General features: G+C 53.6%; 2 protein-coding genes and 1 non-coding gene across 6 annotated transcripts; 1 reads left to right on the top strand and 2 right to left on the bottom strand.

Annotated features, from left to right (window-relative positions):
- Positions 1 to 11,029: 11,029 nt before the first annotated feature.
- C9H16orf78 (chromosome 9 C16orf78 homolog) lies at positions 11,030 to 84,000 on the bottom strand. Of its 4 annotated transcripts, none has more exons than XM_066243021.1 (7): positions 83,883 to 84,000; positions 24,952 to 25,062; positions 19,699 to 20,055; positions 17,128 to 17,238; positions 16,404 to 16,536; positions 13,554 to 13,809; positions 11,030 to 11,226 (listed from the first exon to the last, which is right to left on the bottom strand). In XM_066243021.1, exons 3-7 carry the CDS (start codon positions 19,849 to 19,851, stop codon positions 11,079 to 11,081), a joined length of 801 nt encoding a protein of 266 aa, XP_066099118.1. In that variant the 5' UTR covers positions 19,852 to 20,055; positions 24,952 to 25,062; positions 83,883 to 84,000; the 3' UTR covers positions 11,030 to 11,078. The 4 variants fall into 4 exon arrangements, with proteins under 4 accessions (XP_066099118.1, XP_066099119.1, XP_066099117.1 ...); XM_066243022.1 differs by having other exon boundaries at positions 19,699 to 20,014; XM_066243020.1 differs by having other exon boundaries at positions 19,699 to 19,964.
- Positions 60,411 to 60,486, bottom strand: TRNAV-GAC (transfer RNA valine (anticodon GAC)). Its single transcript has one exon. It is a non-coding gene; the product is annotated as a tRNA-Val (tRNA).
- Positions 84,001 to 84,635: 635 nt separating the features above from the next.
- CBLN1 (cerebellin 1 precursor) lies at positions 84,636 to 88,163 on the top strand. Its single transcript, XM_066242745.1, has 3 exons — positions 84,636 to 84,899; positions 85,045 to 85,164; positions 86,521 to 88,163. Exons 1-3 carry the CDS (start codon positions 84,636 to 84,638, stop codon positions 86,716 to 86,718), a joined length of 582 nt encoding a protein of 193 aa, XP_066098842.1. The 3' UTR covers positions 86,719 to 88,163.
- The last annotated feature ends 26,837 nt before the right edge of the window (positions 88,164 to 115,000 follow it).

Raw genomic sequence — 115,000 nt, 5'->3', positions numbered from 1 at the left:
GTCTGTGGGCCCCGGACAGACAGTCCTATCTCAGCCTGCTCTGTGAACCGTGGGGCTCGAACGTCAGGAAGCTGAGCCAGAGGCTCCTGGTGTCTTTGCGGCCACATCCGAAAGACCTCCAGACCCCCCGAGTGCCGGGGTGGCCCCAGCCACAGACGTGAGGCGGTTTCTTTCCTGTGTTCATCTCTCCTCCGTTTTCTGGTCCACGCCGGACCCAGGGGAGCCTGCAGCATGGCTGGGCAGGCTCCGGGGTCTGAGGGGTGGGCTTCCCCACAGCAATTTCACTCTCGAGGGTCTAGAAGCACCAAGCCATCCCTTTGGGCTGTGGTGCTCAGTGCAGCAGGGGCCGGGGCTGGCCTCCTGCTAACATGGCTCTATTTTTGTGGAAAGGGGTTGCATGTTTGTGGGTGAGTCTAGGAACCGGGGCCCCGGGGTCTCGGCGGACAATCTCCCAGAGACCCCGGCTGAGTATTTGAGCAGTGTGCTTGCTGCACCTGTCTCCGGAGGCCGCCAGCCTAGGGCCTCGGCTCTGGCATATATACAGGGGAATATTACTCAACCACTAAAAAGAACGCAGTCTCACCATTTGTGACAGCATGGATGGACCTAGATGGTATTGTGCTAAGTGAAATAGGGCAGTCCGAGGAAACAAGTACCACATGAGTTCACACATAGGCGGGACTCTAAAAAACCAAATCAGTGAACAAAACAGAAAAAAACAACCCTCATAGATATAAAGCACAGACTGGTGGTTGCCTAAGGGCAGGCAGGTGGGGGCTGGTCGCAAAAGAGGAAGGATTGAGTACAAATTGGCAGTTGTGAAAACAGCCACGGGGTGTCAGGGACAGCACAGGGCCTAGACGTACAGCACAGGGACTCTACGTACAGCACAGGGACTAGACGTGCGGCACAGGGTCTAGACGTACGGCACAGGGTCTAGACGTGCGGCACAGGGACTAGACGTGCGGCACGGGGTCTAGACGTACGGCACGGGGTCTAGACGTACGGCACGGGGACTAGACGTACGGCACGGGGTCTAGACGTACGGCACGGGGACTAGACGTACGGCACGGGGTCTAGACGTACGGCACGGGGACTAGACGTACGGCACGGGGACTAGACGTACGGCACGGGGACTAGACGTACGGCACGGGGTCTAGACGTGCGGCACGGGGACTAGACGTACGGCACGGGGTCTAGACGTGCGGCACGGGGACTAGACGTGCGGCACGGGGACTAGACGTACGGCACGGGGACTAGACGTGCGGCACGGGGACTAGACGCGCGGCACGGGGTCTAGACGCGCGGCACGGGGACTAGACGCGCGGCACGGGGACTAGACGCGCGGCACGGGGACTAGACGTGCGGCACGGGGACTATATGTACGGCACGGGGACTAGACGTACGGCACGGGGACTATACGTACGGCACGGGGACTAGACGTACGGCACGGGGACTATATGTACGGCACGGGGTCTAGACGTACGGCACGGGGTCTAGACGTACGGCACGGGGACTAGACGCGCGGCACAGGGGTCTAGACGTACGGCACAGGGACTAGACGCACGGCACAGGGTCTAGACATACGGCACGGGGACTAGACGTACGGCACAGGGTCTAGACGTACGGCACGGGGACTAGACGTACGGCACAGGGTCTAGACGTACGGCACGGGGACTAGACCTGCGGCACAGTCAGTGATACGTCACTAATTCACACGCCTCCCGAACTGGCCACCAAGCTGCCCCTCCCCCCTCAGAAGCCAATCGTCTCCCCCACCTGCCACCCTCCATGCTGCCTGTTGCACACTGAGTCAGCCGCAGTCTCCAGGCCGTGGTCCACAGGGCCTGCCTGATGCCCGGACTCTCCTTCCTCGCGTGGCTTCAGCCACCCAGACCGTCCTCTCCGTCCCAGGTCCCATCCACTTGCCTCGGCATCTGCTGTCCCCGCCACTGGGGCCGTCCCTCCTGGATCAGCACGTGGCTGCCAGCCCCTCACCCCACCCTCGCTGACGCCATCCCCCACCCTCGCTGATGTCATTTCCCACCCTTGCTGACGCCATCCCTCACCTCGCTGACGCCATCCCCCACCCTCGCTGACGTCATCCCCCACCTCGCTGACGCCATCCCCCACCCTCGCTGACGCCATCCCCCACGCTCGCTGACGCCATCCCCCACCTCGCTGACGTCATACCCACCCTCGCTGACGTCGTCCCCCACCCTCGCTGACATCGTCCCCCACCCTCGCTGATGCCATCCCCCACCCTCGCTGACATCATTTCCCACCCTCGCTGACGTCATTTCCCACCCTCGCTGACGTCATTTCCCACCCTCGCTGACGCCGTCCCCCACCCTCGCTGACGCCGTCCCCCACCCTCGCTGACATCATTTCCCACCCTCGCTGACGTCATTTCCCACCCTCGCTGACGTCATTTCCCACCCTCGCTGACGTCATTTCCCACCCTCGCTGAGGGCATCCCCCACCCTCGCTGATGCCATCCCCCACCCTCGCTGATGCCATCCCCCACCCTCGCTGAGGGCATCCCCCACCCTCGCTGACGCCATCCCCCACCCTCGCTGATGCCATCCCCCACCCTCGCTGACGCCATCCCCCACCCTCGCTGACGCCATCCCCCACCCTCGCTGAGGGCATCCCCCACCCTCGCTGATGCCATCCCCCACCCTCGCTGAGGGCATCCCCCACCTCGCTGATGCCATCCCCCACCCTCGCTGACGCCATCCCCCACCCTCGCTGACGCCATCCCCCACCCTCGCTGAAGCCATCCCCCACCCTCGCTGATGCCATCCCCCACCCTCGCTGACATCATCCCCCACCCTCGCTGATGCCATCCCCCACCCTCGCTGATGTCATCCCCCACCCTCGCTGATGTCATTTCCCACCCTCGCTGACGTCATTTCCCACCCTCGCTGACATCATCCCCCACCCTCGCTGATGTCATTCCCCAGCCAGCCCTCTGCTCAGTCCTCTTCTTTCTTTCCACCCTGTTTTTATTGTCTCATCAGTTGCTGAAATTATTTTTGTTGAACGGCATACCTGTCTCCCCAACGAGAATGCAACTCCACACAAGACACAGGAATGGTGTCTGTTTTGCCCCCTGTGGCCATACAGCTCTTGGCATATGGCACCTGCTCAGTACCCACTACATGGGTGCATAACTGCCGCAAAGGACCGGGACCCTGCGAGGCACGGTGGCATCGCCTCTGTGAGGACACGGCGCTGGCCACTGCTTCCCCCGCCACTTCCTCACCCCCAGCCGATGGCATGGAGGATCCCCGCGCGCCCCGCTGCCCCCGGCCTCTGAGCTCGTGCACATATCGGTCCCTCGGCCGGCCCTTCCCTCCCCTACAGGGACCCCGGTGAGTACTTCCTCTCATTAATGCTTTCCAGTAGAAGTCTCGACCTCTGAGCAGCTTTTCTACCCTCCAGCCCCACTCCCCACCCATGGTCAGGGTCCTCCTCCCCAGGTCCCCCAAGGCACGTCACAGGGGTCATCTCACTGTGCTGATTAACGGGGCACCCCTGTCTTCAGGACCGTTTGCCCCGTGCGGGCGGGACCAGGTCTTCCTGAGTACTGCGGGGCTCTGTAATCTGGGGTGGAGGAGGAGAGGGGTATGATCGGACACCATGGACCACATGCTCTCAGGACTGACTCGCTTCCTGTCTGTCTGCGGATCCAAACCCGTGCAAGGCCAGGGAGAATGTGGGCCCTGGGTGGACTCCGTGGTACGGTAGGCATAGTTACTGTAGTGCTGGGGTCGCAAACATGCTACAGAGCAGCCCCAACACTCCACCAGGGGAGGAGAGCTCCAGGCTAAAGGTGGGAACACTGGCACCCTCTCCCTGACGTCAGAGGGCGGGGCTCCCTAGTGAGTTATGGAGGAGAAGCAGATGTACACGTCCAGCCTGATAGAAGAGGACCCGGGGGTCCTGGTGGACCACAAGGGCAGTACAGCAAACCTGCCATATAATACAGGTGGTGTGAGGGAAGTGAAACGGATGAGTGAATGACATCCATCGGTCAGCTTGAGGTCCATCCTTATTACCAGAGGAATTTCAGCCTTTGGTGCCTTATCAGAAAGCTGGGTTGGGTCTAGCCTACGTCACTGCGTTTTAAGGAGGGAAGCAGTAGGGCGACTGGACAGATGAAGTGAGAGGTGTGACAGGAAATGCTGAAAAGATCCAGGTCGGAGGATGAAAAGGCTGGAAGGTCATTAAACCTGATGTTTGACTTTTCAGAACTGTGTGTCTGTCCACCTGTTCCTCCCCACGCCCCACGCAGCCTCCTCGAGGGTGAGTCTTCAGTAGACAGAGAAGACCCACTCCTCCCCTTCCACAGCGGCTCACAGGATCCTGCACGACCGGAACAGGCTAGACGGGCAGGAGGACGCGGTCCGGTCCAGGGTAGGGCTCGCAGTGGCCCAGCCTGACCACGGGGGCAGCAGTACCAGGTAAATGCCTTTGAAGACCATGTCACATTTTAATTTTGAGATAACGACAAAGGAAGTGCCTGACACGTGGCGATGCTTTGAAAACACCTTTCCTTCCCTCTTGGAAGAGGGGGGCTCCCCGAGGGGCAGGTGCTGACTGGGAGCCCCAGGGCCATGCAGGCGCTGCAGCCAGTAACGGGAGACTCCGGCCGCGGCTCTGTCTGAACGCCGCAAGGCTGCCGAGCTCTGGGCATGCCTCTCTGACCCCCTGCTCCTCTGAGGGCTCTGCCTTCCCTTACTGGTGACCCCTGTGGGCTGGGGGACAGGTAGGAGGGGGTTGGAAGTCTCCAGGACTTGACTCTGACTCCTGAGGCAATGACTCTGTGGAGAGAGCCACTCCCTCCGAGGGTCGCTTTGGAGATTTAATAAGCAGAGGGGGAGACCCTGCCCTTTTACTCTCCGGAGGCAGAAAGTGGAACGTGGCCGGCTGGACCAGTGGCTGCTCATGGGCAAGCCTGGCCCCACGAGGGGCATTCACTCGCTCCTGGGGCCTCAGGGACCCCCGTGGCTTCGGCATCAACCGTGAGGGGATATGGGTTTGTGGTTAGCAGCTTTGCCACAGGGTTTGACTCCACGATGACGTGCGCAGTCCTGAAGACCCTTCTGGGGAAGCAGGGTCTGGGAAGTCAGCTCCCAGAATGCCCAGGGCGCCCCGGGAACAGCTCACACCGGCATTGAGCTCTTCAGCCTCCACACCTGCTGCCCTAGCAGGCTAGCGGTTCCTCTCCACGGTGTCCAGGCGGGGCAGGTGCTTCCGAGCGCCTCTCACAGACCCGGGAACAAAGGGGAGGGGGCAGCCGGACGCAGACTGACTTGAAATACTTGCAGGGACTAGCAGGGCCCGGGCTTGGAACCAAGTGTCAGTGGCTCCAGGACAGGGAGTGTGTCTGCAGGGTCTCCTGAAGATAGGACGGCAGAGTGGGGGCCACGGCAAGGACACTAGTCTCACCCCAGCCCTGCCGCTTCCTGTCCATGTGACCTGTGGCCTCTTTTCAGACAAGCGATCCTTGTTTCTGAGTGTTGACAGGTTCCTACCCTTCCCACCCACCGACAGGCAGCCCACCTGAGACACACACACACACACACACACCGACAGGCAGCCCACCTGAGACACACACACACACACACACCGACAGGCAGCCCACCTGAGACACACACACACACACACCGACAGGCAGCCCACCTGAGACACACACACACACACACCGACAGGCAGCCCACCTGAGACACACACACACACACACACACCGACAGGCAGCCCACCTGAGACACACACACACACACACACCGACAGGCAGCCCACCTGAGACACACACACACACACACCGACAGGCAGCCCACCTGAGACACACACACACACACACCGACAGGCAGCCCACCTGAGACACACACACACACACACACACACCGACAGGCAGCCCACCTGACACACACACACACACACACACACTGACAGGCAGCCCACCTGAGACACACACACACACACACCGACAGGCAGCCCACCTGAGACACACACACACACACACACCGACAGGCAGCCCACCTGAGACACACACACACACACACACCGACAGGCAGCCCACCTGACACACACACACACACACACACACACCGACAGGCAGCCCACCTGAGACACACACACACACACACACCGACAGGCAGCCCACCTGAGACACACACACACAGACACACACTGACAGGCAGCCCACCTGACACACACACACACACACCGACAGGCAGCCCACCTGACACACACACACACACACACACACCGACAGGCAGCCCACCTGAGACACACACACACACACACACCGACAGGCAGCCCACCTGACACACACACACACACACACACACACCGACAGGCAGCCCACCTGAGACACACACACACAGACACACACTGACAGGCAGCCCACCTGAGACACACACACACACACACACAGACAGGCAGCCCACCTGACACACACAACACACACACACTGACAGGCAGCCCACCTGACACACACACACACACACACACTGACAGGCAGCCCACCTGAGACACACACACACACACACACCGACAGGCAGCCCACCTGAGACACACACACACACACACCGACAGGCAGCCCACCTGAGACACACACACACACACACCCCGACAGGCAGCCCACCTGAGACACACACACACACACACAGGCAGCCCACCTGAGACACACACACACACACACCGACAGGCAGCCCACCTGAGACACACACACACACACACACACACACCGACAGGCAGCCCACCTGAGACACACACACACACACACACACCGACAGGCAGCCCACCTGAGACACACACACACACACACCGACAGGCAGCCCACCTGAGACACACACACACACACACACACACCGACAGGCAGCCCACCTGAGACACACACACACACACACACACCGAGAGGGAGCCCACCTGAGACACACACACACACACACACACACCGACAGGCAGCCCACCTGAGACACACACACACACACACACACCGACAGGGAGCCCACCTGAGACACACACACACACACACACACCGACAGGCAGCCCACCTGAGACACACACACACACACACACACCGACAGGCAGCCCACCTGAGACACACACACACACACACCGACAGGCAGCCCACCTGAGACACACACACACACACACACCGACAGGCAGCCCACCTGAGACACACACACACACACACCGACAGGCAGCCCACCTGAGACACACACACACACACACCCCGACAGGCAGCCCACCTGAGACACACACACACACACACACACCGACAGGCAGCCCACCTGAGACACACACACACACACACACACCGACAGGCAGCCCACCTGAGACACACACACACACACACCGACAGGCAGCCCACCTGAGACACACACACACACACACACCGACAGGCAGCCCACCTGAGACACACACACACACACACACCGAGAGGGAGCCCACCTGAGACACACACACACACACACACACACCGACAGGCAGCCCACCTGAGACACACACACACACACACACACCGACAGGCAGCCCACCTGAGACACACACACACACACACACCGAGAGGGAGCCCACCTGAGACACACACACACACACACACACACCGACAGGCAGCCCACCTGAGACACACACACACACACACACACCGACAGGGAGCCCACCTGAGACACACACACACACACACACACACCGACAGGCAGCCCACCTGAGACACACACACACACACACCGACAGGCAGCCCACCTGAGACACACACACACACACACACCGACAGGCAGCCCACCTGAGACACACACACACACACACACACCGAGAGGGAGCCCACCTGAGACACACACACACACACACACACACACCGACAGGCAGCCCACCTGAGACACACACACACACACACACCGACAGGCAGCCCACCTGAGACACACACACACACACACACACCGACAGGGAGCCCACCTGAGACACACACACACACACACACCGACAGGCAGCCCACCTGAGACACACACACACACACACACACCGACAGGGAGCCCACCTGAGACACACACACACACACACACCCCGACAGGCAGCCCACCTGAGACACACACACACACACACACACCGACAGGGAGCCCACCTGAGACACACACACACACACACACCCCGACAGGCAGCCCACCTGAGACACACACACACACACACACACCGACAGGCAGCCCACCTGAGACACACACACACACACACACCGACAGGCAGCCCACCTGAGACACACACACACACACACACACCGACAGGCAGCCCACCTGACACACACACACACACACACACACCGACAGGCAGCCCACCTGAGACACACACACACACACCGACAGGCAGCCCACCTGAGACACACACACACACACACACACCGACAGGGAGCCCACCTGAGACACACACACACACACACACACCGACAGGGAGCCCACCTGACACACACACACACACACACACACCGACAGGCAGCCCACCTGAGACACACACACACACACCGACAGGCAGCCCACCTGAGACACACACACACACACACACACCGACAGGGAGCCCACCTGAGACACACACACACACACACACACCGACAGGGAGCCCACCTGACACACACACACACACACACACACCAACAGGCAGCCCACCTGAGACACACACACACACACCGACAGGCAGCCCACCTGAGACACACACACACACACACACACCGACAGGCAGCCCACCTGAGACACACACACACACACACCGACAGGCAGCCCACCTGAGACACACACACACACACACCGACAGGCAGCCCACCTGAGACACACACACACACACACACACCGACAGGCAGCCCACCTGAGACACACACACACACACACCGACAGGCAGCCCACCTGAGACACACACACACACACACCGACAGGCAGCCCACCTGAGACACACACACACACACACACACCGACAGGGAGCCCACCTGAGACACACACACACACACACACCCCGACAGGCAGCCCACCTGAGACACACACACACACACACCCCGACAGGCAGCCCACCTGAGACACACACACACACACACACCGACAGGCAGCCCACCTGAGACACACACACACACACACACACCGACAGGCAGCCCACCTGACACACACACACACACACACACACCGACAGGCAGCCCACCTGAGACACACACACACACACCGACAGGCAGCCCACCTGAGACACACACACACACACACACACCGACAGGGAGCCCACCTGAGACACACACACACACACACACACCGAGAGGGAGCCCACCTGAGACACACACACACACACACACACACCGACAGGCAGCCCACCTGAGACACACACACACACACACACCCCGACAGGCAGCCCACCTGACACACACACACACACACACCGACAGGCAGCCCACCTGAGACACACACACACACACACACACCGACAGGGAGCCCACCTGAGACACACACACACACACACACACCGACAGGCAGCCCACCTGAGACACACACACACACACACACCCCGACAGGCAGCCCACCTGACACACACACACACACACACACACCGACAGGCAGCCCACCTGAGACACACACACACACACACACACCGACAGGCAGCCCACCTGACACACACACACACACACACACACCGACAGGCAGCCCACCTGAGACACACACACACACACACACACCGACAGGCAGCCCACCTGAGACACACACACACACACACACACCGACAGGCAGCCCACCTGAGACACACACACACACACACACCCCGACAGGGAGCCCACCTGAGACACACACACACACACACACCCCGACAGGCAGCCCACCTGAGACACACACACACACACACACACACACCGACAGGCAGCCCACCTGAGACACACACACACACACACACACCGACAGGCAGCTCACCTGACACACACACACACACACACACACACCGACAGGCAGCCCACCTGAGACACACACACACACACACCCCGACAGGCAGCCCACCTGAGACACACACACACACACACACCGACAGGGAGCCCACCTGAGACACACACACACACACACAGGCAGCCCACCTGAGACACACACACACACACACACACACCGACAGGCAGCCCACCTGACACACACACACACACACACACCGACAGGCAGCCCACCTGACACACACACACACACCGACAGGCAGCCCACCTGAGACACACACACACACCGACAGGCAGCCCACCTGAGACACACACACACACACACACCGACAGGCAGCCCACCTGAGACACACACACACACACACTGACAGGCAGCCCACCTGAGACACACACACACACACACACACCGACAGGCAGCCCACCTGAGACACACACACACACACACACCGACAGGCAGCCCACCTGAGACACACACACACACACACCGACAGGCAGCCCACCTGAGACACACACACACACACACACACACACCGACAGGCAGCCCACCTGAGACACACACACACACACACACACCGACAGGCAGCCCACCTGACACACACACACACACACACACACCGACAGGCAGCCCACCTGAGACACACACACACACCGACAGGCAGCCCACCTGAGACACACACACACACACACTGACAGGCAGCCCACCTGAGACACACACACACACACACACACTGACAGGCAGCCCACCTGAGACACACACACACACACACACACACAGCCATGCCACGTGGTCTGCAAGACCTGGGGTGCGTGTGTCCTCGGCCAGCCCCTCAACCCTCAGTCCCTCCTGAGGTCCCTTCTGGGGACCTTCAGACTTCTAAGACCTCCTTCCCCAGGAGCCCTGCCCCAGGGAGCGCCGTGCTGGGAACGCAGCCCAGGGCCTGCGAGGCGCCCCGACTCGGAGGGCAAGGACAGACGCAACCTCAGCACCGTGCTCCATGAAGCCTGTACTTGCTTCCTGATCGCAACTATCCGAAGGGCCAGGCGCAGCGGCCAGAGGCCAGTGCAGGGGCCGGGGTGGGGGGGCAAGGGGCCCAGGGCGCCGGAGGAGGCCGCGGGCAGGGGCTGTTCAGAGGGCGACGGTGGGGCTTGTGCCAAACACCTTCTTGGCATCGATCTCCCCCTCGACCATGTGGGGGTGGATCTCCACGTTCAGCCCGGCGTCCTTGCACAGCTTGAGCAGGGTCCGGATGTTGTTCTTGGACAGCCTCAGGTACCTGCGGGACACAGGGTCCGAGAGGTCAGCCGAGGGTCCAGTCAGGAGGGCTTTGAACCTGATTGAAAAGCACTCAGACTGGGGCGCCGTGGGGACCTCCCCAAAGGGACGGGAATCACCCTAAGAGCGGGACCCCCTCCCCAGAGTGGGTGGGGGTCTTGTTGGTAGTAAACTCTTTTAGAATAAGTCAATGCGGCACATCAATGCAAGCAGGACCCCTGCTGGCCCCCTCCCCTAAGTCATTATCTGTGACTCAGTAAGGCACTCGGCACTCCACGCATCTCAGGGGAAAACGCCAGTGGAGAGAAAAGCTAAATAGACCGCTCACAAAAACTGAGGGGATATTTCAAAATGAACATGAAGCGATAAAAAAAAAAAGCAGCATTTTATTTTATTTTTTATTAAAACAAGAACATCAGAAAAGCAAATGACAAGTCGAAGCAAGTTGTTCGATTATGCAAATGAGATGCAAAACCAACTGTGATTTCATTGGTGAGAAGGTACTTATCCAAAAGGCTGAAAGTACTGGGGTGTCTGCACGTTTCCCCGACCCCCTAATTTTTGTGAGTGGTGTAAATAAAAGTGTTTGTTTTGGGGGGACCGGCAGCAGGAAAGCAGGAATTCCATTTGCAGAGGCATGGTCAAGCACGTAAGAGAAGGGGCTATCCGTTCAAGGGCCGCCCTGCCGGCGGCGTTACCACGGCATCGGGAGGGAGAAGGTGCGCCGTGGCCGCGACTCTGCCCAGTGGGGAGAGGAACCTGGCTGCGGCCTGTGAGGTGTCTCCGTCAGCGGTGCCCGAGTGACGCTGAGGGGAACGGGGCAGCGAAAGGGATGGCCGAGCAGAGGTGTAGGGACAGAGGCGGGTATTTTCTCTTAATGATATTCGGACACTTAAGAAAATCAGAGCCTTGATGTGAAACAGGCCCAAAGCCCTCCGGTTCCGACGTGCCGTCAGGAAGGGAATGGACCGACCTCGGCCCTGCTCCCGGCGTCAGTGTGAGGACAGGGACAGGCCCTCCGGTCTGGCCGCTGGCTGGCGGGTGACTTGGCTACAGATGATGGGGGAGAAGCAGCATATGGCCACAACCTGGGCTTTCTATCAGGAGTGGCCTGGCTCCTCCCGGGAGATCTGCCCAGAGCTTACCTGTCCCCAAGGCTGGCTCAGGCCGCCCCGCAGGCTGGTCCCGCCCTTGGACGCTTCCCGATGCCTGCGGCTGTGCACCCCGCCCCTCCCTGGCAGCCTGGCCCCGGACGGAGGCGCTCACATCTGTACAAGCGGGCACTTGCTAAGATCCATTCTGGGCCATTTCATCCTTTTCCGGGATGTTTTCCTAATGGCTTGACAGTTGCATCTCTCCAAGTCCTCCTTCCCCTTCCTCGAGGGCCAGGACCTGTCCAAACCTCTCTCCTCCCCACCGTGGAGCCCAGGTGGGCCGTCGGTTGGCCCGCGCCCATTGGCCAGCATCCGTTAGAACCGCTGCCAGCCTGAGAGCCAGAGCCCAAGTCGTCCGCCACGAAAGGGGCGAGAGCAAGAAGCCCCTTCAGCCAGGAAGCTGCCTGTTCGTCTTCCAGACAGCTGGCCTGTCCATGTCCACCCCCAGCCGGTCAACGAGCTGAGGCCGGCACCGAGGCCACTATAAACCTGCAGGTGAGGTCACTGCTGTCAACTCTATGAGGATGACCACAGCCTCTGTTGTCCCATTTCCTCCTCTACTGAGGTTTCTGAAATTGGCCAGTGACGTCCCTTTTGAGTCAAGGTTAACACTGGGCTGGGGAAGGACACTTGGATTTTGGGGTGGAAACCAGGCTGTCAAGTGTGGATGAAACCCGGCAGGTCTGATAAACAAGGACAGGTGAGGAGGGAGACCCCTCGGCCAGAGCAGTACATGCTCGGTGGTTCCACACTCTGTTCACAGTCCTTTCAGGGTCTAGATCCCCAGAGCAGGTGACCCCAGGGGACGGTGGCTGCTCTCACCAGCACCTTCTCCCCAGAGTGTCAGGGCTGTCAGAGGCATTTCCTGTGAACACCACGCCCCACCCACACAGCTCACTCTTTCCTGCTTATACAACTGGGGGTTTCCACCGTGAAACAAGTGGCAAGCTCATACGTGTCCAAATGGCAGCACCTGAAGGTTGTGTCCACCCGGGACATGGATGGTCCGCCAGCAGGTGAGGCCGCTGCCCAGAAGCAGCCGTCTGGGCTGCGGAGATGGACGGAGCCTGGCCGCCCCGAGCCCCAGGTCAGATCGGGTTGGGTTGGGACCGAAGCGAGAGAGGCGCCTGTCCCAGGACCCCCAGCCCCGCCCCCAGCAGGCGGGGCCGCTCACCGGCAGCTTAGCACCTCCTCGGGCTTCAGAGACTTCACCATGTCTACCTTGGGCTCGACGTTCTTGTCCAGCAGGGTCTTGAGCCTGCGCTCGTAAGACGCTTCGGGCATCTTGCCCACCCACTCTTTCAAGATGGTCGACTTGCGGCCGGCAAAGACAGCGTCCTGGAACATGGGGTCAGTGATGCTGCCTTGGCGGTGGAAGACCAGTGACCGCTGGGCCAACTCCTGGGAAGCTGGGTCCCTCGTCTCCAGGTCTGAAACAGGACAGGTGCCGCGGGCAGTCAGATCCTGAGAGATGGGAGGGGGAGGGAGGGCGGGCAGGAGGAGGGGGTGAGGCCAGAAGGACCGCGTGGGCTTCCAAGGACGCCTGTTCTGAGGCAAGGGCCGGGCGGTTCAGGGCTGCTGCAGGCGGGCTCTCCTTGTCAGCCGTTGTCCACGCCTCAGCTCTCCTCCCTCCTTTCTCCCTGACCCCCCACCTCTCTTCCCTGCTTCCACCTCACCCCTTCTCCCCTTCTCCCAAGGAGCCCTCCTCTCCCCACCCTGGGGGGGGGGGTCCGCTGGAAAGGGAACTACAGCCTAGAAGCTCTCAGAGGACAGCAACTTTGAGCTGGGTTTTTGAAGGACAGTTAGATGAAAAGGGGAGAGGAGAGGATTGCAGGCGGGAGGGGGTCACCTATGGGTGGGGGGGCATGCACAAAGGCAAAGGCAGAAATATACAAACTGGGGAATGTCTGATGTCACTGAAAGATGGGATCTGTACTGAACAAAATACTATTGGAGCTAGAGCTGGGAGACCTTCATTTTTTAGGTACTTATTTTTTTGTTAAATTTACTCCTAAGTATTTTACAGATTTTTTTTTTAACTTATGAATTTGGAATATTTTCGCCCTGGTCTGGAAAGCTCCGTTGGTTAAGCAGAGCTTACTGGATTGATCCCTGGTCAGGGCACACACAGGAATGAGATCTATGTTCTCTCTCTCCCCACCCCCCCTTCCTCTCTCGCTAAAATCATTACACAAAGTTTTTTAAAAATTTAAGAAAAAGGAATACTTTCTTCCCATTTCCATTTCTAACTGGTGTGACTAATATAGAGAAAAGATCATTTAAAAAATATATATATATTTTCTTTAGTACACCAGCAAGCATACCAAATTTTATTAATTTTTTTTTTTACTACAGTTTCTTGAGTTTTGCAGATAGGCAATCATATGAGGGGAAACTGATGATATCTTCCTTCTAATATTTATAAAAATAACTCTCTCTCAGATGTGTTGCATTTGTGAGGGACCCTCCGAAACAGTGGCAGCAATGACCGCAGCCAGGCTTATTCTGTTCCTGACTTTAATTCAAACGATCTTAGCCTTTCATCATTAGAATGACATTGGCCACTCTTTTGGGAATGTGTCTTCTATAACTTAACAGCTTCATTCCTACTTGGCACAGAGCTTTTACTATTAATAACTGCTCGATTCTAATTCATTCACTTTCTACCATCAATGAGCCTGTTTTTTCCCCCCTTTATTGATGTCATAAATTGTTATTGGATACATTGAGATCGATAACCTAACATGCTATAATAAATCCCCCTTGTTTGAGCTGTAGTATTCATTTCAAATATTGGTGTATTTAACATCTTTTCATAGACTGAGTATATTTAGTCGAAGTATTTTATTTTTTCATCTATCTATGGTGTGATGGGTCTACTTTTTGCAGATACTATTAAGATCCTGATGACTATTAATGTGGTAATGTCTCTATTTTATAGGGTCTGCAATAGTTGAAGGAACATTGGGGTTATTTGCTCTTTAAGGGTTAAGACAAAACCTGGTGTGACACCATTTGTCCTGACATCTTTTGAAGTGACGAAATGTCAACTATCTGTTTTTACTTCAGAAATTACTTTGTTCACCTTTTTTTCTGCTTATTATTATTCAATTTTGAAATTTATAGGAATAGAGGAAATGATCCATTTCCTCTAGGTTTTGAAGTATGTACATTGTCTAGAGATGCGTGTACAGCAGGGGTCGGGAACCATTTTGGCTGAGAGAGCCATGAACGCCACATATTTTAAAATGTAATTCCATGAGAGCCATACAACAACCCATGTACGTTATGCATTATCCAATAAAAATTTGGTGTTGTCCCGGAGGACGGCTGTGATTGGCTCCAGCCACCCGCAACCATGAACATGAGCGGTAGGAAATGAATGGATTGTAATACATGAGAATGTTTTATATTTTTAACGGTATTATTTTTTTTAATTAAAGATTTGTCTGAGAGCCAGATGCAGCCATCCAAAGAGTTATATCTGGCTCGCGAGCCATAGGTTCCCGAACCCTGGTGTATAGTATTCTATTAAGATTCATTTATCGGGCCCTGGCCGGTTGGCTCAGTGGTAGAGCGTCGGCCTGGCGTGCGGAAGTCCCGGGTTCGATTTCCAGCCAAGGCACACACGAGAGGCGCCCATTTGCTTCTCCACCCCTCCCCCTCTCCTTCCTCTCTGTCTCTTTCTTCCCCTCCCACAGCGAGGCTCCATTGGAGCAAAGATGGCCCGGGCGCTGGGGATGGCTTCTTGGCCTCTGCCCCAGGCGCTGGAGTGGCTCTGGTCACAACAGAGCGACGCCTCGGAGGAGCAGAGCATCGCCCCCTGGTGGGCGTGCCGGGTGGATCCTGGTCGGGAGCACGCGGGAGTCTGTCTGACTGTCTCTCCCCGTTTCCAGCTTCAGAAAAAGAAAAAAAAAAAAGATTCATTTATCGTCGGTTGCCGCTGCCCTAGGACTGGTGGGAGTGTTCGGACTGATTACGGAGGACAGTCCTGTGTCTGTCCGGGCCGAGGCGCTTCCTTTACCGGGTTTCCCGAGGCCACCATCCTTGCCGAAGCTGCCGGGGCCCATGCTCAGGTGCCTACTCTTTGGCTCCACGCCGTAGAGCCTGCGGAACTTGATGGGGTCCATGTCCCTCCAGGTCGATGGCCCTGAGGTCTTGGAGGGGAACAGGGGAGGAGTGACATGCTGGGGACCAGGCGCTGGCTTGGCCTCTTCCACCCCCACAGTGAGTGATTTCAAGACCACTGAAAGGCGGGCCGAGGGGTCGAAGGAGAGACCATCTCTTTAGGGCGTGGGACAGGCTGGGGGGCATGTGGGTGGCACGTGGGTGCCTATTCACCAACGCCTCACTCTGGGACTCCCTGGCCAAGAGAAGTCGTGGGAAGCCGTGGAAACTGCAGCTTCATGGGCAGTTCGGTCTGGGGGTTCTCATCTCCCTAACGGCACTCCTGGGGGGACCGGCCGGGGGAGTAGGGTGGAGGGAGCCATGGCCTTCTGCCGCAGCAGAGGCTGGACAGTCCATCCTGCACTGAGGTTGGACAGTTGGCTGGGTGCAGGGAGGGGGATTTGATTTGGGGGTTCGTGTGAGGCAGGGTGGATTTTAGAACTTCAAGTTATTTATTTTATTTCTAAGTAGCCAGAGGCTGTTCAGGAGTGGAGTGGGTGCCATTCTTCCACACGAGGACCCTGGGGGAAGGGGAGGGGGAGGGGGTGCAGCAGGGGGCAGGTTGGGAGCGGCTCTATTACCTGCTCAGAGAACGACACGGTGTGTTTCTCTCGTGCCTGTTTCTGGGTCCTTTTGGCTTTCTTCTCTGCCTTCCCACTGGCTTGCAGCGTTACCACTGGCTTGGTGTTTTTCTGAAAGGGCAGAGAGAAAAAAACTGTGACCCCCACCCCCGTGGGCAGAGACCGCTCTCGGCCCCCACAGAGGGGACGCTCCTTGGGGAGAGTCCCCCACTCCGCCCTGAGCTCCAGCTCCCCTCTGGCACGCCTCCCACCCCGTTCCTCCGCCCCAGACACACCCTCCATCTGCTTGTCCCTCTTTGCTGTCTGGCTCCGTGTAAGGGTCTCACTCCCTGGCCTGATACAAATACCCTTCAGCCCCCAAGTGGCCTTTCTAGGTGTGACTCCCCTGCCACGGCCTCCCGTTTGGAGCCACATGGTGGTCACCTCATCTGCAAGCCCAGCAGGACTCTCTCTCTCTGTCCCCCAAACCCCCTCCTGCCCTCCCCCCGCCCCACCTGAAGTCTTTGGACTTCAGGGGTCTTCTTTGATGCCAAATGGCTCACCAGGGGCACCGCCCTCTGGGTGGCGCCATAAGCCATACAGAAATGGGGGCCAGCCCTGCACCAGGACAAGAGAGAGTTGTCCACGGACAGCCCCCCGCCACGCGAGTCGTGGAGAGCCACCCCGGAAGCATCCCGCAGGCTCCCAGCCGACTCCTTCACGATCCAAATGCTTCTGGGAAAGGAAATTATTTCTGAAGATGCCATTTGTCTTTTCCATTCACATGTGTTCCCTCCCTGGGTCCAAAATTAATTACAGAGCTGCGCGTGTGGTCAAGCCGTGCGAACGTCATTAGACTGCCGGCTCAGTGAGAAGGAGCGGGACCACACGTCTTCTCGTGGAGGCGACGGGTGTCTGTGATCCCCAGGAAAGCGAGCCCTGAGCGGCCCCACCCACAAGGCCTCACACCCCGAAACCAGGGCGGGGCGGGAGGCAGGCCGTCAGCAACCCGCGAGCACGTCGGCCCGAACCCTCTGGTCCCCGCGGACTGGTTCTCCCGACCTCTGACCGGAAACTACCGGGAAGCACGGACACAGACCGGGAGCTCCCCGCAAAGGCAGGGGGCGGGGCCGGGCGGCGCACGGGGTGGGCCGGGCACAGCGCAGGGGGCCGGGCCGGTGGTTACGGGGAGCTGGCCTGACAATGCCCGTGGGCACGGAAACTGGGTCAGTGGGAGTCTGAGTCCAGCCTCCGCCCTCAGTTAACTGAGTCAGGGTCACGCCTACCCTAAGCTTTGCTGGGAGCAGCTGACAGGATCCCTCCGCAAGGCCAAGCACCGGACCTTTAACTAAAGTTAGCGTCGGCATTAGTGACGCCATCTTTCACCCATTCTTCTCTGGGGCCCCGGGGAGTCAGGAGCATGTGGCATCCTCTGCAGAGGGGACCACTTGCCAAGGACATGGCTTGACTTCACAGGTGAGGGGCCCAGTGTGTGGGGGTCAACTCTGGGGGAACTGAGGCAAAAGGGGAAACTGAGGGAAGGGCGGACACAAGTAGTCTGAATGACTGTGCCCCGCCCCCAAGTTGTATGTTGGGATCCTAACTCCCACTATGAGAGTATTAAGAGGTGGGACCTTTGGGGCGGGGTTGGGGGGGTGAGTGGATCATGAGGGCAGAGCCCCCACGAATGGGATTAGTGCTCTTATGAGAGAGACCCCCCAGAGCCCTCCTGCGTCCTCTGCCACCTGAGGACACAGCCTGAAGACGGCCGTCTATGACGCAGGACCAGAGCTGTCAGAGACCCCAACCTGCCGATGCCTTAACCTGGGACTTCCCGGGCTCGCAATCTGTGGGAACGCCTTCTGTTGTGTGTGAGCCGCGCCGTCTATGGCACTCTGGTTTGGTGGCCTGAGCTGACTGGTTCTGACGCAGCGTGGAAGGGAAGAGCTATGCTAGTGGGAGTCCCAGTGGGGACAGCGGCAGGGGACAATGCATGCCCCTTGTCCCTAGAGCCCTCATGAGGACAGAAGTGTCTGGGAACAGTGGGAAGAACCCCATCCTGCCAACATGGAGAGCCCAGAAGCTGCTGCCCATCAGACCCTCTCAAACACTGGCCAAGGCGGTCTTGATGCCCCCCTCACCCCGACTGGGCTAGACAGATGTCTTCCTTCCTCTGGGTCCCGACCTTCCTATTCTCCAGCCGTTCCCATAGAAAACTTCACACTGGCAAGTTCTCTCCCTGCCCCTTGGACATAGAAATCTTCTTCTAGCCTCCTGCATTTCACCGTCCAGGAAAACTTTTCTTGAGGACTTGGGAGCCATGCCTTTGGAATGCCTTCATCAAGAAAGATGGCCCCTCCTCCTCCATCTCTGTGGGAAGGTAGAGCCCAACTACATAAGTGACAACAGGGGACACAGTCGACCCGGTCTCATGGACAGCCTCCTCACCAATGTCCTCCACTACTTTTTGGCTGGTTCACCCCAGGGCTTAGAAACCCTCCTGCCTTTACCCTTGAGGGCTCAGGTTCAGTCTCTGCCCTGTGACGACAGTCCTGGAGGCCTTCCCGGCGCTGCATCCCCGACAGCACCCACCTGGGGAGCTTTCTTCTTCTTCCCTTTCCTGCGCTCCAGCCATTCCAGCACCCGCGTGAGGTCGGACAGCCTCCTCTCCTCGGCCGTCCTCCACGTGGACTTCCGCTCGGTGGGCATCGGTAGCTCCCTCCCGTCCTCCGTTTTCTCTGCCATGGTGGGGTCTAGGTGGTGCCCTGGGTAAGGCGGTGGCACGCTCTCACTTGGCTGGTCCTTCTGTCACCAGTTGCTGGCTTGGGTGGATGACTCAGATGGTGGGGTGTGGCCCTCTAGATGTAAACAGCATGGGCAGAGTTGAGCCAGCAGCTGGGATCTTGGCCTCAAAGGGTGGGAGAGCAAGAGGGCGATTGTGAGGTCACTCTGTGAACCCACAGTAACAAAGGAAAATGAGTGCCCTGAAGGGAAGGAATGCAGCTCTGTGCAAGCAGGTGGCAGGAGAACCAGACTAGATGGGGGAGCTGGATGGGTCACGCTGGAGCGTGGAGCTAAAGAGTGAGTAGGCCTCAATAGGATTCTGGACCAAATGGACGAGCATGTGCAAAGGCCCTGTGGCAGGGTAGAAGTATGCACACTTGAGAAAACAACAGAAGGCCAGGGCGGCTAGAGAGAAACGATGCTGGAGAGGCGGGCAGAGGCCAGACCTTAGAGCTCACAGGTTGGAAGGAAAGGGAAGCAAAAAGAAAACAGTGAAAGAATTCAGACAGAGAGAAGGAAGTGACACAATGGATCAGGCTGGGTATTGTTTGTAACTTTTATCGAAGGAGACGGTATACAGAAATGTGCCAGAATCACAAATGAAGACTTCTGTGTAACCGGCATCCTCGAATTCCCCGTGACCCCAGACGGTCACCACCTCCCTCCACAGGTAAACACCATCCTAACCTCGGGCTTGATACAGTTGTTTTGTTGTTTGAGTTTTACATAAATGGGATCGTATCTACAGTTTTTGTTATTTTTGTTTGTTTGTTTAAATCTGGCTTTATTCATTTTACAATATATATTTGCAAGATTTTAGTCATGAATTCTTTTAGTCTTTGTGTTTTGGGAAATCTATTTATGTATTACCTTATTTTTGGAAGGAGGATTTACCGGAAAATAGAATTCTTGGTTAACTGTTTTTCAGCACTTGGTCCATGTCATTTCCTGATCTTCTGCCTTCCCCCATTTAATATGGAAGGTCAGCTATTCATCTTGTGAAGAGCTGACCCCTGTCTTCTTTAGCAAACGTGACGGCAGGACCTAGGCAGTCGAGAGGCTGTCTGACCACAAAGCCACCGAGGTCCGAGTGTCAGGGCTGGAAACGCTCTCGGAGGCCCCTAGCCCCCGCTCCTTCCACAGATGGGGGGAGGGGAAACTGAAGCCCAGGGAGCCCAAGAGACCTGCCCAAGGTCATTGCAAAAGAGCGGGGACCCAGAAATCCCATTCCCAACAACGAGGCCTGGAATCCGCACGTTTTCCCCAAAGACTTTTTTGTATCTATTGCATTAAATCAGGAGTCTCAAGTTCAAGTGGGAGGCACAGGACCCAGGAAGGAGGGGTGCTGAGTACAGGCCGTGCGGGGGGTGGGGGGGTGGGCTGCAGCAGCTGGCCTCAGCCTGAACCGGCTGCAGCCACGTGGGAAGGTCAGCTCTGGGTGGCCAGATCTTCCGATGGTTTTAAGAGGGGCCAGAAATCCTGATGTTTATGTGAAATGAGTTGGGAGACAGATTTAAAAAGAAATGCTGCCCTGGCCGGTTGGCTCAGCGGTAGAGCGTCGGCCTAGCGTGCGGAGGACCCGGGTTCGATTCCCGGCCAGGGCACACAGGAGAAGCGCCCATTTGCTTCTCCATCCCTCCGCCGTGCTTTCCTCTCTGTCTCTCTCTTCCCCTCCCGCAGCCAAGGCTCCATTGGAGCAAAGATGGCCCGGGCGCTGGGGATGGCTCTGTGGCCTCTGCCTCAGGCGCTAGAGTGGCTCTGGTCGCAACATGGCGACGCCCAGGATGGGCAGAGCATCGCCCCCTGGTGGGCAGAGCGTAGCCCCATGGTGGGCGTGCCGGGTGGATCCCGGTCGGGCGCATGCGGGAGTCTATCTGACTGTCTCTCCCTGTTTCCAGCTTCAGAAAAAAAAAAAAAGAAAAAAAAAAAGAAATGCTGATTGGACAAAGCCTGTATGGCCCTGCTCAGGCCCGGGGAGGGCCTGGGCAGTCTTTGACTCCGTGAACCCACAGCTGGGAGAAGACTCCGTGGACCCACAGCTCGGAGGAGCCTGCATGGCCCTGCTCAGGCCCGGGGAGGGCCCAGGCAGTCTTTGACTCCGTGGACCCACAGCTGGGAGGAGACTCCATGGACCCACAGCTGGGGGAAGACACTGTGGACCCACAGCTTGGAGAAGACTCCGTGGACCCACAGGTGGGAGGAGCCTGCAGGGCCCTGCTCAGGCCCGGGGATGGCCCGGGCAGTCTTTGACTCCGTGGACCCACAGCTGGGAGGAAACTGCGTGGCCCTGCTCAGGCCCCGGGGAAGACCCAGGCAGTCTTTGACTCCGTGGACCCACAGCTGGGAGGAAACTGCGTGGCCCTGCTCAGGCCCCGGGGAAGACCCAGGCAGTCTTTGACTCCGTGGACCCACAGCTGGGAGGTCACTGAGGCAGAGAGAGGGGGATGTGACTTGCTCACTTCCACTCAGCTGGGAATAAGTACAGTCAGGACAGGAAGCCAGTTCTCCTCTCCTGACCCCCAGCCCATGCAGAGAGGGGAGTCTGAGAAGCACGCTCAAGCATCCGCCATCCCTAAAGGGTTGATCGGGAAAGCCGCAAGTACGGATGAAGGTCTGAACACGCCTCTAACCGCCCTGCTTGGGCTCCAGAGACACCGGAGGTGAACTCCGCAGACCTCCCACGTGCTGAGGCGCCATTCCCGCAGAGACGGGCTGCCTTTTTTTTTTTGTCCTCCTTTCTGATATTTTAATACTCAGTATCACTGCAATTCTCAAGGGCCGTTTAAAATATATACAATCTTATTAGCGAGAGCTGCTTCCCTGTGGCTGGCCCACGTTCCACAGGACAGTCACGGGTCCCCAGTCTCGGCAGGGTGCCTGAGGCGGGCGGTGCTGACGCGTGCTGAGTCTGCCCTAGTTTTCCAGAACACTCCAAGCCAATGTCTCAATTAGGTCGCAGGACCGCAGGATGGATGTGCGTGGATGGATGGGCTGCGATGTACATATTCAGAGCCCTTAGTGTCCTCCGTCCTGCACCGTCCTTCCCTGGCTCTGTGGGGGTGTCGGGGGCACGGGGGGCTCTGGCTGCCTTCCTAGGGGTGCAGGCTGTGGGACTGGTGGGCTGGGCCGTGCGGGGTGAGGTGAGAGCCCAGCAGCGGGGCTGGGGGCCCTGGATGAGGCCCCCTGGCTCTGCTGCCCTGGCTGTGGCCCCGCGACCTCGGGCTCGGTCTGCCTCTCAATCTTGTGTTTCCACTTGTCGGTGAATTGGGCTTGATTAGGGGTGGTAAGCCGGGGCAAGGGATGTTTGGCCCACAGATGTATTTTATTCAGCCTGCAGAGTGTTTTAGAAATTGAGGCCTTTCGTTAAAGAAGTCGAGTTCAGCTTTGTTGAATAAATAAATGATCGGGTATGACTGGGTTGGACCTTCCCCGTTGAGATGAGGCGGGCGGGCCATCTGCTGCCACATTCCGCACCTGGCCCTTCTCACCCAAGTGAGATAACCAGGGAGGAAATACTAAATCAGAGAGAAGCAAGGGAACGCCCCATGTGAGGGTGTGAGGGCATTGCTGTCACATCTATGCCTCCTGAAAGCTCCTGGTGATCACAGGGCTCCTCCTCTGAGCGTCCAGGCCTGTCTGCTCTTGCCCTGCCATATGTACTCCTGGATCTAGCCATGCCTGAAGGTTTCCTCATTCCCTATGCTGGCTGCAGCTGAGTTAGTTCTAATGTACTGAGAACATCACAGCCCCATCAGCACACTCGCGGGCCTGTGCAGGCTTCCGTCTCACCCTTGACGGCCCGATGGCTCCCGATCGAACGAAGGGACGGATGGCTGGTGGCCTCCATCGGGGCTCCCGCAGCCTCAACAGCGAGAGCCCGAAGTGCGTGATCCCAGCGCGTGATCCATCCGCCCGACGCGGGGAGCCAGGGCTCACGTCATAGCGGAACAGCTGCCGCGCAGGGCTAGCAGTTAATTAACAGCTCCGTGCACTCAGTGATTAACTAATCACAGCATGGTGGCAGCGGGCAGCATTGCGGGGACTTCCCTGCTGGAGTCAGCGCAGAAGCTCCAAATGTCTGCCTTCAGGGGCTGGCGCCAGCAGGAGGCCCCCCGCCCCCACGCCCCGGTGTTTGGTAGGCTAGACCCCCAGCTGTCCCTCCCATTGGAAGCTTCCAGAAAGAAACGTGCAAAGGTGGAGGGAGCAGACGCCGGCAGGAAAGCAAAGGATGGGTGGGACATTTGGGGACCGCTGGCCTGATGGCACATGAGCCCCAGGGACAGCAGAGTCCTGGGATGACGCTCCCCTCTTCATATCCGGGCACGATGGCTGAGTGCCCACGTTCTAGGGGGAGAGGCCGGTGCCTCCGATCTGTTACCTCTCAGTCTAGCCGCAGGCACCTGGAGCTGTGTGCAGGGGCGAGTCTGGGAGCCCATCAGGCGTGTGAGCTAGCCAGAGGGCGTGGCATCTGATGGGGCAGGGGTGTGTGTGGGGGATTCCAGGTCCTGAGATCTGAGCCCCCAAAGATGGGTGAGAACCCATTAACTCCCCCAAAGGGAGTGTCTTCCCTTAGTCATTCAAGGGGCACATAGTGATCGCCCACCATGTGCCCGGAGATGAGGGCGCTGGTGAGAATGACGGCTGATAAACAGGTACGTAGTGGCCCTGACTTTAAGGAGCTTATAACCAGGTCATTTGGTATGAGGAAGGGCAAGTGAAGGAGTGTTGAGAGGCGCCTGGCTGGGGAGTGTGTGGGGGTGGGACAGGGGCAGTGACAGCTAAGGAGCAGGTGGTCCTGGCTTGGGCAATTCCGCAGGAGGTGGAGCCTCTCTGGGGCCTGTGTCTTGCCTGCTATCCTGAGACTGACCAGCAGGTGGCGGCAGTGCTACGGGAAAGTCAGGGACAGCTGGGGAGGGAGGGAGCGTGGAGGAGCGGGAAGGAGATACAGAAAGTAGAGACAGAAAGAGGCACAGACACAAGGAAGAGCACCCCGGCCTGTATGGGCTGCCATACAAGAGACCACAGACGGGGCGGCTAGAACAACAGAAAGTCCTTTCTCACCGTTCTGGAGGCTGGAAGTCCAAGGTCCAGGTGCCGACAAGTAGGCTTTATCCTGAGCCGTCTTTTCTGGGCTTGCAGGCCGTGGCCCAGGGGTGCCCACGTGGTCTCTCCCTGGTGCACACACGCGGGGAGAGACAGAGACAACGGGATTTGGGCCCCCTTTGTCCCTTTATGACCTCATTTAACCCTAATTACCTCCTGAAGGCCATGTCTTCCGATACAATCACACTGGGGATTAGGGTTTCAACATATGAATTTTAGGGGGCACAAATCAGTCCATTAGAGAGAGAGAGAGGGAAAATAGAGAAAGGGGAAAAGAAGAGAGAGAGAAAGGGAGAGAGAGGGATGGGGAGTGGGAGGGGAGGGCCAGGCCTGAGGCACTGTGGCAGGGCGTCCAGGAGGGCCAGGCCTGAGGCACTGTGGCTGGGCGTCCAGGATCCCTGGGTCTGAGCCAGCTTTGCCGTGCACTTTATAGAGATCCTGAGCAGGCCACTTCTCCCTGAGCTGCTACCTCCTCACCCTAAAGGGGGCAGTGGAGCCCCCAACACTCCACTCCCATAAAGTAGCAACAGGCTTGCAGACAGCGGCTCTGAGTTCCTCTGATTTTCTGTCGGTGACACAGTCCTCTGAGATGGGCAATAATATTGCCAACACCTTTCCGAGGAGGAGACTGAGAGTCGGAGAAGTCAAGTAAGCTGCTCAAGGACACACAGCTGGGACTCGAACCCAGGTCTCCTGACCGTGTGGTCTGAGCAGTGGGCAAGCACGCTGAGAGGGCTGGGAGCTACAATACAGACATGAAGGAAACTGAGCACTCCTGCACAGCCCAGGGACGTGGGTCAGTCTCCCTCTGGGGGTCCTTCTGGAGCCACCACAAAACTCCTGAGGAAGGGCATGTTTGGTGGAGAGGCCTTGTAGGACTAATGGCCTGGCAGCTGGCCCAGAGACCTGGAAACCCAGAAAAACACCCCTGGACACAAGGTCACCAAACAAAGCTGCCCCAGATGGTGGCCTCTGTCCTGCCTGGGTTTGCCAGACAGCGAGTCCTGCCTGGCTCTTGGCTTCCACTGTGCGGCGTGCAGGGCGGAGAGGAGAATACCTCCTTTTCCCTAGGAGACACACGAGGGACACCCAAATCTAATAAGTTAATCTAGACTCCTAGAAACAAGATTAAATTTTCAAATAAAGGCAGGCTCTGACAGCTAAGGCATAAATCTTTTATTTAAAATAGAGACTAAGCCCATTCAAATGCAATCAGCGATGACAGACGCAGATAGAAACAGGCTCTGGTAGAACAGACACAGCGTGCATTTGTTCACTCCTGGTGACACAGCACACGGGGTGACCTTAAGGACAGTCCAGGTGTCAGAAACAGTGGGCCATCTGCATCCATTTCCATGTAGCTTGTTGGCCCCAGGTGGCGGGCCACTAGGGAGCACGTGTCCTGAGGTAGGTGCCAAGGCAGGGGACAGAGGCCGGCCTCAGAGGCCACGGTCCCCTGTCCACCACCCCAGCTGCCACACGAGGGCAGGGAAGGGAGTCAGCATCGTTTGGGGTTATCTGGAGCACCAATGAAGCCGCCAGAGGAGGGGCGAGTGGAGGGGCTGTTGAGAGCAGGTGGGAGATGGTCAAGGCAAGACGAGCTGCCAGGGCAGAGGGCAAAGCTCTGGGCCCCCCTAAGACACACAGTCTTCTAATGGGTGGGCATTTTGTCCTTGACATCAAACCCTTTTTGCAGTGGCCACAAGCTGGCTGCACAGGAAAGAAGTGTGCCCCTTCCAGACTCAGCCGAGAAAACCCTCCCCGGGTCTTCTTCATGGCCCCTCCTCTTCCAGCTCGATGCGGACAAGCACAGGCACCCCAGGAGCAGGCTGAGAGGTGGCAGAGCCACGAGGAGGAAAGGCCTCTTGGAGGCGAGCTCCGCGATCCTCAGGCATCCCTGTCTGGGCCTTGGCACAAGCGAGAAGCAAACGTCTACCGTGCCAAACCGCTAGGACTGGGGGTGGAGGGCTGACCTGTTACAGTCCACACTGGATTCTCAGCCGTTTCAGATCACTTTTCCACCCAGAGATTCATCCGTGCATTGCACAAACTCCGGGTGGCAGCTTGGGAACGGCATTTTACAGACGGCATTGCTTGTCCTGGCGCTGAAGTCGACGGCAGGAGGGTAGAAAAAGGTTCTGAAAAGAACTCTTCGATCTGGATGTGAAGAGATGATAATGAGGTGTCCTTCTGTGACCCCCTTCCTGTTGGCTCAGGCATTTCTGTTGCTAGAGCTCCTCCCTGGGACGCAGCACCCTCTCCAGCCTCGCTGTCCCCATCCCTGGCTCTGGGAAGCCTCTGGGGACTTCGCCTCTGTCCGTGGTGCTGAACCCAGTGGGGTGGGGGGAGGCGGGACTTGAAACATTAGACAGCAGAATTTTCCTTCTAGCCAATATATGTTGCCTGGGAAAGTTTTTTTTTTTTAACCTCTCCAAATATTAATGTTCTCTTTAAAATGGCGCAAGGATACTTTCCCCATGAGACTGCTGTGAGGACTGAACCACATGGAGAAACGGCTGGGGTAGCAGGTGTGTTTTTACACCCCTCCCCCACTGAGAGAAAGATTGAACCTGCTCTTTCCTGTCCCTCCCAAGAGTAACAGGTGAAGCGTTGACAATTTCCTACTCATGCATCATACTGACTTCGAGGGCCAGAATTATCGGGCACTGAGATTTGAATTAAGAGAGAGAGAGAGAGAGAGAGAGAGAGAGAGAGAGAGAAAAGCAAACAGACCCGGCTGCGCTGGGCTGCAGGGGTCACAGGATATTCTGGGTCCCAGGGAACTTTGACGCTTGAGGACAAGTACATTTCCTGGTCCCCCTCGTTTCTTCCCTTATAAATGGTGGGTAGGGGGTGGCCACTCACTGGTTTCCAACACGGACACCTCTCAGCGTCCTCATCCTCACTGGTCCCCATCTTTGTAAGGATCTCGTCCACTAAACATGCTGCACTTATCAAGGAATAACAAATTAATTTCCTCAATTTTATTAATCAAAGACACTTAGAAGGGAGTGCACAATAAAAACAGTCTTAAGCTCCCCAGTTTGATGAGGCGGCCGATGCTTTGGTTGGACTGTGAGGCCTCATTATTGTTTATATTGCTATATTGTTTATATTGAGGCCTCATATAAACCTCCCTTAGGTTTTCTGAGTTTTTGCCAAGAATTCACAAGACCCAGTGCTGCCTCTGCGGACCTCAGAGCAGGAGTCATTGCCGCCGATGGGCTCTCTGGAAGCTTCCAGCTCTGAGCGGATTCAGATGTACCAAGAGCGGCAGGCAGAGTGGGCCCTGGGGGGGGGCAAGGAGACAGGATGACTGTGCCAAAGCTTTTACTTTGGGGACTGGAACCCCAGAGGATCCCCTGGGGGCTGGCTCCACCCACGTCTGGGAGATAGAATGTGTGATCCCCAGCACGCCCTCAGCAAGGGGCAGGACGTGTGCGTGCACGTGTGCGTGGGTGCATGTGTGCAGTAACTGGGGAGTTGGCTGCTTAATGAAGCACACACCTGACAAGGGAAATAGTCAGTTTGCCCCTCCCCTTCCGTGAACAGGCTCTCTCCCTGTTGCACACGACATGGGAATCTAGTTTAGGTCAGAAGGATGCTTGGTGGGCATACAGCTGGAGTCAGGGAGCTCGTAGGATGATTTTAACCACATTGTCTTCAGCCAACCATGGCCGATGAAATTTCATTCAGATCCTCTCAGAAATGGACTCAGATCATGCTGGAACCGTCCCTGACCCTGGACCTTTGGGCTCTGCCCCGGACTTGTGCCTGCTAGCAGGGGACCCCCTGAGAGATAGATGCTGCACCCCCCACCTGCTGTGGGGCCCAGTGAGAGGCTGGGTCTGTTCTGGGTGTGGTGGACACCTTGGGCTGGCCTCTAGCACTGGCACAGGGGACAGCCAGCCCCTTCCTCGTGCTGCGGGCCTCCGTTTGCAACCTTACTGGTTTCGGCCTCAGCGACGCCAGCGCCCCCCCCCCCCCCGGGTTGGGATGGTAGCCAGGCCGGGTCTGTAGGAGTCCGGAGCCCCTTCTCTTGACTGCAGCCCTGCACGGCCTCTCTCATGTGCCTTGCCCTTGAACTCTGGAGGTACAGCTCCTCTAGCCCACTCCGTTCAGACAGAGAGCGCAGGGAGCTGGAGCAGGCTGGGCCGTCCCCCCAGGGTGGGCCACGCCTGACCCAAGCTTTGCCGGTTTCCGTTTCTGCACGGGACCCCGGGGCTCAGCCTCTCCCTGGTTCATAAGCCGAGTGGGTGAAAGGCACGTCTGACCTTCCCAGTTCTCCCTGCGCGCCTCTGTAGTGGCTGCAGAGAAACGAGCTGCTTTCACGTTTTCCCAACTGCCACAGCCACAGCAGCTACTGTCCGTAAGCCTGGGACCTCACCCTGCCTGCAGCCCCGTGGCCGCCACAGCCCAGATGCTAAGCAGAGAACCCTAAGGTCCACCCCTCCCAGTCCCCTGGGAAGTCACAAACTGATGGGGCCACGTGAGGCTCACGGCAGCCATTTAATTTTAAATCTGCTCCCAACGCCCCACTCTCTACCCTCCTTGCCCCCCCATCCTGGTCTTCCAGACTACGTGCTGCGCCCCCCCCCCCCATCCCATGCTGCTGCCTCCAGAGCAGGCACATCTCCTCCGCCTTTAGGGCGCGTAGTCCCCGCATCCGGCCGAGCCTGTCCCCGCCCAGCAAGTCCTTCCACCTCGGATGAGCTCCCCCCAACCACGGCCAGGGTGTGCTGTTCACTCTGTGTCCTGTGCTGCCGCCTCCTCCAGGCCCTGCCCATCAAGTCCTCCCGCCTGGGATGAGCTCTGCCTGGGATGAACTCCCCCAACCACCGCCAGGGTGTGCTGTTCACTGTGCCCTGTGCTGCTGCCTCCTCCAGGCCCCGCCCAGCAAGTCCTTCCGCCTGGGATGAGCTCCCCCCAACCACCGCCAGAGGGTGCTGTTCACTGTGTCCTGTGCTGCTGCCTCCTCCAGGCCCCGCCCAGCAAGTCCTTCCGCCTGGGATGAGCTCCCCCCAACCACCGCCAGGGTGTGCTGTTCACTGTGCCCTGTGCTGCTGCCTCCTCCAGGCCCCGCCCAGCAAGTCCTTCCGCCTGGGATGAGCTCCCCCCAACCACCGCCAGGGTGTGCTGTTCACTGTGGGTCCCCGTGCTGCTGCCTCCTCCAGGCCCCGCCCAGCAAGTCCTTCCGCCTGGGATGAGCTCCCCCCAACCACCGCCAGGGTGTGCTGTTCACTGTGTCCTGTGCTGCTGCCTCCTCCAGGCCCCGCCCAGCAAGTCCTTCCGCCTGGGATGAGCTCCCCCCAACCACCACCAGGGTGTGCTGTTCACTGTGCCCTGTGCTGCTGCCTCCTCCAGGCCCCGCCCAGCAAGTCCTTCCGCCTGGGATGAGCTCCCCCCAACCACCGCCAGGGTGTGCTGTTCACTGTGCCCTGTGCTGCTGCCTCCTCCAGGCCCCGCCCAGCAAGTCCTTCCGCCTGGGATGAGCTCCCCCCAACCACCGCCAGGGTGTGCTGTTTACTGTGTGTCCTGTGCTGCTGCCTCCTCCAGGCCCCGCCCAGCAAGTCCTTCCGCCTGGGATGAGCTCCCCCCAACCACCCAGGGTGTGCTGTTCACTGTGCCCTGTGCTGCTGCCTCCTCCAGGCCCCGCCCAGCAAGTCCTTCCGCCTGGGATGAGCTCCCCCCAACCACCGCCAGAGGGTGCTGTTCACTGTGCCCTGTGCTGCTGCCTCCTCCAGGCCCCGCCCAGCAAGTCCTTCCGCCTGGGATGAGCTCCCCCCAACCACCGCCAGGGTGTGCTGTTCACTGTGCCCTGTGCTGCTGCCTCCTCCAGGCCCCGCCCAGCAAGTCCTTCCGCCTGGGATGAGCTCCCCCCAACCACCGCCAGGGTGTGCTGTTCACTGTGCCCTGTGCTGCTGCCTCCTCGGTGGCTGCCCCTCTATTTCCTGTCTTGGGCTCTGTTCATTTATTATTTTTATTTGTAGACTTTCTTCTTTTTCTAAATAAACAAGGGGGGTCCCTGCTCGCACCTTAAGGAATTGTAGAACCCTCCCCTTCATTTTTCTGGGCACATTTCTTTCCTCTACCCAGATGATCTGAGGTGACCATGTCGAGGGAGCCTGTCTCGACTTACCCCGAAACCAAACGGCCGGCGCTTGGAGTAAATCCCTCCCCTCTCTCCCACCACTGACGAGGCGCCGGCCACACAGCCCTGACCTGACTGTGGCCCTCGGGTGTGCAAAGCCGGCTCCTGCCTAGGCCCTCCGCACCCACGATCCCCTCCGCCTGGAGCACAGGTCCCTCCATTACCGTGGACTGGCTGCTTCCCGTGGTTTGGGGCTCAGCTCAGCCTCCCCTGGCCTCTGCCTCCAGCTCCCCACGCCCCAGCGACTCCCCGTGGGAGTGTGTTTCCTGACATATTCTCCTTGCTGCTCTGGTCAACTTCAGAAGTCACCCTTTGTTGTTGCTGTTATTGGTTTCATTGGATTATCCTCATCCTCCGCTAAGACATATAAGCTCCACAGGAGCCGGGATCTTGCCCATCATGCCGGTGGCTGTGTCCTCACGCCTAAAAGAGTGTGGGTCGCACGGGAAGCACCTTCCAGAGCTCAGCGAGCGGACAATGGGGAGGGTCAGACGTCCTTCCCCAGCACCCGGTGTCTTGCCTTTTGCACAAAATGCATGTGAATGAAGATGGAGCGAATACACCAAATGAAAGGGCCCCTCGCCCACGCAGCGACTATCTCTGCGACCGACCACACGGTCAGTTTCCCTGACGCCCCCGCGTCTGTAGAAACACGGCTCGGAGCGCCTGCTGGAGCACTCAGGGCCCTCTGAAAATGTTGTCGACAGCACTGGTGACTGAAGAAGCGGGTCCCTGCGGTCCCCGGCGTGGGACTCCCAGGGAAGACTGCCGGCTGGAGCTCTCCTTCTCGGCTGTGGGGTCCGCCACCCGAGAGCGCAGAGGCCGCCCCTCGCGGACATGTTGATAAGAAACAGGAGAATCTGCCCGAGATGCCGAGTGTCAGAGGGGCGCTTGACATCCTCTGACAGCTGAGAATTGCAAATCTGACAGGTTCCTTTTCGCCTGTCAGCTGTCCGGGCCTCCACGGCACAGGTGAGTTCCGAGCTTCGTTCCACCCCCCCCCCCCCCCACTGGCAGGGTTTCCCAGAGCCCTGGGGCCAGCAAGCGGGTGTCCCTGGGACTCCCTGTGGGCAGAGCACTTCAGGTGACCCTGGCACGCGAATTTCAGGGTCTTGCTCCAGGACACTTTTGGTTACAAGTAATTTTCCAAAGGAAACATACTGGCTCAAGCATGGAAAAGATGTGGGGTGGAAGCTGCTTCAGGTATGGCTGGATCCAGGGGGCCCTAGGTCTGTCTCTGCTTAGTTTATTCTTCACATGGACTCTCCCCATGGGGCAGCTGTTGGGGGCAGGCGGTCCCCGGATGCCTCGGAATCATCCATTAATGTGATTGTCCAAACATTCTACTCACTCTATTCCAGCCACTTGCTTTTTCCTGTTCCTTAAACAAACTGGCACACTCCCGCACTCCCGCCGTAGGATATTTGCACTATTTCAAGAGCCTGGAAATCCCTCCTCTCTCTTCTCCAGCACCGCCTTCTCACTCCCTGACATCCTACAAGGTTCTACTCAGGTTTACCTTCTCAGCAAGGCAGCACCCGCCCAGCACCCCCGGTCCCTCTCACTGAGCTCACGCCCCCACCGACGGCAAGGACTACCTTCTGCTTTACTCTCTCCGGCACTTATTTATTACTTCCGCTGCCCTACAGCCCAGGAGAGTGCCGGTTTTGCTGGCCGACGTGTCCCGAGAACCCAGCGGAGGCCTGTCACAGAGTAGCTGCTCCGTGTTTGGGATGGGTAAGTGAAACAGAGAGGAATTCAACATCAGTGAGCAAAACAAACAAAAACCCCGCCCCTCCGGACCTGACTCTTCAGTGGGGAAGGCACATGAGAAAGGAGATTTTGTTTTTTGAATCTTTATTATTATTATTATTTTTAATCATTTTATTTTTTTAATGGGGCAACATCAATAAATCAGGATACATGTATTCAAAGATAACATGTCCAGGTTATCTTGTCATTCAATTATGTTGCATACCCATCACCCAAAGTCAGATTGTCCTCTGTCACCTTCTATCTAGTTTTCTTTGTGCCCCCCCCCCCCCGTAACCAGAGAAAGGAGATTTTTAAGACGCACTAAGTGGAGAGAGTTTCCCGTGGCAACGAGTGTGGGACAGGCAAGCACGGCCCCCCTATGCGGTCAAGATGCGACGGACCCAGCTCCCGTGGCATGCTGAGAACCCAACAAGGACGGAGCCCCTTCCTGCTGCCTGTGCTGTTTGAATTTTACCCTTTTTGGCGTGGACAGAGGACAAGCGTGTGGCTAACGGCAGTAATAAAGCTTCTTCCAGATTTGTGTCCAGGTTGTGTTTGCTCTTTCCTGTCATTCCCTCCTCACTTTGGGAGAGAGCCTGGGAAGCCCCTGCCAGCCCATGGTCCCCTGAGACTTCCCACTCACACGATGTAGATGAAGAAATACACCGACTGGCTGGGCACTGCCCGGGTTTGGAAGACTCCCCCCCCCCCGCCCTGGAAGCCGGTGCTGCGTGGAGAAGCCACCCAAACCCATAAGTGGGTATTGACTGGCATTGGCGTTAACGTCCCTTTGTATTGACACAAGTGTGTACTCACAACTGGCCTGGGGGGTACATCCATCTTCATATTGACTTAAAACAGAAGATATTACAGGATGGGTGTTCTAGCGACATGATATAGACCTTGGTGTACAGATAGAGATGTGTAATCAATATTTCATCATCAAATTATGATCTGGCTTTCAGCATTTTGCAAAAAGAGCCTCAAGATGAATAATGAAAATCATCAGCAATGTTGAAATAAGTGCAAAGATTTCTTTGCATTTTAGTGAGCGCTGGGGGCCCCTGTTGGCCGTCCAGTGTGGGCAGTAGGAAAGGACCCCCCGTCCAGGGTGGGCAGACCAGAGGCTACCTGGCCTTTGCTGTTCAGTCACCTGAATGGTGGGCATCGCTGGAGCCCCACCCAGACCCCCTGTAACACCTTCTAGCGCTCTGTGCACCCCTCTGCCAGCTTTACCATGCTCTGCCTCCAGCGGTCAGCAGGTGCCACTCTTGGGCCCCCGGGTGTTTCCCTGGCAGCCGGGAAGCCAGGCTCCCTTGCCTTGGGCAGGAAAAGTCCAGTCCACAGCTCCCTGGGGGGCAGGGGGAAGCTGCCCTCAGGGGCTCTGTTCAGCCCTGCTCCAGCGCCTGCCCCCCACTTCCTTCACCACTCCCACCCCCTAATCCTCCTGGGAGGCATTCCCCTAATCCCACACGTGCGCCTGAAGCCTTGCCTCCAGTCTACGTTCGGGAACTCTGACTTGACATGTACCCTTCAGTCCACAGCTGTTTACTGAGCGTCTGTCCTGTGCCAGGCACCGTGGTGTGGGTGGGGGGTCAGCGGTGGGGGACAGCAGGAGGGGAGTAGGAATGGCCATGTCCCTGTCCATGTCAGTGCCCTGGGCAGGCCATGAAAAGGGGGAAGTTAACCAGTGACTGTGCTCTCACGTGACCAACAGAGAAGTCAGCATTTACAGGGACCCAGCCAGGGCTCAAGGCAGGTCCTCAAGTCGAGTCTGAAGAAGAAGAAGGCTGTGACCTGGGAGTGGGCGTAGAGGTGGAGGCATTGCAGGCGGAGGAAGGCAGCTGGGGGCAGGGGACCCGGGAGGGACTGCAGCCTGCGTGAGGAGAACGAGGCTGGCACTGCAGGGACATGGGGGGCAGCGGGGGGCATGGCACAAGGGGCGGCAGTGCGGTCAGCGGGGCCACACTGGTCACAGCACTGACCCGGGACTTTGTTCCAAGGGCAGGGACGTCCCTGAGGAGGCTGGGCTGCAGAGAGGAGGGGGAGACGGGCATGGAGGGCCGTGGCCGTCCGGGACGAGTGGGGGTTGCTACGGCGGCTTTGAGGGGTGCAGGAGACAGTGGCAAAGGAGAGAAGGGGAGCAGCAGAGCTGACAGCCCAGCATCCGAGGGGGGGCCCTGGCTGGGCTTCAAGGACACTCTGAGCCCATACACCAGGCTCTCCCACGAAGAAGGACAAGTCTAAGGGCTAGCCGAGGGAAGCATTCCTCACCCGGTACCCAGGGAAGGAAGGGGGGAGTGGAGCTTAATGCGGTTAGGAAATACCGTGTAATCAATCACGCCAGCTTAAATTAACTGCGGTGTCCACACGTGTGGCCCGGCATTTCCCACTCCAAGGTGGGCCCCGGCACGGTCGGTCGCATCACTGTTTGAGATAGAGAAAGGGGTCCTCATTCATTATTTTTGGCCGATGGGAAGGGTGGAGGGGAGATAATAAAGGGAAGTGTTTTTGGGGGTGGGTATACATTCTAAAAATAACCCCTAACATTCTGTCCAATGTGGGCAGTGATGTCATGGGGAAGCGTGTAGAATTTGGAGCTGGGAGGCATGCCTTTGACAAGCTTTTCCTGCGCTGTGTGACTCTGAGTGGGTCGCTGCCCTCTCTGAGCCTTATCTCCCTCATCTCTGAGGGGTGGGGGACAGCAGCAGCTGCAGAAGGCAGCTGTGAACAGGAAATGAATCAACATTGCTGAACGGGCATTGGCGGCTGTAAAGCGCTATCAGGTGTCAAGGATATATTGAGAGAGTTTTATTTTTTTCCCCTAAGCAAAAAAAAAAAAAAAAAGTCTTAGTTGGGTGATATTATTGAATAAATATGAATTCTGGGGTGTTATATAGGAGAATGTCTTCACCCTTAGGAGATGCATGCTGAGATGCTTAGTAGGAGTGAACCTTCTCGACATCGAAAGCATTCAACTGGTTCTGCGAAAACCCAAACTGTACGTAGAGCTCAGCGGTTTATCCGCCTGCAAGACTTCCTCTATTTACATTTATACGTATGTATTGGGAGATATAAACCAAATGTGACAAAATACTAGCCACTGGGGAATCTAGCTGAAGGGTGTGGGTGTTTATTAAGTTGTTGTTGTAACTTTTGGGGCAGAGATGAAAACTTTAAAAATAAGAAGTGGGGTGTGTCTGTGTGTGTGTGGAGGGGGGGGGGGGTCCGTTCCAAGTGCACTGAGTGTAAGTCCGGAAGGTAAAACCCTGTCTCAGGAGCTCACACAAGGCGGTGCCTTCTGGCCTCCCAGGGAAAGGCAGCCCCTGCCAAACTGTGCCCAGGGAAGGGGGTGGGAGTGAAGCAGGGGAAAAACGCCCGACTCCTCCGGGCTCCGGCTCAGGCCCCTGTGCCTCCCTTGGCTGAATCCAACCAGAGCCCCAGGGCGCGGGCTAGGTGGGGAGCAGGGCAGAGGACGGGCCTGAAGGGGCCCCAGAGAGCAGCCAGAACCCCACCCCCCCTAGGGACCGGCAGGCTGCAGCCAAAGTGCCCAACGTTCGTTTTCGGAGTTTTCTTTCAAGCTAAGAAATAGGAGAGAGCTGCCATCCCGGCCCACCCTCCGCCCAGGAAGAGGCGTCTGTGCCGGGACCTGGGAGGTGTTTCCCTCCGGACTGGAGAACGAGGCCCAAGGGGAAGCCGCCCCTCTCTGCCGGGACCGGGATATTACTCCGTGAGGACAGGGATGTCAGCGGCCAAGCGGATGGAGAGGGGCCCTCCCCCTTCCTGCCCCCACCCCGCCCCAGTTCCAGCGTGTCTGTGGGTCCCCGCACCGACAAGGGATTCCCCGACAGCAATTCCGACCCTCTCCGCCTGGAGACGGCGTCAGACCCCGCAGGGTGGGCGCCCTAGTTCTGCGAGAACGCGCCCCGCCCCCTTTCAGATGCCCATCGGGAGACAGGCGGCCGGCGGGCAGCTGACCACTAGCTGTAGACTGGAGGTTCCCACAGCCTCCTCCTGAGGAACAGTCAGACGGGAGAGACGCACAGGACAGGGGGTGGGGAGGGGCGGGGAGCTGCCACGCTCTCTCCGGGCACGCCAGCTCCCTGGATCTCCACGCGGGCACCAGCCCGAGGGCTCCCCCCTCCCCCGAGCCCCTTTCCTTGGGGTGTTGTGGACGCTCCATCGCACAGTCACGACCAATGAAAGGATTGGCCACGGGAGACTGAGCTCAATCTCCACCCAGCCCCTCGCCCTTCCCAGGAGGTTGGGGGTGGGACTGACAGTTCCAACCCTCCAATCACATCATTGGTTCTCCTGGCAACCGGCCCCTCTCCTCAGGCGCTTCCAAAAATCACCTCATTAACAGAACAAGACACACCTCTTCACTTAGGAAACGACTCGAGTTTTCTTCGGAGCTCTGTGCCAGAAATCGGGGACAAAGACCAAATACCTATTTCTTTCCTATCGCCCTGGCGTTGCTGAGCAACTGAGTCTGACCTGGACCACCTGTTTTGTGAGGGACCGTTTCCAAGGGCCAGGGCCCGGGGGCTGGGAATCCTGTCTCTCGGTGCCACTAGCATCCTCACCGGGGGCACAGGTCAAAGCCGAGGACGCCTCATCGCACTTCCCTGAGTCTCCCCCTCACACTGACGATCTAGGTTTCCACTCTGGCAGTGAGGAAACAGAAAGCAAGGGGAACAGGTACGGAAGAGGAGGGCACTGAGAGAGGGAAGCTGCTGTACCCGAGGAGGGAAATGCCCGCTCCGGATTGGGGAGACCGTGCGCGTTAGTTAGCAAACACTGTCAGTGCCCTGCCCAGAAGCTCCCGCCCCGTGTGCCCCCACCTCCCTGCTTCTGCAGCTGGGGAGGGGGCTACCAGCTCTTACCTGTGACCTTCAGGGGACGCTCCTCGCGCCCAGAGCGGCATCCCTCTGGAACAAAGTGCCTCGGGTGACCGGGTGACCGTCAGCCAGTGCCTCTCAGTTCCAAGGCTGGAGAAACTGCAAGGTGTGGCTTGTGTCCAAGCCCCACCCAGGACCAGGATGCACCTGGGTTTCACCTGCCCTGCACCTGACCTGGTTGGGTTTCTTTCCTTCCCCATCCTGCTCCCTGCGTCGTCTTGCTTTGCTCCAGGGGCGCTGTGAAGTCACATGGGGACAGGGGTGGGGTGGGGTTGTACTGGCCCCAGCATCTGCACTGAACAGCCCTAGCCAGGGCTGGCAACTGTTAGTGGTTTCCCTGGCCGCCCTCACACCCACTGACCTCCTTGTAGAGTTCACCAGGTTCTGCTTCTGATTCCCAAGGACTGACTTTATTGGCACGTGGCCTTTCCCACCACAATCTCATTGGCTCAGGAGGGACCGGCACACTGGACTTTATCTGAAACCTGACAGCGATGTCTGTCTTGCTCCGTGTGGTTTCTGCAGGCAAAGAGCAGTCGGAACATCACAGACGGAACATCTGTTCTAATGCAGATTTCTCTCTCCCACCGAAGCCCCACCCTTTTTTTTTTTTTTAATTTTTTTTTTTTTTTTTTTACAGAGGCAGAGATAGACAGGGACAGACAGACAGGAACAGAGAGAGATGAGAAGCATCAATCATCAGTTTCTCGTTGCGCATTGCAACTTCTTAGTTGTTCATTGATTGCTTTCTCACATGTGCCTTGACCGTGGGCCTTCAGCAGACCGAGTAACCCCTTGCTGGAGCCAGCGACCTTGGGTCCAAGCTGGCGAGCTCTTAGCTCAAGCCAGATGAGCCCGCGCGCGACCTCGGAGACTCGAACCTGGGTACTTCCGCATCCCAGTCCGACGTTGTATCCACTGCGCCACCGCCTGGTCAGGCAGCCCCACCCTTTGTAAGGAGTCTCTGCCTTTTGCTGATCCCAAGACCCTGAGCTTGGTGGTGTGTGCCACCATCGTTACCTCCTTGAATAACCATTTCGGCCACTAATCTGGGCCTACATCAGCGGTTTCCAATCCTGGATGCACCTTAGATTCTTCTGGGAGCTTTTACAAAATACACCTACACCCAACGCCTCCCTTCCCCCTCCCTCTCCCCTCCCCCCCACCCAGGAATCTTTGGGCAGAATGCTCAGAAGTCCATATTTTTCAAGCACCCAGGTGAGCTCAGTGTGAAGCCAGGGTTGAGAACACCTGCTTCCCTGGCTTGCACCTCCCCGAGGCCACCTGCAGGGGGCGGGCCTTCCTTTCTGGATGAGAGGCCGCTGAATCCCGGCAGCTGACCTTCCTCCACCCTCCTGGGTCAGCCTTTCTGTTTTGTAAAACACCGCTTGGCTTCTTTAAATACCCAAGCGTGTGTCTTCTCTGAAATTAGGAGCACCTCCAAAGATCACCCGCTGTTGGCAAACTGAGATCCCAGGAGGCCACGTCAGCGGCCCAGTGGACACAGATCCAGGGCAAGGACGCTGCTCTTCCGGGCGGGCGGAAAAGAGGCCCCCCCTGGACCCAGGCTGTGAACGGCCCTCCGGTGTCCCTGGCGGAGGGCAGAGAGTGGGATGCAGCCAGGGCAGCCCGGCTGTGAGGGGGAGCCCCTCTGCTTACAGGCTTTCTTGGAACGTGCTGGCTCACTTCTGCGCAGAGCACACTGAGTGCACGCGGCGCTTTATAATAAGCCTCAGTTCATGCACCGCCGGACAAAAGACGGGCTCCTTTATGAAGGCCCTCAGAAGCTCTACTCCAAACAACAGGGCGACCCTTGGACAGGCCTCCTTCCTCCCTCCCCTGTCCCATCCACCCACACTCGGGAGGAACGAGGGGCAGGCCGGATCTCCCCCTGAATACTGGAAGCCTCTGCTAATCACACAGAAGGACCTGCTTTTTTATCTCTCCGGTCCAAACACTCTCGTGCCCACCATCAAGGCACGGGCCTTCTGAAAGTGAGTTTAGCTCACACCCTGTTCGCGCAGCAGAAATCCTGACCCCTTAACGTCATTTCAGAGGGTGGACATTGTGGGTTCCTTTCCTTTGGGGGGTTACTCTGGGGGTCTCCTACTTTCCTTTCTCTTGTGTTTGTCAGTTATGAAAGACACTGTTTTAATTAAAATTCTTTATTGGACTCAGTATACCAGATCCAGTAGAAAAAAAGAAAACTCATTTGTTTGGCTCATGTAAGAAAAAATTGAATGGTATTTGCCACTTTTTATTGCTTTTGGGGGGGGGCAACAATAAGGAAACGCAATATTGATCTGCTGCCCAACACCACATCTGCTAGCCTCTGGTTTCCTTGAAGACATTTCTTTCTGAGGTATAGTTATATACCGAAATGCTCCCATTTTCCAACACATGCCTATCAGCGGTTATTATGGCCCTCACCCCAATGCCCGTGGTTCGTCCTTTATGCGCCCACCCTTCCCCTGGACCCGTGGGTCTGTGGGTCTCAGCTCGGGTGGTATTAGCCTTCCAGCATCAGGTGAACCCAGCGGGCAGCCAGAGCTGAGAACTGCAGCTTCCTGGGGGCGCATGTCCTCGTGGCCGCCAGCAGGGGGCAGTCCTCCATTACAGATCCTCACTCCCGACCTCCCTCCCCTCTCTGGGGTCATCCCCTTCCATCTGTAAAACATTGCTTTCTTCAAATAGTCAAGGAAGTGGCCTCTCAGAAACTGAGCCTTTCCAACAACAACAACAAAACAAACCCCCCAGAAACACCCACTGTTCTTAACTAAGATCTGAGGTGGCAGAATCGGCAGGGGCTGAGTGTCTGTATTTTTTTAAAGCAGCAGGGGCCCAGGCACAGGTATACATAGCGGGCTCCAGGTGGTTCGGGCATGCAGGAGGGTTTGGGAACCACCGTTGTCGTTGTAGCAGGGAGCATGCTTCCTCCCTCCTGGGGGACCCAGCACCTGCTACCCAGTCAGGCGCACGTCTGCTCTGAACCGTACCCAGGAATGAAAAAATTCCCCCCTTCTCCTGACGCACTTCCCGGGTGTCCCGTGTTCAGCGAGGAGTCTCAGGCTGATTCCACAGGAGCAGGATTGCTGTAAAGCTCACCGGCCGTGGGTCACCCTGGGCCCCATTCCTTACTTGCAAATACTCCAAGACAGGAACGCAGCATTGAGCCCATAAAAAGGGGAGGGGGGTCGATATATTGAAAAGAAATATTAGGTCACTTAAAAATATGTAGCAATCGATCCCAGACACGGGAAGCAAAACAGCACAAAGGTCAGTGTTACCTGACTGCTTTTCTTCTCCCCGAACCGTGGAGAAGCTGCTCAGAGGAGGAGCCATTTCTGCCATGTGGCTTTCAGGAGAAAGTTCAGCTCCCTGCAAACAAAAGCAGGACAGCAACTGTCCACTGTTAGCTGCATTTTAGCTGGTGAGCTGACTGACCGATCGATGGACGGCGTCGGTCAGTCCTTCACTCATCTTGGGCCGCCAAACCTTGTCTCAGTGCTGGGCACTGGGTGGAGCAGTGAATTCAGGCGACACGTGCCTGATCTCACAGAACTTATACTCAAATGTGTGAGCTGGTCCAAGAAACAAACAAGCAGGTAGCATGAGATTCAGGTGACGATAAGTGACATGATAAAAACATGGACGGAGGATCTGACAGCGAGGGACCAGGAAGCGACTTCAGTCTGGTGGTCAGAGAGGGCTGCTTGGAGGAGGTGACCTGGCAGTCTGGGCGTCTGAGGGCAGAGAGACAGCAAGTGCACAGGCCCCAAGGCAGGAAGGGGCTGGCAGTGTGAGCCATAGAAAGGCAGGGACTAGGGCTTTGCAAGTGAGAGGAGCGAGGTATGGAAGGGGGGTGGAGCCAGACCGCATAGGGCCTTGTGTGCCATGGGAAGGCGTCTGGAAGCAGGCTGTTAAGATGGTAAATAATACCGTCGGTGCCCAGTTTAACAGGATGGCTACAACAGAAAGAGGTTGGTAGGGTGAGTTGTCAAGCTCCGAGAAGACATTCTACTGGGTCAAGCCAATAGAAACCATGCCAAGAATTTTCTTTTCTTCCTGAGTGTTAGAGTGGGAGTTGGGATATTGGTCAACTCATATGAATAAAACATTCTGCATCCCCACCACCACCAATAGCTGTATGACTCGTCTTCTCTGTTCCTTTAAATCCCTGTCAAATGTCACTTCCTCAAGGGGGCTGCCCTCGCCATCACCTGTCACTCTTGTTCTGGTGGTCTTCACGGCTTTGTCCACGTCATACTTCTGCCTCCCCACCAGAATGTAAGATTGCAGGTCAAAGACTTCATTTGTTTTGTTTTCTGCCATATTCCCAACATTCAGCGTAATCCCTAGCACAGGGCTCACGAAGCGCCTGTCGAACGCATGTGTGGGAATCCGTGCCGCGGGAGGCTGCTGCGTTCATCTGGGCGCCGGGGACTTGGGAGGCCCTCATGTCCCTGGGCTTCTATTTCCCAAGCTCAGACGCGTCCCTTCTCATCTCTCTGCCTTAATCACTCTCAATGTCCCGACAAGCACAATTGACCAATTAATGGCACTTATGATCTTGTTCCATCATTTGTAATCCATGATGCTCTTTCTATTTGTAACGACCTTTCAATTTTTCATGAATCAAAATGGAGGACATGCATAATGACTCTAAATAGGAAATTGATTACAGTTAATGCATATTCTGCTGCCGGCTGGGTCCGTGCCTGTCCGTAATGACAGGAATCCAGCAAATTCTCACGACAACACCCGTGACATACAACCCTTCACGCAAGACGCAGGAGCATGAGGGGCCCTAAATTTTCCTAATTACTGAGCAACAGCAGACATTCACTTCCCGGAGGGCAACCTTTGTATATAAGGACCTCGACGTGGCTGCTTTGTCTGGGTTCTTTTTTCTTTTTTTTAAATATTTTATTGATTTTAGAGAGAGAGGATATATAGAGAGAAAGGGGGTAGGAGCAGGAAGCATCAACTCCTAGTAGTTGCTTCTCTCACGTGCCTTGGCCAGGGGAGCCCAGGGTTTCAAACCGGTGACCTCAGCGTTCCAGGTCGATGCTTTATCCACTGCACCACCCCAGGCCAGGCGCCCCCAGGTTCTTTCTGATGAGTACAAAACCCCACCACGTAACCCATTTTTATGTTGCCAGACTATTTGTGTTGACTTTTGGGGGGGGGGAAGATAACACTTGAGAGATCACCTTATGAACAAAATATGCAAGATGCTACTTGTGCAAAATCAAATCTATTGTCTGCTCAGGGAGTGCGTGTATTTCAGAATGCTAATCTACCGGGAGGCAGGTTTTAGGGAGCTTCGGCTGGCTGGTGTGCTGAGCGGTTCAGCATCACAAAGAGGACAGAGCGAGGAAACAAGAAAGAAGAAGGGGTGAGTCTGAAAGGGTGACCGTGGGAAAGAAGATGCTTTTAACAGGGCCCACCTGGCGAAGCGTGCCGTCTTGGTCCCAGAGGACCAAAGGATGAAGCTGGCTTGCCAACGAGAGGCCAAGGGAACCAAACTCTCCTTCCCGTCAGCTAGCGAGCTTCCAGGAGGCGGTGTTTTCTGTGACACCAGGGTGGGTGGTGACTTGCTTAGCGGGGCTGGCGCAGGAAAAGCTGCAAAGCCCTCGTGTCAGAGGTCTGTAAACGGTGGATGAGTAAATAGGTTTGGGGAGTCCCATCAAGCGCGACATTCCCAGAGTGCTGGGTGCTGGGAGCTGGGCGCTGGGAGCTGACCGCTGCTCTGCCCACACCTCCCTCCTCCGGGGCAAACTGGCCGAGCTGCGGCAAGAAGGCTGAGTGCGTGAACATGAGCGGGTGGCTGTGGCCCTCGCCCACGTCCCAGCAGTCTCTGCCTTGGCAGCTCTGCGCCCAGGAGAGGCTGGGCTTGGACAGGGTAGATTCACAAAGCAGGGGAAGCAGCGGTCTGCCAGGGTGTGCCCTGCCAACTCGGGGCACAGTGGTTTAGGCAAAACCTGATGCAGGTGGTGTTCCGTGCATGTCATTTTAGGCTGGAAACCCCGGAAGAGACTCAGAGCCAAGCATGTGACAGCCAAGGGCTTTCTGGGGAAGAGAGAGCCTGGGGAGGGGAGGGGAAGTGAGGAGGGAGAGGGAGGGAGGTGGGTGGGTGCTGAGGGGTCATTTGGGCAGCAACGGGGGGGGGGGGCGGTGTCAGGGTAGTGGTGGCTGCATTTGCATCTCAGAGGAAAACTCTAGAAAACTGCAAAATGCATGCCCAGAAATTACCTGGGCCAACGGAAGAGGGGGCTGGGGTATTTATACCTGTATCCCCAGCACCGCTGGTTACCGTGCCCCCTGCAGAGAGGTTGATTCCAGGTGCTTCCAGGCCCCGCACTTATGGACAAAGAGGGTTCTGAAGGCAGCCTGTCTGCCTAAGCAGCAGCGAATGCGGGGGAAGCCCCACCAGAGGTAACTTCAAGGGTCACCCCCAGGGCCGAGAGCTCCCTCTAGCATATATATACAAAGTCCACGCGGCCCGCACTTCCGAAGGTTTCGCCGTTACTCCCCAGCTGTACATCCGGTGGACGTGCGGCGGGCTTAGGGAGGGGTATGAAGCTCACCCTCCCCTTGCTCAGTTTTCCACTCTAGGGCGACGGCAAAGACAGATTTCTTGCTACAATTTAGGAGGGGTACGCAAGCCCTCCTCCCCCTCCGTCATATGTCTATGTGCGAGAACGAAGAATTCACAACTCCTTCTAAAAACAGAGCCAGCCTCAGGAGAGACGCATGCGCAGACCACAGAGTGAGAGCCAGGGCGGAGGGAGACCAGGGCGGAGAGCTGAGGGGTTCATTTATTATACCTGCAGCGCGCACACACGCACACACACGCACACACACACACACACACGCACACACACACACACTCACACACACACACACTCACACACGCACACACACACACACACTCACACACACACACACGCACACACACACACACACATGAAATAATCGGGGCGCCTTTAAAACACCTTCCCCAGGGGCAGCCCGAGGGATGCACATTTGCGCTGGGACGTTCTGACTGTCAGATGCGAGCTGTTTATCGGACACGGCCTCGTTTTGTACTGAAAATTCATCTTTGAAAGCCAAACAATTTCTCAGCATCTCCACTTCTTTTCATTGCTTTAGTGAAAATCCTCTCTTAACACACAAACAATAAAAATCACGACGATTAGCATTTACATCGGGCGTATTATTTGTGAACCGTTTCGCACGTCCTAACTCGTTTAATACTCACAGCCGCCCTGTGGTGGATGAGGCATCACGAGACCATTTTACACACAGGGAAGCCGAGGCTCGGAGGGGTTGAGCCACCAGCCCCAGCTCCCTCAGCGAACGGCGCTGGGATTTGAAAGCAGGTGTTCTGACTCCAGAACCCACATCTCTGCGTTCTCTCTCTTTCCCACCTACCCTGCTTATACCTGGACACCCAAATGCTTCTACAGACATCCCTCCGTCCTAGTTCCTGACATCCCAAGGACGTGCCGGCCTGACATTCGACTCCGTGGTCAGCACAACGCCTTTACCCTGGAGAACCCCCCCTCTCCCCCAGAGCAGGGCTCACTGAAGGGAGCAGAGAGGCCTGTGCTTCCTAGAGCCGCCTGTGGTGTCTCCCTCGGGTCACTGGGCTCCCAAGCCCTTTCCAGCCTCATCTCACACCGCAGCCAACGGCTCTCTGAACCTATGGACAGCTCCCTGCGGGATGCAGGCGTCAGCCGGTGGAGCCACAGAGAGGAAACGCACAGCTCCTGCACCCCGCGCGGCCGCCTTAGCGGCTCTTCCTGGCATTTCCTCAACAAAGGCAGGCTTGTGTGAGGTGATGGGTGGAACCGTTGCCAAGAAAGCACTCGAATGACAGCTTAGATCCACATTCGTTAGAGTGCGATCCTGCGTCTAGGAAAGAATGGACTACCGCCCCCCACCTCCCCGCCCAGCAAGGCTTATGAAACACAGGACCAGAGAGGCCTCTCATTCTTTTCAACGTCTCTTCAGGAGGCGAGGAGAGGAAGCGCTCCCGGCAGGCAGGCATGGGGAAACTGGCGGTTCGCTCGTCCACGATCCTGCTCTCACGGCGTTGAGTGCGCCCACGGGGCGGGCGCGCGGGCGTGGAAATGCTATTTGCGAAGTATAAGAGGAAGATGGTCCTCCCACTTGTAACACTTAGGGGCTTAGAAAAGATGATGCCTCCAGAGTCAGCAAAATCCACACACACACACACACACACACACACACACACACACGGCCCTCTTTTTTTATTTTTATTTATTCATTTTAGAGGGGAGAGAGAGAGAGAGAGAGAGAGAGAGAAGGGGGGAGGAGCAGGAAGCCTCAACTCCCATATGTGCCTTGACCGGGCAAGCCCAGGATTTTGAACTGGCAACCTCAGCATTCCAGGTTGACGCTCTATCCACTGCGCCACCACAGGTCAGGCCATTTCCCTAAATATTTAAAGAATCAGCCTACAGAGGGATCGCATAGGAGGACCAAGGTCAGATGGGGTGGAACGGTAACACAGCACCCAGGGAACAGTCTGTGTACACAAGCATGGGTGTGGAGGTGGTGTGGGTGTGCGCGTGAGTGTGTCTACACGCAGGTGAGAGAATAAGTCATTTTAAGCATAAGCATTCAAGAATGTCATCATTCTATCTCCAAGTGTTTGTGTGCGGCCGTAACAGCAGCTTCAGAAAGTGTCGGGCCCCATCATCAAGAGGATTGTTTAGAAAGCGTGACCGGTCACACTGTGCCTCTCCCGGGTCAACACGGTCCCCAGCCCTCATACTGAGCCCTGCCGGCTCTTCCACGGGCTGCAGCCCAAGGGACAGTCCTCTGGCCGGACACCCGCACACACGCCTCCACGTACTGGGAACAGTAACTGCCCAGCATGGGACGCAGGCGGAGGGCCGCCCCTCGGGTGTCTAAGATGCGCCTTTGTCAGCTGACAGGTCTCCGATCTGGGAGACCAGGGCTACGATATATTAAAAAGAACTCGAGTTAGAAGATTTGGATTTTAGAGTAATTTTTGTTTTTCTAAATCTTTGTGTGAATCCCCGCCTTAACTTCCCATCTACAGACAAATATAAGGATGTGACTTTGTGCACAGAAGTCCCCAAAGATGGCATTACATTGACTTAGAGCATGGACTAAAAAAAAAAAAAGAAAGAAAAAGAAGCCAATATAAATTTCCAAAACGCCATTAGCTAAGTTATACATTTACAAAGTAAAGTCAACCATTGACTGAGATGCTAAGGCAGTAATCACCCAGATAGATGATGCTAAATAATAAAAAAGTATCAAATACTATTAAATAAATAAGAAAACATCATTCTAGAAATACCTAATATAGATAGTATAATGTAATACATATAAATTACAATAACAAATTAATAAAGAATAAAACATAAATAAACTTAAAATGGAACAGGAATGATAAATGGAAAGTATGTGTCTAGCAACCGGAAATGGCTCTGGGAGCTCAGACCGCTGTGTATTTGGAATGCTGTTCTGTAGAACACAAGGATGCAAAATTCCGTGGGGTTGGAAAACGTACTTATGAGATTAACATGTCTAGATAACAGCTACATAACAAAGGTGAGAGTGGACCTTCAGTATCATCATGAGACATCCCTAGAATCACCTTGGCCGTGGGGAGGGGACAGTTTAGAGCAGGGGTCCCCAAACTATGGCCCACGGGCCGCATGCGGCCCCCTGAGGCCATTTATCCGGCCCCCGCCGCACTTCCGGAAGGGGCACCTCTTTCATTGGTGGTCAGTGAGAGGAGCATAGTTCTCATTGAAATACTGGTCAGTTTGTTGATTTAAATTTACTTGTTCTTTATTTTAAATATTGTATTTGTTCCGTTTTGTTTTTTTACTTTAAAATAAGATATGTGCAGTGTGCATAGGGATTTGTTCATAGTTTTTTTTATAGTCCGGCCCTCCAACGGTCTGAGGGACAGTGAACTGGCCTCCTGTGTAAAAAGTTTGGGGCCCCCTGGTTTAGAGGCAGAATTTAAAGTATTGAGCAAAATAGAACGTCTTGACCAAAGGAGAGATGAAGGTACCAAGGGTGGGGGAAAATTTTTGCTAAATATAGCCCAGAAATAAGTGGGGGGGGGGGGCAGAGAGCGTTGTTACATAAAGATCTAGAAAAGGAAATTAGGAAAGGTTCTTTATCCCTCAACAGTCAACTGAGTTCCCAAAACGCAGCCCATTAAACTAGAAAATATTTTGATAAATTAGAGGGTAGAGGTTTTACTTCTTGGGAAAGGCAGATTTGCTAAAATGCTGACAAACGGAACAAAATTTTATTTTATTCTACTTCACGTCATAATCTTTTTTTATTTTATTTTTTTACTGTTTATCTAGTGCTTACCATGTATGTATCAGGCACCATTTAAAGCATTTCGTAATCAAAACAACCCGAGAACTTATTTTCAAATATCTTCAAAATAGTACCCAGAAGGTACTATTATCATCACCCCATGTTACAGATGAGAAAGCTGAAGCTTGGAGGGGTCATACCGCTTGTAAGAGGTAGAGCTGTCTGTACACAGGCAATCGGTCTCCACAGTACTAGAGACTGTGCTATGCTGCCTTTATGAGCCAAGGAATTAATAGAATGACATAGCTGGATCACTTCACTCAGATTTCTCAGCTTGAGAACTTCTGAAAGATTTAATGTATATATGATCAAGTTCTACACTCTTTAGAAAAGGGGGGGAAAATGGAGAAAACGTGGTCTTACAATATTTCTACTGTCTTTCACAATTATACACGGAGCCCCCTGAGAATCCTTTACAGGATGAAATTCATGCTACACAAAAATAAAATGAGAAGAGACAGACTGGAAAGATACGTTTGAGTCGTCATTCCATAATAATCTTCACAAACTGAGATCCGATGAGGAAACAGACCAGGGTAAACGGCCCAGAGTAAAACCCTCCCAGGTGCCACAGACACATTCCACCAGGGCGGTGTGTGACAGCACATGTCACACGATGTGTGCCCTGCCACAAAGGCAGGAGCAGGGGCCGATGCTAATAGCTCCCCAGAGCACAATGTCCTGCAGGCTAAGCTGCAGTTCCCCGCAAAGGTTTTAGCTGGGGCGGCCTTCCCTTCAGGGGAGACTCCTTATATTTGCCACCTTATCAATAAGAACACCATGTACTCGCTCATTCGATCAACAAACACGGTCAGAGCCCCGATTAAGCCCTGAGATCATGTCAACATGAATGCGACCCAGTCTCCACTCCTCCAAAAGTCCATTGAGAGGTGATGAGTTTGGATAAACCAGTATCAGGCCACAAGCTGCTGTTACTAGAGGCCCGAATACCAGTGCGGCTCTGGTTCAATACGGCAAAGCGAGTGCTTGTGTTGGTTCCTCTCTTGACTGAAACTCAACTCAAATGAGAGTAAATGCCAAATGTCTACTTCTGGCCAAAATGGAGTAACAGAGACTTGGTTTATTCTCCAGTCTAAAACAACGGCAACAAGGGACAAAACCCATAAAATGACAGGGTGAAAGATACTAGACATCGCCAAAAAAAAAAAAAAAAAAAAACAACCCCAATGATCCTTAGAAGCCCAGTGAGGGGGCCTGTGATTCCCTGAGCTCACTGCCTGGAGGGGGACCCCAGGCCGCAGCACGAAGAGGCCAACCCCAGGGGGAGCCCGCTGGACTCCGGGGCCGAGAGGATGAATGTCAGCGCTGGAGGAGACCTCGGCAGCTACAGTCCCCAGGAAAAAGAGTCCCGCAGCGGACGGAGCCGCAGAGGGAGGAGGCCGGAGTTCCTTCTCCGTGACGCCCTCCCCTTGGAAGTACACAGTGCGTGCTGCCTCCTCAGAACGGCTTCTTTCTCTTTGCAAGACACACGTGAGGCTCCCTCGTGCCTTTTCGTGGCTCGGTAGCTTATTTCTTTCCATTGCTGAATAATATCCCCTCGTTGAATGGACAGGTGTGTTTTTCTAGTGACGGCTGAAGAACATCCTGGTTGCTCCCCATGTTCTGGCTGTTAGGAACAAAGTTGCTATGCACACTCGTGTGCATGGCTTTGGGTGGGCTTCAAGTATTCAGCTCCTTTGGACGTCTCGCTCGGTTTTGCAGCGTAATATAATTGGACGTTATTCTTTCAAAAGGAGGAAAGGTAAACCAAAGACGTTTTCAGACACACGAAGCAAACACCTGCGTCACCAGCAGGCTGCACTTTGATGAGACAGGTTAACCTCCTTTGTGCAGAGGGAAAATGATACAGGAGGCAACGGGAATCGACACAGAGGAAGGAGGAGCAACGGAGATGCGGAGCTATATAAGATTTGCCCCTAATTAAATAAAATACCTTAAAAAATAACTGTACAAACAGAAATAATAACCTGATATAGGGTCTGGAACATCGGTAGAGGCTAAATGTATGGCAGTAATGGCGAAAAACAGGTCAGGAAGGGAGAAATAGAAAATACTATTGCAAGATTGTTATATGGGAGTGGCACAGAATCACTTGAATGTAAACTGTGATGAGCTAATATATGTAATTAATAACCCTCAAGGAACAACTAAAATAACAAAACAAAGAGTTATAACTGATATTTCAACAAAGAACACAACATAAAAATATATAAAAAAAATTATTCAATTAGTCCAAAGTAAGAAAGAGGTAGGAAAAGGAAAATTAGGGAACAAAGAGAAGATGGAGAAAATAGAAAACAAAGAGCATGCATACCTAATGATATCACACATCGCATTAAATATAAATGGCCTCTATGCCACAATTAAAAGGCAGAGATTGTCAGGTTGAATGAAAAAAGACCCAACTATATATATCCTACAAGCAACACACTCCAAATATAATGGCACAAATAGGTTAAAAGGAAAAGAATGAAATATATGTACCATGTGGAGACCAATCAAAAGAAAGCAATACTAACATCAGACAAAGGAGGTTTCAGAGCAAAGGAGCAGAGTGTCACTTGGGGTGAAGACTGTCACAGCATAATAATAAAGAGGTCAGTTCATCAAGAGGACATAACCACAAAATATAAATGTCTATGCTCCCAGTAACAGAGCTTAAGAACACATGAGACAAAATTAGTACAACTGCAAGAAGGAACAGACTAATTCATAAACAGGCAGCTATTTTAATACTTCTGTGTCAGTGGTATATAGAACAAGTGGACAGAAAATTAATGAGGAAGTAGAAGCTCTAAGCAGCACTATCACACAACTTAGATGATCTCCATTTACGGAGCATTTCACTCAACAACAGCAGAATCCACGGATGCACTTTTCAAAATGTGGCCACGGCAGCCTATGTTACTGGTGGTGGCCAGCTGTTTGCTTCCTAAAGCGGCATCAATTCCCCTGAATACATTCCTCTCTTCCTCCCCTGCCCCCCAATCTTCCTCTGAGAAACAGCCTCTGCTTTCCTGTCTAAGGCCGAGCAGGCAAAGCCCTGCTCCGTGTCGGATCTGGACACACAGAGCCATGACGTCACACCACAACAGAGCTGTGCAGTCAGTCAGTGCATTCCCAGGTGATGTATTCGATCAACTGCACCCTAAGGGAGAAGGGGGGGGCAGAGCATATGTGTTGGAGGGAGAGGTAACTCGACCTCAGCGTCACCAGGGAAATGGTGGGTGCGGAACACACACGTCTTGCCCGCCCTCCTAAACGAAGGACGCTCTCCTTTGCTGGGACACTCCAGTCCACCGTCCGCACCGATCCTCCCCCGAGTGTGCGGTAGTGGTGCTTCCCAACATGACCTTAGGCAGCGCAGACCTGGACCTCAGAAGAAGAACGTTGTTCCTTTCCCAGCCCTCTCTCAGTTCCTTCTGCATCAGGAGAACATTTTCAGCTTGCTACCAGTATGTACATAACACACTGTCCTGCCTCCGTAATAGTTACTAAATCTCCCTGTGAAACAAGAGGCAGCTGGCCTTGGGCTCAGAGCATTTCGCCGCTACAGAATGACTCTGTCTGTATTTATTTTCAGGGTCACTGTCTATTTTATCTATAAGTAAACCATCTGCAGTGGCGAGAAAGGTTAACTTTATCTTTTTAAATGAATTTCTTCACGACTAAAAAGCAGATGATGTGAGGAGTAGTAAATGAGATAGCGTGGAGGACAGTTGTCATGGAGATCGTTGCAAAGGTGGTTTCCAAATCCCTGAGGTCGGGGGGACGCAGGGCCCCTGGCCTGGCTCACCTGGTCCGCACAGCGCTTGGCAGGAGGGTGGAGGGAAGAACGGCCTCATTTAGGCTGGACGTGGGCAGCATTTTTCTGGACGAGAAACTCTGAATGGGCTCATGCTTTTTAATAATCTCCCAATTAAAAGCAACGGTTGTGAGCTATATCCCAATTTGAAGTGCACAATAAAACCTAGAATGCAGCCTCGGGCCCATCGTTTCTGGATAGATGGCAGGTAAACTGCTGAGCTGGTCTGTTCTCCCTTCCCAATTACCTGAGAAAGAGGAAAACCCTCCCATCTATAATCACTCGTTATCTCCCCATCCATGCGCCCCCAACTCCAGGCCCTCAACGCGGATATGTGGATGAAGAGTTTCCCCAGCAAAGCAGTCTCGCCCCCACGGGATCCTCTCCCAGGACTGTGGACGGTGGGTCGCTCAAGGTCATCACAGAGGTCTCAGCTGCAAACCTCGCACGGATAGGATGATTTGGAACCGTGACCCGTGCACAATCAGCGCAGGGGTGATCATCGCAGCAGGTTTATGAGGAAATTGGGGGGAAAGGAGGAGAAGATGGAGAAGAACAATTCTGGGTTGTAAACAATGGTGAGAACAAGACACCACATACAGATTTAAAAGATGTGGTCTGGGAGATTGCAACATGTCAGTTACAAAATTACAGTACAGTATATACTGGATATATATACTTACATACATATATATACTTATATATGTACATATAGTTATACGTATATACACACACACACACATCTCCTACAGATCAATAAGACAAATAACCCAATAGAAAAATGGTCAACATGTCTGGCAAGAAGTGTGTGGGGGGATGCCAATATCCAATAAACATATATCAAGTGGTTCAATCTCATTAGTAACAAGAGAAATGCACATTCCGGTAATGAGACGCCACCTCGCACCAACTAACGCAGCAGACATTTTAACGTTGGAGAATATTAAGAGTTGGTGAGGATGCAGGGAAGTGTGAGCCCCCACTCCCTGCCGGTGCCCCCCCAGTTTGGAGAGCACCTTGGCCCTACCAGCTAAACTATAGAACCCGCACCCTCGGTGGCCCTGGCGACCACCCTCCCGCAGGCGTCCCCGCGGAGAGGCGCTCTCTGGCGCGCAGGAAGTCACGTGCTGCTGCCACATTCTTACGAGCGGGAAATCGGGGAGGCAGCTCAGGGCCTCTGCCTGCGAGGAAGGCTAGATGACCCCAGCCCAGGCACGCCGTAAGATAGCGTGAAAGCAATTAGGGCAAAGTAGATCTGTCTGGATTAACATGGGGAAGAGCTTCAAGAAATACTGAGCAAAAAAAAAAAAAAAAAAAGTAAGTTGAAGAAAGATGCATAAAATGTTATCCCAGTATGGGGGGGGGCAGCTTTTAAGGACAACACGATTTATTTAGCTGCTTAATGCTATCGATTCGCAGGCATTACGCTTCAACGTATGAAGACCTTGCCGAGGATACACACTGAGAGTCCCCGGGGAGGGTGGGGGCAGCCAGGGAGCTATCCTGCTGGGTCGGGGTCCGCGATGATGTGAATGTCTACGTGATATGTTAGTCTTTTCAAAGAGTTGATAATTATGCATTACTTGAGTCATATAGAGAACACCAAAAAAAAAAAAAAAGAAAGAATAATAATAATAATAATACATAGCAGGAAGCCCTAAGTAGGACTGAGAGAAGGGGGCGGAGGAGTCAAGCCCAGCCGTGCAGGGAGTGTCTGGCTTTATATCGAAATGTCCGAGACAATTCAGTGCCTTAAATGAGCTACGTGGAAGGTGGCCACGTGGGGGTTCCCCTCCCTTGGTAAAGCCCTCCTCTCTGTGACCCAGCAGGGCCTCCGGGCTCCGGGGGACCCGTGTCTCCCTCACGGCACTGTGACAAAAAAGCCAAGGCCTCAGGAGCAAGACTCAAAGCCTCAGTCGGAGGTCACTTGGGAGAAGAAAATTCGAAAACAGAATACGTGCCGTATCAAAGAGATCTGTCTTTGCTCCTTTATTAAATTGTTCTATCCACACACAGCACTTTCGGCAGCCAAGATGAAGTCCCCTAATGTGGTCTCCTGGTGCTAATATTGTAAAACAATACAAAATGGCAATAACTCTACAGTTTCTTGAGCGGGGGTGGGGGTGGGGGAAACGTCTGGAATCGGCTGTGTTTTTCCCTGAGAAGCACAATTTCGGTGAAATGCGCAGCTGTGAGGAAGCAGAGCCTCTCCCTAAATGTCTTGGAATTTCACGTCCTCTCTAATTGCCCAGAATTCGTGTCACTTTATGCGCACAAGCCATAAACATACACAATCATAAAAACCACATTTAGACACCCTGAACAAAAATCAATGCCATATTATTTTGGTTTATTATTCCTTGTAGAGTTCACCCTGGTCTTCCTACTTTGATATTTATTTATACCCAAGAAGCAAAAGAGCATAAATACCCCACTAGGGATGCCACCGACGCTGGAACTGAGTAGAATACATACAGCCTCTGCCTTAATTTTCAAAACGAAAGCAGTCTTTAGGAATCAGCCTCACATAATATAGGGCAAAGCTGAAGGTCACTGTATAATTCGTTTAGGAAGGCACTGAGAAGGATTAAAATTAAGGTTCATGAGATTTGAAGAGCTGTTAGCTTGCATTTGGGGCTTCTGCCTTCTTACGGGGGGGGCGGGATGGGGGGGGAGATAAACAGTGTAGGAAAGATTGTACTCCCCACCTGTACCCCAACCCCCCACCCCCACCTTGGCATTCTGTGGTCTTTAGAACCTCTGAGCTCTTTATTCAAGAGGTCCTTGGCTATTCACAACTTTGCTGCTCTTATGAAACATTAATGAGTGCTTTCTCTTTGACAGAAAAGTGCCTTATTTTGCAGGAGATTAACAAAGAGGACAGGCTGCGGAGGGAGCCCGGCAGTGGGAGGTTGCCCCCCTCACCGGCCCGTTTACGACTGGGGGTGGGTGGGGAATACCCCGTTAGTTCAAGGACAGCGAGTGAACAGACGCCGTTGCAGCCCACAGCACAAGGACGGCACCCTTCACAAAGGGGACGTGCCCACGCCCGCAGGCTGACCCCGCACCCTCCCCGCCAACGCCTCTGTGCCTGGCACACGGAGAACCAGCGCTGTGTTTGCCAGCTATTGGTAGGCAGTAGGGGGCTCACAGGTGAGAGCTGCTATCCCATATGCAACCGTGGGAAGAAAACGGAGAGGATGCTTTCAGTTAAGCTGTCAAGGCTTCGGGAAGGAAAGCATCAGGACTCAGCTTTGCATCATTCTTGAATGGAGGGGCGGGGGTGGGTGGGTGGAGTTCAGGGCGAAGAAGCTTGTTTCTAAGCATGCTTTTCCAAGGCAAGGAAAGACTATAAGCGGCAAGAATTACATATTTCTAGTTCACAGACTCTCATAGGCATACACCCGTCTTCATCTGAATACCTGGTTGTTGCCGGCAAAGGAATTTCTAGTTCATAGGCTCTCATAGGTATACACCGTCTTCATCTGAATACCTGGTTGTTGCCGGCAAAGGAACTTCTAGTTCATAGGCTCTCATAGGTATACACCCGTCTTCATCTGAATACCTGGTTGTTGCCGGCAAAGGAACTTCTAGTTCATAGGCTCTCATAGGCATACACCCGTCTTCATCTGAATACCTGGTTGTTGCCGGCAAAGGAATTTCTAGTTCATAGGCTCTCATAGGTATACACCGTCTTCATCTGAATACCTGGTTGTTGCCGGCAAAGGAACTTCTAGTTCATAGGCTCTCATAGGTATACACCCGTCTTCATCTGAATACCTGGTTGTTGCCGGCAAAGGAATTTCTAGTTCATAGGCTCTCATAGGTATACACCGTCTTCATCTGAATACCTGGTTGTTGCCGGCAAAGGAACTTCTAGTTCATAGGCTCTCATAGGTATACACCCGTCTTCATCTGAATACCTGGTTGTTGCCGGCAAAGGAACTTCTAGTTCATAGGCTCTCATAGGCATACACCCGTCTTCATCTGAATACCTGGTTGTTGCCGGCAAAGGAATTTCTAGTTCATAGGCTCTCATAGGTATACACCGTCTTCATCTGAATACCTGGTTGTTGCCGGCAAAGGAACTTCTAGTTCATAGGCTCTCATAGGTATACACCCGTCTTCATCTGAATACCTGGTTGTTGCCGGCAAAGGAACTTCTAGTTCATAGGCTCTCATAGGTATACACCCGTCTTCATCTGAATACCTGGTTGTTGCCGGCAAAGGAATTTCTAGTTCATAGGCTCTCATAGGTATACACCGTCTTCATCTGAATACCTGGTTGTTGCCAGCAAAGGAATTTCTGGTGAAATTCCACGTCCACCATGGAAGAGCTCTGCGTTTCCACATCCTGTCTCCCTCCCTTGTAGTTGAAGAAACTGAAGCAAAGGGAGGCGGTGTCCATGATGAGCCGATTAGTGGGGGTTCCTGGTCTCACACTGGGCTCTTCTCACTGTGAACCCAGCGCTCTGTGATAGCCAGTGTGTGTGTGGGGGTGTCCTAAGCACTAGCCAGGGACTGTGGGAGGAGCAAATTACATAATGTATAGTAAGAACAAAGGGTCTGCCAACCTGACCCTCAATACATACATGTATTAATGTGTGAATTCAGTCCATGTGCACTTGGCATCTACATGACCTTGGCCTTCACGGGCGAGGAGGAAGCAAACAGGTACTCACACAGGTAACCAGACAACCACACCTGTGAAGGGCCAGATTTAGGAGATGTGGTTCAACACTATGTCTTTTGGTTTTTTATTTTTGTTTTTAGAGAGAAAGAGAGAGGGGGACAGACAGGGAGAGTCAGGAAAGGAGAGAGATGAGAAGCATCAATTGTTTTTTGAGGGTCCTTAGTTGTTCATTGATTGCTTTCTCATACGTGCCTTGACCAGGGGGCTCCAGCAGAGCAAGTGACCCTGTGCTCAAGCCAGCAACCTTGGGCTCAAGCCAGCAACCTTGAGCTCAAGCCAGCGACCTTGGACTCAAGCAGTAACCTTTGGACTCAAGCCAGCGACCATGGGGTCATGTCTATGATCCCACGCTCAAGCCAGCGACCCTGCGCTCAAGCTGATGAGCCCACACTCAAGCTGGAGACTTCAGGGTTTCAAACCTGGTCCTCTGTGTTCCAGGCCGACACTCTATCCACTGCGCCACTGCGTAGCCAGGCCGTTTTTTGGTTTTTAAATCATTGATGTTTAAGTGTTTGAAGTGGGCAAGCCCAGAGCTTGGGTGGTTCATGGCGGAGCTGCAGGAGCGCCTTCTACACTGGTCAGTTTCCCTCAGCCGGGTTTACATCTGTCCATTTTTCTGGTACCACTAATGGCATACAAAATGGCAATTAAAAAAAATAGCACACTTTAACATGAATACACTTTTCAGAGAGCACTACATCTACCATGTTTTCCCTCGTTTACAAGAATCTTAAAATATTCGATGGACAATGACTGTCAGCATGTCCAGCGTGCTTTCTCTGTGCCAGCCGCTGTCCTAGATCTAGGGTGTCCCGATGTGTTATGACTCAGTCTTTACACCGGTGCCGTGACTGGAGCCACTGTGACCCCATTTTACAGATGGAGACAGTGAGAAAACAAGTTTGGAAGTGGCATGCTTCAGGTTCTTAGTTACAGAGGGCAGAGCTGGGACTCCGAGGGGGTGCTCCGGCTCCTGTCTGCTCTGATGTTGGTCTGAAGAGAGATGTTAGTTACAATGTTTTTTAAACATCTGACATCTTTTTCAGCATCGTGATAGGAAGCAGATCCCAATAGCCAAAAACAAACAAAAAAATACACAACAAAACAAGATAAAGAGCCCTTCCAAAGAGTCTATAATAGAAGGCAAGATCAATTCTTGCTTTAAAATCTATTGCAAGGATTTTACCACAGTCAAGATTTTATTCTTAGATACCAAAAAAAAAAAAAAAAAAATCATTACCCCAACGGCACAACACTCACAACCACATAAGAAAGAACTTTGTTTCTTAAGGAAAATGCTATAAATAGATACAAGAAAATATTTTTTTCTCCCAGAAATGGCAATAAGCCAATAAATCACCAAGTCGAATACATCAGTTTTGGTCTCTTTTCCTAGAATGAAACACATGAATGTTTAGTAAGATCTGTAATCAGTTTAGTACAAAGGAAGCGTGTTGAAAGGCACCATTGCGAGTCGAAGGCTGAGACCTTCTGCAAGACAAAACCAATCGTAAAAGGTGCAAAGACAAGTTATAAATGGGGAGTAACTGGTTGAAACATATCTAGTAAACAAAAGATTATTAACCAGAAATTATAAAGAACTACAAATTCATCAGATCAATGACTCAATAACGGGGAATAAAAACAGAAATGATATATTTAAAAATTTCATAGGAAAGAAAATTTGAATGACTCATAAACTTGGAAGGATGTTGACTCTCCCTAGTAATTCGGGCAGTTGTTCTCAAAGTGTGCACCAGGGCGCACCAGCGCACCCTAGAAGATTTCCAGGTGCGCCCTATGGTGTTCCAGAGAAGTATGTGCCTGTTGGGGACCAAAAATCCAACAGGGATTTTGGAGTTTAGATTTTTGGGGGACAGAAGTGTGGGGAATTGGCTGTAAGCTGACAGTCTGCCCCAACCCCCCCCCCCCACCTCACTTGCCCAATTAGGTTGCAATAGGCTGTTAAGCTGTGGTGCTGGATTGTTTACACTACCTCCCATGTTCCCCGGAAAGACTGGAGGCAAGTTTCTTCTATCCTTTGGTGTAAAGTTAAGATGATATGTATGGTGGGGGTTTCGGATTGATGGTTAAACATAAGGAATTGTCTCTTGAAGCCTTTTGGATTTCTATAAAAGAATAATATGTGGCAATATCTAAAAATGTTTTGAACATTTTACTACCATTTTCAACATCCTATTTATGTGAATTAGGATTTTCTACCCTCAACACAATTAAGGGTAAAAAGAGGAATTCTTCAATGTATTGACGAGGAAACGAGAGTTCGCTTTTCAAATATATGCTTAAACATTGAAGAAATCGGTAGGACACATCAGGCTCATGTTTCTCATAAACACAAGAATGAAAAGACTTAACACATTCATGCTGGGACCTGCTGAATTTACTAAATCTTACTAAAAATGTATCTATATATATAAAAAGATAACATTTTTGTCATTTAAAAATTTTTTTAACCCCTCTTTTATACGAATTCTAAAAAGCACAACTCAAAAAACTGTAACATAAAAATGTTTTTTAATGTCAGAATAAATTTATTTTTGTTGTATTTATTTTGTTTAATTACCATAAAAGCACGCTTGGACTTCATATATTTTTTCTTTAATATTTGACTTAATTATTATAACATATTTCTCAGAAATCTGTATATAGCACGCCTACGATTATTTGTAGGATTTTAAATGCGCCTCCGACTTCAAAAACTTTGAGAACCACTGAATTCAGGGAACACAAAAATGAAGCCACAATGAGGTACCTTTTTTTGGATGGGCAGAAATGGTTAAACAAGCCAATATGGGATGTTGGTGTAAGTGGGGAGGTGGGGGGAAACAAACGCTTTCACACACCCCCGGTCAGAGCATAAACGGCCCCCCGCCAACATCGAGCGAAAGGGGAAATGGACAAATTCTAGGACCTTTAAATTGTCCCAGAGGAACACTGGCACAGGTGCCCCGGGGCAGGGCAGGGCGGGGCGAGATGTCCAAGGATGGTCGCTGCAGCATTTCCCGAAATAAACTGGACACACTGAAACGTCCAGCCAGGCGGGAACGGGCCACTGAACTGCGGTACATTCACGTGACCTCACAGTGAGGGACTGATCCAGAGGCGGAAGCAGCTCATACACAATGATAAGGGGGCAAAGCTGCAGGACAAAGCACAGGGTGATGTGAACAGAACTGTCGAGAAGCCCACACAAACAAGATGGCGGGGAGGAGAGGCGCCCGGTGCAGAACAGTGTTCACTTCCGGGGTCCCGGGATTGTGATGGGTGGGACCGGCAAAGGGAGATGTAACTCCAGTCAGGTGCTTTTCTTTCTTTTCTTTTCTTTTTTTTTTTTTTTTTGTATTTTTCTGAAGCTGGAAACGGGGAGAGACAGTCAGACAGACTCCCGCATGCGCCTGACCGGGATCCACCCGGCACGCCCACCAGGGGGGACGCTCTGCCCACCAGGGGGTGACGCTCTGCCCACCAGGGGGGACGCTCTGCCCACCAGGGGGCGATGCTCTGCCCCTCTGGGGCGTCTCTCTGCTGTGACCAGAGCCACTCTAGCGCCTGAGGTAGAGGCCATCTTTGCTCCAATGGAGCCTCGGCTGCGGGAGGGGAAGAGAGAGACAGAGAGGAAGGAGAGGGGGAGGGGTGGAGAAGCAGATGGGTGCTTCTCCTGTGTGCCCTGGCCGGGAATCGAACCCGGGACCCCTGCACGTCAGGCCGACGCTCTACCACTGAGCCAACCGGCCAGGGCCTACTTTTCTTTCTTAAAGGGAGAATTCACTCTTATATCATTTATGTCATTAAAAATATATTATGTACATAGAAAAAAGACTGAATCAAATGTGCCAGTGATTAATTCCAGGTGGTGGGAATATGTCTGGTTGTTCTCTCGTCCTTCCCCCCACATTTAAAATATATTTTTATATTTTTTGAATTTTCCAAAAAAAAAAAAAATGTCGCTCAAAAATCAATAGACATTGCCCTGGCTGGTTGGCTCAGTGGTAGAGTGTCCGCCTGGCATGTGGAAGTCCCGGGTTCGATTCCCGGCCAGGGCGCACAGGAGAAGCGCCCATCTGCTTCTCCACCCCTCCCCCTCTCCTTCCTCTCTGTCTCTCTCTTCCCCTCCTATAGCGGAGGCTCCATTGGAGCAAAGTTGGCCCGGGCGCTGAGGATGGCTCTGTGGCCTCTGCTTCAGGCACTAGAATGGCTCTGGTTATAGCAGAGCAACACCCCAGATGGACAGAGCATCGCCCCCTGGTGGGCGTGCCGGGTGGATCCCGGTAGGGTGCATGTGGGAGTCTGTCTGACTGTCTCCCTGCTTCTAACTTTGGGGAAAAAAAAATCAGTAGATAAATGTGTGGTTTTCAGCTGAACCTGCAGGGTCACGCTTCACCTCTTGTCATTACCTCTACTTTATTTTTATCTCACACAATTATGCTCTGAAATAAAGACAGATTAGAGTAAGAACACTGTGATCCTCCATTTCTTTCAACAAAAAAGGAACATAATGTTTTTGGACAACATTTTTTTTGTTGTTTTTTGTTTGTTTGTTTGTTTGTTTGTTTGTTGGAAAGAGCTTCGCAGTCAGAGAAGCGTATGTCCCATATCTGTTACTACTTGGAAGGTATCGTGTCCCTGGGATGATGCATTCACCCAATCCCACCAAGACAGTTCACGTTTGGATTTAACTAAGTGTCAACAGAGGCCAGTAACTCAGCCGACCACCACCAGCCATCTCTAAGACACCCCACAGGTTTACAGCTGGGCTGATTGGTCGCTACAGTCATGACATGCTCTTATTTAAATTTAAATGAATTAAAAGTAAATACAAGTTAGAAACTCAGTTCCTCAGTGTCACGAGGCACATTTCAAATGCTCCCGGGCCACGTGTGGCTAGAGGCTCCCACGTTGGGACAGCTCAGACGTGGAACACGCCCTCTGTCGCAGAACGTTCTGTTGGACAGTGCAGCTTCAGAGCACGGATTTCAGAGACAAACACTGTGGACCCTGGTTCCAACTCCACCACGTGTGAGCTACCGCCCATCAGCAAATTTCCGAGCCCACTTGTGCCTCTGGCCTCCTCTCTAAAATGAGGAGAATCATAAACGCCTCTCCCTGGGTTGTTGCGAGGATTGAATGACTTCATATACGTAAAGCTTGTCCTAACACACTAAACGTCATGTACATGGCCCGCTGACACCCTTCAGCTGTCTTACTGATGGGAGGAAAAGGCCACACGAGTCTCATCATCTCCCATTTGCGGAACACCAGAACAGGGCAGAGAATAGTGACATTCTGGTCACCAGGAGAAGATCCTTCTTGACCCGAGGTCAGAGTGGCTCTGAAGGTCTAGGTGACATTGGGTCATAACTTTTTCCATTGAAATTCAGAAATTCTTTATTCATTCATTCTACAAACATTTACCAAGTGTCTATTATGTGCAGGCACTGTTCTAGGCACTAGGGACATAACAGTGAACAAAACATCCTTAGGATTATGGGGAGCACAAGCAGTTAGCACGCCGTGCAAGTCCGTTAGACAGCGTGATGGAAGGTCATGAGCACTACCGAGAAAGAGAAGCTACAGGAAATCTCAAGTAGGAGAGGGCTCAGGTTACAATTTTAAAGGGGGTAGGGTAGGGCTCACTGAGATGGGTGCCATTTGGGCAATTCCGTGAAGGAGGTGAGAGAGTGAGCACTGCACACATTAGAGGGAAGAGCATGCCGGGCAGAGGGAACAGCCCAGGCGAAGGCCCTGAAGCCAGAGCTCAGCAAAGTGTGAGGACAAGAGGAGAAAGGTGTGGTCAGGGACACAAGGGAGACGGAGAGAGGAGAAGGGAGGGTGTAGAGACCTGTTAGCCATCGTAAGACGTGGGGCTCCACCCCGACTGAGAAGGACTCTCTGGGTGGCTTTGAGCAGAAGAATGGCAGCATCTGACTTAGGTCTCGAAGGTCATGATGGCTCCTGTACGGAGGACAGACCACAGAGGACGGAGGCAGGGACAGTGTGGGAGGCCGCTCCACCCCACTGCCACCTTCCCAGAGTCTAAGTTTTCTTCCAGGGGTTGTATGGTTTCTGGCCTTACGTTTAAGTCTTTGATCCATTTTGAGATTATTCTTGTATGTGATGTGATTTTGCATGTATCTGTTCAGTTTTCTCCACACCACTCGTTGGAGAAGCTGTCTTTACCACACTGCCTATCCTCGCCTCCTCTGTCGCAGATTAATTGACTATGTAGGTGTGGGTTTATTTCTGGGCCCTCTATTCTGTCCCGTTGACCTAAGTGTCTGTTTTTATGACAGTATCATGCTGTTTTGCTTACTTTAACCTTGTAGTATTGTTTGATTTCAGGTAGCATAATACATCCAACTTATCAACAGAGGATTGGATAAAGAAGAAGTGGTACATATATACAATGGAGTATTACTCGGCCATAAAAAAGAATAAAATCTTACCATTTGTGACAACATGGATGGACCTAGAGCAGGGGTCCCCAAACTACGGCCCGCGGGCCACATGCGGCCCCCTGAGGCCATTTATCTGGCCCCTGCCACACTTTCGGAAAGGGCACCTCTTTCATTGGTGGTCAGTGAGAGGAGCATAGTTCCCATTGAAATACTGGTCAGTTTGTTGATTTAAATTTACTTGTTCTTTATTTTAAATATTGTATTCGTTCCCATTTTGTTTTTTTACTTTAAAATAAGATATGTGCAGTGTGCATAGTGATTTGTTCATAGTTTTTTTTTAGTCCGGCCCTCCAATGGTCTGAGGGACAGTGAACTGGCCCCCCTGTGTAAAAAGTTTGGGGACCCCTGACCTAGAGGGTATTGTGCTGAGTGAAATGAGTCAGACAAAAGAAAACAAATACTATATGACTTAATTTATATGTGAAACCTAAGAAACAAAATAAATAAACAAATAAAATAGAAACAGACTCATAGATACAGAGAAAATATTGATGGTTTCCAGATGGGATGGGGGTTGGGGGTTGTGAAGATTGGACGGGTTGGGCCTGGGTGGCTCCCCAGGCTCTGGCTTCCAGCTGGGACCAATGGGAGCCTCAGCAGGTGTTTGTAGGAAAGGGAGAGGGTGGTTATGAGTCCCGGGGTACTGCATTGTCCCTTGTGGTCGCCGTATATTCTGTCCATCCTTTGTAAATATCCCCTTCACTCAATTCTCTGATCACTTGATTTGAGCTTTTTTTTTTTTCTGTGAAGACTCAGATAAACCATCAAAGGATGTTCTTAACGAAGCTCTTGAAACGTAAGTGTCCTGAAAACAGCCCTAATGGGCAGTTGTCATCCCTCCTGCACCTTCCTTACCCCTCCCCTAACCCCAGGATCTGAGCCAACCTTCCTGTCCGGGATTTCCCTACCTCGTGGCTCTCGATGGGAGAACAACAACCCCACGGAAGCCACAGGCTCACTTTCCCAGCCTCCCTTGCAGCTAAGGGCTCTGACGCGTGACCCGGGCTCAGCCAATCAGATGGAGTTGGGCTCTTGACACGATGGCGTGACCCGGGCTCAGCCAATCAGATGGAGTTGGGCTCTTGACACGATGTGGAACAAACGGGGACCGTAGAGCCTCATTCTGGCTGGGACGGTGGGAGTCTAGTGTCGGGTCTGGGGTGCGGGGTGCCCCTGGCACAATGTGCACCCAGCAGTGGCCGCAAGTAGGTTCCCTGTAGAGATTTTATCTATCGCTCCTGCTACTGGAGCCCCCCACATCTGTCTCGATGGACACCCCAGAAAGTTTGTATAACCCAACAGCTGTCCGCTCATTGCTTCCCTGCTCGAATGAGCCAGAGCTGTCTGTTGTGCTTTGACCCAAAGATCCTGGCACTCTCAATTCCTCATCTCGTTTTAAGTTACAAAGAAACCCGTCTTTGAGCTTCAATGACTGAGCTAGGTGTTACAAAGCTAATCCAGATGGACACGGACATAAGCGTAATCAACCTAATAAGCACCGTGTGTACCCTCCGCTTTCGGACAGCAGATGTGAAAGTGATGAATCCTGCCCGGGAGGGACGTGGAGGGCTCAGAGAGGCAGTGAGCTGGGTAGAAGGACCGGTGTAGGCACTGAACGGTGGCGTGAAACCATCTGACACGTCTGGAGGATGGAGCTGGGCTCAGAGGGGCTGGAGTGGAGTAGAGCAGCACAGCAGAGGGTCGCCAGGGGTGAAGCCGGGAACATGAGCTAAGGACCACCCAACCGGTCTGAACTTCACTCTCCAGGCAAACAGGAGAAGCCGTGGGATCTGGAAGACGGGCTGAGGAGCAGAAGGATAGACCCAAGAAAGCCATTTGGAACCATGAAGGGCCATGACCACCGCAGAGGCCACGGGGTGGAGAAGGAAGGCAGAGACTTGGGAAACATCTAAAGAGACGCAAGTGAGAGGCTGCTGCCCTGCTGGGTGTGGAGGGCCAAGGAGGATGCAGGATGGCCTTGAAGCTCCAGCCTGAAGGAGTGGGTGGGGGCAAAGGGCCCTGCTCAAATAGGGAGCCCAGGAAGTCGTACAGGTTTGGCGTGGAGGGACACGTTACACGCCCACTCTTTCTTAACTTGAAGTTGTCCTGATACGGGCATTTTTATACACTGGGATCATGCCTCTAATAGCTGCTCCAGGCAAAGGAAGGAGCTGTTTCTACCTCGTTGCTCTCGCTTGATTTCCCTGCTATTCATGGGTGACCCTACTTGCTATGAGATGGGTACACAGGAGCCTTAAAATGGAATGTTTCTAAGCTGGCCGTCAGGATAGCAGCCTTCTTTAGAGGGGCTCAATGCAAGCTGTTGAAATTCTCTGCACACCAACCTCTTTCTCACCTCAGGGTATATAAATGTGACGGGCTCCTCCTTCCTAGTCAGCTGCCAGACCCACGCTAGAACCTCTGGGAGCTCCCTGGGCCCCAGGACCAGCACCGGCCCTCTCCCTGGCCCACCCGCCGTGTGACCCTGTCGGCTCCTTTCCTCACTCCGGCTTCTCCTGCCAAGTGTAGGTCTGAGAGCTGACCACGGCCAGCCTGGCTTCCATCACATCCTTTTTATGTCAACTTACAAACTCCCAGAACCGACTTGGCTCTGCCCCGGGGAACTTAATCTCCATCTTGGTAGCATTTGCCTCTGTTGTGAACAGCAAAGTTCTTCGGATTGGCATTTCGTTAAGAGTTGTGTGGGCCTGGGATCCAACGACACCTTTAGACTTGGATTCTCAAAGGGCCCCGCCACTGGGCACTTGGCTAACGGGACACTCACAGTTTCCCAGTAAATGGCTCCAATTGATTACATTCTCAGCCAGCACAGAAAGCTAAGGCCACGCTAGGGACGCTGCCCAACATCACTGCTCATCTCTGAAGGCACAAAGCAGTGACTGGTCACCTGAGAGATGTTTTCTGGAAGCCAAACACGGGAACAGCTTTGTTACCCCGCACCAGGGTCACAGAAGCTGCAAAGTGCCTTCGCTTGGCTCCCTCCCCGAACAATCAAATCATTTAAAATGCAGGTATGTAACGCCTGTCTCTCTCTCTGGCTATCTATACTATACTCACCATGACTCTACTAGACATGAGATCTTTGAGGACAGAATCAGGCTCTCACCCTTATCTAAATCCAAACCTCTTGGTGTGCGCACGCGCGCGCGCACACACACACACAAGATATTATATCGCTGGAGTCAAGGAAAAGTTGGCTGAATGAATCAATAACATATGGCGAGAACTCGGAGTGAGGGGACCGGGTGTCTCAGCCACGACAATCGGGCAAGTGAAATCGCTTTGCGCCGGCGGCACCGGAAGCAGAGCTGGTCGCTGTTACCACGTGATAGGAAAATCCCCAGTGCACGGAAAAAGGAGACTCATGGATAAGAAATGGAGTCATCAAGCCAACAACAGTGTCTTGGATTTTTTTTTTTTTTTTAAATCACAACCAGGCTACCTCAGCAGTGAATTAGGCGGGCTGAGCGTGTGCAGGAGAGCTAGCGCTGTCATAAATGCTACGACAAAGCCAATCTGACGCGTCTGTAATGATGTGCACAAGCATTATTACGCCGTATTGTAATCAGACATGAATAACGTGCCCTCCGTGGGGCTGACTTGGAGGAGTCTTCACTTGAGTTCAGCCAACTCGGAGGCTTGGCATTAACCGCTTTCTTTGTTACTCACTCCCCTGACCTATGGTAACGGGCTTCTCTGACGACACGAGTAGTTTCACCCGCAGCGCACAGTGACAGAAACCCTCGGTTCAGTCCGCCCCCTGCAGGTGAGGCTCTCAGCACGCCCTCCCCCACCTCACACATGGGAAACGGCGTAGGGGTGCCCATGACCTGGGACCCCTTCCGCCTAATCCAGGCGCTCCTGATTCCAGTAGCTGGATCTCTGCCTGAAGGACTCTCTGAAACCAAAGAACTAAAAGAAAGTCTCTGTGACCCCAAGGAGCACACTGCAACGGAGGGAAGAAGACCCTACCCGGAAGTTCTCATCAGTCTCCCCTGGAAGCCGGTGAATAGCAGCCTTGTCCCTCACCCCGCAGGGCAAGGAGCAGCCGGGCGGAGGCTGTATCCCACACCGGCCCCCAGGGTCCCCAGCGGGCCGCCGCCGCGGTCAGTGACTCAGGAACACGCCCTCTGACAGTGCTCCCCTCCCTCACTCCTCCCCTCTCCCCAGTGCTGGGGACTGACTCACCGCCCAGAGACCACCTGCCTTCACTCCTGGTCCCCGGCTCTGTTTCCAGGGAGAACCCAAAGGCACTGCTCCAGGGATAGGGCTGGAAGTCTGACGCATTCCCTTCTACTTCTACGGGCCTTCCTACCTACACACACACACACACACACACACGCACACACGCACACACGCACGCACACACGCGCACACACACAGGCACACACGCACACAGCCAATCACGTCCAGGTTCCCTGGACGCCAGCCAGCTGCAGCAGCAGAGGAGCTGTGACATAAGCCCACAAAGGGCAGCTCAGTCACCACGGTGTGGGCCCCCAGAAGAGGGAAAAACACGTGATCACTGGAAGCGGGGGGGGGGGGGGGGGGGGATGGAAGGGAGTGGAGGGGAAGAGTCCACCCGGCCCAAGCAGAGAAAAGAAGGGACAGAGCCCGGGCCCAGAGTCCCACTGCTCAGAAAAGGCAGCCCGGGATGCCTGAGCTAGAACGATGACACAGTCCCAGTATCTCTAGGCAACCGGGCTCTGGTGGTCCTGCCGTCTAGACCAACTCCCAGCCCATTCTTCTCAGGGCGGAAGCCAGGACGGACCAGAGGCTTCTTCCATTCCGTAGTCAGAGAAGGAGTCGGCACAGGCAGCCTCGCTCAGGTCATGAACGAGCATTCATGCCAGCGTATAAATGGCCCACGGCTCCTTGTCTGCTTTTATGGTGGGGAGACGGTTAAGAACGTGAGCGCACCAATGAACCGAGTCCCAAACAAACGGAAGGCAGAGAAGCGGGAAAGGCGTGGTGGCCGGGACAAAGCGCCCCCTTCACAGCTGGCCAGCTCTCCCCACGACTGCTCTGAGATGCGGTGCCAACCCAGAGAGGCCGTGTTTACAGGTCCCCGAGGCCACGCCTGCTACGGTGGGGTACAATTTAGAGTCACTAATAAATCAGAGACACATGGGGTGTTAATCAGAAACCAGAAACACAGATGTACAGAGACCCTGCCCCAGAATTGGGAGGAATCCGGCCAGTGGCGGAGGCGCAGGAGCGCGGACCACACCGCGTGGGGCTGACAGCCACCGCCGCTGCACTCCTGGGGAGACCACGTGAAATTTCTGGGACTTCGTTTTGCCGTCTCTGAAACAGGGGTGCTACTATCCCTCCTGCCCGTCTCAGAAAGTTGGGTGTGAGGCTCACGTGACGTATGTATGCCTGGGAAACACGTTGCAGGGCCCCTTAAGGGGTGGAGCCTCTGGAGTCCGCCTGTGGGCTGAAAACGTGCTCCGCGCCCACCAGCAGGGCCCTGCGCAAATGGATTTACCCTTGTTTCCTCGTCTATAAACTGGGACTAAAAAAGTCATCGGAAGATTATTCCACGATTAACTGACACTGTGCATGCAGAGAGCTGAGCATGGTATCTGGCACTTACTATGTTAGCGCTTAAAAGCAACATGCAAAGCGTAGCCGAAGAGTATTGCACGGATGCTTATGGCGCTGAAAACCATGGCGTGCTGGGCCAGTCCCCAGCCCTGCGAGAGGGCTGAAGTCAGAGCGCACAGGTGGATGACTTGGCTCCACGTAAACACGGTTTGCTTCTCTTTGCTCTGGAGGGGGCAGGCTGACCCTATTATTAAAACGTCTTCGGTGGCTGTTCGGCTGCCACGAGGCCTAACATTTAGTTCTAGTTATTTGATTAAATATTTGCTCTGAATGGTATTTGAATTGCTGGGTGCCGGACTTTTCTGGTTGGTAATGTCTTCTTTGTATTCTGTAAAGAGGCTAACATTGCTGTATATTGACTATGGAACAGGAGTGTCGCTTTTGTTTTTTTTGTTTTTTACCAAAGTCTGTAATCTTAAAACCATGGTTCACTAGAACATTGGTGCCTGTTGGCATAGAAGTCAGAGTCAGCTGAACCTTACTTGGTGCAGAAACACTGAGGGGAAGAGTTAGGACCTTTTCAGTATCTTTCCTGACCCAGTCCTTGTGGTTTACACATTCGGACTAAAGACATTGTTGCCATTCTCTCCTCCCCTTCTTCATTCTGCTAACTACCTGCTAAATGTTTATCATTTACAGAGTCTGTTAGCAAAAGAAAATGTAATCCGGTAGCCACATCCATATTAAATATCAGGAATTAAAAATGTAGACAAATTAGAAACCAAATACACAAACGTGTCCCCCTGTGCCCCTGCCCTCAGGCTGATCTGTGTCAAGGGTCTAACCAACATCGTATGAAAATTAGGCAGATGCATTTTTGCAAGGAAAAAAAAAACAAACCAAAGGGAAAATACACCTTCAACAAAATCTTGATACATCTCAAATTCATCAAGTAAGTTTTAAAACTTTGTAAGTTCATTAGGTTAAAAGTTTGGATGTCTGGGTGTGTTTTTATCCAAAGCATGACCTTTGAGGGACTCCCATTTCGGTGTAATGCAATGATCACACGAGACTTCCTAATTACTAACCCGGACGCACCACACGAGGAAAGGCCGGAGTCCAGCTTGTCCAGAACACCAGAGGATGAACTCGGTGTCTGTAAGGTGAGCTCTCTGAGGGGTGTTAGGGGCACATGAAGCCCATTGGCCTGAGCTGTAAAGGGACCCCTGGGAGGTACAAACGTGGGGGGGGGTGGCACAGAGTAAAGGACTTCCTGCTAAGCGATAAGAAAGAAGCATCCATAACATATCTCAGTAAAATGAGATTTTAAAATATTCAAAACTTAAGTCTTCAAAATGATGAGGAAATATAATACATATAAAAGATGCACAAATAAACCCAGTGAGCCACCAAGCCTCCTCATGTCCTTGACTGGGAAGAGCAGCAAGGACAATCCATCGTTCAGAACCACTGGCTCCCCTGGCACATGTTTCTCTGTGTGTTACCAACACAAGCTGTCAACAGGACATACTGGGAAATTCTACACTTCCATTTCTAGGCAACCTCATGTCGCCTGGTACAAAATAAGCATTCTTCCTATAGTTAGAGAACAAATTTGGGATAGTGTAAAATTAGAAAAATAAATGCCCTGTCATTATGTTGTGACCAGGTTTGAGGCATGTGACTTTTACCCTCATTCGGCACGAGGTTAAAAACTAGATACAAACAAGTTCTACGGTATCGGTATTGGGTATGCGTTATCCCTCCTTCCCCAAATTGCCAGATCACAAAAGTATCGCTTCTGTAATTGCTGGTAAGTTTCTCCTGTGGCTTGCCTGTTTTCTCTGTGCATCTTTGTAACAATTTTTTTTTTTAAAAAGTGGAGATATACTTCTTGTTCTGTGAACAGCTGTAAAAAGATGAAAAGGTATGGGAAAAGCTTAACGTGAATGCCAGCATCTGTTTCTGGGAGTAATATATATGGAATGTCATTTAGGGATAAAAGAGGAGAGAGAAGAAAAAAGGGAGGGAGGTTTATCATATTTGAAAAAAATTAAAACTAAACCTCACGGGAGAAAGAAGATTTAGAGTCCATCAGAGCTCAGTCCTTACTAGAAACACCGCACGGCCGTCACTGGGTTCGGCAGAAGGGCCTCTTCCAAGGGGCACAGCTGCAGAAGAACGTGGGCAGGTTTTCAGAGCCGGACACAGAAAATAACCCCACCTGTGCCAGCTGAATGACCCTGGGCAAACCAGTTTACCTCCCTCAGACTACATTGTGACACCCAAATACTTGATGTGGTAACTATCTAAAGGCCCCATAGTGATGTGACTATTTACTTGCTGTACCGCAGGAACAAAAGAAAAGTGGATCGGTTTTTAAATAGCACTCTGCAAATGTGGGCTGTTGTTTGGTACTGCCAACTGTCAACTACACTACTTGATTCCGTCCAACCATACGGACTTGGGCAGGCTCTTAATGGTCTTTTAAGTTTTACTGAATCTACTGGGGTGACATTGGTTAATAAAATTATTCAGGTGTCAGGTGCACAATCCTACAGTGTATCATCTGCATGTTGCACTGTGTTCAGCACCCCAAGTCTCCCTCCATCACCGTGTAACCCCTCCACCTCTCCCCTCTCCCTTCCCCTCCTGCAGCCACCACACTGTTGTCTGTGTCAATAACTTTTTTTCTTTTTCTTTGCCTAATCCCTCACCTTTTTTACCCACCTCCTCAACCCCCATTCCCTCTGACAGCTGCCAGTCTGCCCTTCCATATCTAGGAGTCTGTTTCTCTTTTGTTGGTTAGTTTATCTTGTTCAGTAGATTCCACATACAAGTGACTAATGGTCTCTTCTGTGGTTAAAGGTTCATGAAGAAGATGGTTTTCCTAATAGGATTAACCTGATGCTTTTCTTAAACGTGTAACCTTGAGTCCACCCCACAAAGTAACACTTTGGTGAGAGCAATGCACACAATAGAAGTGATCCTAGTTTCTAGGACGTCAAACATTCACAAAAGAGAACTCCTTTTGAAATAGATGTATTATGTTGCGAAGAAAAGAATTCTACTTCTAATTACGGATGATTTGTTGATGAATGCAAATCACAGCCTGTCTGAGAGGCACCCTAGGGCACCCTCATGTGTGGTCTGCAAGGTCAAGGAAGAGAGAAAAATGCCTGGATGGTACCAACGGACGTTATATGAATTTTAATATTGTTAAAAGAAAACTCTCTTGGAGGCATTTAAGAAAACTGTATTCAAATACACCTCCCAGCCTGAAACTATGGCTCACCAGAAACACACAGGCCTGAGCGAGGCTCAGGAGTCAGGGTGCTCGTACTGAGCATCTTGTGAAGTGGGTACTGGGTGTTTTGGGGACACGTGTGACTAGGGGTTTGGAGAACTGGAAAGGGTAATCACACGAAGGCTCCTACCTGATTATATTCCGGGAGCCAAGATTATTGCCTTCTCAACTTCCTGTTTGGAGGAACCAACACGCAAGGCCATGGTGCTTGTATGGGGGGGGTACATGGGGGCGACAGGGATAGTAATTTCTTGGACTGAAGCTGCGTATAGCAGTTCTTTGAGGAACACCTCGAGCACACCACCGGTAGAACACTGGCTCAGATCTTACCTGCCCCTGCCTCAGAAACAGTCCTGATGGCCACAGGTCCTCCGGCCCTATCTGAACACTCCGTCACAGTCATGTTTGAAAACGTCCTCCCGTCCATCCATTCAGAAAGTGGCCTCCATAAATCCAGTCATTCTTCCCTGGGATTGCAGGGATCCCCCTGACCTGCCGTGCTGCAGCGAATAGAGCGACCCCCTGGAACGCTGAGGTCACTGGTCCGAAAACCCTAGGTGTGCCCGGTCAAGACACGTACGAGAGTTGATGCTTCCCGCTCCTCCCCCCAGTTTCTCTCTCTTTCTTTCTCAAATGAATAAATAAAATCTTAAAAATAAAATAGCTATCATGTGTTTCCCAAGTCTTTTCTTCTCTAGATTAAATATATTCAGTTACCTTAAAATATTACATCTTGCTCTCTTCCTGTTTGTTTGTTTGTTTACTTATTTTAGTGATAGGAGGGCAGGCAGAGACAGACTCCCACATGTGCCCAGCTGGAATCCACCAGACATGCCCACTAGGGGGCGATGCTCTGCCCATTTAGGTCCCTTGCTCCGTTGCAACCAGAGCCATTTTTTAGCACCTGAGGCAGAGGCCATGGAGTCACCCTCAACACCTGGGCCAACTCACTCCAATGGAGCCTTGGCTGCAGGAGAAGAAGAGAGAGAGAGAAGCAAGAGTGGGGGAGGGGTGGAGAAGCAGATGGGCGCTTCTCCTGTGTGCCCTGGCCGGGAACCAAATCCGGGACTTCCACACACCGGGCCGATGCTCTACGGCTGAGCCAACCAGCCAGGGCTTGCTTTCTTCCTGTTTCATATCAAGTGACTTTTAAAGGGCAATCACTTGGAAATTGTCTCGACTACATGGAAAAAATAGATTTCAACTGAAATAATTCAGTGGACAATGAAACATCAGGAAGGGCCCCCCAATTTTTCTCATCTCATTGAACAGAAACAAATGTTCCCATTTAGAATGAGTGGGAAAAATCAAACCGACTTAGGCCTTTTAGTTAAAAAAACCAACAACAACAACAAAAAACCAACAACCATGGGTCCGTCTAGCAACAGTACCACGGGAACAAAAGGAACCAGTAACTGTCTAAACGAGCAGCGAGGTCATTTCTCCACCGCCCAGAGCCCCTCTCGCCGCCAGCTCCCAGCTTCGGGCTGCAAACAGAGCTCTCCCTAGCACTGGCAGAGCGTTTGCCAAGTGAGGAGCACATACACGCCCTTTGGTTGCACGGTGAGCCATATGCTCTGAAGCAGTGCTTCCAAACAGCACGTGGGTTTCTCTGGAATAAAGGAGAGCCCTTGGAAACAGGCTGGCCAGAGCTCCACCTCGGCGCTGGGTGGCCGCGCGGCGCCTCCCCCACGCCCCCGCCCCCACGCCCCCGCCTGAGTGACTCCATGCACTGATGAACTGCTGTACCCCTGTGCTGGGTCTTCCAGGGGGCTTTCTTTAACTTGCACTTCCCGGCCATGCTGAGGATGCACCATGTTTCACACTAACCTTTTTTTTTTTCCTTTCTTTTGCAAGGTGTGCTCTCAGCATTGTGGGCCATTTCCACGGGAGAAGATTCTATTTAAAGAACTACTGTCCCAGCATAATACAAAAAGTCACACAGAAGACGCCAGAGACGTGGGAAGCTCTGGGTTTATGTTCACACAGCACAATGTGGAGCCCCCCCCCCCGCCCCCGGCCCCAAAGGGGAGGGGAGGAGCTCATTTGCGAGGACAGGCATATACACCGTGTTCATGCAGTCACAGGAGTGGGGACACTGAAGGCTTCCAAGGGGATGTGTGCACACACAGCCGTGAGCCCGGCCGGGAGGTTCGACAGCTCTGACGTACAGCGTGAGTGACAGGAGACAGGTCTCGTGAGAAACCGGTCTCCATGCACCCAGTTTCTAACCTCAAACACAAACACCGAGTTCTTCTCTCAGCGTGTTTTTAAAGTTGAATATTTTTCAAACAAGGACTATTTAAAGAATATATTAAAAGCTATTTAAAAAAAACCTTTCTTAGGCTTAAAACCCAGCAAACCACCCTCTACTGACCATGGGCCGACCTAACAGAATAATGGCCATCGTCTTCACGGACCCTGAGGTCGCTCACATGTAAAAGTACGAATAAACATAAAATAAAAACACCAAAAAAAGAAAAGGTTTGAGGTCAATGATTTTCTGATTAAATCTCAAGACAGAAATTCAAAACAAGTTTTTTTCATGTCATTAAAAAAAAAGTAGCCAACTCCTCAGGTGCGAGGTATCCTTTTACGGATGTTTCCGCAGAAGAACACTGTGGCTCTCAGTTGTGTGCTCGGGTGAGTTGGGCCCGATTTAACTCACTATTACAGCGGTGAAATTCCGAAGGAGAAGGGCGTGGTTGCCACGTGATCAAATCTCTTCCTCGGCTGTCATCCGCACAGGGCAGGGAGTTCCGTTGGCTTTTTCATTGACTATCCCTGGGCCCTGCACCAAATCCTGCCACCCAGGAGGTAGCCAACACACATCAGTTGAGTGTATAAATAAACACTGACACAGGCATGCATGATGTGGTTGTGAGCCTGCCCCAGTTGTGTAGACACTGTCACAGAGGTACGTAACTAGTCTTTGTTTTAAAATTTGGGCATGAGGACTTTGGATGAAATATATCTACCAAAACCAAACGAAGACCTCATTGCCTGAACTTCTGTCCCACACGAGAAGGCAAACCACAGGCAAAGGGCCAGGTGAGTACCTCCCTGGTCAGCCTCAAGATGGGTCTGGAGCAAGCACGGGGCTGTCACACCCCCCTGGGTTCTAAGTCTGCACACCCAAGGAGGGGGAGGAGGGCACCCCCACAGGTTGGACAACACGTGCCACCCTCAGGCTCAGTGGCCATGCCCAAGAACCACTGTGCTCATGGACTGTCTCAGAGGAACTTGTCTTCCCTGGGCTCTGTCTGGAAAATGTAGGCAGTGGAGAAGAATTAAGTTTCAACACTTAAGGTTGAAGACACGTCACTATTGAATGTTCAAGACCCTCCAGGCTAAAGATTCAAAATTCTGATCTTCATCTATAACAGTTATGGAAGTCTGTCTCACCGCAATAATACCCCACAGTCTTGCTACTGCTGCTGCATTAAACATTGGGACCAACTTCATTGTAAGTGAGGGCGGAGGAAGTATCCGTAAAGCGTTATAAAGTATCGACAAAGCCATAGATAAATTGCAGTACATCTATAATTACTTAAAATGGTTACAGGATGCTGTATGTTACCACAACCACCAAAGGAAACAGAGGCTCAACCAGCCTGTTCTTCTAGACCAGTGAACTAGGATTGAAGAGCTGTTTTCACTGAATTTCTCTGGACTTTCGTCACTGTTTGTGGATAGCCTACTTGTCAAAGATTACTTTCTAGCTGCTTTGTGTTTCCTAACTAGTCATCAACACTGTTTTGATAGGTGCAAAAGGGGTGGTGAAATTGAGTGGATGACAGAAAGGATTCCATCATAAGCACCTCTATGTTGAAGTATAGCTGGCTGTGACGTGCTTTCAACCTATTCTCTTAAAATCTGAAACATCACCTGTTTTACCGAATAACAAAGGGACCCTTGTTTGTTGAAAGCACGCACAGGTAAAAGTCTGCAAGCTTACACACGGAACGGCAGTAACTGCCCTGCTTTCCCAATAAGAAAAACATATTTTGGTACAGTTTTTATGTTTTAAAAACTCAGGATAGCTTTATGAGTCCACAAGATAAGAGTGTATTTTCTCAAGATATCAACATACCCTTGTACTACACGTATATAGGATGTCCTTTATTGGACATTGAGCATTTGTTCCTTAAAGATGCGTCCTTTAGTATTTTCACTTCAATATTCTGAAAATGGCATAATTACATTTATTAGTACTTAATTTTTAAAACTGATGATGAATAGTTTTTGAAATATAGCATAGCTTTGGTAACGACACACAGCTAGCTAATCTGAATTAATAAACGAGGGCTGAATTCATAGTGATTTTTTTTCTATGATACAACCAATGATGAAACAACTAATGGTTCCACGGAGCATAAACGTGTCATGTCTGTTGGTTCTGAAGGTGAAGCAAGGTTCTGCACCGATACAGGCCTCACCGAGGTCCCAGGAGGAAACAGGAGTGAACTCAGAAGCTTATCTGGAGAGATGTTACGGAGGGACAGCCCCCAGAGGTGTGGGCAGGGTCAGGGGGATCGGTCCCAGAGTCTGGGGACCCAGAGGTCAGCCCGCCTCCCACCCTCCAGCTGAAGACACAAAGGGGAGAAAGCGAGTTACCGGCGAGGGAGCTGGAACCCAGGAGAGGCGCAGGGAGGGCTTCTGGGCAGGAGCGGCAATCCTGAAAAGGGGAAGAAGCCACTGCCGGATTTCGGGGACCTCTCACCGCCTGCACTGGAGCAGAAGAGCTGGCAGAAGTTCCCCGACTCCTCTCTCCTGCCTCTCTTCTCCCCACTCAGGCTTTCCTGCCCGCTGGGCCAGAAGCCAGCTGGAAGGAATCAGGCTCCAGGGGTAAGAACGTGGGTGAGGAAGGCAGAGGGAGGGAGTTCAGTCACTTAACTGTCCCCGAGTACTGACGCAGGGTGGCAAGACCAACCATGTGCCTCTGACCCAATTTCTAAAACGCCCACCCAAAAAATGTCATTTGGAGATTTTCCCACTTAGATAATTTTTTTTTTAAATACCCACACCCTTTTCTCTTCTGTGCTTTTCTCCCTTACAAATGCCTCTTAGATGCTTCCTTTCATGCGCCTCCTGGTTCCACAGAAGCCTGTGGCTCCACAAGCCCTCCAGGCAGCGGGCTTCTCTCTAAGGCCCCATCTCGAGAGCGCTCTGGACGGCGGGGAGTCTCTCCACACCCATCAGTGGACGCCAGACCCCGGACACTTCCCCAAGACTCCTCGTAGAGCTGGGGATAACTTTCACCAAATGTTAGTCCAGCCACCCCCAGATAAATGACTACACTTTCACCATTTCTTTGATAAATGTTAAATGCCCTTAAAGGGCAGACCTGAAATATTTGTTTGAAAGTTCTCTCATCTATCAAGTTGATGTGTAATTTTTGTAAGTCTTCGGCTTAGAAGGCAAATGTAAACAAAAACAGAGGATAAGTCAAATGACCACATAAGAATTTAAGTAGTACCACTACTAACAGGCCTTCTTCATATAACCAGGGGAGTCTTTCTTTTTTTTTATTTTTAAGCAAGAGAGAGATGAAGGGGGGGGGGACAGACAGAAAGGGAGAAAGATGACAAGCATCAATTCTTCATTGTGGCACATTAGTTGTTCATTGATTGCTTTCTCATATGTGCCTTGACCTTGGGGGGGGGGCTCAGCTGAGACAGTGACCTCTTGCTCAAGCCAGCGACCTCTTGCTCAAGCCAGCAACCTTGGGCTCAAACCAGCAACCATGGCATCATGTCTATGATCCCAAGCTCAAGCCAGCAACCCCGTGCTTAAGCTGGTGAGCCTGCACTCAAGCTGGAAGAGCCCGTGCTCAAACCTCAGGGTCTCGAACCTGGGTCCTCTGTGTCCCAGGCATATGCTCTACCCACTGCACCACCTCCTGGTCAGGCCTCAGCGGAAGTTTCCAGATACGTCCGTCTGCCTACCGGCACACAAAGACCCAGAGGGCACGGAGCGTGTGTGATCCATCTCGGCAGTAGCTACAGGCCCTAAAACGGTGTCTTGCCCATTGCAGACCCTCGATAAATGTTTGCTGCGTTGGCCAAACTTTGGTTTGTCCCCATAATCAACCACCCCAAAAGCACACAAGTAATTACTTCTTGGAAAAATTCCAGCGGGTGTTTGATGTTACCTCTGTGGGGTTTTTGTTCTTTTCCTCTCAAGAGCAGCTCTGTAGGATTATGTTATGTTTTTCTCCTTTGACCTTAATGTCATCAACTTGAATAACAGCTTCATACAAAATTTCTACCAGCGTGTACCACAGCAGGGTCAGGCATCGTTTTAAAAACAGTGCCAGGATCTCTCAGTTTAGAAGATATACAGTCTCTCCTTCTGAACAGAGCCTAAGAAAATGCTTATCTTGGTACTGACCTAAGAACTAAAGACATTTTGAATATATAATTTCATTTTTTAAGAAGTTTTTTTTTTGAAGAATTACAGTGTTTATCACCAACAGTTTAATTAAAAAGTAACCCCGCATTTTCCTGTAGTTAATAAAAAGTACCCAATTACAAAGTTTAATTTTGAAGCATACTTTTTATATTTAAATGGCAAAAATGATGAATTGAAGTGAATCTGAGCGGAGAAAAAAGAAACACTCAGAAACACTGAGGTTTCGGTGAAAGTTAAATTATTTCATACTTTGCACAACTCAGAATCATTCTCTTCCCCGATAGTCTAGCTCCAAGCATTAATTGAAAATGAACTTGACCCGTGAAATCCTCAACTTAACACTCTTCAGGACAGAATAGCCTTTCTCTTCTGCTTTATGGGAAAATGAACTAAAAACTAGGGGATGGTACTGTCTAGGGCTTTGAACCAAGACTGAAAGAGATGAAATATTGTTTGATGTGTATAAACATTAGAGGGCCCATTTCAATTTCATAAAAGGATGAGTTTGTTTCCTATCCTCTGACAAAATAGTCTCCTTTTCTTGAAAATGTTCTCTCATTCCAACAATAGAGGGTGTCTGTTTTTTGTCCAGGGAGATGGGGCCTGGGGTGGGCAGGGTTTCTACGAATATAAGTCACCTCACTTCTTAAAATGCACTGTGGTGGGAAATTCGGAACGCATGGGGTGGGGAGTGGGGGCTTTGATTTCATCAAAACAGAAGGCTGCATTTGAAGCAGCAGGTAAAGGATATAATAACAGTATAAATTCATTATTTGTAATCTTGCCATTCCCTAAATATAACACATTAAAGGCTTCAGACAGATGGTATTATAATACTGCAGCAATCCTCAAAAGCCTGCAAAGCCACAGTCTTAAATTTCAGAAATGTCCCAACTCAATCCTTTTATTTTTCAGACGTTCTCCAACTTTCATCTGTTTTCATTAATCAATGAATAATGAGGAATTTTAAGTACCTATCCACAAAGAAATAAAATTTTCATCTTTTTAGGAGCCAAAAAAAAAAAAAAACCCAATTCCAATAAAACGTTGCCATCAAGTAACTTTTTCATTTTTTCTTTTTTTTTGACAAAGATACCCTCCCTTAATTACTTCTACTTATCTACTTTTCTACCATTTGAAGTGCATTCCAACTCCAATGTTAACCCTTAGGTGACATCAGTGTTGGTACTATCTGCTTTCATGTATAGGTGAGGTCTTGAAGTTCCTAAAAGACCAAGGCAAGCCCTGGCTGGTTGGCTCAGCAGCAGAGCATCGGCCAGGCATCTGGGAGTCCTGTGTTCAATTCCCGGTTAGGGCACACAGGAGAAGTGCCCATCTGCTTCTCTACCCCTCCCCCTCTCCTTCCTCTCTGTCTCTCTCTTCCCCTCCCACAACCAAGGCTCCAATGGAGCAAAGTTGGCCCGGGCTCTGAGGATGGCTCCATGGCCTCTGCCTCCAGTGCTAGAATGGCTCCAGTTGCAACGGAGCAATGCCCCAGATGGGCAGAGCATCACCCCCTGATGGGCATGCCAGGTGGATCCCAGTTGGGCGCATGTGGGAGTCTGTTTCTGCCTCCCTGCTTCTCACTTCAGAAAAATGCAAGAAAAAGACCAAGGCAAACACACCCCTATTGTTCTGGGTACTGTATCGGTCTTCGTCATCACTCCTCTGGGGGGAAGTCTACTGCAGTGGAAACCTCCAAGCAAGGTTAACATAGACATGTGTTGCTCCTGTCTGTCGAGCACGCCTTCTCTGCTGTTCCTTTAGAGAAGTCCCCTAGTCCGGACCACGTGGAGCTAACACCAGACCCCCTTCCAGAGGAAGCCACCTGGACCCAAGCTCAGTCAGCAGAACTTGTTTGGAGAAGGGCAAGTGCCTCAGACCGCTCCTGTAAGAATCGCCCTGAGATGTTTGCTGTAAATACTGAAAAGTAAATAAATACATAAATAAATAAATAAACAAACAGTTCTTGCTTTCTTGCTAGGAGTAAGTTGGTAGTGGCTTCTAGGACTCAGCAAATGAAAAACAATTTGCCTGAAAATGAAGCCAAACCCAGGAAACAGATCCTGATAACCTTGACCGATGGACCCAGCCGTACTTTAACTGACAAGACCTACCCGGAGGCTTCTGCATCAACCAAATAAAGTCCTTAATAAGCCAGCTTGAATTGGGTTTTGTCACTTGCAGCTAAAAGAACCCTGAGTCTAACAACATGGCAACACTAAAAATAAACACGACTGCTGTTAGGGTGGCTAATGGATTTTCCGTGCCGTATGCGTTAATACATCATCTCACTGAAACCTCACAATTCAGGAAAGCACATGTCTATCCACATTAAACTATTATTTTTTGAACTCATACTATGTAGGAGAGTGACGAAGCATGCCAAGGGGGTGTTCAGTCTGCAATACAGGAGGCCAGGGAAGTCTCACTTCCATGGGAGGAGAGTGGAGGTCACATATCCCAGGGCACTCACGAGACAGCCATCAAATGAAAGAATATATGGTATCCAGTACACAGCCAGGAGGTGATCCTTGCATTAAGCCCTGGATAATGAATTAGGAGCCTCTTTTTTTTTTTTTTACCTTTCTGAAACTGGAAACAGGGAGCAGTCAGACAGACTCCCGCATGTGCCGGACCAGGATCCACCCAGCATGCCCACCAGGGGGCGATGCTCTGCCCCTCTGGGGCATCGCTCTGCCGCAATCAGAGCCATTCTAGCGCCTGAGGCAGAGGCTACAGAGCCACCCTCAGCACCCGGGCCAACTTTGCTCCAGTGGAGCCTTAGCTGTGGGAGGGGAAGAGAGAGACAGAGAGGAAGGAGAGGGGGAGGGGTGGAGAAGCAGATGGGCGCTTCTCCTGTGTGCCCTGGCCGGCAATCGAACCCGGGACCCCTGCACGCCAGGCTGACGCTCTACCACTGAGCCAACCGGCCAGGGCCAGGACCTCTTGAAAGAGCCCAGGTCAGAGATGATGAATCTCGGGCAGGTGGTGCCGTAGGCATGGCTGAAACAATGGGACATAGAGATGCAGGCAAGTTAGATACGGAGGGTGCCCAGGTGGGTGCAGCTGTTGCCACTGAGCAAGGGAAAGAAGGAAGGAGACAAAGCAGCGGCGGAGGAAACACACTGGCAGGATATAGAAGGACAGGGATCCAGCAGGCCCTTAGAATGGCAGGTCTGGGCTGCGGAGGCGGAGGCTGGAGACACAAGATGAAGAACACTGGCCTGCCCTCCGGGGCCTGACCACGAAGAGGAGAGGAGGGGGTGGGCCACCATCGCCCTCCAGGTTATCTCAGGCCTGCTGGTGAACCCTAGGAACACAGGCTCTCCCCCAGACAGGGTGGCACTCAGGAAGTATTTGAAATGACAGAATGTACGGAGCTAGGGCACTGCAGGCACGCTGCTGGCTACACACGTGTTTCCCCTGGCGGCACCCTCCCCCACACACACACCTCCCCACTCCCCCACCCCCGGTAGAGCTGCCAGTCTTGGCCGCTACACTGGGTGCAGTCTCATTACTCAGCTCTCCCCTCTTCAATTAGTTCATGCTCTCTCTCGAAGGAGGTGTCAATGCAGCTTTCTGGGGATGTAAGATGAGCTGAAAAATATTTTTTTTGTCATTTTAATTTAATGTAAAATTTCTACCTGTTCCCTGCCCCAGTGACCTCAGCAGGCCTCCGAAATGAAGCAGGTGCCCCCCCCCTCCAACTCTTTAAAGAAAGATCAAAGTCTCAAAAGTAACAAAGACAGTTGAAAGAGAAAGAAAGGGCTTGGCTGCTGGCTATGCCAAGGCTGGTCTCTCGGCTAGGGGGCGGCAGACTCCCGGAGGCCGAAAGGAGCCGCAGTCATTCGGAGCCTCACTCACATCTCTCCAGATTCCCGGGCTCGCGCTCGGCCGCCGGCCACACGTCTGTCCTGGCTCGGCTGAGCACGCGGGTTCAAGGGCGCCCGGCTGTGACCAGAGCGACCCAACCCGCCTCTGTTTGGTGTCCCGAGAGGGTGCTTTTGCTTTGGACTTGACTGGGTGGACCACACACTCTCCTGCCTCTGCGGGTTAACTGCCTGCGTCCCTCCTTCAAGGTCTCCTCCGCCTTCCCGCACCCCAAGCCTCCTCTTCCCATCTCCGCGGCTCCTCTCTCCTCCCACTCAGCAGAGTTGTGCTTTGACGTTCACGTTTGCGACAATGTGTGTGAAGTTTCAAGTCAATGCCTGACACAAAAACTCATTTAGGGTCAAAATTACGCTTGGAAAACATCACCCATAAACCACAAGATTTCGTGTCTACACTCAAAACAACGATGTGCAGGTACCCGTGGATGAGACATTGTAAGGCTGGGGCCGTAGCCATGCAGGTTCCCAGTGGATTCCGGCAGACCATAAAGGAACTGCGGTGCCGGAGGATGATGGGCCATTCCATTCCATTCCATTTATTAGAGTCTCCCAATGGCGGATGAGCAAACAGGCAGGGAAAAACTGCTTCCTTTTCTCTCTCAGGACTCACAAGCATAACAGGCGGGTTGTGGGGGGAGGGACCCCTTCTCCCGCACACAATAGCAAAATATGGCCCTTCCCAATGACGGCAGGCAATCACAACCTGCCGCCCTGAGGGCAAGCACCTGCAGTCTTACATAGACTATACACACGAGGTGCTGCCTCGTGCTCACGCACCAGTCAGGCAAAGTGCAAGTGAACAAGCCTAACACACTTGTTTGCCCAACTATAAAGGTGCACAGTAAATAAAAAGTAAAGATGCAGAGTACACATTGTTAGTGCAAGAGAAAATGGTATCTGGTCCATGAGCCCGCGTGTGACGCCTGTGTTCTTGTTACTGCCCTCCGCATCGCATCGGACTGCAGGAGGCACGAGAGCTGGTCTCGTCTGATTTTGCTCACCGTGGCACCCTCAGCGCCCGCCCCAGTGTCCGGCACTTAGCCCGTGTTCCATTATCTAGCCTGAATAAATGAATCAACGAACGAATGAATGAATGCATGCTCACAATGACTCCGTGGCCCGCAGAGCAGGCTCTTCGAGAGGTGGACAAGGGCCGCGGGTCCTGTTCCAACCTCATGGCCGTGGGCTGTGAAAGGTGAGCGTGGAGAAACCGGCCTCGAGTCCCGGCCAAGCCGGCTCCTGGCGGGTAGCACGTGCACCTCCCCCGGAGGCCACCGCGCACGCCCCGCCCCGCCCCGCCCCGCCGCGCCGTGCACGCACGCGCCCTGCAGTCCGTCGTCCGGTCAGTCCGCGCACCGAGGCTCGCCCGCGCGTCGACTGCCCCACGCGCCTGCGCCCGCTGGGGGGCGCTCACCTTCAGCCCCACGCGCCCACAAGCGGACGCTGCACGCCCCCTGCGTTTCTCCTCCCGATCCTGGGCGCGCGCACCTCCTACCTGAGGGCCAAAGAGCGATGCGGGCGGAAGGGCTGACGGGGCTGAGCAAGACCGTGGCAGGAGGTGACAGGCGAGAAGGCGAGCAGCTGCCGTGGACAGTGCGGGCGCGCGCCCGCGCGCGTCCCCGGCCCTCGCACCCTCAGTCGACTCCGGGCCAGAGCCCAACCCTGCTGCCGCGCGCCGCCCGCCTCGCCGCGCCTAATAACAACGGCGCCCGGGGTCAGGTGGCCGCGCGCGGACAGCACCGCTATTGGCCCGGCGGGGAGCGCGGCGCTCCAGGATTGGCTGCGGGGCGGGGCCTCGGCCGAGGGGGGGCGGGGCTGTAAAAGGAGGCGGGCAGGGGGGCGGCGGGGGCGGGGCCAGGCCGCGGTCCGCGCCTTTGTGCCCGGCGCGCGCTCTCCGCCCGCTCCGGCTGCAGAGCCGGCTGCATCAATAATTCAGAGCGGCGGCGGCGGCGCCAGCGGCGGGTGCGGGCAGGAGGCGGCGGAAGCAGCGGGGACTGAGCGGCAGCGGCTATGCATCCAAGTGCGGCTGGGCAGCCGCGGCTCCCCTGAGGCCTGGGCGGGGCTCCGGGAGCATCGCGCGGGGGGCACGCCTGTCCCGGAGCGCAAGGAAGAACAGGAGTGCCCAGAGCGGCGTCGGCGGAGCTGCGCACGGAGCTGAGGAGGGGGCTCCGGAGCGGGGCTGGGGCGGGGGGGGCGGCTGGCGCAGGCAGCCCCCGGGGCGGGGGGCGGGGTGGGCGCCGGCGCCGCGATGCTGGGCGTCGTGGAGCTGCTGCTGCTTGGGGCGGTGTGGCTGGCGGGCCCGGCCCGCGGGCAGAATGAGACGGAGCCCATCGTGCTGGAGGGCAAGTGCCTGGTGGTGTGCGACTCCAACCCCACCTCCGATCCCACGGGCACAGCTCTGGGCATCTCTGTGCGCTCGGGCAGCGCCAAGGTGGCTTTCTCTGCCATCAGAAGCACGAACCACGAGCCGTCCGAGATGAGTAACCGCACCATGATCATCTACTTCGACCAGGTGAGTGCTACGTGCAGACTGGACCGGCGGAGTGCCTGCCGGGGAGGTGGGAGGGAGGTGCCGGGTCTCCAGGGTCTCTGCGGAGGCGCGTGGCGCGAGTTCGGCTTGACTCTCCCCTACTCCCTTCCGTCCCGTCCCGTTATAGGTACTAGTGAACATCGGGAACAACTTTGACTCGGAACGCAGCACTTTCATCGCCCCGCGCAAAGGCATCTACAGTTTTAACTTCCACGTGGTGAAAGTCTACAACAGACAGACCATACAGGTCAGCCGCCGCCTCGGGCCAGGCCTGGCCCCGGTAGGGGGCCACGAGCCGCGGGGCTGAGCGGCCGTTTGGGGCTTGGAGGTGGAAAGGTAACTGCAGGGACCCCAGGGCTTCTTGGAAGGACGAGTAGCAGGCCCTCAGGCTTCCGTGGCTTGGGCTGTCCCTTGCTTCCCCTGTCGTTGGCTCGTGGAACCTAGCCCCCTCCTCAAAGGCAGAGTTCCCCCCCCCCCATCCGCCTTTCTGGGCCCCTCCAAAGAGGTTCTCACGCTTTCCTATGGGACTAAAGATTTCCCGTGGAGGTTGCTGTTAGAACCACAGACAGCTCCCTCTTCCGTAAGGTTTACCCGACTCCCGACCGCCACCGCCTTCAGCACCGCGGACAGTACCCCGACCCCTAGCGCCGGCTCCCGAGCCCGCGAGACGCCAGAACACTAACCGCCTTCAGCACCGCGCCCCGGGCGGGGGCGGGGGGGCTCCCGGCGTTCCTTTGCCGACCCGCTCTGGGGTTTTTTTTTTTGTTTTTTTTTGAACTAGCAGCCGAGCCCAAACGGTTAAAGGGGAGAGAAAGAAAGGAGGTGGCGTAGGGCCACTCCCTCCGGGCTCCAGCTTTGTCCCAGCCCGCTCTCGGCGGCTCCCCAGGGTCCCGGAGGTGTCTAGGTTTCCTTTGGGCTGAGACGGAAGGTGGGACACGCGGCTGGGAAAAGGACGCGCGCGCGCGCGCGGGGACTCTGGCCGCCGAAGCCACCGCAAGGGCAAACCGGGGCGGCGGATGGCGGGAGCGGCCGGCGCTGGACGGGCATTGAGCCTGGGGTTTGGGGGTGAAGCACAGGATGCAGCTCTGCGCGAGATTTCTCTCGAGCCAAAAGCCGAGCCTGGCTCCTTCGCTGTGTCCACTGGGCCCAGGAAGCTAGGACCAGGCGGAGCCGGGGTTGGTTGGTTTTTTTTTTTTTCCCCCCCAGTAGCGTCCACAGCAGAGTTATCTGACTCTCAGTTTTTGAGCCTTGGGGGTGGGGGAGAGGGTTGGGCTGGCGAAGGGAATAAGGCCTCAGGGCGCTTGAGCCACCGATGGAGTCCTTAAACTGGAGTCAAGAGAGCCCTTGGGGTTCCTGGGCGCGTTCAGGAAATGAAGGTGACTCTGGTGAGGGCGCAGATCCACCCTCTCATCCAGACGGGCCGCCTCTCGCCCCCACTGGAGCCTCAGCAGAAATCTCTAAAGCACCTTTCTGTCCGCCCCCCCCACACCCCCTGCTCCCAGGCCTTCAGGGCCGGTCGCCGAGCGGCGAAGGGTCGTGTCTCCGCTGCCGCTTCGGTACCGCCCAGGTTGCAGCTCTGAAGCGGGCCTTTTCTCTTTCTCAGGTGAGCCTTATGTTAAACGGGTGGCCGGTGATTTCGGCTTTCGCTGGTGACCAGGACGTGACCCGGGAGGCGGCCAGCAACGGAGTCCTGATCCAGATGGAGAAAGGCGACCGAGCATACCTCAAGCTGGAGCGGGGGAACTTGATGGGAGGCTGGAAGTACTCCACCTTCTCCGGATTCCTCGTGTTTCCCCTCTGACCAGCTCGTCTCGGGAGCGGAGGCCGGACGAGGGCCAAGGCCGGAGGGGGATGAGAAAGAGGCCGAAATGGAGAGGACGAGAAGGCGGCAGGACTTGGAACTTCCCACGGGGTTTCCAGCTGCGCGCGGGTCAAAGGCGAGCGCGCAGGCGGTCGGACAACTTTGTCCGTTCACTCATCGGAAGTCAATTCCACTTAACTCTGCGCACTCCCATCTCCAAAAACGAGCTCACCTTCCCCCTTCCAGGCGCAGCGCTGCAGGAAGAGAGACCGCCTTGTCGTTGTTTCTCACCCCAAGCTCATGTTCCTTACGATTTATAGACAGAAACCTTTTTATTTCACTGTATAATGTGAGATACCTTTCCTCCCACGTCTCCTGCTGAAATCTAATATGCCCCGCCCCCATTTTAGTTGATGGGGTTAAGGTTTTTATTTTGTATTTTTGATGGGGGAGGTAGTTTTAATTTGGCAAGTATTGCTCTACTTACAACACCGGGCAAGAGTTAATTAGCTGAAAATATTTTGTGTCCTTGGCTGCTCATCAGCAGAGAAAGGACTCACCTTAGTGGTGAACGGGTTTAAAATAAATATACATAACTATATACATATGACTATATATCATCTGTACACGAAGAACTCTCCCCAGTGGACACTGGCTGTATGTCCGTATTTCCGTGTCCTGTTCGGAGTGATCGTGAAACCCGAGGCTGCTCGATGCTCCGCCGCTTGTCGATGCCCTCGTGTTCTGTGGCTCCACTCACAACCGCCAGGAGGTTCTCCCGGACGCTTCCTCGTCCTCTGTAACATACGTGTGAATAGCCAAGGTTTCAATTTGCTTTATTTCAATAAAGTGGAAGCGAGACTTTTATTTTTCTGAAACCGCTTTCTGAACTCCGCATCTGCCCCAGCTGCGAGGTTCGAGGCGTGCGGAAGGACCAAGTTCCGAGAGTGTGGGGGACGGGCGAGCATGCTACCCGAGCCATGTCGGGCGCGCGCAAGCGCTCCCTGGCGAACCCCGCGCGCTCCTGCCGGCGCCGGGCCGGGGGCCAGCCCCGCACTCTCGCCCGCGCTCTCTGCTTTGGCGCAAACGTAGGGAATTTGGCCGAAATCTTACAAAGCTAGGCGGAGCTGCCGCCAGGAAGCAAAGTTTTGGGGTTTTTTCGACGTCCACATGCATCAGAGGATCTGGAGCAAGGCCGCTCTGAGCGGTCCGCTTTCCGCACCTCCGCCCCCGGGTGTCTGCCGCCGCGCGCTCCTCGGTTCCGCAGCAGCGTTTTTGTACTACCGCTCCGAACCGAACCCCGGGTCCACTCCCGGGACCCCCACCCCGGGCGCCCAGGACGGGCGCTCATCGCGGGACTTTTGATCAAGAGGTTCGTCTAAGAGTTTTGATTGTATGGGGACATAATGTGAAAGCAAAGATTGAAATAAACAACGTCGTTTTAAGTCTGGCAGTCTGACCCAGTCGCTCCGGCCACGGGGAGGGCGGGCGCGGGGCAGTGGTGAGCGGACACGGGCCTGGGGTGGGGTCCTCGGCCTGGACGGGACCCTCTGGTTCTCTTTTTTAGAGGAATTTTTTTTCCTGACCCAAGATTAGCTCCTGGAGGTGGGGAGATGAGGGAGTTAATAATAGCACAATAAGCAACGTATCTCGATTTATTCCTGCGGCTCGTCTGACGGAGCAATTTACCGAGTAGGCGGCCGTCGTTGGAGCTCCGGCCCTGCTCCTCCGGCACACGCGTGGGCCCGCCTCCTCAGCCCGGCGGAGGGGAAGCTCTGAGGGCTTTGGAAGTGGTCGGCGCTCGGGGCGCTTTGCTCTTCCACCTCGCAGCTCTCCTCCCCGCAAGTTAGACCCCAGGGAAGCGGAGGTGAGGTGGGATCAGGGCCCTAGAGGACTTCATTTAAAAAAAAAAAATTTTTAAAAAAGACAAAAATATTTTCTCCAAGTTCTTTCGTTGGGACGTTGGGACGAGAGTCCGGGAGAGCTGGTGCGTCAGCAGCGGAACTGGCTGGACCCAACCACTCCGGCCTCGCCATGCCACTCGGGCCATAGCGCTTAGCGCCCTGGGCACTCGCTCCGGAGGGGCAGAGGCCACCACCCAGGGAAGCTCTGGCTGCAGGTGGATGGTCACTCCTCTTTCTGAAGAGGGCACCAACCAGGCAACTGTCCAGGCCCGGGACCACCAGGCTGCGCCCATCCTGTGTGACTGACCAATCCCCTCTCTGGGCCTCAGTTTCCCCGTGAGTATAAAGATAGAGAAGGATCTAAACATCTCCAAGAGTCTCTCCTGAGGCCCCAGCTGTTCCTTGACTGTGGGTCCCCAGTTAATTCGCCGGGGTTTAGTGAGTCCTGGCTGCAGCCCACGCTGACCAGGCTCCTGGGGGCAGCTCCCCAGGCTCGGCCACGAGCCCTGTGCACCCAGACTCTCAAGCTCATTGAGCCCTTCCCTGCTCAGGAGCCGGGGAGGTCAGCAGAGGAAGGAGCACGCAGACCCCCAGGGGGACAGAGAAGGGAGCTGCCCCTTGGTTCTGCTCCAGCTCCAGCGCGCCCCTCCCTGGGGGAGGGACGCTGCTCCCCCAAACCTCTGGCCTCCACACTGGAGACCCTTCTCAGACTGGCCCCAGCCACGCCTCCTTCCGGCTCACCCCTTCCCTTCCCTCCGCCATTCCAGGAGCCGGCCTCCCATCCCTGTCTGTCTTCACAGCTCTGTTCTTGCTGTTTCCTCGCTTCAAGCTGAAGTACCCTTTCTCTCCTCTGCTTTGCCAAATGCTCTTCCTTCTGAGGATCTGAGCGGTTCCTCTAACAGGCCGCCTCCTCTGGGAAGCTGTCCTTTCCCTTCAGTGCAGGCACTGCTTGACCGGGGGCGGGGGGCACACCCCACCCCTGCCTCCCACCAGGACTGTCTGGTCCAGAAGGGTCACATCTAAGGTGCGGCTGTCTGCCGCTCTTTAGCGGGCTCCACGGGCAGTGGCTGCCCACACCAGCAAGCGCTCAGAAGCGACAAGCTGGCACTCCGGCTGCAGAGGACTGGGGCAGTGTGGGTTCCTTCCATCCCTAATCTGCCCTCACTGCACTCACCCTCCCGGGGGAGCCTCCCGTTAGCCTGGGTGCCGCTCACCCCAGGGACCTGGAGTTTGGAGGCCTCTTTGGGGCCCAACCTTTGGAAGTCCGGCTGCCTCCCTGGGGGGGGGGGCGGCAAAGTGGGGGTGGTTGTTACCTCTGCCAGAGGCAGAGGCAGGTGAGTCAACCTTCATCAGAAAATTGTGCTCTGGCTGGGAGAGAACCAGAGACCCCAACTGGTGTGTTGAGGGTGGTAGGGAGAGAGAGAGCAAGGGCCAGGGGGCTCAGTAGAGACCACCCGCCTTCCCCCCACCAGAGATGAGGGGGCATTCTAAAACCTGCACTTCACACGGGCCGCCTGTAGTATTTAGAACCCTCTAGGTGCTTCCGGGTCTGGGCCCTGCTTCCTGCTTTCATCTCAAATAAACCCCATCAGAACTCTCTAGGGGTTCCAGGATCACCCCCTCATTCAGCCCCACCCTCAGTCTGGAGGACTCCTCCCTTGCACTGGCCGCCTTTGTTACTCCCTTTTCTGCAGCCTCAATAATAGTAAAAGTCGCCTTCTCCAGGAAGCCTTCCTCACCCCATACAGAATAGTGATTACCCCTTCCTGGCCTCTCTCTTTCCAGTCCTCTGAGGGCAAAGGCTGTACTGGGGGTTCTTCAAGGTGTGGAGGGTGGGGGGAAATCAGGGAGGTGTCTAGGACCCAAGGAGCCCAGATCCGAGTTCTAGGCCGAGGCTTTGCACGAGGCGCATTGCTCCTCTGGGTACCGCTAGGCCAGCACTAGATCCTGGAGGCGGAGCTGGATCACTGTCGTCTGTGCTGTCCGCTGAGCAGCACCAGTGCCACGCGGGACCCTAGCTGGCTGGCCATCTGGACCGGCTTTCATCGTTAGCAGAGCTGGGAGCATCTCCCCCAAGCGGCCTGGGAGGACGGGCTCCTAATGAGAATGTAATCACCCGGATGGAGACGGAGCCTTACCCCACTCTTGAATTGTTGCCTTAATGGGGCAGTGATGGGGGCAGTGGGGGCTCCTGGGCCTCCTGGGGACCCAGATAAGGGTGGAAAGACCAGGAGGCATGGACAAGACTACTCTCCCCCACTGTCTGGTCGTATTCCTCTCAGTCCCCCAACATGAGGGGCGGGCTGGACGATGTCTAGCGTTTCCTCCAGGCGGTCCTCTCTGACCGAGGCGTCCCTGAGACTAAGCCTTCCCCGCTCCCATTCCCCACCCACCTCCCAGCATGTGCCTGGCCCGGTCCTTGTCACCACCACTGGCTTTGTGGAACAGAAGAGTAAAATCTTTCACCTACTCTGGGGGAGGCCCGCAGGGCCCTCAGACAGGGAAGTCGAGCCAGGAGGGGACAACCGGGACGGAAAGCCAGGTACACCTGCCATTGAGCCGATTCCCGAGGGAGAAAAGATTCCTGGGGGCACTTACAAAAGGTCGCTTGATCACGGCACAGGGTTCCTCCTTCGTGACACAAACACCCTCTCTTCGAGCCTCAGTTTGCTCATATTTCAAATGGGGACAATAGTGCCTGCAAAACAGGGTGGTTGTGAAGATGATGCCAAAAGGTGTTTTTAAAATGCTCAGCGCCGCCAGACACGTGGTGGGATGCTGAATGACAGGCCGCCACCATGAGGAGCCGTGGGCATCTGGTCACCACTCTGTCCCAGGACAGGGGGAAAGGGGAAAGAGGGCATTGAACAGATGGGACAACTGACACCAGAGAAGGAGAGGGACACAGAGCAAGTGGACGGTGGAATGAGGAAGAGGGTCTGTGGTCTTTCCCCCCAACCCTCATCTCCCCACCCCTCCGGTCAGTCGTGAGAACAGGGGATTTTGCCCTGGAAGGGTCTCTCCTCTCCATCCCTGCTGCCCACGTGTCTCCATGGACCACTGGGGATGCAGTCTCTGTCTACATGTCGGCATGGTGCCCCCTTAGGGAGCAAACCCCGTCTGCCTGTCTGTGTCCCTTCAGAGGGCGAGCCCCTCCAGGCAGGAATGACGACCGCTCAGCTTGCTTGGTCCAGCGCTTCCCATGGTGCTGGGCACGGAGCAGGCGTCCTGCGATTGTGTCATGGTGAAACCAAACTGTGCCTGGCATGACAGCCAGGCATGAACCCAGCCGGTGAAACCGCCCTTGCGGGAACTTCCTGGATCTCTTCCGCGCAGGCCCCTTCCTCCCCTGTCACTGACAGCGGCGCTGACATGGAGATGTGCCTGCACCCTGCACAGGCAGGAAGCCTTCCCAGGCACCTACGGGCTCCTGCTCTCCCCTCTTCCCGTTTCCCTCTGAGCTCGGCCTGTCCCCAGGAAGGCCCAGCCTTGGCTGAGCAGAGGCAATTAGACGTATGGGTTGCTGTTTGGATTTGCTGCTCCGTCTTCTCATTGGGAACATGCTTTCCTGTGTGTAGAGGAGGCTGCCTGGGCCTCTGGCAGCAGTGAGGAGACAGGGAGCTGTAGTCAGGAAGGAGAGCTTTATGGTTATAAAGGAAGGACTTCCAGATGGGTGGTCCCAGCCCAGAGCCTAGGGAGGTCTTTGTTCATCTGGCTACACTCAGAAGAAGCCAGGGAAGGTGGTCAGGAGAGAGAGCAGGAACTGACCCAAGCCAGCTCCACTTTGACCTTCAGCATTTCTCATGAACTCTGCTTATCTACAAGGTCCTCTGTTCCCCCCACCCATCAGGGTCTCGCCCTCCGCTGAACACCTGAACTCCCCTGTTCAGGCCCCAGCCTGACCACACTTGGTGGCCGGGCGCTAAGCTCCACGAGGGTCAGCCCTCATCGGCCGTGCCCCACAGGTCTCCAGTGCCTGGCACTGTGTCAGGGCTGGTGGGAGCTCTATGCCTAGCCCCTGGATGAAGGAGTGAGTGAGGACACGAGTGGGCGGGCGGGCGGATGCCAGGATGGCTGGTCGCATCGTGCAGGCATTCGTCTGGTCCTCCAGACTGGACCCCACAAAGGCGTCTACCTGGTCTATCAGCCTAGTTGCAGTTACATTCTCAGCACCTAGCCCAGTTCCTCCTCCAGAGTCAGCCCGGAAAGCGCTTCTTGAATGACTGGAAGAGGAACCACAGTACTGTGGACCCCCTGGACTGTGGGATTCTGGGATGCAGGCCAGGCATCACCCTCCTCTCTAAGTCCTTGCTACCCCCCTGAGCAGCCACATTGATTCTGAAACAATGGAGTTGCACTGCAGTGGTTCTTGCAGGTTCCTGCGTACCGCCTGTCCCACCTTCAACCTACTGTCAGTCCCTGAGAGGGCAGGGGCCACCGCCTTCCATTTTCCCTAAAGGGTAGGAATGCCTTCTCCCTTCCCCCAACACCTGTGTTGGTTGATCGGTTGTTGAATGCAGGATCAAGCCCTGAAGTCGGTGGTGGTTACGGGTGAGGTCGAATCCCCTGCGGAGGGTGCCGATCAGCTGGTGGAGCCCAGAAGGGTTTTCCAGGGCTCCAGCACAGCGGCAAGGGGCCACACCGTGCCTGGGCCAGCGTGGGAGCTGGGATCTCCACAGCAGAGCCGGGCTGTGGCTGTCCACGGATGAATGAATGGGGTCTCTGGGTTGTGTTCACGATGCAAACAGAACAAGCCCTGAATTCCCCTGGCAACTCTGGGTTCTGCTGCAGACCATGGAGGGGGCATGGTCTAAGGGAGAGCAGGGACCCCCCACGCCCCCTTCCTCCCAGAGCCAGCATCTCCCCAGGAGTGCAGCCCAGCTCAGAGCTCCCTGGAGGGAGGGCCCCCCAGCCAGCAGCAGCCTGCTCTGTCAGCTGGGCTCTGAGCCTGTCTGCCCACCGTCAGAAGCCACTGCAGACTCTTCAGGAGAAACTTTCACGGGGGGGGGGGGGACTTCACCCACCAAGGAGAGGCGACTGGGCATCTTTTTCTTCCTCATCTGAAAGGAGGCTGTGTGCTCTGCCCACATTTTGTGTTGGAGAGACTCTCCCTTTGTGTTTGGAGAGACTCAAAGATAAACTCCCCAATGTGTACTTCCGCCGAGCAGGTCGGATGATTTTATAATGACCGAACGGCTTCAAATATGGAATTAAAATGCGGCTGATGAGACGCCTGCTATTTTACTAACTCATCTTGATCAAAGTTGGTCCATTTAGGTCTCAGCCATGTTCCAAACGCGTGCTCGCTCTCTCTCTCTCTCTCTCTCTCTCTCTCTCCTTCTTTCTCTCTCTCTTTTTCTTCTCTTTCTGAAGGAGTTCATTTCAGGTGGATGGATTGTTTACTCATCCTGCAGGCGCCGAGGGAGAGGGCATGCTGGTCATACCAATGGAGCCGTGGGTGCGGCTCCCGGCGGGCGGTCTGACCGCTGCTTTCCCTGCCGTCCCCTCTGGGCCCCTCCAGCTTCCCACGGCGGGGGGGGCTTGCTTGGCAGGTCCGCGGCCCGTGGGCCTCAATAATCTCCCGCATCAACGTGAGCGACAGTGGTGCTCTTTGAGGCTGCGGAGTTTGAAGCTCTTCCTCTGGATTGTCTAAGTGTGTCCCCGTCGCTGTCATGAGAAGCTGGAGGTCTCGGCCGAGGGCAGAAGCAAGCCTGTTCCCCCAGGAGCAAAATCGCATGACCTCTAGGGTCCCTTCCCAACTAGAAGCCTGTGAAAGGCAAGATTCTCTGAGCGCCAGTCGGGGGTCTCTGTGCCTGTTTCCAGCTTACAGCTGTCCCCAGAGTCCTGCCTCCCAGCCCGCAGAGAACGCCATCCGGCAACGGGTTCTCCGAGCACAGATGTGAGCCCTCTTTTCACTCGCTGAAATTCATTCATCCCGGTGCCGGAGCCAGTGTGAGCTTCTCAAACATAAACCAGACCAAGAACCCTCTGCTTAAAACCATCCATTGCGTGCACAGGGTGTGATCTGGCCCCTGCTGACCTCTGCAAGGTCACCTCCTATGGCCTCCCTCTGGCGTGCGGCAGCTCCTTCGGGGTTCTCTCAGTGCCTGGACTATGCCAAGCTGCCTCCGACTCAGAACCCCTGCACGCGTCCAGCCTGTGGGTAAGGAATACTGCCTCCCCCCACTTCCCATGGTTTGTGTGGCTGTTCCCTTCTCTTCCAGGTCTCAGCAGGCCGCCCCTGACCTCTCTGTGTGACACTGAGCCACCCTGGGAAAATGCCAGCTGCATTTCCCTGCCTCCGGGTGCTCATTCATCTGTTTGCTTCTGTACTGTCTCTCGTTTTCTGCTTAGGGACAGAGAGCTGGTCTGTCCTGGGTGTCTGTCACTTTATCCCCAGATCTTGGAATAGGGCCTGGAATGGTAGGGCCGATTCCAATGTGAATGGATGACTGAATGACAAACCAGCCGTCCCACCGTGTTCCCCAGAGCTTGGGGCGTCTGCTCTGTCAGAGCACACTGGTCCACCTTCTGATGGGTCCCTGTCCTCAGGATGTCACCCACCTCAAGAGCCACATCCACTCGAGGGGAAGCCATGAGGTCAAGGATGGGGGCTGGACAATTGGTCTCCCCAGGCCCAGTGAGTGGGCCTTTGGTTCATTAATGCCTGTTGTTAAAATCACCTAATTCAGCCAGCCAGGCTGTTGGAGGAGGGAAGACCAAAGTGCGCTGTGAATTATTGGATTTTTACACTGAAGGTATTCTGCAAGAAGCAAGCACAAAGAGGAGAGCCAGAAGGAGAAGGCCCTCGGTTCTGGGGAAGAGGGGAAAAGCAGCTAGGATGCCGTTCCTGGGAAGGTGACTGGGCTTGGAGCAAAGACGGACAGCGAGGTGGGGACAGAGGCCAGGGCACCAGGGCCACAGGATCCTACTCACAAGAGAGAAGGAAGCTTCTTGACTCTCTCCAAGATGGGAGAAGGCAGTATTGGGGGCAGAAATGGCAGCCATGTATATCTAAGGCTGTCAAAAAAAGACAGGTGTCCTCAGATTGCAGAGTATCTACCACAGAAATCCCCAGGTAGCCTGGAGTTGTCAGTCAAACATTTATTCAGCAGTGCTAAGCCCACAGTCACTGCCTGCAGGCCCAGTACCAGGTCCTATTAAAAAGCCTAGGCGGCCCTGGCCAGTTGGCTCAGTGGTAGAGTGTTGGCCTGGCGTGCGGAAGTCCCGGGTTCGATTTCCGGTCAGGGCACACAGGAGAAACGCTTATCTGCTTCTCCACCCCTCCCCCTCTCCTTCCTCTCTGTCTCTCTCTTTCCCTCCCACAGCCAAGGTTCCATTGGAGCAAAAGATGGCCCCAGGCGCTGGGGATGGCTCTGTGGCCTCTGCCTCAGGTGCTAGAGTGGCTCTGGTCACAACAGAGCGATGCCCCGGATGGGCCAGAGCATCGCCCCCTGGTGGGCATGCCAGGTGGATCCCGGTCAGGCACATGTGGGAGTCTGTCTGACTGCCTCCCTGTTTCCAGCTTCAGAAAAAATACTGGCATACTCAGATCACAAGTACCTGGTCCCTGTCTCCATCTCTCTGTGCTCAGATCCTTTCACTCCTCACAGTCACAATGTGGCTGCAGAAGCTCCAACCCTCTCATCGCCTCTCCTTGAAATCCTCTATCCCAGAAGTCTTTGCAAAATTCTCATGGCATCTCATTGGCTCTGAAGGGGTTCCCTGCCAGTCTCTAAATATTTTTTTTTTTGAATGAAAAGGCAATGCAGGCTCTGATTAGTCAGGCCTAAATCTCATCTCACCTTTTGAAGTCAGAGAGTGAAGTCCTCTTCTCGGATGCATCAAGGATTAAGCATGTGTGTTTGAGTGAGCGGGCAGGAGAACATCTAACTCCAAACTGAAAGCCCACACAGAAAGTCAAGGGTCACCCAGCCCCGGTCCGAACCCCAGGACTGTTACACCCATCCCTTCTCTCGCAGAGCTAATGGGCACCTCAGAAGGAATGTGCTCAGAACAGAGCCACTGGTTTTCCATCCTCGAATTTGCTTCTGCTGGTCTTTTTCCTCTTAGTTGTCAACCCCTTTCTTCTGAAAGCTCAGACCGGAGACCCTGGCCTCATCAATTCCTTTCTCTCTCTCATTCCAACATTGAATCCAGCAGCAGCAAGCCCTATCAGCTCTACCTTCAAAATGATCCAAGTCTGCTGGGCCAGGCCACCAGCATCTCTCCCCTTGGGACATTTGTGCCTGTCAGCTGAGCCCCAGGCTACATGCCCACCGCTTCACACCCAGACTACCCACCACGACCCCAGCATGACCCCACGGAGGAATGTCAGATCATGGCCCTCCTGGGCTAAAACTTACTTAGAATACAATCTCTTTATTCATCATGCCCTCCCAGACCTGTCCCCCACCCACCCCACCTGCAGATGCCTTCCCTGACCTCATGAGCATTTCCTGGGAGCTTGTGGAAAGAGCCCCCGGCCACGCCCTCCCTCTGGAGACCCTGATTCAGCAGCTCTGGGTTAACTCCTGGGGTCCAGCTTTGTTCCAAGTCCCAGAGTCCCACGTGTGATTTTGATATGCAGACCATTTTTGCAAAAGGTTGCGCCCAGCGCCTGGACTGGGCTGAGCTGTGGTAGGGAGGTGGAGATCAGACATCAGCCGAGTCAGCAGCTCCCTGTCCCCTCTGTGTGTGTGTGTGTGTGTGGGGGGGGTGTTTCAGGGTGAAGTGGAATGGGGGGGAGAAGAGTCGGGGTCACTTATTTCCCATGATGAAATGAATTATACAAAGCTGGTTACTTCTCCAACACCGAGGAGGCCATCAGCCTGCTTCGCAGGAGAAGGGGTGTCCTGCCCGCGTGGGTGAACACAGTCGCCTCTCAGTAGGAGGCTGTGAGGCTGTGTGGTGGCCACATTTTTTCCTTAGTGGTGACAGCCCATTGCAGCCGGCCGTGTTTCCACCTGGCTTTCATGCCGGTGGTGATGGGGGCTGGCTTCACCGGAGTCCGTGTACAAACTCTCCCTGCCAGGGAGCCTGCCTGTCTGACTCACGTCATCTGAATACGGCCCTTCACACTGCTGAGCCCACTGCCTGTCCCCTGAGGTGGGAGCACCCCGCTTCTCCCCGGCCTCATCGGCACTCTCTGGGGTGGCGCGGGGCCTCCTGACCCACCCACCCTGCACAGGCCATCCCTGGGGCCGGCTCTGAGCTCCCAGCTACCCTCTTAGTAAGGAGGATGTAGGCTTGACTTCCGAGGTGGGACGTCCAAGGTCCGAGTCCCTAGTCTTTTGACTGAAGCCTCAACTGGAGTCTGGACAGTGTTTCTGAGGACACCTGTGCTGTCATTCCCAGAGAAGGGAGCTAGACCCGGGGCAGGTAAGGGGGTGTCATGGGGTCAGTTTGTGGCGTATTGCATTTGAGATTCCTTTCAGAGACAAGATTGATCACGAGATACCAAGTCTGGAGGACAGGGGCCAGCTCTGAGCTGCAGGGATAAACTCGGGCCTCACAGACCTGTCCCCCCCACGCAGAGAGGTCAAGAGCCCCGGGCAGAGCTGAACTGGCCGAGGTGGGAAGGTCCTAGGAAGAGCTGCTGGGCCACAAACACTGAAAGGATTGCTGGTTTGTGTGTGTGTGTGTGTGTGTGTGTGTGTGTGTGAGAGAGAGAGAGAGAGAGAGAGAGACAGACAGACAGACAGAGAGACAGAGAGACAGAGACAGATAGGATGGACCTCACCTCATACAAGCTCCTGTGGTCTCTGGACCAAGGTGACAATCCAGAAGGGGCCACACTATGGTGGGGAGGACAGGGTGGGGGGGGCGACTGAGGCACAGAAGGCAGTGGTCTTAGTAAGCTCCTCTCCCCTTCACCCCAACACACGCACACACAAGTCAGCCTTAACACTTTGATTGGACTTAATTTTTTCCTTCCTAAAGCCGCACCGGGAAGAGTTACAAGCGTGGCGCCCCCGACGAGCATAGAGGGAGGACAGTATTGGCGATGGCATAAAAGCAGAGGAGAGGAAAGAGCCACAGACGAGGCGTTTATCCAGGGGCCGGGAGCACCAGCCGCCTTCTGAGCAAGACAGACAGGACCTGAGGGCTTTAAAAATAGAGCCACTTCACCGCCCCAGGCTGAGAAAGCAACCCAGACTAAAGCCGACCTTCCTGGTTCTCAGCAGCTGATTCCCCCCCCCCCCAGGCCACAAAGGCTCCTGAGCCCGGGGGGGGGGGGGTGTACAGCGATGGGGGCAGCTGGGCGGGAGGGGAGGGGTCGCAGCCAGTCTCTGGGGCTGGAGCTCGCTTTGTCCTGGAGTGACCAATGTGTCCGTGCCTCTGAAGAGAGAGCAGGTCCACAGGCCACACGGGGACTTTCATGCCGACAGCAGCGTCCCCGGGGACAGCTAGCTGTACGCACTAGGACAGGTTGTTTCTGGAACACACCGGGACATCTGCACGCAAGCACAGGTTATTGCCTCTAAAACCAGTTCTCAGAAGATTCAATTCCCCTTTTTTTTCAAACGATGACAGGGTGACAAAGATAAGGATGACAGGGTTGGTTCCCTGGGGAGGCTTAGGGCCCGGGGAGGGGACTAGGCACAGAGAAATGCCAACAGTGCCACGGAGGGTGGGGGCGCCAATCCTGTGAGATCTTGGAGGAAGCAGAGGGCTTCAGGGAAGAGGTGGTTTTGCTTTGTTTTTAATAGACTTTCTTTTTCAGAACAGTTTTAGACTTGCAGAGAAATTGAGAGGATTGTCTCAAATCTATTACCACATAGACCATCCTGTTCTCCCCTGGCTAGAGCTTTCCACATGATCCAAGATTATAGCGATACTATATACAGAATGGTTCAACTCAGTGCCCCTGTACAGCAGTTTCAGAATTGTTCACCGATAGGACCCCTAGAGGGAAGAACTTTATCAAGGAGAGGACAGGGCTATGGGAAGTTTACTTTGCCTTTAGTTTTGTAGTTCGTAACCATTTTCTATTCTTTGCAGACTTCTCTCCCTTTTGCCTTCTCTGGTTTTAATCGAGCCTTTTATATGATTTCATCTTCTCATCTCCCTCCCCATTTCGATGATACTCCTTCTAAAAAGAATGAATGGTTTCCTTAGCGTTTGCAATCTACCTTTACAAGCGGTCCCAATCTGCTTTCAAACAGCACTGCGCCGCCTTGCAGGTAGTGCAGCGCCCTTTCAGTGGACTCTCCCCAGCTCTGCCCTCCCATCGCTCTAAAAAAAATTGCTGTCGCTGATTTCATTTGTCCATATGCGATGGCCATATTGAACGTTTGTTTATCGGATCAATTAGGAACAGGAGAAAGAAAAGACTTTATTTTTTCCTTCTCTGATGCTTTTCCTTGTCTCATGTATATCTGAGTTTCCAACCTGTACAGTTCTCCTGCTTCCTGAAGAGTTTCTTCTCATGTTTCTTGCAAGCAGGTCAGCTGACGGGGGTTGGGGGTGGGGGGGGGAGGGGGGGGTGGGGGAGGCTCTCGTTTTTGTTTGTCTGAGAAAGCCTTCATTTCCTCCTCCCTTCTGGGGGGTGATTTCTCTGGATGTAGAATTCTCAGTTGGTGAGATTTTTCTTTCCACACTATTTCATGCACTCGCCTGTGTTTGCAGGGTTCCTGATGAGAAGCCCACTGTAATTCTTTCCCTTGCTCCCCTGTACTTGACGTTTATTTGTCTTTGGGTTTTTTTTTTCTCACGATTTTCTATGTCTGTGGTTTCCTGATGTTTAAATGTGATATTTCTAGGTGTAGAGTTTTTACTATTTACCCGACTTGGATAACACCGATTTATCCCCCCCAGCTTCCCAGATCTGTAGTCTGGTGCATGTCATTAATTTTGGAACGTTCTCAACCGTTTCTTTTTTTCCTTCAAGTCTTTTTCTGCTCCATCCTCTCTCTCTCTCTCTCTCTCTCTCTCTCTGCCTTCCAGCATTCCAATCACATTATGTTAGACTTTTCGACACTGTTGGACAGTTCTTGGACATTCTGCTATCTGGTGTCCCCTCTCCCCTTTCTTTTCTCTTTGTTTTTTAGTCTGGAGATTTTCTACCGGCATATCTTCAAGCTCACGGGCTCTTTTCTCACCCACATCCAGTCTCCTGGTGAGTCAGGGCCAGTCTTCACGTCTGTGAGGGTGTCGCTAGCTCTCCCATTTCCTTTTGACCTTTTAGTCTCTATCTTTCTGTTTCCGTTACCTGTCCTGTCCTTTTCCCACTAAAGACCCTAAGGTATTAATTATAGTGATTTTAAAAAAACTTTTGTCTAATAATTCCGAAGGCTGAGTCCTGAGTCTGGTACCGACACTGGCCCCGTCTCTTTGGACCATGTTTTTCCTGCCTTTTATCTTGTAATTTTTTGTTTGTTTGTTTGTTTTCGTTGAAAGGCAGACACGAAATGATGGGTAATGAAAACCGAGTTAAATGGGGCTTTAGTGTGAGGTTGTATCTTTATCTGGCTAAGTGTTGGTCTATGTTTAATGTTTGCAAAGGTGCCACAGGCTGTGGATTTCTCTAGTGTCCTTGCTGTCATCTCTCCTGTTCTCTGTGGCTTTTCCTGATATCTGGCTCTCAAGCAGAACCGGAGTCTTGTAGCTCTTTTTAGCTGCAATCCACTGTGATTACCCGGGAGCCCCGTGACTGTGGTGGTCAGGTGTGGGGAAGGGGAGGCATTTTATAATCTAATGGTTAAATTTCCGTGTTTTAGGGGGCCTCTGTCTCTGAGCTGTGACCTTCCCACAGGATATCTTTTCTTTCTTTTTCTCTCCCCTTCCTGGGGAGAGAGAAGGAGATGAGAGGGGGCTGCAGTTACAAACTTGCCCGTCTGTCTCTGTGAGAGAAGGCCCCTGGCCAAATTATTTTAACTGGAGAAGAGGCCTTTGTTATGGAGAAAGCACCGGACATGCTTCAAAATGGGACTCCTCCTCTCTTTGCCGGCACTAGGAGGGACTTGGTTTGGCCTCTCGTCTTGGCTTCTCGCTGGGAAACCGGTGGGGTTCCTGGAGGTCACACCCACCAAGCCACGATCTTCCCACGCTCACGCTAGTCCACACTCACCCTCCCGCAATCTATCAAAAGTACCAGTCCAGTGTTCTGCCAGTCTCTGTTCCGGCGGCTTCTGCTCCAAGCAAGTGGCCATGGGCTGTGTTTCTCTGTCGTAGCCTTTCTCTCCTCATATCAGGCTGTCAGTTTGCCCCACAACCGCAATTCACGGGCAGGTCCAAGAAAGCACACTGGGTTCCAATTTGGTTCGCTTCTTATTTTCTTGTGGTAAGAATGGGAGTGACAACTTCTAAGCTCTTTATAAGTCAGAACTGAAACCAGAAGTCCAGGGGGTGAATTTTGAGCAGGGTCCTGAAGGACAAGCATGATCCCTCCAAGGGTCAAGGTGAATGTAACTGAGAGCACAGGCACCCATCCAGACCTGTCCGACAGTGCCTCCTCTTGTACTGGAGGGGGGTGGGGGTGGGTGGGTGGGTTATCAGCAGGAATTTACCTCCAAAAGATAGAAAGTCTGTCTTCTCAGAATGGGCATTGATTGTGGTCTGACCAACCCTCCCATGCTATGTTTTGTAACAGCCCTCAATTATTTTCAATCAGCGGTGCACCTCTTGTCCCCTCCTCCAGCGGTAGTCTGCGTGCCTAAGGGGATACCAGTTTCTCCTGGGCTTCCAGCCATGTGCCTTTGGCCTGACCAATCAGAGTCTCAGGTTTTCCTGGACACAATGATTGGTTCAGGGATGTTCCTGGGATTCCCCCGGGGAGCCAATGAGATGTGAGAGGAAATATACTCTGGAGCTATTGGCAGGCATTATGGGGTCAGAAGGGAGGAGCTTGATGACAATCTCACCAACGTGGAGGAAAACACAACTGAGCAAACAGAGGAAAACCACACCCCGGTGATGCGGTTTAAGCTCTGCTTCCAGCTGTGCCCGAAAACGCTTGGACTCATGAACTTGTCACTTGCATGAAGCTTTTGTGATGGGATTCCCTTTTTGTTTAAGCTGCGTGGATTGGGTTGAGTTTTGTAGCCCATCAAAGTCCTAAGGGGTGTAGAAATCTACCCCCAACCAACTGCACTAATGCCAGAGAGCAATGCCAAACCTATGGGGGTGGTTCTTTAACGGAGAGATTTCAGACCTCAGGGAGGTCCTGTTCAAGTCCCACCAAACACACGGGTGGTCCCGGGTTGAGCACTTGTTTGCTGAGGAAGCATATTCTGGGGTTTCTTTTCACCTCTCCATTACCTGCTGTCTTTACCCTAATTTTGCTGGGCTGTTTTCCCAATATCCTCTTTACCCGTGCATGGGATTTTGAAATGCCTGCTCATTGCTGGAAGATGAACCGCCTTTCCCTGTCACTTTATATTTGTGTTGAAAATGCCACTCAACAAACCGGGGCCACGTGCCTTCTCTGTCTCAGCCACCACGCTGAGCCAGCAGGGTTCCTCCTCATCCCTGGGGAAGGTGACCCCATAAACCCGTCCCTGGTGACAGGCTTGTGATGGACAGCCGTTTAGGGAACCCCCTCTCCCAGGGGCTCAGCTCAGGGGTGGAGTATGAGACGTTGGGGGAGGGTCCTTTCTTCTGTTCTTCTCACTGTACGAAGCAAGCGTCTTTCTTGCCCAGAGATTCTGGAAGGGGTGACGACTGGGAAAGGTGGGCACAGCTATATAGACAGCCACCAATAAAGACCTGGATTTTCACATCAACACTGACCCTGGTGTGTTGTAAGACCGTGGACAAGCCCCCTTGACTTTTCCGGGCCTCAGTTTCCCCACCCGCACAACGGAAAGGACCATTTCCCTTTGGTTCCACTCTCCAGGGACACTGAGAATAAATGCCCTAACAGACAGAACAGTGTTTTAGATGAAAAACACTCATAAAATAAATTCAAGGTGTTATTATTTTTAAGGGGCAAAATCAGAACTTATAAAACCAGACATAAAAGTGTCCTGGTGGATATATTTTTATTCTGAAGAAAAATTAATGGTTACATCTTGGGCTTGGATTTTCTACAGCGTCGGTCCCAGCATGTCGGAGCTGGATGCGCCCTTAGAGAGAGAGGTCCAGTCCCAGCCCTCCCCATAGAGACTGTGGGTGGCCCAGAGAGGGAAGGGACCTGCTCAGAGTCACACAGCAAGTTAGGGGCTCGGTGCTCTCTGCTCCCTTCTTCCTCCCCATGCGGATGGGAAGAAGCGGCAGGACTCAAACTTCCGAACCATCGCTAAGCAACAGCTGAGGCTTGTGAGACCCGTCTTAACATCTGTCCGTGATGGAGACCATTGACTTCCGGGCCCAGTGGCCCCTCCGAGGAAATTCCTGCTGCAACCGCCGACCTCAGCTCCTCAGCACTGTGCTGGCTCGACCTGGAACCTCTGCTGCCCGTCACATGTCCCTCGCTGGACCAGCTCCAGTACAGTGGGGCTTGGTGTGGTCTGAGTGCAGAAGTAATTGCGATATATTGAAGTTTGGTATTGTAATAAAAATAGGGGCCATTACAGCCACCATTTATGTCATTAGTATTTAGTGGTGGTGTGCTGCAGCTTTTTTAGTGCTCATAAAACTGTCGCTGCTTGCAGATCTGTCACGGCGCTGATATAAATTTAAAGGGTTGGAAATCCATAAGTCATAAAAACTAGATAGTAAATAGCAACAGAACAGGATGGACAAGAACTGTTGCATTAGGCATGCAAATGTTTATGGATTTGCATGTCTAGCGCTTGCATTAGCATAATGAGAAGCACATTTACATTAGACCGGACTTGATTAACTAGGCCCTTGTAAATAAAGTCCACTCAGTCCACATAGGGGGAGCTGGGCGCCCCCCCCCAGGAGGCATGGGCACAGGACCCAACGGGCAAGTGGAGTCATTTCCCGTTTCTTCTCTTGCAGTATGGACGAGGTAGAGAAGCCTTCAGAATCACTGATAATGCCCAGATGGGAATGGATCTGATGCACTAATAATAGCCAACACGCAATGCAGTGCTGAGTAGCCACTATTGAAACGTTGTTAGATATAGTAGCTCACTTAACCCCAGAACAGCCCTCTCATGATACCCTTTTGACAGATGGGGAAGCTGAGGTACAGGTAGGAAAAGAAAATTTAACAGAGTCCAATTACTAGCAAGTGACGGAACCGGGACGTGAACCCGGGCAGCCTGCCTCCGAAGCCCATGCTCTTAACTGCCACCCTGGTCGCCTTCATCCACTCCATTCATGCATGCATGCCACTAGTCCCTATGAGACACCTGCCACACTCCAGGCTCCACTGGCTCACTCTCTTCCTAAAACACCCAGGTGAGGAGTAGAGGGCGGGGGCCCTGGCCCAGGACATGGCGGGGCAGAGCCATGGAAACGGGGAGCCCTGGCTGTGTCCGCAGCCCCGAGTCACCCTGGAGCAGGGGGTGGCGTAAGGCTGGGAGGCAGAAGGAGAGGCGGGGACTGGTCGTGAGGCTTTGTAGGACACGGGAAGACTTCGAGGGTCCAATCAATCATTTAGGCCTATAGCCCTCTCTTAACAGAATCCTGTCTCCAGATGAGGCCCTAGGAATTGCATCTCAAATACCAACTCCCAGTTACAAATTCTTGAGCTAAACCCTGTTCCGAAGCCCTACGCCTCTGCCATCATGCCATAGTTTCATAATCTCCCAGAGCTGGTTAAGAAGGCACGGCCATTGGAGAACAGCCCGTTCACGATGCACGAATCCTGTCACAAGCTCCTCATAACCGATGAGCTGTTTAGCTTCTGCCTGAGGGCCCCCCACCTGCAGTGGGGCAGGAGGGGGTTTGAGCCGACTCGTTCTTGGGAGCCCAGTTGAAGGAGAGGTCTAAAGCATTCCCATAGTTTGAATAATATTCTCCATTAAAATGTATCTGTCCCACCAGTTCTCCTGGTGCTAATAGCTCCTAATAGTAAATATACTACTCATTCTTAGATATAATCAATGGAAGCCTTCCTTCCATCAGTGATTTTTTTTTTTTTTTTACGCTAGCAGACAACCTGAGGCGTTCCTGAGAGCTGACAGTGGTCTTTGAATCACCCTAGGGAATCAAGATGGGTACATTCTCCTTTGTACCTCCAGGTGACGTACCATGCAGATTATTCCAGGCGGACCCTTCAGGGGGAGGGCAGTAATACTGGTCATCTTCTCCGGGGCTCGGAACCTTTTATTTCTCTCAGTGGGGGCTCTGGAGTCTCCCCTGAGCAGGCAGAAGAAGTTGCCGTCTTGAAGCAGGCAGTAGGTTCTGTCTAAGGAGGCTGGTCTTGGGGCTGTAACCCTGAAGGGAGGTCTGAGAACAGTGAGCTATGGGTGTTTCAGAATTGACAAGGCCTCGGGGAGAAAAATGGCAGAAATGCCCCTGCTAGAACTTTCTCCCGAGAGCCACCAGAGCCACGCTGGAGATGCCACAGGGCCGTGGTTCTCCCCGTCCCTTCTACCCTACCCCCACCCGCACATCTGGGGAACCCGGGCTGGAGCCCCTCTGGGTTCTCTCTTCTTCATCCAGGAAATCTGATCAGAATGAAGCCTGCCATGCTCTTGGCTGATTCTGCTCTTGGTCAGCTAGGAGTTTCTCAAGAATTCTCTTTTCGCAGTTGGTTGGAAAAGCGTTGTTTGGGGCCCAGAGCTCTAAGAAGCAGAGTGTTTCTACGTAGCCCCCTGACCCGCAGAGACCCTGGCTGCCGGCTTCCACTTCCATGGGGTCTTAGGGCTGGTGAGTTTCTGACAGCTGGATCTTCCCAGAACTCACGGGCACTGTCGCCTCTGGCCGGCCTCTATCCTCCAATCTGGACCATCAGCATGGCTACAGATCTGGGTCTGGGCAGCACTGACTTTGTGCTAGAGCTCAGGCTGGGGGCAGGGTTCCCTAGGTTCTCAGTGTCTCGAAGGTGCTCGACACATGGTCCAGTTCATGGATGCGCAGTCTGTGACAGTGTGACCACGTGCCGAGTGACATGTCATTAGCGTACGCATCTATGTGCCTATTTGTCTCTCTTCTTGGGAGTGTGCATCAGTCCGTGTCTCTGGGTGTATGTACATACCTTCGTGTAGGTGGACAGTGTGCAAGTCTGTGTCAGTGTGCACAGGGGATCATATCTGCGTGTCGCAGTGTGTGCCTGTGCGTCCACACAAACCTGTGCGCACAGGTGCGCCTGTGTAGATACATGCCCGGAGATGAGAGGAGCGTCAGGCAAGTGCGTGGGGCCAGCTGAGAGCTGACGCTGTCATGTCCTCCCTGGAGCGTCAGGAAATCCCCCCTTAAGAGGCAGCGACCCGGGTTGTCAGCTGGACTATCTCTTTGACGTTGCCCAAGGCCACTGTCAGAGGCGTTGGCCTGGACCTGGCAGTGGAAGAGATGACAGGGTCTGCAAGAAGGCGTGGTAAGAGCTGAGGGGGCTGCAGCCCCAGGGCAGGGGGCCAGCCTTTCTTCCTGCTGCCTCCTGCTCCCCAGTCACCGTGACGCAGGAACAGAGGGGCGGAGGGAGAATGACAGGGACGGCACCCTCTCACTGCAGTCAGTTTTACGTGTATGAACTCACCTGATTTGCACGCCAGCTCTCTGAGGACAGTTAGCCCCAGTTCCCAGGGGAAGACACAAAGGCACGAGTCTCAGTAACTCGTCAGGACCGGACGTCAGGCAGTGTTCCTCCAACTGCACAGTCTGGCCCTTGTCACTGAACCCTCTGGGATGAACCGCACAGACATGGGATTTCTCGTTCCCAGTGACCAGAGGTCATTCCTGGCCAAAAGGCTAACACAGCGAAGCTTTTATTTTCTTCGCCGTTCTTCTCTTCCTTCCTTATTCTTGTCTTCGCTCTGAAGATGGACACATCTCAGACCTCAGTGCCCAGAGCTTCCCACTGGGGTGCCATGCCAGCACCTGTCCTTCTAATAGCCTCCAACCTTTTGTCTTCATCAAAATCGCCTGTCTTGCTAGTGGCCACTCCCTTTACTGACCTCTCTCTGTCTTCCGAGGTGTTTCCTTATTGAGCAAGCTAATCAGTGCTAAGATGATTACGGCTACTAATGAAATCAAACGTCTCACTTCCCGGGGACAGAATGCAGAAGCTGATCGTGTTTTTCAAGTTTACAAAACCCAGTGTCCTCTCTTAGGCTCACAGAAGGGAAGGGATCTACCCAAGGGGCCAACAGCTAGTAAGGTGGTGGGTTGGCTTTGAAATCAAGTTTTGTAGTTTCAAGCCCAATACTTCTCACACGTCACCAACTTCTGGTTTTACGGTTAATCTCAAAGAAATGTGATAGTGCTGGGAACCACGGGCCTGAAGACTGGTCAAGGGTGGAGACAGTTTGGCCAGGCTGTAGGTCTCTATCTGAGAACAGAGCCAGCTCTCGTGAAGAGGCACCGGCATCCTCCTGAGCAGATTCAGCGTGACAGCTTGCCTACAGCTCTGCTGAGTACTTATCCAAGATCATAAACATCCTAAACTGGCCCTGGTAGTAGAGCATCAGCTGTGGGTGGAAGTCTCGGGTTCAATTCCCGGTCAGGGCTCAGAACAGTAACAACCATCTACTTCTCCACCCCTCCCCCTCCCCTTTCTCTCTCTCTTTCTCTCTCTTCCTCTCCCGTAGCCATGGCTCAAATGGTTTGAGCAAGTGGGCCCTGGGCGCTGAGGATGGCTCCATGGCCTTGCCTCAGGTGCTGAAATAGCTTGGTTGCCAAGCAACAGAGCAGAGGCCTTAGATGGGCAGAGCATCGCCCTATAGGGGGCTTACCAGGTGGATCCAGGTTGGGACGCATACAGGAGTCTGTCTCTGCCTGCCTGCCTCCCGCTTCACACTTAATAAAAATAAATAAAACAAACAAACAAACAAAATCCTAACCTGAAATGTGACCTCTTACACACATCCCAGGTAACCACAAGCGTCAGCCATCCAAGCATCGGCATTCTTTTAAGAATATGATGTGAAAAGGGGATAAAGGATAATTTCTGTTGTTGAATCATTTGGTGCAGAACCTTTGTTTGTGCGAGCTCAGCCAGAGTGCGAGTCTGAGAGAGGGAGCGCGGCCCCGCTGCCCCTCTGAGAAGCCCGGCAGCAGCTGTCCTGGCACTGTCTAAATAAACATGGACATCCCAGTCACCTGGCTACCATGTCCCTGACTCATTTTCTTGGTGGAGTATTTAAAAATCATGGCAGAAGCAGCAAGAATCTGCAAACCCCATCCTGGAGGGAGAAGGCCGGGGGCTTCATCCAATGGTAGGGTCTCTGCCCTGCCTGGACTTGGGCCCTAGGACCTCCACCAGGCTTTAAGGGGCTCAAGGACACCAACTGTCCTGGTATCCACTCGGCCTCAAGGTCTCCCCGTCCCCAAGAAACTCAGGAGCTGCTTAAACCGAGTTTCTAAATGTGTGTGTAGGCTGGATTTACGTCTGGGTTGCTGCCTATGAAATGCTGATTATGAAAAACATTTGCCTGGCTCTTTAACAAGCATAGATTATGTATCTGTTACCTAAGTCTCAGAGAAGCCTTTATTAATTCATTACTATTTTATCAACATACAATAAACTGTTCTATTAAGTCTAAATTAGACAGATATTTGGGGGGGTCAGGGACCCTCTAAAAGGACAGTGGTGGAGGTAGTCCCCAGGGAAGGACTTAATGAAGTTTCAAACAGTTAATAACCTTCAGTTCATAAATAAACCATGGATAGTTAAAGACCTTGCAAAATACTGAAATAAGATGCTGAGGCTTGGCAGAGGAGACAGGAGAGGACCCCCTTGGAGCCCCCTCCTTGCAGCAGCGATGGCCTTGACCTTCAGACGGTATGCACTGGGCACCGGGGAGGGCGTGGCCCTGCTGGCGCTGGACTTGCTGGGGCTGGACAGGGCTGGACTTGCTGGGGCTGGACTTGCCTCCATCCCCAATTCGCTAAGGAAACGGGCAGAGTCAGCCTGGACACAGTTTTCGCCTTCTCTCAGATCATCCACTTTTGACTTTAAAACATATTTTGGCCTGAGGGGCGAGAGATGAGGGAGGCATCCTGCCTGGTGTGAGAGTGACCGCTCCTTGGCAATCCCGTGTGGCAAACCACAAGCGGGATCTCACTGCAGCCTCCTCCGGATACAGGGCCAGCTGCGCAATTTTCAGGGCCCGGTGCAAAATGAAATGCAGGGCCCCCTCATCAAAAAACAAAAACAAAACAAAACGTGGCAAAATGTTAACTGTTGGTGATTGTAAGTATACATTGTACATTGCCAGGGCTGTTTCAACAATTTAACATAATTCCCTCTAATGTGTTAAAGGTAAAAAACTATATATATATATATATATATTTTACAATCTAAATATTAATAATAACGTTAAGATGGCAACAGCAGAACATTGACCCATGGATGGGCGGGGATCTTCTAAGGGTGAGAGGCCAGTCTGACTGCACAGGTTGGGTGACCACGAAGCTGGCCCTGTCCAGATGGCTTCTGAGGAAGATGGATGGGGCGTAAGAAGCAAAGGCTCTGAATGGAGAAGGTCTGGTGTCCCACACCGTGGGACCTGAGGGGCACAGAGATTCGGACAGGCCATCGCAGGCAGAACAGCGAGGCCTCAGGTGAAAGTTGGAGTCAGATGGTAAGAGGCTTACGTGCTGGGTTTAGGGGACAAGAAGTTATGAGAAGCTTTAGAGCAGAGGGGTGAAGTTCTCAGCAGTTCAAGCTCACTGATGGCCCAAGGCCAAGGACTGACCCTCGGGGAAGGTTTCTTCCCAGGGCAGTGACCGCTGCTTCTCAACTTACTTATTCTGGAGTGCTGCTTGGGGAGCCGACGCTTGGATTTTATTTTATTTTTCTTTTCTCTATTCAGCTTGAGTTCCCAGCAAACAGTGGGTGGTTTCTTGGGTGGTGACTAACTATAGTAGGATGGAGCCTTTCTTTATTTTGATTTCCCGGAAGGAAGAGACTGAGACGTAACTGCAGGGCGTAAGTAGCTCAAGGGTGGGGTGACCCAGCGAGCAGAGTGAGGCCTCGGAGTTCTCTCGCTGACGAGCAGGAAGCAGAGGCGTCCACCTGCTCAGTGACGGCCGCACCCCACACGTAGGTAGGAAACGCCCACTGGGGGTTATTACGTAGCGTGCACTTTGGGGCCACACCTCCCAGCGGCTGAAGGGCCTTCATGGCTTCAGATAACATTCTGGGACAGAAAGAAAAATGGCGAGATGCAAACACAGTTGAGGTGAAATGCTGGCTGTGTGCTCAGAGATGTCCACCCTGCCCCGCCACGCATGCACGCACGCACGCACGCACGCACCAGCTGCCTGGAAGTGAGGTGACCTAGCGCACAGGGCGTGGGATACAGAAAATATTTTTAACAGGCTCCTTCGGGCGCTGAGAAGTGTCTGAAAGTCTCCATGACTCCCCCACTCAAGCCTCTGTCTCTGGGACGCGTACATGAGTGGGAGAGGGGAGGTGGCATCCTGGGAGAGCAGCTGGTTTTCTTTTTCAATGCCAGCCACCGAGGCAGAGTGTGTGTCCCAGACAGGGACAACTTAAAACACAGGTAGACCAGAAAGCTGCGACAGGGAGTGCACTGGTCTGCACATCTCTCTTCCGGGTAGATGCTGGAAACCCCACCTGCGGCTCTTGTGGGAGGGACTGCCTTCTACCCCAAAGCCCCCTGTGGAAACAGCAGCACAGGCAGGCTGCCGTCCTGGCATCCTGGCCCCTGTGGGCTGGGAGGTAGACACGTGGTTTTACCACTGACCAGCCACGAGGCCATGTGCTCTGGAGAGATGCAGCCCTGGGTTTGAATCCTGGTCCTGTCACTTGTCAGCTGTGAGATTTGGGACAAGTCACTCATTCATCTACATAGCTACTAACTCACTAGATATAGCTACTCATTCACTAGTTACTGAGTGTGGGCTCCGTTCCAGGCACGGAACAAGTCCACTTGTTAAAGATAAAAGGAGAGCGACAATAGAGAGAATTCATGGGGGGGAAAAAAACACATGTCATTAGAAGTCTCTAAAGGTACGACGGTAAAAGATGGTGGGGGAGGGGGAGAGTAAACCATGCAGACAGGGGCAGCACGGCCGGGCTGCCCCTGGAATGAAGGGAGACGGCCACGGGAAAGCGGAGGTCGGAGCTCTCCAGGCAGCTGGAACAGAGCGTGCGAAGGCCAGGAGATCGCGGAACGCTTGCATATTTGTGGAACCAGGAAGCAGCCAGGTTGACGATGCCGTGACGGCAAAACTTCAGAGAGATAGGGCTTAGGTCCTGTTGGGCACTGCAGCCCAAAGCATGAACTTCAGATTTTATATTTTGCGCAAAGAAAGGAAAGCCTTGGAAGGATTCCAAGCAGAGGAGTGATGTGATCTCATTTTTTTTTTTTTAAAAGATCACTCTTGATATAGCGAGGTGACTAACTTAGAGGAGGCCTGGGGAGACCAATTAAGACAATACTGCGCTATTTCAGAGAGGACCCTGGTGGTGATGACGGAGGGAAGTGGGAAGATTCGAGGTATATTTGGGAAGCAGAGTCACCCAGACTGACTGCCAAGCTGGATGCCGGGGGTAGAGAGGGACATTTCAGAGATGATTCCGGAAGACGCCGTGGCGATGGCGATGTCGATGTCGGACTGGGGCGGGTCAGAGCCAGACAAGAACGGGCGTGTGAATGCACGCGGGAGAGCGCATTGGGCGTGAGTGTGAGATGTCCGGAAGGACTGCAGGTCGGGGTGGCCGTGCGGCCTCGGTCCCTCGGCGAAGGCGTCCCGGCTGGAGACGACACAGGAGAGCTGTTGGAATAGGGATGCCTCTTGAGATCCTGGGAGGGACGAGGTCTCTCTGCAGAGTCAGAAGGGGCTCAGGAAGTGCGGGCGCCCTCCTCCCTCCTCCACGCTTCCCTTCCTTCCAGCGTGGAGACTGGTGCGTGGGTGGGTCCCCCGGAGGCTTTGCACCAAGGCAGAGTGAGCGCAGGAAGAGCACGGTCTCCACCCAGCTCGGCCCTAATTATAGGCTCCTCTCACGTAGGCTCCTTCTTTCTGAGCAACGGTGACGGATGTACAGGCTTGAGCTGGAGCTGGAGGACCATCGTAAACAAGGTGGACACGGGCCTTTGACATTGAACCCTTCCCAGAGGTCGGGGCCGCGTTGATTCTTCTTGCTGTCAATGCTGCGAGCTGGAGAGGAAGGCAGGCGGGCGCTGGTGTCAGGCACCTGAGTCCCACACACAAAGCGCCCATGAGCCCATTCGAGTCTGCGACGACAAAAGACCTTGGTTGCTAGGAGGAAGGCAGTGGAGAGGCCCCACATTGGCTGGTTGGCCAGGGCAGGTTAAATATACATTGAAATATGAATCATCAGAGGCCTTTTAAAGACCGTCGCCTGACGTATAGAAATCACATTTCTCTTCCAGCGGGAAACAGCAGCTGGCACCAATTGTTACGGGATGCTGCGTGAATGAATGGCAGGCCTCTCACACAGTACTTTGTTCCGTGTGGAACATTCCTGGTGCACAATGACAACTTCTGCACAATGTCTGCAAATGCACACGGGCAGAACCACACACACACACACACACACACACACACTGGCTATTCATTTGTGGAAATGTTAGAGCTTCCTTTGATTGCTTATTAAGAGAGAGGACTCTGATGGCTTTAATTGCCTTTGTCTCGTTCCATCAAGTGCTTCCACCGCTGAAGAGTTTTCAAGTAATCATGACATCAGCCTGAACCATGATCGTCCTTTATGTCAGGTTAAGAATCTCAGTGAGGGTCGTAGACAGACTCGAGTCCAAACCTGGGCTCTGCCACCGTGGCTGTGAATCAGTGGCCTCACTTTTCTAGGCCTTGTACCCTTCCTTATATGAAATGGAAATGGTCATGTACTATCAGAATGTACAGAGTTACCTGGAGCGGTAAGAAGGGTCATGCCCAGAGAGCGCTTAGCACAGAACCTGGGATGTGATCAGTACCCTGTAAGTGTGATCTGTTACCGGGCACCCCACACCCTAATTTGCAAATGAGTTGATGGAAGTCACTGAGGTTCAGTGAGCCAGCTAGGGTCACGCACCTGCTGTGGTCTTAGGGACTGAACGTTTGCCAAGCTTTTATGTGGAAACCCTGACCTCTATCTACCGTGTTGGTATTTGGAGATCGAGCCATTGGAAGGTAATCGGGGTTAGATGGTATCCTAAGGATGGGGCCCTCTTGTTGGGATTAGTGGCATTATAAGAGGAGGATGCATGCACGGAGGAAAGGCCCTATGGGGACACAGTAAGAAGTTGGCCAGCTGCAAGCCAGGAAGGGAGCCCTCACCGGGAACTGAGTCTGCCAGCACCTCGGTCTTGAACTTCCAGCCACCACTGTGAGAAATGAACCTCTGTTGCTTACGTCCACCGGTCCGCGGTGTTTTGTTGAGGTGGCCCCAAGAGAAGACTAAAATGATAAGAACTAGAACTCATATTCTGGCCCCAAATCTAAACACACATCTCAGAGGAGCTTTAGCAATGGGCTCAAAGCATCCACAGGCATAAAGGAAGTTAGGGAGTGAGCCTGCACTTTGCCTTCTTGTTGGTTTCCTTCTTGGTAGCCATGGGATTCCGCTAGGTGAAAATGTAGCGTTTTCAGACACAATGTTAATGTCCAGGTCATCAAGCGTGGGTGTGGCCTGTTTATTCACCCAGCCTTCATTCCATTCACTTTTACTTTCCCATTCACTCATTCTTGTAGCACATTTTCCATTCTACCTTAAATCCCTCAGCACTCACTGAGCACCCTCTTGCACGGTCTTTGCTAAACAAGTAAAATGTAACATGTAACCTCCTCGCACACGTGCTGGCTCAGATGGATATGTAGCACATTCGGGTGTGGGGTGTTTCCTCCCCATGGGCGCTCCTCCGGAGTCCTTGCACCACACTGTACCAGATCTCGGGGCGGTGCTCACGTGGCTCCCTGCCTGGCGTCGGGCCCCAGCCCCCAGCCTCTGGAGGGTGAGTATTCCAGCACCACCCGCTCTCTTACCCAAGGTTGCTAGGTCCCTGGACTTGGTTCCTGTTGCTGCTGTAACAAATTACCACAAACCCAGTGGCTGAAAACAACCCTTATGTATCCTCTTTCAGTTCTATAGGGTTAGCTTGAGTGGGACAAGGGTCTCAATGTGCTCAATGCGAGGAGACGCCAGGACTGCGTTTCCTTCTGCAGGCGCTAGTGGAGGACGCGTTGGCTGGCCGTTCCCACCTCCTCGGGGCCGCCTGCATTCCTTAGTCCGTGGCCTTCTCCTCCGTCCCCAAAGCCAGCCACGTTGCCTCTCTCTGACTCTTCCGGGTTCTCAAAATTCATGTGTCTAGATGGGGTCCACCTGGATAATTGGGGATAATCTCCCCTTTTCAAGGTCCTTAACCTTAATC

This window comes from Saccopteryx bilineata, chromosome 9 (genome assembly GCF_036850765.1).
Source record: "Saccopteryx bilineata isolate mSacBil1 chromosome 9, mSacBil1_pri_phased_curated, whole genome shotgun sequence".
Lineage (NCBI taxonomy): Eukaryota > Metazoa > Chordata > Mammalia > Chiroptera > Emballonuridae > Saccopteryx > Saccopteryx bilineata.
The sequence above is the reverse complement of the archived record's forward strand: the minus strand, read 5'-3'. Positions and strand labels throughout refer to the sequence as shown.

What these genes read in the sequence shown, in the direction of transcription:
- C9H16orf78 (XM_066243021.1), bottom strand. Translation starts at nt 19,851, where the DNA reads ATGGCAGAGAAAACGGAGGACGGGAGGGAGCTACCGATGCCCACCGAG. An exon ending in AGAAGAAGAAAGCTCCCCAG is followed by an intron (nt 17,239 to 19,698) that starts GTGGGTGCTGTC and finishes CTGCCCTTTCAG; the next exon opens with AAAAACACCAAGCCAGTGGT. An exon ending in TGGTGGCCTCGGGAAACCCG is followed by an intron (nt 13,810 to 16,403) that starts GTAAAGGAAGCG and finishes GTCCTGTTTCAG; the next exon opens with ACCTGGAGACGAGGGACCCA.
- CBLN1 (XM_066242745.1), top strand. Translation starts at nt 84,636, where the DNA reads ATGCTGGGCGTCGTGGAGCTGCTGCTGCTTGGGGCGGTGTGGCTGGCG. An exon ending in TGATCATCTACTTCGACCAG is followed by an intron (nt 84,900 to 85,044) that starts GTGAGTGCTACG and finishes GTCCCGTTATAG; the next exon opens with GTACTAGTGAACATCGGGAA. An exon ending in ACAACAGACAGACCATACAG is followed by an intron (nt 85,165 to 86,520) that starts GTCAGCCGCCGC and finishes TCTCTTTCTCAG; the next exon opens with GTGAGCCTTATGTTAAACGG.